The sequence below is a fragment of the Odontesthes bonariensis genome, chromosome 12 (genome assembly GCF_027942865.1).
Source record: "Odontesthes bonariensis isolate fOdoBon6 chromosome 12, fOdoBon6.hap1, whole genome shotgun sequence".
NCBI classification, from domain to species: Eukaryota; Metazoa; Chordata; class Actinopteri; order Atheriniformes; family Atherinopsidae; genus Odontesthes; species Odontesthes bonariensis.
In genome coordinates, this window is record NC_134517.1 from 21,447,210 (window position 1) to 21,569,105 (window position 121,896).

Sequence of the window (121,896 nt, forward strand, 5' to 3'; positions counted from 1 at the left end):
TGAAATGGTGCATACAAAAGACTCTTACTGCGTTTCATCTTCACCACACTCAGGTATCCTCCTGAGCAGAGACTTCCACTGAGCATGAGAGAGGGTTGCTACACTGGCAGCACTCCATGTCATATCTTTCATGTTTGGAGCTTGTCCCTGTCAGACACCACAGTTTGGAATGCCAGTCTGCATAAGTACACTGATTTTCAAAGCCTCATTCCTGCTCCTCTCTCCTGCTCAAACTCTCATCCATCGATTTCTAAGCCTCCAGCCAGCACAGTTACTTCCTCCTCTGCTGTAAAAGGTGAGAGCGTCAGCAGCAGCGTCTGAATTAGACTGAGACGTGGGTGCATAATCACATTGACTTGCAGTGTGAATAACACAGGCAGGTTGCAGATCCTTTCTCTCACATTGCGATCATGATGCTATATTTGATACTTCATTTGCATGCAGGCAAGACAAAGGCTTACATCAGCGTGTACTTCAAGGAAATGAACAATTCAGACAAAGACGTGCAAAAAAAGAAATGGCTTCCAGACTGCATGCCTGCTGCAGACATATGCTGTTTAATTCTTTATTGTTTATTTTATCATAACGTAGGAGGATTGGATGAGCTACTTAAAGTGAATACTTATTATTGTGATCTAAAGTATTCTGCTTTTGCTATCCTGCTACATTAAATTCAAATACCAATGACTTGTAATTAGTGATGTTTACACTTTTATTCTTTATGTATATATCATACCCAAAGGCAGCTCGAGGGGACTTACATAATGTAGGAAAATAAGACGGTGTAGAAGAAATACACCATTAAAGAGTGTAAGCAAAACACTTTTTAGTGATTTTAATTTTTTTGTTTGTTTCTTTTGTCATCATCTTTTTTTGGCTCAGTTTTTGGCCAAATGCTGCTGAATTCGATCTGCATCACACTGTATGACGACATGCGTTGATAAAAGTTCTGTTTTGGTTTGACGCTTGCAGCTTTTATGTTGTTGTTTTTTGTCTGTGTGGCTCCGGTCGTGACCAGTTTCTGTGGAAAGGTGATTTTGAAAAAAAGCTCCTCTGTCTAACGGCCCACTGCTGTCGCAAGTTCTCCAGGCAGAAGCCCACTCAGGATACATGACTCATTCATAGCTCATTATCAGCCCACTCTCATTTCATCCTGTCCAGGCTCCCCCGCTTGAATATCTGATGGCTGTGTGGGGGCGGGGTAGAGATGGTAGAGACTACTACAAGGCTGGTGTATCCATGCTGCGATTGGCTGGTGGGATCCATTTAATCTGCTGCCACTACTACAGGGTCCACCTCCATACTCCTCCCCCTCTCTCTGCCCGCCCAGACAGCATCCACACACAACAGTGTGCTGTGCCTGTTCCAGGGAGAATATCAGCTCTGCACAGGGAGGAGAGGATTAGCTCAACCACTCATCTCATCTGCATTTACGTTCCCAGAGAACCACATGAGCACCCAAGGCTACACCTCTTTTGAATAAAACCTGGCACTTCTCTCACAGAGGCTCCACTTGATCTGCTGTCACCACTGTGAGAGGTTTCAGGGACCACGTTTTTCTTTTTGATTTTCTGAAATATCCTCATTCTCTCTCTTATATCATAAATGTGCAATTTGTCATCAGTGAAGCCTATTTTTTAAAAGGGACCATGCAAGTGATATTTTTTGACGTGTACTTGCCCTGAACATCAAGGAGTTAACCTTTCATTGTCTAGGACTTTTCCACTTGGTTCGCTTCTTCAACTGGTTTGGGAGACTACAGCTCCAGAATGCCATCTAAAGAGTCCTACGACATCCAAAAGAAAGAGAAGCCGCTGGTTCAAAAGGCCAAGCGAGAGGCCAATCAGGAGGATATTCTGGCAGCAGCTCTGGGGATGAGGATGGGGCCACAGAAACCTTCAGCCACTTTTTGGCAACCACTTAAACTATTAGCGTACTCGCAGCTCACCTCACTGGTTCGCAGAGCCTCGCTGAAGGAGAGTGACCGGACACCCAAATCGGAGAAAGCCCACAACTTCAAGGTGAGACTGAGTCAACTTAAAAAGCACTTGTCAGCTGATGCATTCCCAAAGCTGTGGTTTATTGTCATCATGTGTGGCCACAGGGCTGCTTCTCTTGTTCCCCTTGAGAGAGATGGAAAGGGAGGGGTGAGCATTACTGACTGGGAGAGATGATGAAAAACAGAGCTGTTTTGGTCTGTCCAGTGAGGCTTTATCAAAAGAAAATCTGTTGGTCGGGCTGTGGACCACTGCTGTTCGTTAGAGCACCAGATGGGGAGATTATGCTGCTGGGAAACAGTAGACGAGTGTTTCCTTGTTTGGCTCCTATTTTTGCTGGTTGATGGGATGGAGAGCAGGGAGAGAAATATCTCTGTCAACCTTTTCAAAGTGCTGATCCTTGCTGATCTCTGTCTACTGCTTTATTTCCTTTTTGTTGAATATTGTATTTCAGCCTTTAAGGGGGTTTCTGTAGCCAAGGCAGCATTTATCATTTGCGTAAAATTAAAGTAAGGAAGGTATCTTGATGTACTAATGGACAAAAGATATGCAGCATGACAAAATCATTGTACTGAAACAAATCTTTGAGCATCAGATCAAACTAATGGAGCACTCCAGTTGATTAATAAAAAATGTAATTCTTTTTAATACATAGTATTGTTATAGATAGCAACCTGTAAATTGTAGGAACATGAAAGACAGTGCCTATAGATGACATCACTAGGATTAACTGGGATAATCTCCATCTGCATTGTACTTTTCACACAAACAGTTTCCTTCTTTAGCTTCTATTAACTTAATACAAGAATACTGGGAGAGTTGTGGTTCGCTCTCTTCAGCTCAGAGGACCCCCTGATTGGCTAAACTGTTGTCACCCGCTGGAGTGTGGGAGTGCCTATTCCTCAACTGTTTCCACTGAAAATCCACCCAACAACTTTCCTGCGATGAAGTGTCACATCTTGCTGATATATGATGGCAAAGCTCCATATCCATCCTTCTCCACTTTGTCAGTTAAGCGCCTACAGGTCCTTTGGCAGTCTAAAGAAGGGGATGCAAGGACTGACTTTTGTTTCACACTCTTGTCATTGCAATCCATCACTAATATCTTTCACTGTCCTCTCTGCTGTAGGTCCACACTTTTCGGGGGCCTCACTGGTGTGAACACTGTGCCAGATTTATGTGGGGACTGATGGCCCAGGGGGTCAAATGTGCAGGTATGTCTTGTTCTCAGTAGTAACACAACCTTACATATACTGCTTGAACAGCCTACAGCATTTCTTTGTTACACTGGGGGTGTACAAAGTGAGCATTACTCTATATGGGTTACTTGGCTTTGCAGTGCATCTGGAGCTGGATTACTGAATTTTAATCTAAAATCTCAATAGTAGTTTGAGGATTATGAGTTACACAACGGAGTAAAACGGGGGCTCTGCAGCTGTGATGTAACAGATATGTTACATGATGTAAAAAACCCTATATTTGACCCACTTTTGTCTCCACTGAGTTGGAGTGTGGGGGTCATACATTAAGAAGAATATGTTTCTGAGCCCTGTCTCTCCCCCTCTCTGCTTTTTCAAGCTTTTTTCAAACTCATTTAAAGTTTCTTTAGCTCTGGGCATCCTGTCATCTCTATAGCAACAACAAAAGCTTTCTGTGTTTCCACTCTGATGACTTAATGGATAAACACATGTAGCATTCCAGGCCTGAAAAACTAAAGCTGGCCAATTGCAGCTGATGTATTTTAAAGCTCTTTTTTATATTCATGGATGCATTATGTCGTTATCTGCTCCCTAGTGCGAGCATTTTTTTGCAATCATTTCCCCACAATGTGAAATGACTTTCAGTCTTCATATTTTTTCTTCTCTTTTGTGGGACAAATGTAACCTATACATGCACGCAGTACTGTTATTGTGAGGGAAATGGTCTCCGTTTACTCCTCTGTTTGTCAAATATTCAGTTTCCCTCCGTTTCTTGTAAGAATTCCTTTCCCAGTGCCTGCATAGTGCTATAATACAGTTTGATGTGTGTCTTTGATGTTTTATTGATGCAACAAAGTGTGTCACGTAAATCTGTGGGAACTCTGACATAAATTATTAACATCATGGTGTTGAAAACTGACAGCAAACCAGAAAAAGGCACATACGGTAGAAGCCAATCTTCATCAACCACTGTATAAACATACCACCATTCCTTCAGACTCAGCCCCAGCCAGCAGAAACTAGGGCAGCAAAGTCTCACATGATGCTCACATTTGCATACCAAAAAAAATGTTCTTCCACCCCCTTTTCTCTTTTTGTATGTGTGAACTGTTTTTGGCCAAGTGCCAGAGAGCCAGCCTCTGCTTGTGCTTGTTGTGGCACATTTCCTCACCGGAGCGCACCCCCCACCCAGCCTCATCCCATCATGCCCATGAAGGAAAACAAAGCTGGCATGTCTCTTTAATGAGGAGCAGGGCTGGGAGTGTGGGGAACGAGCTTCGTTTCCACACACATTAAAATTCAGACGGCTTTAACCAAAGAGCTGGGTCACACAGCTCAACCCCTATTTAACTTAAACACTTGGTAGGGAAGAAAAAAAGTGTTTGTTTTCAGTTCGAGTGAGAATGACATCAGTTTCAGCTCCGAGATTTGATGATAATGGACTGATTAGAAATTAGAAATTAGAAATTAGAAATTAGAAATTAGAAATTAGAAATTAGAAATTAGTAATTAGAAATGAGAAATTAGCCACCATTAAACATCCAATCAAAATTGAGCTGCAGCCCATTGTAGCAATGGCGAAGGAGCTGGTGGTGCAGTAAGCCTCCTCTGTCTCCTAGCATCTGATGTCCCTTGGGCTCGCCAACCCCACCTGGGACCCAGGGCCATAAATGTGATCCCATGGACAAGAAGAGCTCAGCAGGCTTGTGTCTGATGACAGGCCTTTGACTATTACACTGCCTGTCTCATGTCCTTAAGAGAATCATCTCTTAAGGTAATTACATTTCTGCATCAGTGCATATGAAATCAGGCTGTGTGAACTTCCCCAGGGACCCATATTAATCAAAATATGGTTCGGATGTCCTTCAGAAACATTGATTCTCAGCTTTCAAAGTGTTTTTTTCTTTTCTTTTTTCTATTGTTATTATTATCTAAAATAAAAAAGGAGCAATTCTTCCAAGGGGTTAAATGCTTTTTGGTATTAAAAGCCATATGTAATTTTGTCAAACAAAAACCTTTTTAGTACATTGGAGATTGCTCAAAAGATCTTGGAGCTTGAAGAGCTGCTCCATTTTAGTCTTGGAAACTAGGTCTTCTGTAGCCCACAGCGCCTCATTTGCTGCTTCCACTGCCATTGTGAGTGAGCTCAGAAAAAGAATAGGGTGCTCAGCAGTGCTGTGTCCCTCCTCTGGGCACCAGCGTTTTACTCTTCCACCAATTCCCTTCACGCGTCTCTGTTACAAAGCAGAGGTGCAGTCTCTTGCACCATGGAAACCTCAGCTCCCGACAAGGTGCCCTGCGCTGTTAAAAGCTGGGCCCAACCCACTGTGCCTGAGAGCTGAAACACAACGCTGGCTACTTAAACTTACATCATGACAAATATGATATTAAAACATCAAATGAGGGCAGTCCTGTCTTTAGAAAAAGAAATAAAAAAAAAATGTGGTTACTTTTAAGGTTACATGAGATTCTTCTGACAACCCAAACATCACACCACACATTCCTGTGGTATATTCCAGTGTCCTCTCCTCTGGCTCATTGTTATTTAATTTTAACATTTGGCTCATTTTTTCAATTAACTAATGGCCATCTGGAGGTGAATTTGGAGATATGAAGATCTCAAGGTGACTTTAATGGTATGTGTAGCAGAGAAGAATAGTCCCCGTGACATTTCAGGGGCAGTTATTGATCAGGGGGATTAACACTTCTCTAAAAGCCTAAGCACACATAAGCCCAAACATCCTTGTTGTTAGATGGTGTGTAGTCACTTTCAGTTGAAAGATAACATTAACTGCAAGAATTTGTTCAGTTTTCCCTGGTTTTGTTAACGCATCACACAGTTCAAATAAGCATGCATAAGAGTATGGCATCCTTTCATGTATGAACTAAGCCCTTTGTGTGCGTCTCCCTGTAGACTGCGGAGTGAATGTGCACAAAGAGTGTTCAGCTCTGGCACCCAACGACTGCAAGCCAGACCTGAGACATGTCCGAAAGGTGTACAGCTGTGACCTGACCACTCTGGTAAAAGCTTATAACACGGCCCGACCCATGGTGGTGGACATGTGCATACGAGAGATAGAGTCCAGAGGTGAGTTTGTGTGCGTTTGATTTGTTTGGATTGCACAGATGAAAACAGGAATGTGACAAATGTAGTCAATGATGTTTAAGTGTCATTCCATTTTAGGTCCACAGTTAAAACACTTGGTCTCACTGGTTGATGCAACTTTAATAAACAGGCCTTGAGGAATTTCTGCAAATAATACACTGGCATTGTAATTGAATTGAAAATCTTCAAATCTCAACACAGTTTTTTCATCCATAAGATGATATTATAGGACCAAAAAAAACCTTTAAAACAACTGATTCAAATGCTTGAACAGCATTCATTTTCTTGGATTATTAGCTAGAATATTATCTTAAAAAAAAGGTATTTTAGATATGTTAAAGGCTTTTACTTACTGTATTTATGCATGTTATTAAACAGCCTCACTTTAATTCTATACTAAGTGATATTCAATATATATGAGTTAGGTTGTTGTGCCAAAAGTCTGATTCAATTATTGACTGGGTTCATGTTTTGCTTTTGGAGGGGTGTCTGAGAGAGGTGATGAGATTGCTGGTAATTGTAAATGTGTAATGAGGAGTACATTACTCTGTTTCCTGCTGCCTTAGCTGATTGCATTTTAGTTAAATCATTCAACTATGCAGGAACCACATAGCGTCCTCATTGTCTTCCCTCCAATGTACGACTGTTGCTAAGTTTGATTTATGTCTTTATTATTTTGCCCAGTGATGCAAAAAACTATTTGCATTAGCCCACGTTGTTCCATCGTGTGACATTGTGGACATTTAATCCTTAATTTCTTATGAATATTTAATACTGTAGTACTTTCTAAATGACCTATTAATATATGCCAATGAATTTGTATATATTACTCTTGACAGCGTTTACATTGTCTAAAGGGTTGTTTATTTCTTGTTGCTCCTCAAGGACTGAAATCGGAGGGCCTCTACAGAATATCTGGATTTAGTGATTCGGTGGAAGAAGTTAAGATGGGGTTTGACAAAGGTTTGTGTTCTCTGTTTAATAGATTGCTGACAACTCACAATATGACCGCAGAACGCACTGCTTGCTTACATATGTCAACGGGAGACACAAAGCTCCTCAGATTAATGAAAAATTGACACATTTGTGAAGGATTACCGTCCATCTGGGAATGCAGTTCCCATTCTGACATCTCCCTCTCATGCGGGATTTCACTGTGGACAGACAAGGGGGATCTCAGGGGTTACAAACCACGGTTGTCCTCCGACTGCCTTAAACGTGGCTGTGTTGGGATTCAGTAGTCAACTTAGTAAGAGTAAACCTGCCTTGGGCCAGTGCAGTCTGAATGTTAACTGTAAGAGAAACCCTGCAGCAGTGGACTGAACTCTTGAGCCAGATCCACATGTGGGAGATCATCCATGACAGAGTGTCATTCCAGCTCACAGCGCTGTGATGTTCAGTCTGCCTGCACATCTAGGCCATGGCCTCTTCTGGAAAGCAGAACTGAGGGAAAGTCAGAATTAAACAGGCCAGGGGGGTGATAGCCGCTACTTTGCAAGAATATAGAGCCAGAGTTCCACCTCTGTAACACAGTCTTTTTTAATCCTTAGTTCACCCTGAGCCATGAAAGTTTTGAAGTGAGCCATTTTTTTTTTTGTGAAAACTCTCGTTTTCTCCCTCTTGTCTCCCCTTTCCCGCCTCAAATCTTCACAGATGGCGAGAAGACAGACATCTCAGTGAATGCCTATGAAGACATCAATATCATCACGAGTGCACTGAAACTGTACCTCAGGGATTTGCCAGTTCCCGTCATCTCATATGATGCTTACCCCAGGTTCATTGAGGCTGCAAGTACGTCACAACTCACCAAATCAGTTCCAAAGCAACAGTGTTTACTGACAAACATTCACTGCTGGGTTTCCTTCATGTGTTTATGACATCAGTCACATTACAAATATTACCTGCATTTATTCACTTATTATATGTCCAGTTATCCAGTTATGTTTGTTTTCTATTCATCTTTTCCTTTTCATTTTGGCCTAAAAAGGATAGGGGGAAAAAAGCACACAATGTCATTAGGAGTTATAAAAGAAAAATGTCAGCTTGTCCTTTGGGCTGTAGTGTGGGCTGCTGTTACATAAGACTGTATTTTTATTTCAGTACAGTAAAACTTTATTGATTTATTGATTCATCAGCTTAAGTTACACCAGATCAGCACTGTGAAAATGCATGCTTTGCATCTGATAACTCTGCACTGAAACTGACTCCTGAAAAACATCAAACTCCTTTTTTTTTATTTGTAAAAAAAAAATTCTGTTCGTACAATCTTGTCTCCTCATAGATAGTTTTTGGTTCAGCACAGAAGATAACTTTATTGATTTCTGGATCAATTGTCTGGCCACTCGTTTCATGCTAATATCGTCTTCCTTTCTGTTTGGCAGAGCTCACAGATCCAGAGAAAAAACTGGAAGCTTTCCGCGAGTCTCTCGCTCTGCTGCCACCATCACACAGGGAAACTCTCAAGTACCTCATGGCCCACTTAAAACGGTAATCCAAATTCTGTAACAGCTTGGGGACGTCTTGAAAATTAAAAAGGAGTGGGGGTCAGAAAAAGTATTTATTCAAAGGCACCTTTCTTTATTCAGATTTCTAACAGAAATGTAGAACTTATGGTTATTAACAAAATCCATTGTATTCAATTCTTTGTTGCACGTCCAACTATCATTTTCATTTCAGTCCCCTCCCCAGAGATTAATTCAGTGATTCATTGAACATTGCAGGGTGACGCAGAATGATGAATTCAACCTGATGAACGCAGAGAACCTTGGCATCATTTTCGGGCCCACCCTCATGCGTGCACCCGACCAGGATGCCATAACAGCGCTGAATGACATCCGCTACCAGAGACAGGTGGTGGAGGTGCTCATTAAAAACGAAGAGGTGCTCTTCTAAACGCTGATCAGGACTTTTTTTAGAACAGTTCTCTAACCAATCTTTTGTGTGAAGACCTGCACAACTGTTTGTATGACACTGATCAATACATTTTGAATGCCTTGTGTATGGACTAGTGCTGACATAACATCTCTCCTCCGCCGTATTGGGTGCGGATGATGAACCTTACACTTGTACGTACTTTATGTCTCCCCATTTTTGTCGGGGGATTTTCAGAAGCTGACAGGCCAGCATGCATGGTGCGAGGTCTTTGTTGCTTTTTTAGTGGTAACCCAGCATGTGTCGAGATCGTGTAGCGTTGTGATTTTACTTTTGTCTGGTGTGTAGTAGTCATTGTTTACATTCCCAGCTGCCCGCTGTGCAGTTTCTTCTTTTGAGATTTTATATAGCTGGATATGAAATTAAGCTACTAATTTTTCTGGGGTCATTTTTATGATGCTGTATTTTTTTACCTCCTCAAAATGTTTGTAAGTCACCTCCTGTTCTTAGTTGAATGTGCTTTTCCTCTTTATTGCGTAAACAGTGGTGCATTTTCCTGATAATAACGTTTTTACTGTGTTATAAAAAGCATTATTTGTGAAATTAATTTTGTACTGTAATTGTTTTGTACACAACTTGTGCATGCTCAGTTTAATTTATTAAACCCTACTTAAAGAAATGTAGTGCTCTATAAGTCATTGTCAAAATAATAATCAACGTCAAATTTGCGGTTGAAGGTGAAGGTGTGGGCAGCGAGAAAAAGCTGGGAACGCAACCCTCAGGTTGACATTGCAAACTTAATGGTGTATAGTTTCCTAAAGGTATTATTATTCCTTTGCAAATGTGTTTTTGTGACCGCTAATGGATTGTGAGTTCAGTATTCACTCTCTCTGTGGTTATCTTTTAGCCTTTTGTCTTTTGTTTAATGTTGCTCCGACAGTGATTGAGTGTTTTCTCTGAACAGCTGCCTGAAGCGTCTGCAAGCAGTGAGCTGAGAAACCAAATCATTTAGATGAGAGAAGCTAAAAAGCTTTTTATGGGACAGCAGATTACAGTGAAAATTCCTGACAGTTTTTTTTAAAGCGAGTGTTAGAAAACGCCTTTTACTTGCCCTGTTACTAATATGTCAATGCCAAAGTTAGCCTGCCAATTATAGGAATATTTTGTTGTGATGTATTGGGTTGACCAGCCTAGTTTCGTATGAATGACACATCGAGTCATGTCACTTGTCATTAAAATGCATTTTGTTTTTCCCGAATCACTGCAGGCCACTAGCTGTTAAATAATAAGACTCCGTGGCCTGGTGTCATGAACTGGTCAAGTCGTGTCACGTGTTAGAACAATGCATTTTTTGTTGATGTTGACGCCATTTTGCACTGTGTACACTGACAATAAGACACATTGTGATACTTTAACCATAACACAAACCATTTGGTGAACCAGCATGAAAATAGGTCCCCCCGTCCTGGCTGTCTGGTAGCTACACCACCACTTCTAATTGGCCGTGGCAGAGAGATGTTTTCAAAGTATCAAAAACCCTGATGAGTGAACGTCACGAGTTCTACATTTAGTCAGAACGACAGAAAAATTGCAAGTATTTTTCCTGTAGCATATACTTCAGAATGACCCCAAAAATCACCTTTGAAAACACATTGCTCCAAAGTTACAAACACAAGCACACCTCTAAACATGATCGACTGCTGGCGTCATAATACTGAAAAGAATCAGTGGAGCATCCTCAGTCAGTGTGCCAATTTAAAGCTCTTTTAGCAATCAAGAGGCTGCTAGAGACTAAATGAGGATAGAGGGGGAAAACAAAACTAGACTCAAAATGAATTGAGCTCTACAGTTTCTCCAGGAAAACAGGTTGATTTAGATTAGATGTCGAAGGGTTGTACTAAAAATGTCTCATTGTGCCAAACATCGGTAATATATGTAGAATGTACCAAGAGATCGGGACATTTTATCTTTAACATGAGCATGATAAGGGTTTTTATTTTGTGTCAGTCTCATCCTGCTGCCTTGAACTGAGTATTCAAAATAAAAACTTCCCAAAAAATGCATAATGTGCTCCTGTTGAGTCACATTATTTGGACATGTCTAGGAAATTAGAATGATAAAATGGACATCTGTTCATATTTGTGACCTGCTTGTCTTTTTTTAAAATATATATATATAGTATAATCTATAATGAGTGTAACACTTTAAATCAAGGAAAAAAGAAATTTAATTTTCATGCCTCTTAAAAGATCCTGTTAACACAGCATCTCTTTTAGGCTACACAATGACCCTGGCAGTCATCATACATTGGGATGTATATTCAGTGTGACAGGCTGTGCCTGAAAGCCGCACATCACATGACGAAAGATTGTCGTGATTAAAACCCAACATCCTTAGGCAGCTCCACTGTGCTGCTCATCAGAGGTTATTAATTAATGTATATATGTGCATACAATGCCACACAGAATTAATGGATTTCAAGTTTAATTACCCACAGGTTATGTCTTTCCAAGCAATTTCCAGGAACCAGTCACGCAAGACATCAGGATCAGTTTTCACATTGTTAAAGCTCACAGACCAAATGCTTCTTTTCTTTAGTGTTTTTAAATTACAACTTCTCTTTAACCATGGCCATGTTAGCTTTCATGCCGAGTTATTATTTTTGGCAACATGTATTGTCTGTGATCTCATTTTCAGCCTCTATCTGCATTTTTGCTCCTCGAATATCACCACCAAGCAATCACCGCTTGACGTTTCATCTCTTCAGTGATGTGTCCACATCGCATCGAGTTAATGAAAGCCAAATTCAGACTGGTCTCCGGTGATTGTGTGGCAAAATTGGATTTTCACCCAACCGTTTAGCCTCCCCCGCCATTATCAGCCATTTTAAATATATCGTACCTTCATCTGGGATGGGTATTGACTGCAAAAGGAGGTAACCCGCGCCAATAAAGCTATCAGGCTCTGTGCCTCGCAGTCAGATGCTCTGATAACACCAGTCAACAGTGGTGTGTGCAAAATGTATTGTGCATGTGCATTATTCAAAGCAATGAGAGTACATTTGAGAGGCTGTGATCCATAAGATAGCTGACCTTTCTCTCTGAACTGGATGGTAATGCTTGTCTCCCTGCACAAGACTGACCTGAATACATCTCCAAGTGTTGAAATATAAAGCACTATTCAGTTCACCAGAGGGAAGTATTTGAAATGGTAATGTTTGTTGTGTTTAATTGTATGTGAAATCATCCTTTTAATGATGCAACATGCAGCAAGGTAGTCATATCAAGAGGTGAATTGTGAATTTTGCCATGCTTGTTCAGTACACATTCAAATGCATATGGTTGGTGATTTATGAGAGTGATATGTAAGAAATAAAATGATGAAAAAAATATATATATATTATCTCTTAAGGAATTAATTCTGATGTTTCTATAATTGTATTGTAGCATTGTGTAATTTACATTGTCCAAAGCCCTTTATAATCTCTTCAATAAAAGCTCTCTTATCCCCCTCATCTTCATCAAGGCAGAAACACCCAGTGTGTCCAGTTTTCATCAACCCCCTGCAGATATTACATTGATGCTTCCATTCAGATTCAATGAACGTTTAATCACTGACGGCTCAGATGTAAACACCAAGGGTTCTAGTCCTCCAGAGAGTGGAAACGCTGTGTGCGGCTTGGGAGCCATATTGTAAACATCAAACAGAGCACCAAAAGTGTCCGTCTGTAGTGAAGTCGACACAATAAAGGATGTTACATGATAGATTTAGAGAAAGGCAAAGTGGAGCCAACATGGTGTAAATTCAGGTGACCTGAGTGATTGGACAGAGAGAAAGTGGGGGGAGGGTTGAAGCACATCTCTCTCAATTCAAATGTTGCCAAAATGGTCATTTGTTGCTAAGCAAGATGAATGTGGCTTGTGGGTGAGTGGCTGGCTGATTGAACGGATCGCGAATGTGAGGAAATTGAGTTGCTTGACCTATCACAGGCCTGATGGGGCAGAGCAGCTCAGCAGAGAGGAGATATATGGGCGTTAGACCTGGCCTCAGTGTGTCAGACCATTTCATTACAGATGTTCACATATCTGTAATTTAGAGATATTGTGAAAATATTTTCAAAACAAATGAGAAAAATAATATTTCTCCTCACTGAAAGGTTCCCTGATAGATGTCATGACTATAAGGTTTTCAGTTTATTAATGTAATTACAACTCCTCCAGTTGCAATGAGTGCCCTTGTGGCTAATAGAGGCAGATAGATAATGAAAGAAAATATAGAAAACAAATTAATGAAACTCATCTGTTTACAGTTACTCTACATTACTATACTATACTTAGGATGTCGTTGTAAGGGCTTACAGCTACACTAGTGTGCTGCATTAAATGCAGCCAATATACAGCCAAATATTAAATGCAGAACTTTTCAAATGTGAAGTGCCGCAGATTTTAACTGTTCAGATAATTTCGCAAACTATGTTGATTCGAAATATAGTTCTCAATCAGTTTTTACTGTTAGAAGGTGTGATAAATAGTTCTATCATACTTAAATACACATAGAACACGATTAAGATTACCAACTTTCTTGCTCAAAAATTAAACAGATGTTATAGAAATGGTAATAATAATTTATTTAATAATTAATCAATAATTATTTAAAAGACATTTAGTTGACAAAGCAGAAAAGTAGACTTTTTTCTGTAACTTACTTTCCTCAAACCTAATTTTAACAATAAAAGATTAATATTCAGCACAGCCACAAGTAAATATACATGAGTATATGATATCGATTACAGCTATTCAATTTATTTATTTTTTTTCAAACAACCATACTTAGCAAGAACTATTCTGTAGTTGTATAGTTTTAGATACTACAGAAGAGTATTCTTTGTTAAGGGAATATCCTTATCAGTACTGTAACAGTTTCTGATTTTTATTTTACAGTTATCGTTGCCTAAAGCGTTCACTATAACGATACAAGCGTGGTGTCAATAGAAAATTTGAAAGAAATATATATTTTCTAGTTTTCAAACTTTCAAACTTTTAGTTTTCTGTCTTTTTTTTCACAGTGGAACTTAGAAAAAGAGATGATGAACTTTAGAAAATTGTAAAAAAAAATCAATCTGCATTCAATAATGTGAGCTCACATTACAACATTATCATGTGTATCATCGACACAAATTGATATTTCATATGTTTTCTTATTATGATTAAAATCCATACAACAACCCTTCTAATCCCAATGCGTTTCTCATACTTTTCATCATAACACTGATTATTATTTGTTACTGTACATTTCCGAGCTCTGAGGTGAACTGGATAACCTTCAGGTTAATGCAGATTGTCTGACCAGGCTTTTTTTTTTTTTTTTTTTTAATCTTGTACCATTTCTATTCAGTGGCTGTTTCTGGAGCTTTCTATTTTATTACAGGCTTTGTCTGAGCAGAGCTGCTGCAGTAAGTGCTTGCCCCTTTATTTCCCTTTTTTTTGTGAGTACCCCTACCATAAAGATTATAGACAAGTGTAGAGACACGTTCTTGATTTTTCTGTTACACGGGCCTTCATGTAAAGATTTTTAGTCTCCAATAACTAATCACTGATACAAGAAGAACTAAGAGCAGCAACCATGTGTTGTGTCTTTATACCGCCGGGTTGTGTGTGGTCAAGTTTGCAATGAGATATTTCAGTGGTGGATTACTCTGGCATGTTGATCTTTTTACACATGACAGGGATTGTGGCCATCTCAAATGACAAGCTTTGGCAGGCGGTTACTTACATAGGACAATAACACAGAGACTGCCAGTGGAGAGCGTAGAGATTGTACAGTAAGTCATTTGCCAGTGCTGAAAGGAAGTTTCAGAGAGAGAGGGGGAGTCAAACTCTTTTAACTTTCAAGTGGTCAACGGTCGGTTGGATCTCGGTTCTGGAGGGCTGTGTTTATCGGAAAGAATGGAAACTGTATTTTTCATTTTTCTTCTGGTCGCTCTAGCAGGTAAGGGACTAAAGAAAGTGTGTTGGATTATTGTTGGTAAATGTGCCTTTGCTTATGTGTAGCATTAAAAGTTAGAAATAGTCACACATATGATTGTACATAAATCTAGTTCCAGTTACTGAACTGTTTCTTCCTCAGTTACACCTGATGGAACTCATTTTAAGGTTAGGTAAGATGACTGATTCAATAAACAACACTAATGGGCAAAATTTGCACATTTTGCCCCGGCTAATCACTCTTTGGCAATTGTGCTGTTTAATTTTAGTTTGTTTACTTGTTTGTTTGGTTTATTTTTTTCTATTTGATCTGTCAACATATGAGGTCACCTGCACAATTCTAGTTTAAATTCATATTCTTAGTTTCCAGCCTTTCCAGAATCATCTAAGCATTCAAACAACATGTTGCCGTAAAGTGACCTTCCTTTCAAGGTTGGCTGTAAAGTGAAAGGGGATCCTGCTCTGGCTTGTGACAGATAAGTTGTGGAAATAGTATAAGAATATCTCTATTAGCAGGGCTCACAGAACGAGCCTGTTCAAATACAGTAATGTCAAATTTAGACCCCAGCTTAAACTTAGTGGGCAGATGCAAATGTATTTGTACAGACCATAAGGTTTAAGAACATAAACATTTTTTTCATGGTTTCATGTATATTCTTGGATGTTCTACCTTAAACTTGAATTTGCAGATGATTCTCAATCAAACAGACATGATCAAAGCTTGAATGAACAATTAAATAAATAACTTGATTTGAATAAATAGCTTGAATAAAAAGTTGGTCAGCTTAAAGTCGCCAACATGTTACACTAACAGGATGATGCTTCTCACTTCTATTTTAAACTTGTATTAAATTAACTCACCTCAGGTATCAGGTGGCCTTAAAGCAATACCGCTCCGTGACGCAACGCAGTTTTCCAACACACTCAAGACTCAACTTTAGGAATTACACCGTCCCCCAGGAGAAGCATCTCACCATCTAGATGTATATAAGTAATACATCAGTTAACAGCTGTACGCCGGTATTCTATAAAGTGTTTTGTCTGCTCTAGGTGCTGACTTGTCTTCCTCTGACGAAACTCGTCTGGTTAAAACCCTTTTCACTGGTTACAATAAGGTTGTCCGACCAGTCAATCATTTCAAGGACCCGGTGGTTGTTACTGTGGGTCTTCAGCTCATCCAGCTCATCAGTGTGGTGAGAACTCATGACACAGAATATCACTCAGTCTGTACTAAGACTCACTGTTATCAACTGCCTATGTCTGGACCCACAGGATGAGGTCAACCAGATCGTCAGCAGCAACGTGCGACTGAAACAGGTTTGATTTGTTCTATTCTTTTTGTTCAGTCAAATTTTAAAATCATTTCATTTACATCTCATATGTAGCTGTAAGAAACTCTTACACTGTTATGAAAAGGGAGCAAACAGTTCATTTAGGAGGATTCTGTAACATTGAGGAGATTTTTTTAAGGTGGTAACATCACTTGGGTATCATTAGACTCAAGAATATGTGGTGAGGATTAGAAAATGATCATAGTTAGTACTTGAATACATTGGTTTCACAACATAACCGTTACCTTGATGCTTAGTCACATGTAATTGCTCTCGAGATCATCAGAGATTGCACGTTCTTTGAACGTAATTGTGGGTAGTTTTCAACGGCATGATCAAAGCTTTGTTTGGGATGACGGTCTGAAACATGCAGAGGTACCCGGTATAGAGAAACCAGAGACAAAAGAGCACAAATTATATGAGTAATGACAACACAAAGATAATGAAATGCACTCGTGGCTTTAAAGAATGTAGAGAAAAGTCGAAAATAGATACTGCGCCAACAGTATAAGTGATGTATTGGTCAAGGTTGCAAAAGCTAGCACAAACTGGGGGCTTAATAAAAAAGGAAGATTTTTAGCTTAACCTTAAAAGTAGAGAGGATATCATCCTCCTAAAACTGTATTAAGAGTCAGGTTTCACAAGAGAAGAAACCACAAGTAATCCTGCACTCTGAGAGCGAAATGCTCTGTTGGGATAACATGGTGCTTCTGAAGGCTTACAGATATGATACAGTTTGGTCATTAAGGGCTATGTATGCATGGAGAAGGATTTTGATTTCTGTTCAGGGTGTCAGTAAATGGCAGCTGATATTAGGCAAACCAACCCATTTGTCAAACTAAAACCAGCCACACTTTATAAAGAATGTAAATGGTTTTGAGAGGCTTTTTTTTTAACTTCATACCATCATATTTTGTTTAACCTAAAAGTAATTTAGCTGCTTAAACCTCTCTACCTTAGTTAGATTATATTAGGCATCGAATGAGAAGGAAACAGGAAACTAAGATTGGAACTGCGAGGTTTGTTGCGAAGCTTTGACATTAAAATTGCTCATGGTTTCTCGAAATGTAAAGTAACCAAACGGTTAATTTTTTTTTTTTTTTTAGATGAAAAAACTGTTTGGAGAAATATGATCTGTCTTGTCAGTATTGTCAATGCAGCACTTGGATGAGCTTTAGGCTTTGCAGAGAGAAATTTAGAAAGTAATTCATCCTAATTTTGGACAAGCCATATTATTGCAGAATTGTCTGAAAAGATGTATCATTTAAAACAAATTTTAAAAAATGCGATCACTTTAAATCCTCTGTATTTAGGGCAAAGTCAGAGTAAGATGCAGGTCAGGGGCATGGCTGATTTTGAAAAGGTCTTCTTTCAATCCTTTAGCACCAGATTCTATCCAGTTTTATTGCTCAAAATGTCTTTAAAAGTTTGGCTCCAAAGGCTGTTATCCAGATCCATTGCTCTGTGTTTATTTCTTTATTTTTTTCAGCAATGGAAAGATGTGAACTTACAGTGGAACCCGGAGGATTATGGTGGCATCAAAAAGATCAGAGTTCCTTCCCCTGACATTTGGCGTCCAGATCTGGTTCTCTACAACAAGTATGCTATATTTGATCCAAGCCTCCTTTTTTCCCCAAAAAACTTATTTTTTCATTAGAATCAGCTTTATGTGACCTGAACACATGACCTCGGAAGCAATCCACACACTTGCCAGCGATATTTTGAAGCACACTATCCACACACTATGAAGTGTGTGAAAGCTCAGATTTCATCAGGCTAAATCTGGCCTCTATGTATTGCAGCTCCTAAATACCACCGCCACCATATGCTACAACTGACACACTGCTGTTTTTACCCCGACAACAAGCTCCGCAGCAGGAACAATTTGTGCTCACCCCTCATACCTCAGGCAATGATGTCTCTATGCATTAACATTTTAGTTGTCATCTCCCATTTTGATCCTGCCTGTGTTTGTCTGTGCCCACAGTGCTGATGGTGACTTTGCCATCGTTCATGAGACCAAAGTGCTCCTGGAGCACACTGGAATGATCACATGGAACCCGCCTGCCATCTTCAAGAGCTACTGTGAAATCATTGTGTTGCATTTCCCCTTTGACCTTCAGAACTGCAGTATGAAGCTGGGGACCTGGACCTACGATGGAAACTTGGTCGTCGTCAATCCTGTAAGGCCATTTAATCCGCACGTAACCACTTTCTCTCCAAGGGTTAGATGAGAAGACTGATGCCACAATTATATCCTCAGATATGCTTAATTTATCATAGCCCTTAAAGGTCCTAGTAAAGCAAAAATTGATATGAATCATGGGTTTGTGAAATTACAGAACAAAATGTGTTATCAACCAGTCAGCCTAACACAAATGATTAAAACAATCTGGAACTACATAGGATTTGCTTTCAAAATCATGAGAAGATGTTAAGGTATTAAATATTTGGTCACCTTCTAGCTGTGCACTAAGCTACAGTGACAATTTGATCAAATTGTTTAACTTAAATCACAGACTCAGCTGGTGTGAGGACGCAAGCAGCAGAAGGAAGCGATGCATCCATTAGTCCCAGCTGTCTCCTGCCACGTGAAAAGTAAAAGGAGTGTTGGCAGGGATTTTCAACTCTCTTTCGCATGGACATGTACAAGATCAAGCACAGATCAGCAGAGCAGTTATTCTAGTTCTCTGAGAAGAAGAACTCTCTAATCTCTGTAATTCAACATGTACAAAACATCTGTGGCATGAGCTTGCCCTTTACTCGTAAAGCCTATCCTCTGAGCTGGTGGCAATCCCCTCCAACATCTGCAGTGCTGCACTTTAGCTCGGTTCTTCACAAGGTACATTCGGTTCATACCTCTTCTAATTATTAAAATCAACAGTTTAAATAAGCAGCCCAAATTCTGCTAATTCTGACAGCGAGGGAAAATGCATTTTTGTGATAAAGGCAGAACAGTTAGCTGGCTTGTTGTCAGATATAAATGTACAGTTAGACGGCACGGTTGGCTGGTCATTTTAAAGAACATCTGAACTTTTTTGACACCGGGCTGCAAAGAATGTAAAGAAAAAAGATAAGAGCAATGAGCAGGTTTACTGCTTCTTCTCACAGGACAGTGACCGCCCTGATCTGAGTAACTTTATGGAAAGTGGAGAGTGGGTGATGAAGGATTTTCGTAGCTGGAAGCACTGGGTGTACTACGCCTGCTGTCCTGATACCCCCTACCTGGACATCACCTATCATTTCCTCATGCTGCGGCTTCCACTGTACTTCATTGTCAACGTCATCATCCCGTGCATGCTCTTCTCCTTCCTGACCGGCCTCGTCTTTTACCTTCCTACAGACTCTGGTATGTATATCGGCCCACTCTCAAAATAAGATGATATGCACCAAAGACAACACAACTCATCTTCAGCTGTTTTTCAGCTAACTTCATTCTAGCTTTTCAACATTGTGTGTGTGCGTCTGCATTTCTGGGAGTTGTGTCCACTTTTGTGTACTGTTCATAAAAATCAGGCAAAAGTTAAGCCTTATAGGAAATATGCCATGTATTTTTTTCTTTTCAGATGTTCCAATGAAAATTTAACATTTCAGCCAAGTGTTTTCTTGTTACCAGTCTAACCCTCCCTAACTATCATCTAGTTCTAACATGTATTCTTACGTTTAAATTCCACAGTGACTTCTGAAGTGTCTTTCTAAGCAAACCAGGCATGACACTTTAACCTGAAAGTATACCTTTAATTTTCAGATTTTGTTTCATAACATCACTTGATACTACGTTAGGCAAATCCTCATATTCAATCCTCCCTATCAGTCTAAAGTGTCCCTACATCAGCCGCTGTCAAAACTTCACAGCTTATGTGCACATCTGGATGTGCTCCCAGTGTGTACGCCTGCCTCATTACCCAGTGTCCCTCTGTGCTGCCATGTCTGAAAGCAGCCGTTTGCTTTAATGTATAAAACATCACTTGATCTCGGTTTCTGATATGGCTGCTGACAGGATAGTGTGGAGGAGAAGCTGGTGCCAAAAGATGCTCTCTCTGGAATAACTGCCTATACTGAGCAGCAACAACAACAACAACAAGACATATCTTGCATTGTTCTTCGGTTTAATGGTGTCAGAATCAGTTTACTTGTTCTACTGTTGGTTTATCAAACTAAAAAAGGTTCTCAGTCTGTAAATGGGATTTGCATATCGGGGTGAACAGAGTGGTTGTTGTGTTATAAATGAGAGAGGTAGATTCCTGATTGGCTGGATACAATACAAACATCCCTCCCTTGTGGCAGTCAGATAGGATTACATGCTTATGAGCCAACATGCACTTGCAGTAATTTGGCGGGTCCACATTTTCAATCTTCCTTTTAAAGGAAAGGGTGTTGCAGTCACAAAATATGTTGGTGTCTGACGAAAATTGGCAATTTACTATATTAATGATGACACAGCTTCATTCATAAACATCTTGTCAATGTCTCAGTTTATTGGACACAAATGATGATCCAAACAGTGGGTGTCCCAGCCTTTTACCTCATGGCCCCTCAAAGTAGTCAAGAAGAACATATGACCTGTCGTCAAACGGCTTCTCGTAATAGTTCCATTGAACGAGGGATTTTTAGGCTCCTCAAAAGGAAACACAAAGAAGAAATTCAAAGATTAGATGAAGGTCTGAAAAAATGACATGATGTCATCTTGATCTTTTTTATTTTATATAAATTCTATGTTATTTTGGGATTGTGCACATCGGATTTGTAAAACTACCTCACCTCAGGGTCATGTTAGTGGTGATTATACAGCAGATGATTATATCACATGAGCCAAATTCATCTGCTGATAAAGACTCTGTGCTTGTAAACGGCCTTTGAAATTAAATAGTGTTCATTTTTTTTCTGATTGTCTGTCCGGTTAGTCATTTAGACATTGATCTAATCTTAAATTTGACCTCTTGACTGGGAACCACCACTGTTGACTATTAAAAAAAACAGACTTCAAAATGATCTCCTCACTTTTCATTAAGGATTGTCCAGTGTTTCTTATGCTAAAAGGATAAAATAAAGGAACCACTAAAGCCCCTTTCCTTTGCATATAGCGAAGTTTATCCGCCTCTACCATGGCTGCCACTTTCTTACTACCAGTTACTATCTGATGTTCTGTACCTCGTGGTGTTATTAGACAAGAAAGATGCATCAGTGAAAATGTTTTTTTTCTTCTTCCAGGTGAGAAGATGACTCTCAGCATCTCTGTCTTGCTGTCTCTGACTGTGTTCCTGCTTGTCATCGTGGAGCTGATTCCCTCTACCTCCAGTGCTGTACCACTGATTGGGAAGTATATGCTCTTCACCATGGTGTTTGTCATTGCATCCATCATTATCACTGTCATCGTCATCAACACCCACCACCGCTCCCCAAGCACTCATACGATGCCGGACTGGGTCCGCAAGGTGAGCACAAAGCGGGTGTAAAAGCAAACTTTTGTCTGAGAAGCTCTATAAGCACAAACAAATTCTCACCCAGCTTGGCAAGCTTTGGAGAGCCACCACTAACCTTTTTTACTCTGCATTATGTTGCCATCTAGTGGTAGCAGGGGGGGGGGGGGTGGTTGTTTTTCTTTAACAAACTGCTCTACTGTCTAATGCTCCTATATTTTTTCATGACAGGTTTTTATTGAAACTATTCCCAACATCATGTTCTTCTCCACAATGAAACGCCCGGGAAACGAGAAAGAAACTAAACCCATCTATGGTGCGGATTTTGACATCTCAGACATCTCTGGCAACCAGATTTCTTCTGTGCCCTACCACTCACCCATCACCAAGAATCCTGATGTCCGCAGTGCCATTGAAGGAGTCAAATACATCGCAGAAACAATGAAATCGGATGAGGAATCAAACAATGTAATCTCTCTTATAATGAAAGGTGTTTCTGTTTTTAGCTACAGTAGCTCCACTCCTGTTTTTGCATATGTAACACATTGTCCCTTCCTCTTTTTACCAGGCGGCAGAAGAGTGGAAGTTTGTGGCCATGGTGCTGGATCACATTCTCCTGTGTGTCTTCATGGCTGTGTGTCTCATTGGGACTTTAGGGGTCTTTGCAGGCCGCCTGATTGAGCTGAGCACACTCTAAAGGCCTGCGTTTTACAGTTTACATAGCTTCTTTGCGGATATTTGTCGACAGTTATAAAACATGTTTCATGTGTCTGCTTTTCAAGTCACCGTTTGTGCCTTGAAGCCAGTATTTACACTCAGTGCCTCTAGAATTGTCTGTGTTTTTTTGGTTTTTAATTTTCTAGGGATTTTTGTCCTGTTTTGTACGTGCATAAGAGCATGTTGTATGCTGTAGCCTATCTCCAGTGTATTTTGACAAAAAAATATACATTTTAATAATTAAAAAGAAATATAACAACTGGGAATGTTGTTCTGTTTTGCTTGATATATCGTCTACAACTGGAAAAAACTTTTTTTTGTCAGTTTACAGAGTGACTTACTTGTTGTAGTTTCCTGCTAATCCTTTATTTGACATTCAAATACACATGCAGATTCTGTACCTTCTCATGTTGAGCTGTAACATGTATTTGTCTGGCTACCATTCTGTTGGGGCCGAAGCTTTTTATCCTGTGGAAAACGCTAACTTGACGATGCTATTTGGTCCGACAACTCTGTTTGGCAATTCATCATCTAATCATTTCTAAACAGGCAACTGTAGGACATTCAGTTCATGACATATTGAGGTTTTGCTGTCTAAGTACAGTTAACTGTCTAACTTTAAAATGTACTCTTGAAGGGTAGTTTTAGACACGATATAATAGAAATTAAATAGATCTTTTTAAACCTTTTGTTGTGATATACTCACAAAATTTTCTAAGATAAACCCACTGATTATAGCCTATAGACTTGATTTTGAAATGGATGTCATTTAACGCAACTGATGCTATGAACTTAAACAACTGATCCACTGATTTGAGCTTTTTACTCCATCTATCTTCAAGCATTTGTTAAGAAAACTATTTCAACAGTTTATTGTTAAATATCATTTCCAGGAATTTGTCCACTTGGGTGCTGTAGCTTTAAGAAAAAGAAAGAAAAAGGTTTTGGGTTTTTTATACATTTCCTTTAGCAAACCATTTTTTACTTGAAGCTCTCGTTTATCTTTTGTGACCCAGTTTGACCTGGTGTAACATATAGTATGTGTGTTCTTACCTTTTAATGCTCAGAGCAACACACGCGTCCCATTAACACTTTCAAGACTCACAAGATATCGAATTTCTTTTAAAAGATATTGATGAACATGAGCGAAAAGTCAAATACAACAACAGCGGCATGTTGAACTTCTCAGATAGTTTTAATTCGTGTTTGTAGTTTCTTCAAAGGCTGAGCAATGAAACGTTTCAGTGGGCAGCTTTTAGTTTTCCAGAGAATTATCAGATTTCAGAAGACTTTTTAAATGAAGCCTTGGGTTGGAATGGGTAGGGTTAAATCTATTTCATGAAAAATTCAACAGCATATCTCTCTCATCTACTACTTTTACTTAATTTGACTTATCTAACTACGTAGCAGCAAAGATTAAAGTAGACTGGATGAATGATAACTGAGATGACAGAAGAAAGAGTGATGCTTTGAATGAGCATTTGCTTTGAGCTTTGTGAGATTAGTGATTGTGGCTGCTGTCAGAGATATGCACGTTTTGCACATTCACAAAAAGGGTAAACAATATAAAGTGGAGCTGCCCATGCAGCTGGTTGGTTATTAATAATAGCCAGGCAACATGAATGAACCTCCACCGTGTTTTATTACTGGTACAGTAGATAATCATTTTCCTTATGGGCTTCACTTCTCTCTTTTCTACGGAAGAGTATTAGGGCCAGGCATAAGAAAAAATAATAATATTTTGCCTGTCGAGAATTAAGTCGACATGTTGAGAAGTCGAATTTTCGAGAAAAAAGTCAACTCCTCTAGTCCATTTCGACTTTAATCTCGACATGTCGACTTTATTCTCGACAGGCAAAATATAAATATTTTTTCTTATGCCTGGCCCTAATACTCTTCCGTACTTTTCTCTCTCTGTGACACGTATCTTTTTCTTGCATTTATTCTTTCAATTCTGTGATTATTATTGGGGAGAAAGTAAGTGTGTGGGAAATCCCTATTTGTATTGTAAAGTGTGCTTACAATTCATGGTAGTAAACACGTCGCTGCTATTTACTCGCTACTCGCTCACTCGCTTGGGTGCTTTTGCTGACTTGGTGTGTAGAAGTTGGGTGGCCACTGTTTGGAGAACACTGGGGGAACGTCACCTGTCAATAATCTGTATTCTGCATTTTAATTGGCTACTCGCTTTTACTCGCTTTACTCGCGTCGCTCGAAGTTGAAATATTTTCATCTCGGAATCCGCCCACATCGCATCGCTTGTACTCGCTTGTACTCTCCTCGCCTACTCGCCTCCTCGCCTCGAGTGAACACATAGACATTCTATTGACTTCACTCGCTGAGCGAGTAAATAGCAGCGACGTGTGTGTACTAAAGACCAGCACCGAACAGCGGTAGGTAGGTTGACACGCCTAAGCCCCGCCCCCTGCCCTGTGATTGGTGAGCATGTGTTGCCATATCAGGGATTATGAAAAGCGAAGGGTGGGACGTTAAGCAATGTGTCTCATAACACGACACATGAATGCGGTAGTTTTTTGTTATTTATTTGAATTTTGTGGCGCAAACACCACATTTTGGTCGTGTGCGTAGCTCTACGTTGTATCCAAGTGACGTTAGCTAGCTGACCGACTCTTAACGGCTCCTCCTTGGGAACTTTCACCGACACATGGGAAATCATCAAAGGGCACCGCAACTGTCAGCGAGGTGGGTAGCTGACATGTAGAAGGTATATGCGCTACGCGTGACAGAGGGGGCACTGCTTATCGACTGTGTAATAATAACTTTACTTCGTTTTTACACGAGACTTCCCAATCGATGTTTGGGTAACTAACGTAATCAGTCTTTCTTTCTTACAAAATCTGGCAAAATTAGTTAATTAGTAACCCGTCCTCCATTGTCTTCCGCCTTTAGTAACTGGCAGTACCAATCAGAAACGGAGCCGATATAAGCATGACCACAAACCATCCATGACAGCGGACACCACAGAGGGGACCGGCATGATGGAGACACCTCGCAGAATCATCAGCTTTAACTTCTCGGACATGGAGCAGGGAAACTCAGAGCCCTCTGCCCTCTCCTCCACCATGTCCATAGACAGGCTCTTGCCGGCTCTCCTGGAGTGCTTTGGGATCATTTTGTGCGGTTACGTCGCAGGGAGGACAAGTATCATCACTCCCACTCAGGCCAAAGGATTGGGAAACTTTGTGTCCAAATTTGCCCTCCCGGCACTGCTGTTCAAGAACATGGTGCTGCTGGACTTTGCTAATGTCATCTGGCCATTTCTCTGGAGCGTCCTCATCGCCAAAGTGTCCGTGTTTTGCATTGTCTGCATCCTAACTCTGATAGTTGCCAGTCCTGACAGTCGCTACAGTAAGGCTGGGCTCTTCTCTATATTTGCCACCCAAAGCAACGACTTTGCCTTGGGTTATCCAATAGGTAAGCATAAAAACGAGTTCTCCTACTTGCTTTTCATTCACTGCCTCTCATTTATAAATGCTTACAATAATGCACATCCATCAAATTGAAAGCTTTTCTATTGATTTTGTGACACTATGAATAAAGTTTGCAAAAGAAAATATTGCGAGGCATTTCGGAGCAGAGTTTCAGATTTATGAACACACGTCATGATCATACAAGTTGGTTGGAATGGAGAAGTGTGTGTTTCATTTCAACAACAAAAAATAGCTACGTGAGAAATGTAATTCTAATGAAACAAATCCTCGTACGCATGATTGGAAAACTGACAAACGTGTAAGCTTCAAACATAGGGATCATTATTTCATGTGGCACAGTTTATCCCTTAGAGCTGGAAGAACCTGTTTCAGCTTGGATGATCTTGTAACATTTCCAGAAAGTGTCTCATTGTGTTGCTTGTAGTTCAGTGATGAATACTCCAATTTCCTCATTCATTTTTATCTGCAGTAACATTTGATACCGCAGCTCTCCTTCTGCCCCATGTGTCAGAAAGACTTGAGCTCTTCCAGTGAATGGTGATCATTGATATGCAGGTCGCTCCCTGAGTGGTTTTAAAAGCTTTCTGTGCGCTCTGTTGATAAATGGGCATGATTTGTTAATCCTAATGACGGTTTGCAGGTGTACCTCTGTGCAAACATTTAGTATGAAACCAAGGCAAAGTTTTATGTACGAGGCTTTAAATTTTCCTGTTTGCGACGTATTTTTTAACCCCTATTTCCCCTCTGCATCCTCAGTTGAAGCCCTCTACCAGAGCACACACCCAGAATACCTTCAGTACATCTACCTGGTTGCACCGGTCTCCCTGATGCTCCTAAATCCCATCGGATTTGCTTTCTGTGAGATCCAGAAGTGGAAGAATGAAGGGAACCGCCAGCAGAGCAAACTCCTGATTGTGGGAGTCGTAGTTTTGCAGGTCCTAAAGAACCCCATTGTTTTCATGGTTGTGATTGGTATCATCGCCCACTTTGTCCTGCACCAGACAATTCCTGCTTTCATGGCCGAGTTTCTGGACGGCTTGGCCAACTCTTTTGGGGGAGCAGCTCTGTTCTACTTGGGTCTGTCTATGGTGGGCCAGTTGAGGAAACTAACCAGATCCACAGTCGTGACACTGATATTACTCATTACGGCAAAACTGTGAGTGTCATTAAGGATTTTTACTGCAACTGCTGGGTTGTTTTTTTTGTAAAATAAATTTAGTGTTATCAAGCAACCATTGCATAGTTATTATGAGGCTTGCTGTTGGAGTGTAGAAGGTCAGTAAGTTAGAGCAAAGTGATCCCAGCATGCTGATTACTGCTGATGGTTTGGATGACTCAGGCCTTTATCAGACAACAAGGCATTACCAAATGGATGTCTCATTCCAGGGTTCAGGAGTATGTAGAATGATAGTAGCTATTCTATTTAAATATTTCTGTTGCACTGCATTTCACAGCATAGTGTTAAGCAACCCTTCACATAACGGTGCATTGCTCTGCTCTTTTGACTCTCAGGTTGCTGATGCCCCTTCTTTGTAAGGACATGGTGGATCTGTTGGACAACACTAACACCAGCTCTTTGAACCACTCCAGCCTCTCTGATTACGCCTTTCTTTATGGCGTGTTCCCGACTGCACCAAGTGTGGCCATCTATGCAGTTTATTACAACGCAGAACTAGAAGTTGTGAGTCGTTTGCAATTACCCCCCAGCCTTCTATCTGCCATTCACTTACTTATGACGTTTGTTTTGTTTTCCTTTTCTTATTTATGCCTCTTTTTTCTTCTTCTTTTTCTTCTTCTCACAGATAACCTCCGGGATGGTGATCAGCACTTTTCTCTCGGCTCCGATCATGTATGCTTCGGCCTGGTTGCTCACAATCCACTGGATGGATCCCCAGCTTGTGATGAATTCACTGCAGAATGTCAGCTTTAATACAAGCATAGTGAGCTTAGTTGTACTGGTGAGTCACAACCTCATCGGGGCGTATGCAGGCTTGCTGTGGGGCTTGTCTTTCACGACTGACATTTTATCAGCTGCTTCTTTTGTTTCTTTTGTTTTGTGTCTCGATGTAGAAACGGTCTACGGTAGAAAAGGTCGTAGAAATGCCAAACTTGTATACAATGCCCCCCCTCTGTAACTCAACTGCAGTTTGAGCTGTTGATGTTATTTAAGTCTTTGACTATTTGCTCTAAAAGTAGACACAGCTTCTTGTTGGATGTTTTGAACCACTCAAACAGGCTAACTTTAAAAGTCTCAGTTATTCAGACGACGTACAGCCTCACAGATGCCCTACTTCCTCATTCTCACTTTCAGTGTTTCTTTTAGGGAAGTTAAAAGTTACCCTGAAATGTGGTCATATCTGGGTTTGAATTTTGTCTTCCCATGTACTTTTACTGTTCTTCTGCGTTTGCAGAGACTGAATAACCAGCCAGCAATGCTTCATGTCTGTCTTTAAATTCAATGCAAATGCTTTTATGCTGTTAACTGTACACAAATTGAAATCTGCGTGTTTCCCTCTGATAGGTGTGGACGATTACTGTTATGTTCTTGAGTAAGAAATTCAAGAGGCTACCTCACATGTTTACCGTCAACCTTTTCTTTGCACAGGTAAAAATGTTACCACAAACGCTCAATATTCATATTTCGCACTGAATAAAACAACTGAGCAGATGCACCTGTGAATAACTTCACATGTAAACGTTCTTATCCACGATGGTGTTTTTCTTTTCCTAGTTGCTGACTTGCATTGGGATGATTCTGTGGAACTTTGCGGTGAAGGGAGACAGCTTTATCGGGCAGGTCCTGACTTTCACGCTGTTGTGTACTTCACTCTACAGCACCTTCGTTTGGCCAGGTATACGCACAACCCTCCGCGCACAGCGGCCACACATTGAATCGCGCGACTACGTTGCGATGAGCTCTGAAATGTGAAGTTTGGCTTTTAATCTTGAAAAGTGCGCGCGCTCTGTTGTTTAAGGATTGATAGTGCTCTCAATTGTGCTCATGAAGAAGTACGAGGATCTGAAAGGATTATCAGGCGTGTTGGTCATCGCTGGCTGGGGGTGAGTCAATGTTGGTTAACACAGAAATGAAACCAAGCAAAGTTTGTCTTGTCCACTATAAAGCCATATCATAGCCAGACGATAGACAATTTAACTTAGATTGTGTGCATGAACACGTACCATCACAATATAGCTGAAGAGTACTGCTCTGGAGTAACTACTTAATTTCCTGTAAACTTACTATGCAAAAAGGTTCCACCGGTGTTTTCCCAAGACAGTGTTGTTGAGCCAGTTTTTGTTGGACATTTTAATCCAATGAGTTAATTCTTTTTTGGAACAGGATTCCAGCTTTATTTACAGCCATTCTGCTCATGGCTGGGCGACCAACGCCTGACACGATTGATTCGTATTTCTTCTATGGCAAAGCACAGGTAACAAAGCAAGTGGATCGTCTCCTGCTTTCTGTCATTTGGAGTAATAATAGAGAGTTACGTGAATGTTTCCATAACATGCGTTTCTCTGTTAGATAATCTGCACCACCATTGTAATCAGCCTCAGCGTACTCCTGGGAGGAGGCTCCCTCGTGTGTCTCAGTAGAGGAAGCTGGGCCCAAACCGAACGAAACCCAGGGGGCAACTCTTCCTTTGACACTGTGGAAGATCATGTGACAGAAGTTGAACCAGAAATCCGGACCGTGGTCGAGCCAATCGCCACAGCAGGAGATGGGGGTACTTTGTCTTATGGAGAACATTTCATTTAGATTATAGTTTTCTATTGTTTAAACGTTTAAGTCAACATTTTTTCCTTTTATGTTCACGTAACAAAAAACTATGTTTGGAAATATTTAGGGCTGGTGATGAGAGTAATTACAATCAAATAAGCATAGAGACGGCAGTGGGAATGAAGAGAGAAATCAGTTTTTTAAAACTACGATTTATCTCCAGTAATTCTAGAACAAATAGCTGCTCAGTGTAACCTCCATTTGATGATCGCTCATTCTGCTCAGATACATGTTCAGTGGAAAAAGTCCCACTGCGGTGACGAAATCAGGAGGTAAAACAAGAAGGAAACTGAACAAAAAACCCTGCGTGTCATTATCTGGAGGAAACACGATCAGTTAAAGTCCACACTGAAGTCATGGTCTTGCACAACCTATTTGAAAAAAAGAGATGCTAAGATAGGAATTCATTTGAGCAGAGTTTGTGTTGTCTGTGTGCTACTTACATGCTACATGGTTCGCACAGCTTAGCATACAAAGATTTAACATTACTAAATAAAGTAGATGCGTTGTGATGAAAAGCTGTTGTAAAGCTGCAGCCCTAAAGCATTTTTGCATTTTCTATAACATCCCAACTTTTTTTTCTCATTTGGGGTTGTCATCACACGTTAATCAATCCTTTATTAAACTAATATGTGCGTGATTGCTATTCTTAAATATTGTCTCTGTCGTCTGCTTTTCGTGTGAGCTGAGATGAGGTGTCAGAGAATCATTTTCAGTTTTGTCACTTTATCAGAGTGCCTCATATGTGACTGCGCTCCACCCCCCCAGCCCATGCCCGACATGATCGCTAGCACCAGCGTGAACGGCACACCAGCCATGCTCACAGGTACTGGACTGATAAGCAGCTGGCACGCATTTTGCAATGCATTAAACCCTCCAAGTAAACCCCAGACATCAGTTGCATCCGAGTTTCCTAAATCGTTTAACCTGGTGTCTGAAACTCAAATTCAATATGATCATTTTTTGTTTTGCTGCCCCCCTCAGGTCAGTGTGAGCATGGATGTGAATCAACAGACTGCCTCCTGGCTGAGATAGAGGAGCTCCAACAGGTTGCCGACAGACAAGTGGTCCGTCATGTGCTCATGTGTCTGCTTCTGACTGTCTGCCTGCTCGCTGTGAGTAAACCACCACCTTTCAGTTCTGCAGTAACATCTGCCCGCTTATTATATTAAGAGCGTCACAAACCAAAGCGGATACAAATAGCAGAGCTGTTCTGTTCCCAGCTTCTGTCAGAGGAAGACTTTTAGAAACCTGCTCAGAAACCCACAATAGAAAATTCCTAAATGCTGCATATGTATTTCTTTAGGTATTCAGTACATGTATACAGTTCATGAAAAAGAGCTTGGTTCCCATGGTGTTCGATATAAATGCTTGATGCACACAGTTGTTATCATGTTGTTTCCCTCTTAAATTCTCCAATAACAGAACTTATCCAGTTGCGTGTGGTTGCTCTATAACTACGTTCCTGGGAGACTTTACTTGGAGCTGCAGTTCTTCTGTGCTATTACCAACTATGGCCAGGTTGTTACAACAAATACAGCAGCCCCAAAATAATGAGTATTTATTCTCACATAGCACCACAGTCACAATTGTTATCTTTTCTGTTGACAGGGATTTCTCTCCTTTGCTCTTTTTGGGCTGGACAAACATTTGATTTTATCGCCATTCAAAAGGTAAAGAGTATTTATGTTTCAAAACTAAAGGCATGTTCAGAGGTTTTCCAACACACATTGTAACTTGTCCACTGTGTGCATAATACATATGTTATGAGTACAGAGCCGAGTGTGTGTATTCACTCTTTTAATGATTGTTTAGGTTATACCGACTGTGGTCTGGGAGGAGGCAGGATGAGCAGCCACAGCCTGATTTACCCGATGAGATCAGGATGACCTGCACCCAGTTCACAAAGTACCACAAACAGCAGTGTTTTCATGAGATTGTTAAAAAGAGAAGGTGAGATTATGCAGTGGGCTCTGGTCTGAGGTTGATGAGATAATGTCATGAGCAAACATGCTTCTGTTTTTTAATATTGATTTTTTTTTTTTTTTTTTTTTTTTTTTTTTTTTTTTTTTGCTCATTGCTTGTGGTGTGTTTGCGTTCTGTCAGCAGCTTTTTCTGTTTCTGGTCAGAGCAGCGGTCCTTAAGTTGAACTCTTTATCGACTTTCAGGTGTGGGAAGGAGACCGCGGTGGACAGTTTTCTTGGCCTTGAACTCGTGGAGTGGCTTCAGCGGGTGGGCTTGGCGCAGGACCGCGATGAGGCGGTAGTCTACGGGACGCGGCTGCAGCAGGGCGGTGTGCTTCAGCACATCAAGCAGGAGTACGGCTTCGAAGACGGCCATCTTCATTACTACTTTATGACGTAAAACAAAAGGGCAAACGCTGACATTTCTTTCGAGGTACAGCACATTTCAGTTCAAAAGGGAAATTCTTCTGTGTTCACACACTAGACGGTGCACTATGGTGTCATGTAGCAGAACATTTAAATGAAAGAATTGGGCACAGCAGACTTTTACTTTTAGGTGTGTGAATGAATGCAACACATTTTGAAGTTAAAAGCTCCACTGTGCCTCGTTGATGAGCTTAAAGGGAATTAAAAAATTTATTTAAAATGTACCACCTTTGTCCTCAAAGGAACCTTTCAAAAGGAACTCGCAGGCCTTTGTATGCTCTAAATACCATCTCCTTATTTAATTGTCAACAAAACATTGGAGAGATTTTTAAATTGTTCCACTATTCAAAGTGAAATGCATGTTTTGAATTTCAGAGCCCACCGTTACTTTTCATGCAGATGGCATTCTGGGGCTTTTGCCTCATCCGACAACACACGGCAGTTACTGTCTCAGTAATATTGCAGCTTTTACGGGTCGGCAGTAAAGATATCACTTAAGTGCTACAAGCTGCTTCTTTTGGTCATAGTTGCTTGTCAGAAGACAACAAGGGAATTAAAGTCAACTTTCCTAGATAACAGACGGACCAAAGTCAACTTCCCGAGGACCCACTGCTCTGTTATCACCACGTCTTCCCTGTTCCATGTCATGTATTTGTCAACTGACACGGTAATGAGGCCTTGGTTGTGACTTGCTGTAACAGTGGTTATGACAAAATGTTGCGCGCGTTATTGTGTCCCACTTGATTTCTAACAACCACTGATTAATGAGCCGGCTCCGCTTTCACATGACTGAAAGACAAACGGCAATTCTCTGCAACATAATGCAACGTAATTGCAATCACTATGATTTTGTCCCTTATGTTAAGCAGCACAGGTGGCAACTGTCGGACTGCTCAATTCCCGTTGGTCATATTGGCACAGATGCCACAGTCGTTTGTGAATCTTAACACTGTCCCAACACATTTTGACTTTGAAAACAGTAAAAATCAAAGTTCAAACACAACAAAACTTAACTGTCCTCAGTTAAAGCCTCTGCCATCCCCGTTTTCCTGCAGTCTGTTTATCTGAACCAGCTGATGACAGAAGGCAGACCTCTAAGTTTGCAGAGGATTTAAACAGAGTGTAAGGGCTTATTTATGATAGCATGTACGCATCTGTCTACTGCTTCATCATCCCACCCAAAGTGAAGGTTTTTGCATACCCAAACAAGGCAGCCCAACTCCTGGCAATCTTTTAAAACAAAACAAACAAAAAAAAAACTTCAGCCCACACCGCGGATGGTTCCACACATTTCTGAGTCTGCCCTCAAGTGGCAGCAACACACTATAACATGTAGATGGGCATTATGTAAAGCATCAATGCAAAGCGGCTTCAGAAACATGCATAAGGCACGTACACCTGCTTCAACCATATGTTGACAGGAACACAACAGAGATGTTTTGATGCTAAGCAACAAGTTAGTCTTCAGTGAATCTGTTGAATGTGCAACATTTCAAGCTGTGCGTTTCATATTTTTTTTTTGCATTTTTTTGTTTTTGTTTAATCACACGAACTGTGATTGCTCTGACTGATTGTCCCTGTTTTGAGGTGACCGTCCTCCTGCTGGCCAACGTTTCCCCTCCTTTAAAGACACGATTCCCTCGCCTCTCCCCGTCACTTCTAACTGGCTTCTGCTTTAGCGAGAGGAAAAGGAACTTACCCACTTTCCTCTGTTATCAATGAAAGGCGCAGACAACAAAGACTTTGCTCCACTCTCATGTTCCCACCTTTTTGATCTCCTTGCAGTAGACTCAATTCAGTCATATTTACTGTATGTAGCCAATGTGAATCTTTGTAATAAGCCATAGAATTAATATTAGTTTGGGTTCCTTTTTGTATTTAACATTTCTGAAATGTGAAGTTGCAGCTGCCTTGTTTTAACAGTTAACATTGTTAGATAAACTGTCAGGTGGCCCCTGTTTAGCCATATTGTCAGTGATGGTTATCCCTCACTGGAAAAAACTGGACATGGAGGCACCCATCAGGGCAGTGGATGAACAAGGGATTATTAGTCTTGGGGTAAAACAAGACTTTCGGATGATGGCGTCTTTGGTTGACTTTTATGCACTCGACACCTGTGTTGACTTCCTGTTGTTTTATTTTTGTGTTCTAACATGTGAATGAGGAAGCACAAAAAGGTGTTCTCATGAACAAAGCTGGAGCAGCAAAAAAAAAAAAAGGATGCCAGTTATCTGCTGCATGTATTCTTGCTTATTCTGAGACACCTCTGGACTCACTTTAACTCCTCAGACAAAGCCATTCCCTTCAAAGGAATGAAGGGAAGATTTTTATTTTTTTTTAATATTAAAAATTTATTTTACCAGTTTTGTTTATGGCAAATGTTACATGAGGCACAACTACTGTAGCTTCAGTCGCATGTTTTAATTTAACATGGCATTGGTATAAGATTATTCATGACCGAATACCTGAAAAAGAATCAGGGGCCTGAACTATGAAGCAGGATTTTTTTTTCAGCTTGATACGATTATTTCAGGTTCACCTCTTGAGTTTTCAAAGCTGCACTGGAACAGATTGTATATGAAATAAGAGATGCCACATGGAGAAATATCACCAAGTGACCAATCAGGGTTGTCTGTTTGTTTTTTGTTGTAATGTGAAAAAAACAGATACTGCTGCTTAGACAGTGAGTGTCTTCTTTCTCTTCAGTCCCTCTCAGAGTTAGACTGCCTTAATCACTGGAATGTTATCAAACTTTTGGCACATTTGCCAGGTTTGAATTCTCTGTTTGTATTTGTCGTTTAGGGTTTTTGAGGCAATAACACGCCTGCGTCACATTCATTTATGTGATGGCGAGTTGAGAACAAACGTCTTTGCACTGTTGAACATGATCCTGGTGTTCCAGATTTGTTAATCCAGATAAAATAAGTCAATAAAAACATCCATAGTTCAAGCCCCAAGCGTGTGGAGAGGAAAATGCTCAGCTGGACTGTCTTTCTTACAATAATCCTTGTAAATGAAAAGGTGACGCTGCTATATTTGTCTTTGATGTAAATAACAATGAAAGTAGAGCTAAATAAATTTTAATGGCTTTTTTATTTATTTTTAAAGCCGAGGTTTGTTTTATTCATTTGAAATGTTGACAAATATTCGTCTTTAATAAAAATCCCTGTGATGCAATTTTCTGCCAAAGGTTTGCGTTTAATACAATGCAGAATATTTGTGTTGAAATAAAAATTCTCTCAACCTTCGTGTTACACTCTAAATTTGTTCAGAAAACATCTGTGGCCGATGGTTAATTAAATAAACAATTCATTCACATTGCGGAAATGATGGCTTTTACCGCAGAGCTGCTCCATTTTGGTGGAACACTGAGTCATTAAACAATGATTTTAAAGATGTTCAGCTCTGATCAGATTCATTGATTTATCGAACAAACGGTTTCTGCCTCCTGCTGACACACTTGCAGGCCTGTTGTGAGGTTCCATAAAGTCGCAAACCTCTCAGCTTTTGCTGTAAGTGGACAACTCCTTCTCAACAGAACTCGAGAACAGGTTCACCCAAAGGTCAGGCTCATCGATGCCTTGTGTGAGAATCTCCTCCATCTGCCTCATGGTCTCCTTCTCTAGCTGCCTCGTACATTCTGTGATCTTCTGTCCTTTGTCCTACGAGCGGGAGAAAAAAAAGGAAACCTGAGTTTTAAGTACACTTTCAGCAGACATCAACGAGTGAATTGACTAACTCAGGGGAAACTGCGAAGCTAAAATAATTTGCTAAACCTTGTGAGATTCAATGATGGCAGCCGCCAGCTCATGTTTGACAAACAACGGATGTCTGCGGTCAGGCTTGCTCTGAAAACGGGGTTTCTTCTTTACTGGATCGTCTGCCCCAAAACTTGGGGAAGTAGTCTCCTTCAGCAGTTGAGCATGTTTAACAAAGATGAACGGCTTGAATACAGACCTGATAAACAAAAGAATAACTTAATAAGCCGTCTGTTAAAACAGTCTTTTCATTTTCATTTCCAGAGGGATTCATGTGCTTAAGTGAGGCACCTTTCGGGGTCTGGAGTTGCAGTAAAGTAGTGAACCCCTGGCAGAGCAGGGTCCGTGGGTATCACAGACACCATACTTCCTGTTGTCATGAACATGCCCTCCATGTTGATGCCACTCTCTTTATCCCTCAGGATGTCCATCATTGCTTCAGCAGTAATGTGACCTTAAGGAAAACAAAGCAAACACACTTTAGAAGATGTAACCTTTCTCCTGCTGTGATTCTAATTTCCACGGCGGCGCCTTAGTTAACTAACCGTTACTCTTCTCCAGCAACTTCTTCCCCTCGCAGTATCGGCTCCCAGCTGACTCTATCCTGGCTGTGGTCAAAAAGGAGTAAACGGTAGCAAAGTTGAACTCTGTCTGCCCATCCCACCAGCCTTTGCTTCGGGCATATTCCCTCATTCCTGAATGCTCTTTGTCCATCTTAGTTGTTATGCCGTACTGGTTTGAGATGTTTCGATATCCACCTAGAGACAGTGCACAAAATGGTGTTGTTCAGCAGCAGCGCAAACAATAATGATTCGTTAGAAAACTGATGGGAAATGAATGTCCGTGTGAATTTTGCCTCCATGTCACCGCAGATAAATGCTGCTGCTAACAGCAAAGACAGAAAGAGGGTAGCACTTCAAGGCACGATAAATATGATGATGGTTTGGTCAAGCAGCTATATTCGAGCCTAACAGAAGCGGTGAGGTGGATAGGGTAACTAGCGTCAAGGTACAGTTTAAAAACCGCTCAATGGTACTAAAAGTGTTCTGAGCGGCACATTTTTCAATCTGGGGAAGAAGAAAAAATGCACCAGTGCTCTCTGGTGGTCAAGATTTGTAAATACTTCAAATGTCGTAGTTTTAATAAAAAAAATTCAGCCCACAAATATCAATATAAGTGTGTGTGTGTTGAAGCAATATAAGGTAATAAATTGTATCTCGATTAGTGGCATCAGTGGTATAAAACATTGAGGCTTCTTTTACTTTTTTGTTTTATGCTTTTAAATATCTATTAATACAACTACAGACCATAAACTTCATTGGAAGGTGAAATTTAAAAAGTCTACCTTTCTTTTTTTTACTTTGTGGATTTCACTGATGCCTGAACATGCTGCACGTCCTGTGCATTTGAGCTCATTCGCTACGTTGCAAATGTCCGTTATTCTCCTCTGATTACCTTCAACTCTTTCGGCAGCCCAGTACTTTCCTGACGTCTCCAGCAGCCATGCCTCCTTCCTGTCAGAGATGAGGAAGCTGTTGTGGTAGGTGAAGCCAGAATCGTCTTCCATGCACGATCCTCCCTGACCGTGCTTCTCCAACAGCTCGGTGATGACATCCACAGCTTTCTCAGCTGTGTCAGCTCTCTCAAGTCCAAGTCTGAGAAATTGAAGGATCACAGATTTGTGTTTTGTATACAAAAACTACTCATAACGGACAAAAAAAATCAGTGACATATGAACAGTTTTTTGTCCAGTAAATTTAATTTCACTCATAACTCAAGCTGAATATGGTCTATCGTTTCACAGGGGTTGGGGGGCAAATAATTTCTTTTACAGGGGGTTTACCTGACTAGATCCATGCCAAGAAGAGCCTCCTCAGAATCAGCATTCTCTCTCCCCCACACTGCCTCATTTCCAATACACACTTGATGTTCATTTGCACCCATCTCAGCCCCCCATAGCCATGCCGGTCTGCTCAACACAACAGCATAAGTGTGGGCAACCTGCTCGATCTCAATGTACGTACACTTCCCACAAAAAGAACAAGACACATGGACAAGAAGTATTAATTCACCGTCATACAAGGTAAAATACAGTCATATTTTGGAAAACTGAAGGTTGGCGACAAATGACAGACTGTGTCAACTACCTCAACCTTCTCCTCTGAATTGTAGTCTCTTTCAGGGAAATACACCACCTCCTGGACTTCATCGCAGGGCCTGTCAGAGTTTTTCCCAAAGATGACACGTTGTCCCTCACTGGAGGGAGGTAGAGCCACAAAGGTGTCACAGGAAGAGGGGTGCATTTCAATGGAAGATCAAACAAGGCTGGAAGAACAACCAAGTTATAACCAATAAGTTATTCAGTCACAAGTTGTTCTCAGATTTAAAGATCATGTTCCCTAAACTAAAGCAGCTCTGAACGCCTTCACCTCACCACAGCGTGAGCTATAAGTGTAAAATTTAATGCAAGAGAGTCTTTAAATGACCTGCGGATAATATGGACACAAAACTCACCAGTCTTTCTGAAAGCTGTATCAGTTTCTATTCCCGTGCGTATCTACACGATTTGATCGGTCACAGTTTACGTCACTAAGACGGAAACAGTGCGGTCACGTGACCAAAATGAAGCTCGTTTTCGTTACGTCAATGCGGAACTAGCTTCTCTGAATGTCGACGGTTTTGTTTACATGCGAGAGAGCAACGCTACTCGTTTAGCATAAAAATAACACTGCATATCCAACGCGGCTAGCGATAGTTCGTCGTCAGCCATGGGGAAGTCGTTCGCAAATTTTATGTGTAAGAAGGATTTTCACCCTGCTTCGAAGTCAAATATTAAAAAGGTAAGGGCTAGTTTGCCGTAAAGAGGACCATTCTCTAGGCTAGAGGACGTTAGCTTAGCCTCCTAGCTAAAGAGCTTTGCGTTGTGTTAGCTTAATTTTAGCTTAATACCATAGAGTCCGAATAGTTACAGCTAACATTAAATACAACACAAGAAAGTGTCAGCTGTCAAATGTCCCATTTTTATGCTATTCTGTTTGAATTGCATGTTCCCAAGAAACAAAATTAGGTTATATTCGGGACGATGCAGTTGAAGTTGAAGTTAATAATACTGCTACCATAGTGACAGTCACGTTGAATGTCCTTTACAGTCTGGTGAACAGTTGATTGTACCTTTCAGTCTTATGTTGTTGTTGTTTTTTATTATTTGAGTTTCTATAATCTCGAGCAACCTTTAACAAACCATGACTGTATGTTTGTTGTATTGTAACGTGAGCTCTTACCATCCCCGTCCTTCTATCTTTTAGGTATGGATTGCCGAACAGAAACTGGGTTTCGAGAAGAAGAAGCAAGAAGACCTTATGTCGGCGTATCTGAAAGAGCAGGAAACCTACAACAACAGGTGATTGTATGAAATAGAAAATATATATATGTGAAAATGCCTTGAACTTTCTTTAAAAAAAAGAAAGCTCTGTTCATTGCAAAATTTGTTTAAACCAAATATGTTTTTAAGTTCACATGTGTTGAATGTTATAGACAAGTTTTCCTTTGATATTAGGTTTAGCGAAAAGATTGTCGGCTGTTGAGAAATCCAGTTGATATGTTTGCGAAACTTCCTCCAATTTCATGTTTTCTATAAATTGATTAAAAGGTTTTAGCTCAGCATGTGGTTTTCTCACCTGCAGGCTGTTGATGGGGGATGATCGTGTTAAAAATGGCCTCAATTTCATGTACGAGGCTCCACCTGGAGCATCTAAAGGTAAATTATCGCTTACACAAAGGATCTCTGACTGCTACTTAATATTAGCCACTAATTCTGAAGATTGGTTGATTTTATGTATTTATTTTTTGGTTGTTTTGCATTACTTAAACACTTGCTTTTTCCCCTCTCTCCTTGTAACTTGCTTCGGACCCGAAGAGGAGACGAAAGAGGTAAAGTAGATCAAATTCCAAACTCGCACCTTACAGTAAAAATCAAACTAAGTAACCAAAAATGGACGTTGCATCCTTTTGTAAGGCCTAAATGTGTGAAGAAATACGACAGAAATACAATGTCACCTTACCGTAATGACGACTTTAAAATCGTACCAGAAATGACGTTCTAAAACCTTTCAGTGAAACATTTCTGAACTCATTACAATCTTTTTAAAGCCAGTGTAAACAGTGCATAATCGATAACTCCAGTAACCGTTACATATATACTTTATGATTGGGTTCTCGTTACGAGCCTCACAGTGTTAGTAACTACAGAAGAAGAAGCAGTGAGTCCACGGCCCACGTTTTTGTGCACTGGTACTTGTGAATTTACTTAACATGAAACAAAAAAGTATGTGTACATATGATTTTGATGAGGGAAATGTTTCTGCTTCTCAGGAGGGGCAAGACGAGTACAAATTTGAGTGGCAGAAGGGGGCCCCTCGAGAAAAGTAAGTGTTTTTTAAAAGGTTTTAGACCGATTCCATCAGAATATTCGTTCACTGGTTAATTTATTGTTTTCATCTCGTAGGTATGCAAAGGATGACATGAATATTCGAGATCAGCCGTTTGGAATCCAGGTGCGTTATGTTTTTGTATTTATTTTAAGCAGCTATGTTACAGCAGCGTTTACGGCCTGCGGAAAAATGCGTCAAATCTGATGAAGTCGTGCGCACACGGGGTTGTCGCATGAATCTCAGTTATTGTGAAGCTGTACACGTGTGTTTAATTTCCACTCTCATGTTTAATGAAAGTAGACACTCCCTCTGCTTTTATTAGACACGACAGCACAGACAGACCAGTTTCATAGTTTCGTGGATCGTGAAACGGAGTTACACATATAAAATAATGTGAAAATGCATGTTATTTGCTTGTGTCAGTCCTGGAATCAAAGTCAGAACAAAAGTTAACAATTAGAAGAAAGTAATAGGGGCAGACTACTCTTTGGTAATGGATAGAAAAAGGAAAAGTAGGGACTGCGTTTCAACAGCGTTAGTTTTGTTGTCGTATAAGGTGTTAAAAACAGGTTTCCTTCAGCAGTTATTTGTGTTTTTATTTACTCGGCCTTTCACTATGAATGCCACAGGTGATGCACAATACAACAACAAAAAAAACATTAACATTGTTGGGTACGGTGAGACTTGAGATTTTTATAGAACGTCAGACAGAATATGTACCGTATTGCAGAAGTGGCATTTCCTGTTGCATATTGAATGCACCGTTTTTTTCTAAAGCACTGACATTGACTAAAAAAATAATAGGTAAAAGATAACGGGGCACACAGACTCATAACGCACTCATCTCTTTTCAGTGCATTGTTGACAGTAAAATGATTATAGAGGCGAGAAATAAGATCGGAAATGCAAACTCGATACCATGTCGGTCTTTACCTCCTCCGGGCAAACCTTGTGTACACGTGCTCTGAAGGAGGCATGAGCTGCACACGTTTTTCCCACCTAGGTACCAGTGTGTATGTGTGGGGAAACAGTGTGTGCATGATCTTTGCTCCTGGTGGTTTGGAAAAGTAACAGCGAAGTCAACATGTAAGACGCATTTTCTTTTACTTTACTTATTTTTTCTTGGCAAAGTGTGAAACTTTTATCCCACAAAAGAAATCATTAAAAGACAAGTCTTGTGCGGTCGTACTCCCTGCGTTACACAGATTTGTTTTGTCTGTTGCGATTATAATTGCATCCACTCTGAAATGTTTAAAGGGGAACTCCGGGGCATTTGAAGCGTGTTTCCATTGCTAGAGGTTGTCAAATAATGATAGTATGACACAGAGAGGTGCGTATCTGCGCTCCCTGTGTGAAGATCGCTCTGTCCGCACAGCATGTCATGCGAGGCTAATACGTGGTGGCTAAGGGGCAAGCGCTAACCCTTCCACGTAAAACAACAACTTGCACACTGCAGAAACGTCACACCACTTTATAAACCATCCGACAATAAAGTCACAAGCCTTACCATCAAAACCATATGCATGGTTCTCACATTACTGGCATGGGGACGTTACAAAACAACTTTATAAACAGCATGTCACTCACCGGCTGGTTGTAGGCTCGCGCATGTGAAAGCCCAGAAGAGTCGATGGAGAATAATCCCATATACAAAACAATTATCTTCTCTAGAAAAACTGCGTTCAAGTATTTAAAACATTACAACAATACTTGCCCAGTAATATTCTTGTAATGTTTTAAATACTTGAACGCAGTTTTTCTAGAGAAGATAATTGTTTTGTATATGGGATTATTCTCCATCGACTCTTCTGGGCTTTCACATGCGCGAGCCTACAACCAGCCGGTGAGTGACATGCTGTTTATAAAGTTGTTTTGTAACGTCCCCATGCCAGTAATGTGAGAACCATGCATATGGTTTTGATGGTAAGGCTTGTGACTTTATTGTCGGATGGGTTATAAAGTGGTGTGACGTTTCTGCAGTGTGCAAGTTGTTGTTTTACGTGGAAGGGTTAGCGCTTGCCCCTTAGCCACCACGTATTAGCCTCGCATGACATGCTGTGCGGACAGAGCGATCTTCACACAGGGAGCGCAGATTTGCACCTCTCTGTGTCATACTATCATTATTTGACAACCTCTAGCAATGGAAACACGCTTCAAATGCCCCGGAGTTCCCCTTTAAACCAAAGCTTGTGACGAACGAAGTCGTAACACCGACCCATTCGGGACGGATTGAGCGCAACATGTGCCTTCAGAACTGGAGCGTTGTTTGCGTTCAGTCACCTTTTTGAGGATGATGCAACGTGAGCATTGCTTCGTTTAAAAAATAATATTAATTAAATGTAAGGGCAGAGTCAGTCATTTACAGAAAGCGCTAAAGGCTTCACCTGATGTTTTTATTTCATGTTACAGTCTCTTCAGGGGCTGAGTGGCAAAGGTTTAAATGGCTAGTTTTCCATTTTTCAGAAAAACACTCGGCTTATAGCAGCTAAAATGGGTTTTAGAGTGTGTGTGTGTGTGCTTCTTTCAGATTTCACAGGGTTGATAAACTGTAATTAGTCTTTTAACTCAGCATTGTCATCGTTAGTTGTTTTGTCTGCGTTCATGTTGTTTTTTTGTTCTTTCTTCTTCTCTATGGTGGCGTTTGAATCGTTATGCTTGCGTCACTGTTGAGAAGAAAAAAAAAGTAAAATGCCGACTGTTTACTTCTCAAGGTGCGCAATGTGAGATGCATCAAATGCCACAAATGGGGCCACGTGAACACGGACAGAGAGTGTCCCCTGTATGGGCTGTCGGGGATCAATGCCAGCTCCATGGCCTCGGAGGAGGCAGCAGGTACGTCTTCTGACTTTATGTCTTTGTGTTTCCATCCTGCTCTTCTTTCTGGGATTCAGTGAGAAGTGTTGACCTTCTCATTGAAACGGCCACCAGTCTATGGGAAAATATTATTTGTTAGACTATTGATCATGAGTTATACGTCAGTTATAAATGGCATCACTGCAGTTAAGCACATGTTGGCTTCCTTATATGATATGTGCAGTAAGTCATTTTCATCAATTAGATATTAAGTGGACATACAAAAGTTTTTACTTGCTGAAACATGATTCCTGAAAACATGGTTGGTTATTGGTAGGAATAAGGATCAAGAATGTGTTGGTAGCGGCAGAGTGGCTTTTGCCTTCATAGCGGTTACCTACTGCATCACTCCTGTCAGGCTTGGGCTCCGGCTCCCAGCCTTGAGCTGATTCTGAGTTGAGCAATCAGTGAGTTGAGTAGAAATGTAATAATGTTTACCCTCAGAGAGTCCAGTCAGTGGGGTTGATGGTAGAGTGCTGTAATGGTTCCCCCTCCTGTGCTGGGAGAAAAAAAAAAAAAAATGTAATTATTGTGTATTCTGATTTCGCCTAACTGCTGCTTTGGCTGAGAAAGATATTGTATGATTTGCTCAGCCGGAAGTGGAGTGAGTTGATTTGATGTGCCGTTCTGTTAACAAAGCCGCCTCTGAAATTCCTACTGTGGAGATAGTGGACGGCACGGACTCGACATCAATGGGACTCTGAGGCTGTGATTTGCACCAACAGGTCCGTCGATGCACCCCTCTGAGTTAATGGCGGAGATGCGAAACAGTGGATTTGCCCTGAAAAAGTGTGTCCTTGATAGGAATTCTACTGTTTGTGATCCATCGCAGGTAATTGCTCCGTCTCACACCGTCATCTGTGTGTGCATACACAACGGTGCACTCTCGAGGGGAAAGAAATGACCGTCTTTAGACTACATAAAGTGTATTTACAGAAAAGTTTAACCCTTATATTGTGTTAGAAAGCTGTTTACACCTGTGGTGTTTGCGGGTCAATTTTGACCCGCGATTTGAAAATGCTTGAAAATGCTTAAAATCACCAGTTTTCTTCCAATATTGTTTTTCAACTCATTGTTGGCTTAGTATACATTCATATAAATGGAACCAGTGGGGGAAATTTCTTTAGTTGGCTCCACAGACACAGTGTTTTAAAATGTACCACTCGTTTTTGAATGCAAAAACTATTTAAATTCACTAAAAATATTTTTCATTCTTATAGACTGAGTAATTAGAAACTGTAAATGTGTTATAGAAATATATTAGAGTACACCTACCAAAGAAAAAATTTATATTTTTTTTATTATTTAAAATTATTAACAATAGTGACATCTTTGGTGTTTCGGGTCAAAACTGACCAACAAGTGTTCAAATTTCTTTCCATAAAACCAACTTTTATTTAACCGTACCAATTGACCAAGCAATTTAACCATAACAAATGAACAATGACCAACAACAGTGTGTGTGTGTGTGTGTGTGTGTGTGTGTGTGTGTGTGTGTGTGTGTGTGTGTGTGTGTGTGTGTGTGTGTGCCTGCATTAACCATAAACTGAACATTGAAAAATAATAATATGTTAGTGCAGGTGAGTCACTCTGAATGAACCAAAAACTTAGCATCAGAAACTTTAACTGTTTGTGTGTGTGTGTGTGTGTGAATCACAGTATTTGATGGTTACTGTGTGCTCTGCGCAAATGAATTTCTTGCATGTGTGGCAAGTGGTGTTGGACTTCCTGTCCTTGTTGGCGGGGCAGGACTGGCACCTCTTCCTCTTGCTGCTCCTGGAATCTCCTCCCTGGTTCGGATGATGATGTGGGTGTTGGCTGAAGCCCTTTCACCAAACGAACAGACGCTTCGGTTCGGGGCAGCCTCTTTCGTCTTTCGATGAAGGGAGAAACCAGAGACTTGCCCAACTCCTCCAGGAAAAAAAACTCCTCTTGAAAGGTTTTTCTCCATTCCATCCTGGATCTATTTCAGTCCACACTACATATGCGTTGTATGCCGAAACGTCCAGCATGTTGTAGAACACAACCATTGGCCACCTTTTTGTCCCCCGCTTGCATGTGTATGTGCCGGTGACCTTGTCCAGGTTGTCAACACCGCCTTTGTTCTTGTTGTAATCCAGGATCATGTCTGGCTTCTTGTCCTCCCTACTGCTCACACTCTTCTCCCTTCCATGTTGGTCATCTCAAGTAGGATACTCTGAATAGGTCGTGGAAAGAACAGTTCAAACGTTGACTTGATGTCTTGGGCGTGTGACACAGCGTATCTAGTAGGCCCTGGAGTCATTCTGAGGATGTTCTCCGTAGGTGCCCTGGCTTGGGTTTGAGGAGGGGTTGATAACCATGAAATATCACCTTTTTTTGACTTGAAGACCTCTCCTTGAGCATCTGTGACATCTGAGTCCTCCTCATCAGATGTTTGGTCTTGTTCAGGGTCATACTGAACATCATCCTCCTCCTCAGCTTCACTTTCCTCTCTCTCCTCAGGATCACCATCATTACCAAAGATATGATCTAGTGCCGCATCAACAGAATACCTTTTGCTCATGTTGACTTATGCTCCTACAGAATTCAACTAATAGTATCCCACCCAAACCCTCTTTATATGTGCCAATGTTTATAAACAATGTATCAATATGCTGTGAGAAAGTTTTAGTTCACATGGGCGTGGTGTGTGTGTGCCTGTATGCGTTTTCTATATGTCTCTGTCTGTGCCTGTGCATGTGAAAGAAGCCTGTGTGTGTGTGTGTGTGTGTGTGTGTGTGTGTGTGTGTGTGTGTGTGTGTGTGTGTGTGTGTGTGTGTGTGTGTGTGTGTGTGTGTGGGCCATAAATGGGCATATTGGGCCACAATTGATCCTCAGAGCAACCCATAGCTTTTAGGTGATGCATAAAACAGCCAGTATTCTCTGCCGGGTCATTTTTGACCCGTAACACCACAGATGTAACTTTTTTTTTTTTTTGAGATCTTTAGAATTTACTAAAATGGTGAAAATTGATATTTCTGCATTCAATCGGGTGTGTCTGAGGATTAGATGAAGCCTCATTCCAGAGCAAAAAAGCAAATGGTAATTTTTACACATTTAAACTTGAAAACGGGTCAATTTTGACCCGAACACAATAGAAGATGTTTAGTTGGCGTGTTCTCTTATCTGCACGTCGCTGTCCTGATTGCGGGGCGGATTTCACACTGTGCTCTTTACTTTAACAGGAATATGTAGCCAGTGATGTGGAGGACGACCCTGAGGTGGAATTTCTGAAGTCGCTGACGACCAAACAAAAGCAGAAACTCCTCAGGTACAACCATGGTGTAGTTTTCAAATGTTGATTGATTGCAGTATTAATTACATTGAATATATTTCTTTAAACTTGATTAGAATAGGGCATACATTGATATTCATGACTGACAAGGTCAAGAATCTACTAAATCTGCTTATTTTAAATCTGCTCACCCTTTTTATGAGCATTTCACATTTATCTGAAAGGCTCTCGGCAAGGTTTGATTTGATTCACCTGAATGTATTCTGCCGTTTTGTCAGAGAACGCGGGTCGAAAAATGTGTCTCCTTGTTTTGCAGAAAACTCGATCGGCTGGAAAAGCAGAAGGCCAAGAAAAAGAAGAGCAAAAAGCAGAAGAAGAAAAGCAAAAGAAAGCACAAGAAAAAGCAAGAGAGCAGCGACAGCTCGAGCGACTCTGCCAACAGCGGCAGCGACAGTGGCTCAGATTCAGACGGCCATAGCAAGTCCAAGAGCCAAAAGAGAAAGAAGAACAAAAAAGAAGACTCCTGTCGGGATAACAGCTCTGAGAGCGAGCGACGAGTCAAGAGTCAGAAAAGGGCCTCTTCTCACGTGAGCAGGTCACCGAGCCCTCACGCCGGACAGAAGCATCCCAAAGAGGAGACTCGAGATGACAGACAAAGAAGGACAGACAGGGGACGGAGCAGGAGTCGGAATCGCAGCCCCGAGAACAAGATCACGCTGGCGGGAGGTCAAGAGGGAAAGAGGCACGACAGCAGGGAGAGGCAGAAACCTAGCAGCTCCACGGAAGGCTTGGACAGAAGCAGGAGCCGCGACAGAGGCAGGGAGGACCGAGGTAAAGACAGACGTCACAGTGGAGACAAGGAGAGGAACAGAAGAAGCACAGAAGGAAGGAAAGGCAAAACAGCTGATGGGAGGAGCAGGAGCAGAGAGAGGAGAGAAGAAAGGGAGGGCAGGGGGAGAAGGAGCAAGAGCAGGGAGAGACGAGACAGAAGCACAGACAGAATTAAAAGAAGGCACTGATGGTTTTATTTTGTTATAATTCAGATGGAAAAGTGCAAATGTTGTGCTTTATTTTTTTTTCATTTTCATTCCCTCAATCAGTTAAGTTTAGGAAATAAGATCCTCGTTAAAAAAAGAAAAGATATTGCACAAATTCCGCGTTGTTCCCCTTTTCCTCCAGCAGAGGGAGGCAGCGGAGCGAAAACATCTGCTGTTCGGTGCTGCTCTGATGTTTCACACCGTATGAAAGGGTCCAAATGAATTACCATTGAGGCAATTTTCAGCTGAACCGCTGATGGGAAAATGTTGGACTCATTTTCGTGCTGCCCACACAGGTTCTGCTCCTGCATTTTTTTTTTTTTTGTTTGTTTTTTTTTATTTCTTCCTACTTCTGTTATTGTAATTTTTGGAGAAATAGCCGCTGTAAGATGTAATACTTAGACCTCTTGATTTCTGATAAATGACAACTTTTAGTTTCTCATTAAATTTCTAAAGCTCTCGATTTGTTGTCCGTTTCTGATTTTTATATTAAGTTTGGCAAATCATAAAATGAAGGTCACCAGCATGCAGAAGTGAGATGCGATACGTGATATGATGTTCATCATATAGACCCGAAAACAACTAAATATCATTGTGTGCGACAGTTTTTAAATGATCTTTCTTTTAAAATGTATTTCTCTCCATTTCAGTAATTAAAGGCATCAGGTTGGGTTCCTTGGCTGAGCTGATGTGGCGCGCGTTAGTCCTCTGTTGGCCCTGTAATAATGCGCTATTGTGGGTCTATGCGGACGCTTAAAAATCAAGATGGAATTGAAATGGTCCACAGAAAAAGTTGCACATTTTAGTGTAAATACAAAAAAAAGATAAATGAATAACGCTGCTTTTATTTTATGCCCACTGTTTGTTTGTTTTTACATTGACGTATTTTATCAGTTTTTATTTGAAGAAACTATTTTGATTTTGGCAAAAAAAATAAATATTGGAGAAAATGTACTGACAAATATAATAAATGTGACAAATATATTAGATTGTATTATTTTTGTTGTTTTGTTTAAGGGTTGCTTTGGTTTTCCTTTTTCTTTTTTCCCCTATTTTGATTAAATTCAGATTGGAAGCCTAATGTCTTAGTTTTACTATCGTTTCCTTGAAGCCGCTGTTGCAACAAAAGGAAATGAAAATAATTCCCCTCTATTGCCTTCTGGTCAATTTAACATCCTCCTCCTCAACGACAAAAAAAAAACAAAAAAGAAAGAAAGAAAGAGGCTGTCTGGATGAGACGCTTTTCCATGACGTATCCCCAGTCCCGGATTCACGCTGTAATTATTCCCCTTTCTTTTCTTTTTTTCTTCTTTTTTCTTCTCTCTTTGGGCGTCGGACGCTGCACCGGGTAAGCACAAAGAAGTCAGAGAGCATCCTTGAACCCTTTCAATACGGGGGCCACTGATATTCAAATAACACGCGGGCAACCATTTGACTGCGCCGCGCAAAGAACATTTAAAGTCCCCCATTTGCATGTGACTCTTTGCCCCCCCCCTCCCCCCCTCAAAAAAAAATAAATAAAGCAAAAGAAAAACTGCTCTTGCAACATTTATGTGGCTTCTGAGAAGGAAACATTGTCCTTATCCTTGCTCTATCGATTGCTATGCAAATGAAAGCAGTTAATTTGGACAATTAGAATAAATATTCGGGGACCTTTGTCAGGCCCCCTCCCTCCCTCCCCGTGGAAACCCCCAGATAAAGTGAAAGCGAACAAAAGATGTCTCGGAGATTAATTAGATATTTGATAAGACACGAATCCCTCATCGCAAATACAAGACACATGGGGCTGCGTTGCGCTCCAAGTCATAATTAATACCATTTAACAAGATTTTCATTTGGGCATGAAATGTCTTTTCCGGGGCATTAAACATTGATTTATTCCATAGGGGGAAACGGTGAAAGTCACGGTATTGTAGGTTATTTTAAGGGGCGGGGAAAAAAACACACCCACTGTTTGAAATGCTTATTATTTTTTTTCTTTAAATGAAACATTTTAGATCGAAATTGACAAAGAAAAAAAATAGAAAACTACATCACATTTTTATTTTTTTTTTAGATGTTTTAATTACGATAAAATGAAAGTCTCGTTACGTGTGACTTTATACAGGTAAACATTTATATATAGATCTTTTTTTTCCTTTTTTTTCTCTAGCAAATAAATCAAATGGTCAAACCAAAGTTTAAAAAGCTGTGCACATACATAAGTCCACAAAGTGCGTCCAAAGTAAACTCCCTGCGCGATTTCCAGGATACCAACACGAATAAAAACAATCATTGCCTAACAGTTTACATGAAAAGAACACATAGTTTAGTCGTCAATATACAAGATGTGTAGCTCACATTGTCCAACCAAAGTTCAACAGGTTTCGCGCACCTTCAGCAAACGTCCGTTTCCCTTCAAGCTGCACCCCTAAAGATTCCCCGAAAGCTTACAGTAAATCAATCTGTGTTTTCTTGAGATGAATTTACGAATGAGATACTCGTTACGCCTGTGGAGAATAGATATATATATATATATATATATTCTTTTTTTTTTTTTTTTAGTTTTTGCAACCCCTTCTGGAAATATTTTCTCCTTAATTGTCTGTCAAACAGGACCCGTTTTTTCATTGCTGTGCAGTTTTGGGGGGAAGCCCTCAGGGCTCGTCGTGAGGAGACGGATCCTTAACATTGATTCTGGGGTTCACTCCCTCCAAAATAAGTTCTGGGGACTCGGACCTCGGGGTCTCCAAGTTACTGGTGTCGGTGTCACTGTCGCTCCCCTTTTTGCCTCCTCCGCCTGCCGTGTGCGTTTTGATGTGCTTGCTCAAATGGTCACTCCGCATAAAGCGCTTGTTACACACCGGGCAAGCAAACCTTTTCTCGCCAGTGTGGGTGCGAAGGTGTCTCTGGAGCTCATCGGACCGAGTGAACCTTTTGCCGCAGAAAAGCCAGTTGCACACAAAAGGCCGCTCGCCGGTGTGCCACCTCAAGTGCGCTTTGAGGTGAGATGTCTTTCCGTACACTTTGCCGCAGCCGGGAATGTGGCAGCTGTGGAGTCCCTTTCTCCGCAGGCTGGCCCCGGCGGGTCCCAGCCGCTCAGCCTCCTGACAGTTCGGACAGTCACATGTTGCTCTGCCAGAGTACCGCCTGGACGACCTCGAGGAGCTACTTATTCCTGAACTGCCCCCTGAAATCATGGCATTGGCGGCAGAAGCGTCTGTGTAAGTGGGGATGACTGTTTTGAAACCGTCCTGCGTTAACAGGTGCTGACTGGTGGACAGTAGATGAGACGCAGAGGGGCTGATTCCAGTGGAGCTAAACGCCGAGTGGGTCAGCGAGGAGAAGTCCGGGTTGTAGCCGCTCAGCTGGGAGTGGATTGCCTGGGGGGTGCCGGAGTGCAGTGAGGTCTGGAGGGTGCCTGCGGGATTCTGCACATCGAGCCACGACCCGGGATTAGTGTGGACATCCCACCACGAGGACGCCCCGTTGGCAACATCACCAGAGATGGTTGAGTGGAACCCCGACTTATACCACGACTCATATGGGTGCGCCATCCCCACCCGTGGGTACAGAGTCTCTGCTGATGTGTGGACTTTGGAGATGAAAGCAGACTGCCCAGAGTCCTGCGCTGTGACGCTCGCAGAGTTGGAAAACAGACCGCTGTACTCGGTGGAAAACGCAGATGAGGTTGGGGAGGTGGAGGCTAAGCAAAAGGCGCTGTTGCCGGTGCCACTGGTTGGTGTTAGTCCCGTCGACGCACGGCTCGTTGCTACTGTGAAACCGGGCAGACTGGATCCTAAGTTGCAGCTGGATGACGACCTTTTCCACGGATGAAATCCGCCCTTTGAGAAAGCGCTGGAGTCAGGTAAAGTTGTGAGGGGACTGGTGTTACCGATTTTGTTGCAAGTTGCAGCCAGCATAGCTAGTGGTGTAGTTCCAAACCGTGGTTCCTCCTGAGAGAAGCACAAAAAGTTACACTTAAAAACAGGAGCTGACAAATGGGGTGAGATTGTAGTACTCCGAGGCGGCGGAGGGTCAAAACATTACCACAACAAAAATTAGGAATGCAATTGTATTTGAATACAAGTAACTTTGCTCAAACATTTTAGGAATGAGGTATTATTAGGCGCAGTGAGCAACAAAAACACGCAGGCTAAATGATTGTTACAAACAGGTTCCTTAAAGTAGTAAGGGCACCGAGTAGAAAATACCGAAACCATCGCAAAGTTTAAGCACCTATAAAGGTTCATTTTTGACTATAAATTCCCAAACACAGCATGGTACTAAAGCTTCACCTCAGGCAAGAAAACATGCATGTTTACCAAAAGCAGCAAACATATTCCCTTGCAAAGAAAAGAAAAGAAAGAGAGAAAAAAATAAACAGTAACTTTACGCACAACTTTTGCGAGTTACAGTGTCGGACTTACCCCAAGTATAGACGTAGCCATATCCAGGGTCTGTGCTGTGATGAAAGAGTTCGCGATATCAATGCTGTATGGCTCCAATTTGACTCAGATCCACCGTGTTGACTCGGGTCACACGGTTTCTCTCTTGGCTCGCAGCTCCCAACACTACCTAGTTGTAGCGAGCGTGTTCTTTGAAGTACAGCTGGAGGAGACGCGCAGCCAATCTAATGGCTGCATTCGTGGCTGGGGGGTTTGAAGTCAGCCAATGAGAGACACGACCGCAGACAGAAACACCAAAAACCCCGCCGTCAATCATGTGTTGTGCAGCCTCTGCTCAGACTGTCATACAAGACACGATTTGGTCTTTTTTTTTTTTTTTTTTTTTTTTTAATGCTTACAGTTATTTTTCATGTATTGTCATTCGAAGGCGCAATGTCTCTTTTCGTTGCAGAACCGAGTTCACGCGTCAAATCTCCTCAAGGTAAGCTTTCTACTAATTTCCAAACGCTTGCGGATTGTGGCGGAGCGTCTCTAACCCAAGGCTCCTGATCTCATTCTCGACATTCAGATCACGAGCATCACGTCATTGAGAAATTGTTGACTTAAGCACAGACTGTCAGCTTGAGGGGGAACTTGGAGATGACTTTATCCAAACGGCGCGCAGCCAGTGTGTGTCAGACATGGCACCGTTTACGCAGAGAGGGGAAACTGCTGGTGCTCGAGGCTACGCTCTGTTTGACGTTTTTAAAGTCCTTGTGTTTAAATTGGGGGATCGTTGATGGGTGAAGTTTGGCGGCCGAGTCGAGAACCGGGCCTGACGGCACGCGGTTCACCTGTCGGACCGCACTTATGAGCTAACCGAGCAAAAACACCTGCAAGAAAAAGCCGCTGACGACTCCAAACGGTTCAGCCGAGCCCTTTGCATTTTCTTCCCGTTAAAAAATCCACCCACATATGCGGCCAAATTGGGTCTTTTTCTTGCCGCACACGCTGCCCTCTGCTTACACGTTTTGCGGAACACAGGTGAGGGGTTCATTCAAATTGACAGCTTCTGCCGGAGTTTTTTTATTGAAAAGAGAGGAATTTTTAAAGGTGGAGAAAAGTTTCAGCATCCATTAAGTGGTACCTGCTGCTGAGGCCGCCAGTCGTCCCCGAGGCACGATGCCTGTCTGGTAGCCGTGAAATAACGTTTAACAACAGCTTAATCACACATTCAATGAAATTGTGGACAATGATGGGGATGCTGTATTCACCAATTCTACTTGTATCCAGATTTTACCCCCCCCCCCCCCCCCCCTCCACACACACTTTGAGTAGCCCATCACAATCCAATAAGCCCGCATATTCCATAGCTTGTTAAAACGCTCAGAGATAATGGCCGAATGTAAAATTGACCTGCTCTGATGTGATTCATCGTCCCTTTTTAAAAGTTAAAGCAATTTTCATGAGAAAGGCTTGACCGAACGACGTGCATTACGGTATTCAGGAACGGGTGGGGTGAATAATGCTCTATTATAGCGTGTGAATGCTGCCAGTAAACACAGGCGCAATTTGTTCAAATACTCTTCTTTTTTTTCTTGCTTTAAAGCTCCACCTTTGAAAGAGTGAATAAAAATCAGTCTCATCAACAGCTTAGCGCTGCCAGGAAAATTGAATCATTTTTGCAATCATGACAATTTGGCAGAGTGCCGTTGACAGTATTAACTGGTTTTTTTTTTTTTTTTTGCACAAGCAGTGTTGATTGTTGCTAAAGATTTTAAATTAATTTGAGCGTCAGGAAAATTGAAATGAATTTCTGTTCAATATAACCTAATTCCTTTCTAAAAAAAATAAAAAAAGAAAGAAAGAAAAGAAAAGAAAAGAAACGAGATATAGCTTCATCATTCAATTAATTGCACATTTTCCATTTAACAAAAACAATAGATCATCATTTATGTTTGGGCTTGCTAATAGAGAGGCAGAGCCACTGTATATGTCTGTATATCCAGGTGTTAATATTCTCGTGCACGATTACTTGCTCAGTATTGTGTCTCAATGAAGCGCAGTGTGCACGCTGGAGCAAGTCCTAATACAGAAATGTGAGCAATCAGCGGCCCTTTACGCACTGACAAATATTGGCCTTTCATCTTTTACATTTTTTTTTACTTAAAATAAAAAGAAATATTAGCAGCGTAACAGAATATCGGTTGTTTTCAAAGCACTTTTTCTTTTTTTTTTTTTTTTGCAGGACAAGAGGGGAGAACATCATCTTCTCTTTGTCGTTCAAGTGAAAATTCTTAGTTGAATCTGTAATTCTGGACTCCATTCGTGAGCACTTCTCTGGGGCAATTAGGAGCCTATTACAAGCCATTAGATTGATCAATGTACCTTAAACAATGGGAATGATTTATTTGGTCGAACAAAACGCTCTGCATCTATTGTGATGAGTCTAAGTGGGGGTGCATCCATCAACAAAAGATAAATGATGAATTCAGACCTATTCATTTAAATTCTTTCTGCAAAGCCACCCTCACTTGCCTCAAAATCCAGATTATTAAAGCCTCATTTTCTGCATGTTAAACCAGACAGGCTGCTGGATTGGGCAGTGGTTTTCTGGCTGTGCCCCTGTATGCCTTAATTTGTATGTCTGCAAAGGGAAGTTTATTTGAGGATGTTTAACTAATTGTTGTAATTTCGTGTGCTCGTGTGGCTACACCTGTTTCTCTCACAGGGGGTTGGAGTAAACTATGTGTGAAAAGATGTTGTGCTTTATTTCTCTGGTGCTGAAGCTGCATGTTCATATCTGACAACTCCACTTGTATCGCAGTGGATCGGAGGGGGCTCAGTGAAAAAAGACAATGTGGGCACAAGTATGTAGATTGTCAAGAAGTGTCCACTTGGCGCGTCTTCCTTTCTTACAGACATTTCTGGGTTGAAGAGTTTATTCTATTCCGTATGTCCATAGCAGGTCATTTGCTTTATTTTGTTCCGTCTGCTTAAATGACAGTGCTACAGTTTATCTTCTATCTTCCTTGAGATAACCGCTGGACTAAGTTTGACAGCTCATTCTCACTGTATTTTCCCCACAGAGGCCAAAGCAAGTAAATTGACTCATAATACATAAAATCATAATAGGTCTGTTGAAAAAAAACAACAACTTATAATGAAGATTTATGACTGTAAAACAAGGGAAAAGCAAGTATTGCTAAGACACATTGGCACTATCTTCAGTTAGAGTCAAGATTGGTGCATAAATGCTCACATAAAGCAGACAATAGAGAAGAAGGCAGAGGAGGCTGATCGGGCTTAACTTTGCTTTTATAACACTGTGCTGCCTAAGATTGATTTTATAGGCGCTCATCAACCCGCATCTACAGTATCGACGGCTAAATTTGGAGGTGCAGGTCAGCCTGCCAGCTCACAGTGTCAGCTTACATTTCCAGAGGCTGCATGTTCTATTTTCAGCACAAGCAGAGAGCGTGCTAGCTGAGGTGCAGTTGGCAGGTTACATTTTGAGGGCTTAGCTTTGCCCATTTTCTGCAAATGAATGCACTTTTCTGGGTTTCTGATCTGCTGTAGAAGTTGATTCAAAGTTAAGTGGGGGGACATGGCTCCAAAAAAGGTGTGTTTTGTGTTTCAGGGGACTGATTCGTTCAGGAATGGGCATGCGTTGAGCATTATGTAATGGCAAGTGCTCAGTCTGACTGCAGATATTTTCACATTGTGTTCATTAGGCGAAGGGAGATGTACCAAATCCACCACCGCTGATTGGAAGGTTTGGCACCTCACTGAAAATAGGAATTGTTGGCCTGCCCAATGTTGGGTAAGTATTTTCATTCATAGAGATTTTATGGCTTTAACCAGCATGTGCCTTTTTCACAACTATATTTGGTCTCTTTGACACCGCAGAAATGAATATGTGCCAGGAAATAAAGAGATAATAAACAATCCACTTCATGTCTAAAGAGTAGAAATTCTTTTTTTTTTTTGCAGGAATTGTGAAGCTTTCAATGGAGCTTCCCCATCTTGTTTTAGCAACACTGCAAACTAAAGCAAGAAATGTGTCGTTCATATTATTTTTAATGCGTTTGCCAGCAAGACAAAAATCAAAGCTTCATGTGACTTTGTGTGGAAAATATCTCTGTGCTCCTTGAGAGTGCCAGTGTGTGGAGTCACGTGTCCTGCCACCCATGTCTTTCCTTTCATGCACATCAACTTTCTCTCTGTTTAAGTGTTTGTACTATACCTAGATCCTGTTTTTTAGTGTTTTAAATCAGATAAGCGTTACGATTGAGGCTAAACCTCTGATTTCAAAGAACCCATTGATTTAAAATAAAATAGCACGTATTCCCTTGATTTATCTATTTTTCACGCTAACCCATTCATATCTCAGGTCTTTTGTGAGTTAAGAGGATGACATGCTGGTTGCAGGTCAGACCTGGTCAGATGCATTCTTTTTGTCAGCATCCATGAAGACTCTCTCTGTCATAAAGTAGTCACAGGGTGGATTTTACATGGCCTCCCTGCGGCCCCATTTAGGTTACAGATAGGGCGACAGGTCGCGCTAAAACCAGCTGACAAGGTTCTCATCTTTTTTTGCAGATTCAAAAAACAACATTTGAGTGATTTTCAACTGAACTGGATCTTTTCAAGCGGCCTAGAATAAAGCTTCAAAAGACTTAAAGGCCCTTGATGCTGAGGAGTCCCTTGTTATTTCATTGTAATTTGTGCAAATTTAGTCACTGCTAGTGTTTTAGTTAGGCTGTTGACAGGTTCAGGGTGTTTTTCTAGAAGTCATTTTTCATATATTGTAACACTGCTTGATAGTGGAGGAAAATATAATATTCAGCTCCGGTTTCCTACAGACGTTTGTCCACGTGTGGTGTGTATTGGGAGCTGTTCTGCCAGGTTTTGGAGACGACTGCACAAAGATCTCACTCTCTAGTGTCCAGTGTTTTCACTTCTTACCGCAGCCAAACCTCAATTTCTTCCTGTTATAAGAAGTAGAACTCACTGAGGTTGTGGCCTGCCACAGCACATTTGTGTCAAAGTAGTAGCCGTCAACCCTCCTATGGTTTCTTCATGAATCAACTGTGTTCAAATGCCAGCCAGCTGTTAGCTGGGTGTAACTGAACATGTCTCACACTTATGAAACTGGCTGCCATGCTTCTGCTCATGGGCAGGAGACAGTTTAGGCATGTGTGTCTAACCCTTTATGGAAACATCATACAAGGCCTAACTGCCTCAAATGAGTTCAATCCCACACATACATAAGGACATTCACCTTTTACCTTGTGAATCAGCTTCTTTCCCACATGAAACTGGTCAAGAAACCGCTGTTTACATTTTTTTTAAAAGAATAGCTTCTAGAATTTTTTCTTACCTCTCATGAAATTTTTAGGAGGTGTAATATTTTTTTTACGTACTGCTCTTAATGACAAAGTGACTGAGAGTGCTGAAAGTGCAATGTAACAGTCACACGATCACCTTGAATTGGGCAGCTTGCATTATGACAAGGAGGATGATTAAGATTAAGAAGGCATTCGAGCAGAAAAACAAAGACTCTCACAGCTTCGTGCAAACGGCTGAACTAGCTGGGGAGACAACATTGTGATAGACAAACACCAGCCATTGGGAAGATGAAATGTTGTGCATTTGTATGTATGGACAAGGCATACAATCAATATTACTGTTACCTTAGAGCTTGTCTGTACTTCCCTGCACCCTGACCCTCAAAAACATGCGTATATGTAGGTTAATGTGTACAGTATGTGTGACCACGGAGGGATTTTTAAACTAACTTTGGTTCTGTGTGAATAAAATATACAATTCAAAAGTTCACAAGGTGAAAAAGGTGAATAAAAAAGTGTTCCTTACCTCCTTTGTACTGGTTTTCAAGTTAGACTTGGTCTTTTTTTTTAATTATAGACCAAAGCTCTTTTATTGTTGTGGACTGATTTTTATTTCTAAAGAATCACTGGTTTGGAAAAGAAAAAAACTAATCCGTCAACAGAAGCCACTTTTTTTCCCCCCACTTAATAATGATAAGTCAAGACAAGAAACACAAATGTGAATAAGTAATTAATATTTAATTGTGTTTTGGGTAGAACATCCTGCAACCTCTTGTGACAAATGGCTTCAAACACTCCAATGAGGAGGGTTAGGCTTAAATGGAGACTTAAAATGCCCATCTTTGATTAATCAATCTTAAATGATAAAACCAACCAAGACTGAGAGGTGAACACCAACAAAAGGGAACCTTTGTCCTGAGGAACGTACAACGTAGGTTATTTTCCCAACAACGACAGAAATATTATAAAATTGCAGTCTAAAACCAAAATGAAAAATGCTGATTAAAAGAAAAAAAATGCAGTTATTCCAAAATGTTTTTTGGCTATTTCTTTGTTTTCAATAGGAGCAATTTAGGGCTAGTGCTGAGGTTTAAAAGAAGGCATTTAAAACAATTAATATCTGTTATCACGATTTGGCACAAAAGCAGAATCCATGAAAGTTCAGCGGCACAGATAAGCAGAGGATCTGCAGTTTGGCAACAGATGTGTGAGAAAATCAATGAACTGTTTGAAAATAATGTTTTCAATAGAATCTCGCGGGACTCCGTCACTTACTCTGGCGCGTGAGGAAGATTCCTCGTTTACGTGAGCAAACTGAAAGCTGTGGGGTAAAATATGACTTAAACCAGCCTAATGCGGTTCCTTCAATCCCAATAATGATTGAGGGGAAGACCTCCTTGAACAGTCTGGTTGGGATTGGGTCTACAATACAAGTTGATGGTGAAGAAGACGCTATTGTTGTTGTAACCTTGGAGAGCTCGACTGGGCAAAACAGTCTAAATATAAATCAGGTTCCAAAGATGCTTTTAAAGCTGCTGTACTTGATGATGCTCATAGATGGCCGCCGTAGAAGAAAATGTTTTCCCGTCGGTAGGCCTTAGTGGCGAATAGTCCCTAATTCTTGGACATTTGTTCCAATCATCATAATTCTTCATAAACATCCTCAGGCTTAGTCTGGAAGTGGGTCTAGAAAACCATTTGGAACACAGTCTATGGGGTGCACCTCAAACCCACAGGACAGAATTCTTCATAGTTTTTGTGCATATTTTGGCATTCGGGCATGACCCATATGTTTTATGATCAGCATACTATTCTCATATTTTAACTGAAAATATTCACATTCATAATGTTACATCTGAAAGTGGTTATACTGTTGCTGGGACTTGCTTTTCTTTTTGTGACTAAGGAACAGTTGGCAAATATGTGAAAGAATCAATCTAGACTTGCATGAGGACGTGATATATGAACATTGGAAGTCTAAGGCAACGTCATGCCAACATTTCAGTTTGAAATTGATTGAAAGGATGAAGATGGAAAGTCCTGGATTATCCTTAAATGCCATGTCATTATGGCTCGCTATAGTCTGCAGATTTTGAGTACACTTGAGGAGCTTGTGCCACAGAAAATGAGTCTCTTTGTGATCACAACATGAGGCGACGTTTTGCTGATCATACTCAATAGCTGAGATTGGAAATGTTGACTATTAGGGGATTATCTATAACGAATTTGGCATGGTGTTTTACAGAGGAGCACAAGTATTTAATCTATTATATTATTCTTTTTTTTTCTCTTATATAGAAAAAAAGCTTTAAAAAAGTCAGTTTTGCGTAATCTAGCGAGGTGCGTCGTGTTCATCCGGTCGTACCGGCAGGCTCTCCACACCAGCACTTTCAGATGTCTTGACCTAACTGCTGTTTTTATTTTCAGGAAGTCAACCTTTTTCAACGTGCTGACAAAAAGTCAGGCCGCAGCTGAAAATTTCCCCTTCTGCACCATTGACCCAAATGAAAGCAGAGTGCCCATTCCAGATGAACGCTATGATTTCCTCTGCCAATTCCACAAACCTGCCAGGTATGGGGTCTCATCGTTCACACATTATGCACACTTCACATCTGTGGTTCCTGATGGTCTTCCTGGTATGAGAATGCAGCAGTGTTCCTGACATGCAGTTGTATGATGTGTTGTGTATGATGTTAGATTGCTGCTCTACTCTTCTTTCACAGAAAAAAACAAGAACTCCTGATTATCATACATGATTATGGAGGCTGTTTAAGCAGACTGAATTCAGGTTTGCTGTACTATACTATGCTTGATCAAATGAAAGCAAGATGGGTTCCACTTCTATTTACACAAGTAAACCGAACAAACAGATATTTGTGGAATAAAATGCTTTGTGGTCTTACATCTCTGTAGCCATTGTACAGCTTTTCTACTCTACAGGCATTTCACAAGATAAAGCTGGCTAAAGCCTATTTGATGTATTTTTTTGTAAAAATAGTGAATATACCAAAAATACAATGAATTCACTCTTATTTTTACTGGAAAAACATTAGTTGAAAAACAAAATATTTGAACAACAACATTACATGATACACGCTGTAATTGTTTACTTATAGAAATGCAGGGGCAGTGTGTGAAAAACTAAATCGATCTTTACTGCTTCGTAGGAATTAAGAGAGTAAATAGCCAGGTGCTGCTAATCAAATGCTCTTGATTAAATGGTCATCAACAAGTGTGAAGACCTCTTTAGGTGCAGAAGTTTTGGCAGTTTGCTGGTCTGAAGCATGCAATGCTAAGGAGGAAAGACATTTGCAATCATCTTAGAGAAGTAACAGTTTCTGTCCATCAATCCAAGAAGGGTTACAGAACCATTTCCAAACAAAACTCTACAGTGAGAAAGGTTATTTGCACATTAGCATCTTGAAAGTTCATGACAGTACATTTTGAAAAAGACTGAACAAGTATGGCTTGTTGAACAGCATGGCAGCAAGATTTAATAAAACAAGGGGGAAAAAAACTACACGAAAGCATCTGCCCGAAGGTGTGGAAGATGGTTGGCTTTTTGGCCATCAAGGAAAACACTGCATTTGGCACAAACCCATAACTCTAAGAATGCTACAGAAAAGTAGTGAAGTGGCGGAGGCATCATATTGTGGGGATATTTTTTTAGCAGCAGGGCCCGAGAAAGTGGTCAGAATTCAAACGATTATGGAGACTGTCCTAATTTGAAAAATGTGACCTGTGAACTGCATGTAAACTGTACTGAAGTTTGCATTGTAGATACAGTAAGTGTATTTCATCCCTGATCGTGATCTTCTTCTCACTCTAACCAGCTAATTGTATTGCCTAAACCCGGGAAATGACAAAAGAGTTAAAGCATGGTATAGCATCACTAGGGAATCTGCATTTTTTTTGCTTTTTATCTGCTCCTACAGTTATGGGATGTACAGCCACTGCCTTGAAATCAAACCTCAGTCTGAGCACTGTACATGCACCACTATACACGTGAATTTATGTCAAGAGACAAAGAAGGGTAATGTTATTGGACCTAAGATTGCACATCTTTATATAGGGCTGGGCAAGTTAACTCGTTCTTATCGTGTTAACGCGCTAATTATTTAACGCCGATAAATATTTGATCGCGCATTAACACAGGTTTTATTATTTATTTTATTATTGTTAAAGTCTGTTGCTCACAGGCTTTTATTTTGTAAAAGTCTGTTGCTGTCTGCTGCGGAACCGGAAAAGAAAGTAATTGGCGGATCCACCAAACATGGAGAAGGGTACGGAAATTTTACTCGACCATTTTTCTTTTAAAGTTCTTCCAGACGGCGGAGTCGACAGAACCAAAGTCATCTGTAAACACTGCCAAGTTGAATTGTCTTATCACCGTAGTAGTTCCAGTCTAAAATATCACTTAAAGGCAAAACACACAATTGATACCAGCAAGTCATTCAAGGAAACAGACAGTGGAGCGAGGCTTCTACATAAAAACTACATAAAGATGCTGATGTTAAAAGTGTGTTTGCACAACAAATGTTATGGCACTTTCATTCATATGGCAGCACATTTAAAATAAAACTAAATGCTAAAAGCTATACACTACTTTTGAATTCATTTTTGGAGTTTGCATACAAATCCGATTAATCACGTTTAATCAGGGAAGTCACGTGATTAATTAGATTAAAATGTTTTAATCGTTGCCCAGCCTTAGCTTTATATGATTTATGTGACTAACAAGCATGCTCACAAAAAGACTGAACAAAAAGTGTACATGTACAACATCATGCACATTGTATATATAACCGTTTTCTGTATTCCAAGTAAGCAGAAGATCTTAGGAAAGGCTGCAAACTTTTGATTTTGGTTTCAAATTTGTACAAACTGAGCAAACATTTATACTTGTGAAGAACTTATTTCAACGTTAGTCTGAAATTAAATTTGAAGAATCTAACTGAGGCTTTATCTGTGAGGCAGAGGGATAACGTTTCATCGCAGATTAATAAAAAGGATGAACACATTGCCTTAATGTTGTGTATTTCCCGTTAGTCACGATACAGAGCACTAAAGTAAATGTCTGGGGTATATAAACATGTTTCATTAGTTTTATAGCAGGAGTCAACCACAGCTTCAGTCTCCTCAGATTTACAGCCCACACAGAGCAGAGGGAGAAATGAAAGTGATTGTATTCTTCTCGTGAATTTAAGCCAGCATGTTGACATACTTGCAGACAGAGCCAAACACATCAAATGTAACAGAACAAGAGAGCTACGGGTAATCGTTTATTACTAACCTATAGCTACAGTGAGGCTAACTCTGCCTGTGTGTGTCATCCTGTCTTTTTCTCTGAGCTCTCTTCAGCAATCAAATCTAATATGAAGTTTATTCTTGTCCAGTGTCTTGCTCCTATGTCTTCTTCCTCACCTTCTCTGGTAGTGTTGTCTTGGGACTCATTGCTGGATGTGGGTCTGAGTTGATTTTTCTTTCCTTTATTTGTAAGAACCACACTGACTTTATTCCCTCAACTTTATTTGTAACAGTGGTAGCATTTTGTGCTGCGCTGGAAATCAGAGTTGTGAACTGTAGTATTTCATCCATCTTTGCTCCAGGGCAGTTCCAGGCCCAAGAATGTGCATAACACAGCTTGGTGTAGGACATAGTTTTAAGGTCCAGAAACTTCTCTCGTGTTGCTTTAATAAAGTGTTGTCATGTTGTTAACGGAATGAAACTCAGAGTCGAAAAACCTCCTGACACACGTTGGTCTTGAACATGCTTTGTGAAGGCACGAGTGATTCAAAGTGATGTACGTTATCGCTCCATCCAAACACCTTTCCCCCTGTCTTATGAGGATTTAGTTGCTTCTTGCAGTAAACACTTGAGAAAGACATTTGCTTTGATGTAGAAACTCATGTGAGTCTTACTTCGATTCTGCCACCTGTAGGAGTGATACTTTACAGGATGTGAAGGGTTGCATTTAAGGGTATGAACAAAACAACTAATTTAAATGTCTCAGAATGGCCGAGTCAAAGCCCAGTGCTAAATCTGACTAAGAACATGTGCTATGACTTAAAGATTACGGAACACCATTGAAAACCATCTAGCTTGAAGGAGCTGGTGTAGTTTTGCCTGGAAGAAATGGCAATAATCTAATCTGACACGTGCCAAAATAAAGGACCCATTTCCTAAGAAACTTGTAGCATTAATTTCTGCAAAAAGGCAAAACAAAGGCTCTCTCCAAAGTGTTGACTTGGGGGAGTAAGTTGTAACTTATGCATGCACAAGTTTTCTGTGTTTTAGTAGCTAATTTCCTCTAGTTTCACAATTCCAAAAATGTTACACCCTCAAAGTGGCGGTCATTAAGTGTCATACTGGTTTGATATCAACTCCAATATTTACACCACACTGCATTTAGTCATCAAGCAGATGCTTTTATACAAAGCAATTTAAAAGTGAGGAGCCAGTAGACATCTCCAGCAGATAGCACATTACTGAGCACACAAGTCATTTAATCATATATTTCCACATATTTTTTATATATATATTTCTTTTTATTTAACTGACAGGGAAAAAAGTATCTAATTTCATGCTGTAAAATTTCACATTAGTGCTGAAATTGTGCTGTTTATATTCTGTGATGTATTCTATTTAGTTCGACTTGTATTTTTCAGACTTTATGGTGCTGTTGAATGACATTGTTTTGTCATTATTGTTGAAAACCGACACAGTGTTATGTGTTTTTTTTTTGTTTTTTGTTTTGTTTTTAAGGAGACGAAGCAGCATTCACATTTTAATATAGTCCAATGCAGCAAAATTTGAATCTTGAACCTCACCCTTAAGTTAAAGGGGAACTGCGGTATTTTCAACATTAAGCCTCTTTTCTGAGTCGTCTGCAATGTTTTAGAACCCCCCTCACCGCTTTTTTGATGTTTACTGCTGTCTCCGGTATTTCCCTAATTTTGATTCTTCTCAACCTGCTTCAGAATGGCAAGTCATGTGCATGTCCAAAAAGGTCCGTAAAAGCACCATAAACGTCCGTTTTCAAAATCATCAACTCACCGGAGTGGTTACTGGTGTGCACTGGTAATCCATATCAAATTTCGTTGTGAAAAGTTGCTTCTGTCGTGTTTTATTTGACATTTTGTACTGGATGTTCGTTGATATTACTCCGCCACCGCTAAGAAAATAGTTCGAGCATGAACGAGCTGCCAAATAAAACACGACAGAAGCAACTTTTCGCTAATGTTGAAAATACCGCAGTTCCCCTTTAAATCTGCACCCCTCTGAAAATGGGTGAGAAACAGAATTTAGCATGAAGCGGAGCCGTTTATATTGAATCTTAACTCTTTGCTTTTACAGCAAAGTCCCAGCATTCCTAAATGTTGTTGATATTGCTGGCCTGGTGAAAGGTGCTCATGCTGGCCAAGGCCTGGGAAATGCCTTCCTGTCCCACATCAGCGCCTGTGATGCTATCTTCCACATGACACGTGAGTCAGTTTGCTTCATTATTCAGAATGTGACATCATCAGCAGATCACATAAAACATTTCTAAAGTATTTAATATTCTAGTTTGTTGTTAAAGTTCAACGTAGAAAACTTTAAAGAATTACCATTTGGTCCCACTGAGACTCCACCACCAGGCATTTGAAACCAGAGTCCACAATTTTACTGAGCTTTACTTGCAGGGTATTGGTGTGGGTTGGTGCCAAGATCAACATACAGTCACATTCAGAATGAATTAAGTCACACCAAACCTCACATTCCTACAGAAAGGCTCCCTGAATGAGGATCACAGGACTGGGTTTAAGGTTATTATTGTTGTTTTATGATTTCCACTTTTGATTTAGTCCAAAAGAGTAGAAAGGAGGTAAGTGACCTATTAATAAATATGATATCATGAATTTTCTTCTCTTGCCTTTCTCATCTGTTTCTAAAATTTTTCGTCATGTTCTTTTCTGTCGTAAAAGCTTATTTTTCTACTTCCACGTCCCTCAGTGAGATGGTCCCCAAATCGCCTTCTCTGTCTCAGGTTCTTCCGTATCTCTGACATATTCCTTGTCTTCGGTGGTTAAAGTGTTACATTCTAGAATAATTCAAATTACTGCGAGTGAAATGAGTGCAGGGGCCGATTTTAAAAATCGCTGAATTTGTTTGCTGATTGTATGCCGTTATTGACTTTCCCACTATATGAAAAGAGCTCTGATTATAGTCAATGCCGGCAGGCAAAGAGCGGATGGATCAGAAGGGTTAAGATTGAGGCCATTTTTCTACATTGTTCCAAAGTTCTATGTTCTATGTCATCTCTAACATATTGCATCTCTTGCAATGCAATTTTCAAACACCATTTCATAATCTGTAGATTTGTACAGGCGGTTCTGAAAAAAATGTCACTTTTTGTAAGATTTAGTAATGATTTACACAGTGGAAATGTCAGCTCAGATTAACTGCTGTCAGTTGAGGTTTTAATGGACAATTACGTTGATGTTATTCTGTATCTTTTATTGTCAGCAGATCCCACCAAAAGATAATTGAAAGTTATATAAAAACTTTCATTTTTCCTGTGGTTCTCAGTCAGGCTTAAGTCCCTTTTATCATCCTTGAATATAGTCCAACATGAAAAGACATTAACCGACAATAAATGAATCATTCTAAATTGTACTGCCTGTGTTTCTAAAGCTTGATTTATCTGATTCCTCTCTGCCAGAGAGCTCTATTGTTATCCGAGAATAACTTTGTCACTGTTGCACTGGGTGGCATCCTATTTCTATAAACTTTATCCAAAAGATATATGTTTCCAACGTGACATGAACCATTTGTATGTGGACTACTGTTTTGAAAGCTCAATTTGTAATGAGCTTGTCACAATCTTAATTTTCGGGGCGTCAGAAGTGATGCCTGAAATAAGAAGGGGTGTACAGAGCTGGATCTGACCGATGACCCCAGGTTTCTGTCATGAATGGGAAATTAGCTACAAAGACCAAAACTGTTTTTTTACTGTGCTTGAACACAAGAGTCTGTGGGGATTGATTTGCTTTTGGTCATTTTCGGTTCCAGAGCTTGCCTGCAGTTTATGACGTAAAGAATAAAAATGACTTTGAAAAGCAACATTGTGATTTCTTTTACTGTCCCAGAGAGCAGTTCCTATAAATCAGAATCAGAATCAAGTTTATTGCCAAGTAGGTTTGCACTTACAAGGAATTTGACTTGGTGTAGTTGGTGCAGAGTATTTAGTATAGACCATATCGATATATATACAGAATCTTCAAAAAATAAGGAGCTGTAGTACAAACTGAATGCTATAAATACTATAAATGTGCAGATATACAACAGGATGAAGTGGTCCCAAAAAAATAGAGACTGTGCGTTAATGTAACGCGGAAAATCTGAAGATGCTACGTTAATGTAGCTGAAAGGGGAGAGCACAGGTTACATGCTCAGAGTTATTAACAATTTAAGATGTCTCAGATGATGATCAGTGATAAAACAAGTCTAACTCAGGCGCAGTGAATCCAATCAACATTATTTGAAAGTGTCTTTGGGCAGCAGAACACTTTAATGTGACCCCATCAACCAACACAAAGACACTGAGCACCCCACACAGTACTACAAAAAACTGGAGGTGCTGATGTGAAGCATGGGTAGAAACAGGTGAGGATCAAATGCAAAGACAAAAATGCAAGTCAAACTTTGGTGAGTGCAAGGATGATCTGGCAAATGACCAAAAAAACACAGGGAGTATATACAGTATATACAGGGAGTGATCATAAACTAAACCCATGTGTGGGGTAGTCAGCTAATTCAAAACAGGTGCAAAGCCAAACAAACACAGGAAGCAGAACTAACTGCAGGTGGTTAGGGTTAGGGTAAGGAAATGTACGAGGGCAAACCGATGCAAACTAAAACAGCATAAAACTGACTGAAGTGCAGACAAACTGAGTATTACAAAATACAACCGGAAAAAACTAAAGCGAATGCAAAATGTGTCTCACTTGCTACAAGGCAGGGTCCACAACACAAACTATGTTCCTGAGCATGCTCAGTGGCCACCAACAAAGTAATGAAATACTTGTTATGATGCAAATCATTGTTACATCTTGTATTTTGATAGAATTTGTTGACATAGAGAAATCACCAAAACGATCCCTTGAACCTTTCAATTGGGTTGGTGAAGCTGTAATGAGCACTGTAGTGTTTAGCAAAGCTTTGCCACATAGGAGCAAGCAGAGCATTTGTTGGAGAAATTCACATTTGGGGATGTTTTTGTCAACATCACCGAGACTGCCACACTCACAGAAAACATGTGGCTCACTGATGTATTTTTAATACCGTCTCCACACAGCAGACACAGACCCGAGTCCACTAAGAGCTCCTCAAGGAGGGCCAGCTGCCAAATGGGTTGACCCATATCTCTCTGTTTGAACGGGATATGATAGTTAGCAGATTATTTGAATAGCATTGGAGATCCCACAGAGGAAAAGTTGTATAATGCTTTAGCAACATTACCGCCAGCATACATGAATAGGATCCACTTGATGTTTATATTTGAGTTTTATTTCAGAATGTTGATTTGTTTTTATTCTTTTTGGGGATTTTAATGTGCACATTGTGATCTTTACATTTGTATTAATTATGCGGGTTGTGTGTCTTTCTATATTCATAGCTTTAACAGAATGTGGTGAAAAGTACCCACAGTGGTTTTGACGATGAACCATATATATACAGATCTATGAGGATCTGTATGTGCCAGATCCTCAACCAAAACCAACTCTTTTGTGTCTGCTCACTGGAGGAAGACAAACATTCCAAGCAATTTGAAATAGAAATTGAAAGCTTCTTCTGTCTGTGTGTGTCTGCAGCTATTTGCTCTGGCATGCCATTGTTTTTACTCTTGTCAAGTCTGAAGAAACAATGTGGTTTGTTTCACAAGTTTAGCATTCAATATAGTTGCTTTTGTTTTGTAATTATATCTATCTAAGCGGAGTGCAACAGTAAAGCCACTGCTTTTATATGGCTTTATTATATGTTTGTGGATACCACCCTATTTCTGCCTTGAATGGTGTTTTTCTTTCTTTTTCTTTTTTTGTTTTTTTGTTTGATAGAGCATAGAGGAGTTTGCATACAACAGAGAATTTCATTAAAAGCTTACTACTGTTGTGGGGTCATTGGTATGAAGTGAAAACTCAAGCACTTGATTTAAATTGGATTAATTTAAGTCCTGAAGTCTTGCTAAACTTTAGATCATTACATTTCTGACAATCCTTTTTTTAGGATACTTCATTCCCAGTATAGGGTTACTGGTGCCACCTCTTTATGTCTGCTCTGCACATTCTGAATATTTTCCCTCCCCAATGACTTTGAAAAGCCTGCATAAACAGAAGATTCACTTTCAACAATATCTTCCAGAAACTGTTTAAATACATGATGACATCCTGAAAGCTGATTCTGGTGTTTCCTGTCTCATAGCAAAATGGTTTGCAGGCGAAATGTTCCATGTGCCTCTGCAGTGTTTGGAAAGCGGTTGGAACCTGTACCGTGTGAGACAAGACACAGACATGTTCTACTTCATCTACTCTTCTGTTTCCCACTAGCAACTCTGCCAGCCCACCTGGCCTTATTCCCAGATGTTTGGTTTCCAGCAATTAGATGTTTGAATGCTCACACAGTGCCCCCGCCCCCCCGTCGCTGCTGGCAATCTCTAGTTCACGGTTAATGAGGACTTATTTACGGTTGCATGGCACTCACTAAGATTCTAGCCTTAAGATACCATGGTATAGCACACTCATCTTAAGGGACTTTCTGTGGTTGTGGGCGGCTGAGTTGAAAGTAGCTGTTATTTTTGGCACAGACTTTCTCTTTCTGTGATATTCACACTGTCAGCACCTGAATTCTTGGTTAAGTTGAGACTCTCCCTTCTTTTATGGAACTTTTAGGAAAAAAGAAAGTTTATACTTTTCATGAAATCTCAGCCATATTGCTGTTGAGTTTTTCTTTACTACACTTTCTTTCGATTCTATCATTTTATTTGTTATGAGATAGATAAAAAATCATTTGGTCCTTACCAGGTCTGCAAATGAGGTAGATACAACCTCAGATGAACAACGGCACACGGCACATTGCACTGTAAAAAAAAAAAAAAATCAGAACATGCAGTAGCAGCGTGTAAAAGAACTAAGGACACTCCACTCACACTCCAATAGCTTGTTGAACCGAACCACCTCTATAACTTGACAGCGGGACTGTTTGATGTTATCCGTTTCTCACATCATTTTAGATACATTTTGACCCACTTTTCTTTTACAGCGGTTTTCCAGCTCACTGAAGTTTGCGGGTATTTGTTTATGCAAAGTTCTCTTAAGGTCTCGCTAAAGTATTTCAGTCAGGATGAGATCTAGACTCTGACTAGACCATTACAACTTGATTCTGCTATTGGACAGATGGCCTCCCCTTTGACTCTAGAATACTTTGGTATGGTTCATGGTCAATGAGTTCACGGTCAACTCAATGACTACAAGGTGTCCAGGTCGTGTGGCTGCAAAACAAGCCCAAATTTTCACCTCTCCACCACTGTTCTTGACAGCTGCTATGAGGTGTTTGTATTGATGTGTTGTGTTTGGTTTTCACCAAATGCGGGGCTATGCATTATGACTTAACTTAATGACATAATCTTTAACGTAGTTTTAACTTATGGAACCCACATTCAAAGATACAGTTAATTTAATTTTTGTAAAAATGTGTCAATCAGCTTTGAAAAGCATAGTTTTTAGGTCCATCAACACGCTGAGTATAGGGGCGGCTGTAGCTCTGGAGGAGGGTCAGTTGCCTTTCTAATTGGAAGTTCGGTGGTATGACTCACAGTCGCAGCATCCTTAGGCAAGACGCTGAACCCTACGTTACCTGCCGATGCATCCATTGGTGTATGAATGCGTGTGAATGCATAGAAGAAAGTACTGTGTAGCCTGCATATGGACTAAGACGTGCTGTATGAGTGTGTAAGTGAATGGATAAATACGGCATGTAGTGTAAAAGTGCCTGAGTGGTCAGCTAAACTAGAAAAGCACTATGCCAGTACAGACCATTGGCATGAATCTTGAAATTTTATTTAACATGAATTATCAAACTTGAGTGTCTGAAAAAAGATGTCTTAATTGGCTTCAGAATGTTTTTGGTCGTGGAACGCTTTACCAACCAATGTGCATATTATGGGGGATATTCCAACACATAATTCCTCATAAAAACCACAGTTCGTCGTTTGAAGATGGATTTAAACACATCATGTTTAAATCTTTAAGGCAGTGTCTTTACGAGCTTTATTTCTTACAGTAAAGTACAGTCTCTGATATATGACTGGAAAATCACCTTTAACATCTAATACACGGAATTAAAACTAATAAGAATATTACTGTAATTTAGTTAATAGCAGCCCGCAGACCAAATACCGGTGAGCCAGAGTTTTGATTTTGAGGATAATTGTTGTATTTGGTTTGCAGTCTTGGATACCTGGAAAACATCCTGTAAACTGCAATGACTGACTGACAGACTACACATGATACATGAGCAGCATGTAAAAGTTGCTTGATTTTTCATTGAATTATGGAGCCTTTTCTCACGAACCCTAAATAGTGTTGATCGAAATTCAATTTATTTCTGTTGAAGGTGTAAGTATGTATATTCTATTTGAGAATATGCCACAGGTACTTTTACACCCAACAAAACAGTTTACATGTTTGACTTTTTGATAGAAAATTTACATGTCTGTGTTTTTCTGCTGATAAGTGAAGATAAAGAGTTTTGCTGGTTGTAACTGCTTGGTTTAGTATTTGGTGGTGGGATGAGTGTTTCAAACTCTAATTTCATCAAATTAGGGTATCTTTCAACAACAATTTGACATCAAAAAGGCCTCTAGAAACTGATCCCATTCTCTCGCCGCTAAAAATTGTTTGTTTGAAGAGATTCGGTGTGCTAACTTCCTCGTGAATCACCATTCAGAGCAAGTGCTCACATTTGTGTTTGTTTATTGTATCATTCGGTCACCCCACTTTTTGCTAATCGCTTCCTGAGAAAAGAAAAAAAAAATCTGATTATTTTAACCACAGCAAGCAAACAGGATTAACTATTCAGACAGAAGTGATTTATGACTGGCCTGCCTCCTCACTGACGCCAGTAATGGCTTCTCTCCGGGCATTCTGCCTTATCACTCAGCAACTCACACATTCTCAAATTTGAAAAACATCCAGGACGCCGTTCAGCAACGAGTAAATATGTCAATGACTTTTTCATTGTGTAAACAGTCAATACTAAAAATAAAAGACAGAACAACAACACGCCGATATTGTAATGTAGATCTGGTTCGGGAAAAAAAAAATGGCAAAAACATGCATACATACTGTAATTCTAAAGCCAGCATTTGCAGTAACTATTGTGTTTTCAGTTTCATGCCCAACATATCACCAGATTTGGAAAGATTATGGTCAGTAATGGAATTCTACAAGCTCTGATCATTTTAACACCAATCGTTATAGGCCAATATTTAAGCTAAATAATTAGATTGGTTGTCACTTTATGGTCCGAATAAGAGAGTCGATCGTGTGTTTCAAGAGAAGAGAGCTGTACCATCTTATCTCTGTCTTGAAACTGGTTCCGTTCACGTGAATAAACTACAGAAGCAATAAATGTTGCGCTCATCTGATGTCAGCCCAAAAATCAGTGCCAAGATGTCTGGTCAAGATCCATACAGTTACAGCCGATTGCATAGTTTTTAATCATCTAAAGTCGTCTTACGGGACGAAAACCTGTGTGCCCTAAGGCATCAAATCTGTGCAAAGTACTGAAGGAAGAATGGCGCAGCTGGTTTAAAAGACACAGCTTCACTTTGGTAGTTTTAGTGCATGGATACTGACAGAAATATGGAATTTCCCAGCGTTTACAAGTCACATTGATTACTGATGCCAAGGTGTCCTGGCAAAAAGGCTGTAAGTCACACCATCGGAATGGGGAAAATCTGAGAAGTCGAGAGCTGATGCTCCAAGTGCGGTACTTTGGAAGTGAAAAGTCCAAACTCATCAACAGTTCTGTAGTTTGAGGAAGAAACCAATTAGACAAAAAGCAATGAAAGTTTCTTTGTCTAATGTTTTATCAGGGGGCGGCTGGAAAAGTCATCTGCCAATCAAAAGGTTGGTGGTTTGACTTCCCATGTCAAAGTGTCCTTGGGAAAGACACCGCACCCCATGTTGCCTGTCGATGCGTCCATCGACATGTGAATGTGTGTGATAAAAAAAAACACCTGTCACCTGTAACATTATGTAGAAGACGTGTTGTATGATTGCGTGTGTGTGAATGGGTGAATGTGTCTTGTAGTGTAAAACTGCTTTGGGTGGTCAACTAGACCAGCAATATAAGCTAGGCTATTTAGGTACAGTCAATTTACTCTGTATCAGATCAATAATGACATGTTGCGTTTCTGTGTAAGCTTGTAAAATGCAGAAGATGTAGTTGAGATTTCTTATTTAGCCAAGGAAATGCACTTCCTTGCAATGATTTTTTTTCCAGTTAGAAAAAGCTTTAATTATAAAAATAATACATTTTCATTTATAATGCACTTTACATTTACAACAAAATCTCAAAGTGCTAAAGTGCTTTGGGTTCCCAATTTCCAATGGGTGTGGCTTTAAGGCAGGGATGTCCAAAGTCGGTCCTCGAGGGCCCCTGTCCTGCAGGTTTTAGATGTTTCCCTGCTTCAACACACCTGATTCAGATGAAATGGATCTCTTAAAAGGATTGTTAAGTTCTGCAGCAGCCTGCTAATGGTGCCTTGATCTGAATCAGGTGTGTTGAAGCAGAGAAACATCTAAAACCTGCAGGACAGCGGATGGACCGGATGTGGACATCCCTGCTTTAAGGGGATGTTTTATTCTTTTCAAAATTGGTTGCATGCGGTACTTATGAGTAGTCAATAGACAGCTGCAGGTAAGATATGCTGTTAGTTTGGCGAAGTAGGTTTCCTGACAGGTGAGCTAAAGCTAACAGCTTCTCAGAAGGAGGCCATGAGAAGGGTTTAGAGTAAATGCAGAAGTGATGCAGTGCAAAAAGCCACGCTATCGTGTTTCTATTGAACCACTATTACATTTTTATCAGGTTTCAGTGGTATTAGAATGTGAAAAAATTGCTCTTCCACGGTCCAATTCTGAGTAGTTGTAAGCTTTAGCCGATCCGTCAGGAAACCTTCTTCTGCAAAGAACAAGTGACCTGATTGCTGTCGACTGAGGGTAACACATTGGCTACTCATAACTACTACACAATAAATTCATTAATAAATAAATAAGTTTTATATTTTGATTCAACTCCAGATTTTTTTACAGCCCACATTATACACATTATAGCCACCACATTGTGTCCTAACACTCGCCCCTAAAAATTTAACCAGACCAGCAACAGTTTTTTTATTTCTGTGTTTACTTGGATGCTGTTATTTGTTCATTGTGTAAAACCAAAATCTTAAATACAGTATGTCCGGCTGTAACTGTCTTTATAGCTATATGATGTTTTTCTTATTTTTGGCTTTGCTAATTCCTTGAAAGACTCAACTGGTTCAGCAGTTGTACCCACCCTCTCCTCTATCATTAGTAATTTTAGTAAAACTGGGCCAGTTAGATAGTCTTTGGTGCGTTCTGCCTTAATCTAACAAAATTAATCAAGCTTCAGTGTTTACACTAGTTTAGCATTGCCATTTCTTCCCGTATCTGCACTGTTTTTTAGAGTATACTCATACAGAGAGTTTTAGGTCTCGAAAATACTTGAATATTGTTTATTACTGATATACAGTTATAATATTTGTCAAAGAGAAAACAAAAGCCAAGATATTAGTCTGTTGTTAAAAAAAAACTCTAATCTGTTATCTTCTAGACAGTAATAGTTTTATGTTGACTCTTAATTGTGTCAACAACCAAAACATGAAAATCAAATTAAAAAAAAACACAAACTGTAACATTTATCTAAAGTGACAGACTTGTTCATAGTGTGGTCAAGTTAACTGACTAACTAACAACAAGGTTTCCCTTCCTACTATTGGTCATAAATACACTGTGATGTATGAAATTCAGCTGGGTTCAGCTCTTGGTTTTGTAGTCATTCCAGGGTATGCATTGTAATTTTGCATTATAAAAATTCATTATGTCCTGTGCTCTGTGTCGTACTTTGTTTATGTTGTGCTTTTTTTAAACCAATACTCCAACCGTAAAGTCTCAATCATTCAGCTGTGCCGGGATCATCCTTTTGTGTGTTTTCAGGCTGTGTTGGGGTACTGTCACAGCATTTAAATGAGCATTTTGCTTCAGCGCGAATGAAGAGTTTTTGTCAGCCTCCACTCATCGTGGATGATTAGAGAAAAATGTCCACCCATCTTGACTGGAGATCACCACAGCTCCAGATAACATGCTCTGTGATTGAAGGTCGCAATATTTTGAATTCTAATGGGCCCGCAAGATGAATTGCCTGAAATAGACTGCAGAATCTTCTTGCTTCCTCCTCGTACCCCCCTTGCCTGTCCATTGTGAAAAGAACCACTGGGAATGGCAAGGCCCGATGATCATAGAATTATTGGATGGTGATTCTACACCCTTCAAAAGGGAGTTGCTATGGAGATCTCGTTCCAAACTGTGAAATGATTCACCTTTGAAAGGCTGGAGGGCCTGAAAGCTGAACACATCATTGTTCAGGTGGCGGTTGGTTAGGAAATTGCTGGTGTCTGTGCAATCAGCAGCACTATAGTAGTTAGGGATCTGAAAAGGTTTGTTCTGTGAATGATGTGGTGCAACAGTAGTCTGCATATGACAGTTGCTTTCAATCAAGGCACTCTCATGCTCAGTGGTTTAACAAAATAAATGCATGACAGCGGTTAAGCTAATGATAAGGGAATTAATACTGTTGTTTTCTCTCTGCGGTCAGTTCAGGGAAACCGCTCACTTCTCATGACTTTCAGCTTTGACTTGCACACAGGTCAAACCTTTTTTTTTTCTTCTAATATCAATCATGGTGGAAAGATGCACCTTTAGAACTCAGAAAGAGATGAGACAAGGCAGCTGTCAGTAGATTACCCATGAATTGGTGACACCTTGTGAGGTACTTATATTCATACTATCGTATACTGTGATCTATTTTGAAAGGTGGTATCATGTGGAAAACATGAGAGTATCTCTTAAAGGCTCCCCACCCACCATTTTCACGTGTCAAACAGCTTTTTAGCATCCAATATATTTGCCATAATTGACATTCGCAGAGAAACAAGGCTGAACATTCCACAAACTCTGTTACAGGAGCAGTGCACTACAAATTGCTGTCAATTTCACATATCCAAAAAAAATGAATGTCAAGAAGATAAATCCTGAATGAACATAAATACCCTTATGTGTGTTGCCAGTGTTTTTATGCTGGGAAGACATCCATAATGTGCTTTCCTTGACAGACTCATAAAATAGCTTTTACTGCTCTGAATACCAGGAGAATTGCGGCACTGAGTTTGCATGAACATTTTAAAAGCGGCGTCAGGAATGCAAGTCCTTTAGATGTGCTCTTACCCATCTTGCATGTGAAAACATGCACAGGAAGTAAGAAGTCAATGAATACTGTAATTTAACAGAATTATGTTGACCACATATCCTCCCAGTTAGAAACTTCAGAGCAGGCAGCTCAATCAGTATTGATCTCGACTTGACTCAGATAGCTGCCTTGTCTGCCTTGTACCTTACAGAAAAGTGATGATATAAGCTAACTCAAGCTTGCTTCATGTTTTTAGTTGTTAAGCTGAATGCAAACTGAAAATAGAAAGCAATTTGAAAAAAAAAAAAAACTCAGTTGCACTTAACATTTTTATGCTGAAGTCGATGTAAATACGTGTTTTTCTGTTCCTTAACAAAATCACTTTCATTTGTAAATGTCAGTTCAAGTTATTTCTACTCACAGGCAACACCTGTTTGAAGTGCTGCGGTAATTTTGCACAGCTTAGCCTGATCCCTAATCAGGCCATTGTACACCACTCGCTCTCCAGAGACTAATCCTATTGTTCTGTTAGTAGAAGAGCACCTGTTAATAGTGTCTTCATACACGTCTACATATATTGTTTAAACTGAAGCAGTAAAAAAACTGATTTGAGAGACAGACCTGACTCCTGAAAGTGGTGCTCTCCACCCTCTTTTCTCCTTTTTGTGTCTTTTTATTGTCTTACATGGGGCTTTGTGTGGCGCCGCAGTTTCATAAGGACTGTCTTCACAGTGCCCTACCCCGACCCTGCTTTTAAAGGAGTAATTGTGGAGATTGCCCCATCAGATCCCCCCCCCCCCCCTTTCTCTTCATGCATTTGATGTCCAGTTCTAAGCCTTGAAAGGGGAAGGTGGTAAAGAATATGTGAATGTTAAATTAGGCGAAATGAATTGAGGCAAATTACTCTGGAATGAGAGGCCTAAATTGTGAGTGACCAGCTGCGCTTGCTCTTTGGAAGCGTGTTTAGAATTTTGACTTTTTTCTTATTTAGATGTTTGACACTAATTTTAAAACTCACAATTACTTCGAAAATATATAGTCTTTTTTTTTTATGTATTCAGTCATTTACACCAGCCGCGAGTGGTTTATTAACCTTGTAAATCTTTCTAAAGCATTTTCCTCTAATTGATATCCACTAAACTGAACAACAGAGTCTTGCATTTTCCATTTGAAACACAGTGTATCAAAACTGTACATCATAATTGTCTATAATGAATGTATATTTTTGCAGCTCACAAAATGATTACTTTGCATTATTTTTTCTGGGTTCATGCAGACACAATAGCAAATTTTCATTCCAATCAGTGCTGAACAGGGAGCTGCTAAATTGGAGCAGCAAAACAATAATTCCACTGATTAGCCCCTTTCTGTGTGGCGTAAGTGAACTGTTTATACTGTGGAGTACCTCTGCAAGAGGAGAGGAACCAAAACAGCCTGATTAGGCAAAGAGTAATTGAATAAGTTCATTTCACCATGAGGACAACGCACAGGATGACAGCTTGCACAAAAGTCTACAGATTGTGTTGACTTGCTTGAGTACTAAGGTGTGAGATGGTTGCTTTTCATTTTGTTGTTGAGCTCGATTCAAAAATCCATATTGTGCACTTTTATGGAATTTTTTTCCCCTAACATAACCCAGTAAGATTAATGCAGAATTTAACTATTCAACAATTTAAAGGCTCCTTTGTTGTACATTTATAAGGCAACAAACTGTTGTGATATCTGACTGCTATGGAAGGCAAGCAGGTCAATTTAGCACCCACTCTCTTTAACGCTGAAGTAATTGTGGTTTGGTGTTGTCTTGCTAAAAGAGATTAGCCTCTTTCACATATGCCTTTTCAAGCCAGGACTGTCTTTATTGTGCATTGCATCATGTGTGAAGGTACAGAACGCAGGTTTGAAGTTGATCTTCTGTTGATACACTTCTGAGATGGCAAGAATTGTTATAACAGAGACAAACTGATCCCGCCTTGCGTGTGCTTACACACATCAAGCCATTATTGTGGAACTTGCCACTCTAACCAACGGTGCCATCACTCAGCTGATTCGAGTAACGGCGGTAGTATTTTGTAAAGGCAACTGGATATTGACTGTGTTCTTTCATAATTTGTCATTTTCACATGTTACCACGGCAACCAGCAAAATTATGTCCATTAGGGTGATGGTCGTATTTTAAAAAAGAATGTATTTCAGACATGACTAGGATTGTTTTCTAACTCTAATGTTATTTCCTAAAGCTAACTATGAAGTAACAAAAGAGCTAAAGTGTTTTCGTGTTATTGATAATATGTCGGTCTTGATCTAACGTCTTACAAATGGCCGTGGTTTAAAGATCATTTGTGTGACACCCCCACCCAAAATCCAACCCCATTTGGAAATTGTGTTTTTGTGAGATTAAAAATACTGAGTTTTATATTTCATAGTTGATTCACTTCTCATACTCAAGAGTTTATGGTGCACAAAAAGGTTTGGTCGTCAGTAACCAAATACACAATATTACACAATCAGATCAGACCAATCAAACTATTCTTTCAAGTGATCTAATGAATTCATTCAGGATTAATTATTTGCCAAGATTTCCCTGAATCTCAAGTATGCGGTTCACCAGTATGCAAAGCTATTATTCAGCACTATTTTCTGCATGTGTCACTGTTAGAACGTTGAGATGTTATCTAGCAGGGCCTCACCTGTCACCACCTCTTCACACACTCAGGTGTCAACACATGAATATGGATGTAGTAACTCCACCATGCACATTCCAAACATTGTGTCCATTGACACTGCAGCAGTTCATAGCAAGTCATCATTTACCTGACATCCACTTCCTTGTTAAATGAGATCGTGTGAGTGAGTGAGTGAGTGAGTGAGTGAGTGAGTGAGTGAGTGAGTGAGTGAGTGAGTGAGTGAGTGAGTGAGTGAGTGAGTGAGTGAGTGAGTGAGTGATTTACAACAATATGTGCAGTATATTCCAAATATAACTAGAGTATATAGATCCTATAAAAGTATTATAAGTCCAATGACAAATTGTGTACAGAGATCTTGTAACATATCTCACAGTTCTGAGGTGTCATTTTTCAGAGTTAGAAGTATCAGATTCTTCTACATTTGCAAGACTAATTTAACTCAAGTGAAATCTGCAAAACAGGAGTTGCACTTTAAAATGAGTGTTTTCGTGCTTCAGTGTCACTGAGACACTCTCATCACCTTTTTTATTTGAAGAAGTAAATAAAATTGAAATTTTAAACTGCCTCCAAATCATCCGGTTTGTTAAATCAAATGGCACATTACATTAGCATTCGGGAGAGGGGTCCACTACAGTTGCCACTAATAATGTTGAAGGGTGTCACTCATGTGGCAGATGTACACTGGTGCCCCCCCCTTTCACTCCTCCTCCCACCCCTGCAGAAGAATAAGAAGGAGTCCTGAGATTTGCTGGTGGCTAAATGGTCTGCTTCAGAGCCTCATTACCTAATCACCAGCACAACCACAGTTAAAATGCAAATGCTCAAGAAAAGACTGTCCTCCTTCATTTAGGAATAATGACATATTTTCTTAAATCTTTGCAGACATTTGTGTCACATTTTTAGCTTAAGCAGAGAGTGCATGGCCAGATGCTCTATATGTCAGACAAACCTGTTTTGTTGTACTTAAAGCCAGTTAATGGAACTTACTGTGACACTTCAAGGTGGTTTCATATTTCTAACACTTGCACAGTAAAAAAGAGCCATACGATGTATTTCTGAGCACATGATTGTATTTGTTATGACTTTCCAGCAACTCCCACTGTGCTTTTTCATGAAATATTTATGTTCGCCACATTCTCAGCAAAAGCTAATGATTTTTCTGTGCTGAATCTTATCACTGTTTCACATTTGATTTCAAAAAGTCGATGTCATTGATTGTGTTACTCTGATTCTGTGGTCTGTATCATATGCATTCACAGAGGCTGCAGCATTGTTGTTGCTGGAAAAAAAAAAAAATCTTTACTGTTTTTCTACCCTGTGTTTGTGTCCTGCCCCTGCAGGTGCTTTTGAGGATGAGGATATCATCCATGTTGAGGGGACAGTGGACCCAGTGAGGGATATGGAGATCATCCACGAGGAGTTGAGGCTGAAGGATGAGGAGATGATCGGGCCTATTATTGACAAGCTGGAGAAGACGGCCATTAGAGGCGGTGACAAGAAACTCAAACCAGAATATGTGAGTCAATGTCCCAGCGGGCCCTTTGCTCCCCCTCACAGCGAGGCACAAATAATAACCCTCCCACACACATGGCCAAGGAGAAAAAAGTATGTTTTTTTTTTAATCTCCCTCCAATAGGTCTCACCCCTCCCCCTGGCCCATTTTTTTCCCTCTCTGAGATTGAAAGTGATCAGAGGTCAGGGGTTTTCTGCTGTAGAAATCATTAATAGAGAGTTACTTATTCAGCTGCTGACCCTGGGTCACAGCACCGGGCTAATGAAAGTGTTTCCACACAGCTCTTTTCATCTAAAGTAATACTCAAATCATGGCGCAGCTCTTGCTCATGCTTGTACTCCTACAGCAGCTTGGGAAATTGTTTAAGGCCATACAGTGGGTGACACATATGCCTATACCTCGCTATGAATACCGTAAATGTTTAGAATATTCCTTGACAGAATATTATTTCTCAGCTCTCTGAGGTGCAAGGCGAAATGCAGGGTAAACCGAGGAAGGAGAAGTCCACATCCTGGGTGTCAGATCAAAATGTATGTGCATTCACAGGCATTCAGATGGTTATATTGTCACGGTAATGAGGCTGAGAGGGCAACTTCAGCAATGATGTGGTTGCAAATGTCACACGATGCCCCTCCATCATTGGAGCGGGATAGGATGGGTCGGCACACAACAAGGATCTGGCCTTTCACTGGGAGTGGCATGCCCAATTTCAGGCCCCCGACACGACGAGGCTCTGACCACTCATTACACTAACGAGAGGGGCTATTTCACCTGCTGCAGACACCCTCGTGACTGGTTGGTTCCCTTCAGACACCGCCCCCCCCCCTCTCTTCTCTCGCCTTTACAGCCAGTTGCCCCACAGACAGGAGCCATTCAGGCTAGGCAGGTGGCCGCTTACACCCATAATTGCTAACAATTTTAGGCAATGAATAAAAATAATCTACATTACTTGTCAAAGGTTGTGCACGCGCCGGCAAGTGAGAATCTATAGAAGGCTTCTTTAGATGGTGAAGAATGGTGGCTATCAAAGGCTGCAGTAAGCTTTTAGATGCGGGGGGGGGGACTGTGTGATTGTCTCACAGCCTGAGTCTTGCGTTTGATATGCTCAGCTGTGCGCAGGCTCACATACGCATTTATGTCAGCACCCTATGTGCAAAACATTAAGAACACATCTGATGATGTATAGTTTAAACTTAAGAGTAATGCTGTCTGCTGAATCAGAATTCTGCAAAAATAAAAAGGAAATAGTGTGCCGTTATTTAAATATCCATTTATACTAAGTACTTTGAAAAGCACTTTGAGACAGGATTTATGCTTTGTGGCCCTCGGGTGAGGGTGTGCCACGAGAATTCATGAATAAACACGGCTTTTACCCCAACAGATGTAAACATTTTATCAAATGGAGTGGAGGCATCTTGTGGTTGATGGATTGGATGTTATTCAAGATGACACACACTATTTATATTTACACGGTGATACTTGAACTTATATTAAGATGTGCCTTTGAATAAAATCATTCAAACATATCTAAAACCTCAAAGCATTTTCTCTTTTAAGATGTTTTGCATTTTGAAATATTAGAACATGACAATTGACACAAATATCACCAAACGGGACTTTTTGCTTCCATTTGCACTTCTCAGGTGGAGCTTAAGGGCAATGAGGTGTTTTGCAGAGAAATTGAGACAGTAGGGGAAATTCCCTGTACTTTGTTAATACTATTCAAGTTATAACTACTGTGTAAAGTAGTGTATTATTATACAGCGTATGGTTAAAGCTTGGCTCAGGCACTAAAAGACTAAAGCTGAATTTTTGCCGTTTGTGACTCAATCGAGAGTATCTTATTTAATTGTTCTTCCTGCAGAAACAAGATGTTGAGGCAAAACCAAACCCCAAAAAGGATGATTGATATTGTAAACTTAAAAGGATGTCATTTAGAATAGCACAGTCTCATGTGATGGATGAGGAGGGACGATTTAAAAAAGAAGCAAAAATAGTGAAGCTGCAAGTCTTCCTACTGTTGGACTGTGAATTCACAACAGAAGATAATGATATTTAGAAAATAATACATTTGGAAATTCGCTGTCAAGATGAAAGGTCACTTAATATTTTTGTGAATTGAAACTAAATGTATGTGCGTGCAGCAGGACCGAGCTGATATGTATGCATTGTTGTAAATCCATTTTTCCCCGGAGCTGTGTTTACAAGAACAATGTTTCATTGCTTTTGTCCACACGAATCCTCAAAATCCCTATCCTTACAAAACAATAATAAGAAACCGGCCCACCAGTGGCGCTTCATGGTGGCAAGCGTATGTGTTTGACCCCTGTGGGACCTATATGCCTTTTATTAACACCTGCCTGTTAGAGGAGCGCTGCACGGTGGCTGCGAGCTGATGAGGGAAACCTGGAGCGGGTTCAGCCTGTGTCACCGGCCGTTTGCTGTTTCCATTTCACAGATGATTAATCTCTCTGTGAAGACTTGGGCCGGCGCGGGCGGAGTGTATGCAGCTCTTCCTGCGCTCTCTCCTGCTGGCTGCACTCTGGCTGCCTGACTAAAAGGCCTTTAGAATTCCTGTGGAGAGAGATGTGCAGAGAGTGAATGCAGCTGGCTGGGGGTCAGTGTGTGGAGCTTTTTCTGCCATTGTGTAATTGAGGCTCTGGCAGGATTTTTTCCTCAGTTCTTTCAAAAGAGAGTATGATTGTGAAGTGCTGCAAGGGTTTGGGGAGGGAAAAGGAGGTAGGGGGAGTGTTGCAGGGGGTGGTGGAGTTTTTATATGAAGGGGGAGGTCAAGTTGACAGGAACAAAAAGAATGTGTTCCGCTAATTTCTGTGGGGCTGGATCAACAATAATAGGCTCAATTTCTTTATTACAAATTTTATAACTACCTCCCTCCCATTTTCCCACCCTTTTCCGCTTCCAGATCCTGTCAAGACCCAGTCTTGCCTGTGGTCTCAACCCACAAGTACGTCAGTTATGAATGTGGCATACGTAGCTGGAAATGCTCAATATTTTCAGAAACAGTGAATAATTAGCTCTGTACCTCACTAGTGCTTATTCAGTGTGACTACATTCAGCAAAGTGCCTGAGGAAGGACCTATAATTTACACCTTACTAACCAACTTCCAATTAGTTCCCCGCTCTTTCCAATTTTGTCTCCACTCTCAATCCTTTTGATTAAACAGTCCCGGTGGAATATGGATGTATAAAGCCGAGACTCAGAGAGACACCCCAGAAGGCATTTTGTTAGGATTTAAAGAAGGGAAGGGGGTCTTGTTCATGCCATCTCTGTCAAAGCCAGGCCACTCCTGCCTGAATGCGAGCAAAAGCCATTGTTCATTTTGGCATCAGGATGCCATGCATTTAGGAAATAATTACCCCATACCCTGCTGGGTTTATTCTTTTTCATCTCCTTTAATGGCTTCTTGTTCATTCTATTTCAACCCCAAACAGGACGTCATGTGCAAAATAAAGAGCTGGGTAGTGGATGAAAAGAAGCACGTCCGCTACAACGACTGGAACGACAAGGAGGTAAGACTTTGATGTTACTGTCAAATTTATTTAAGTGATTTATCTTGCTAATCTTTTCAATTTGAAAATACAACAGCTGTTTACTTCTCTTCTGGGCAGAGCAAATCACAAGTTAAAATTATGCAAAGCCTTTTTTGGGGGTGGGGTATTTTGACATTACTTTCATGCAAGCTAGTAACATTTGGCCATGTTGATCTTTATTTAGAGGCTTCATAGCTGCTTCCCACAGTGCTCATCATTTCATTTGGCTTCAGTTGTCTCTGTCTGTGTCCTCAAAGGCCACAATGGAAAGCTGTGGATTCTCAGAACTTGCCTTTCCCTTTTTCACAGATCGAAGTGTTGAACAAATACTTGTTGTTGACGTCCAAACCAATGATCTACCTCGTTAATCTGTCTGAGAAGGACTACATAAGGAAAAAAAACAAATGGTAAGTGCTTAGAAGAAGAGCGCCGGAGACTCACTGCACTAACTAATCACCACCACAGAGCTTTCCTTCTGCTTATGGAAGGAGTTGACGTTAATCTTGACTAACTTTGACAACACCCGCAGTTGGCTATGAAACCTGTATGTGCCTGCCCCTGTGTATTCACGTGCTGGCACATGAGGCTGACTGTGGTCTCCTGCTGGCAGGAACGGTCATATCTTCGTGAGAAGATCTGCCTGGAGGTGGCAATGAGTAAACTCTTAACACAACATCCAGCTTTGCAAATCCCAACCAGCCCCCAGACTTTCCCCCTGCACTTCATTAGACACACACTAGCATATGGTCTTCATTTCCCATCAAATTTCTCATATTCATATTAATATCAAAGAGAAGGAGGGCTTTCAGTGACAACAAAACAAGCACATGTACATTTGAAGCCACACAAGTGATTAATATCTTCCGGAGGCAACCAGTGATTCATAGTGACAAATATTATCTAAAATGCTTTGCTCCAGATATTTGGTTTTGTCTTCACATGTTGTTAGTCTTGCTCTGAAAGCATCTCTTTACAACCACAAAACTTCCACATCCACCTACGACAAGGCTGCAAACTCTCTGAAGCTCTAACACACTAATGAAAATAGTGTTTCTACCTCCGTGATCTTCCTCCCTGCCACAAACACATTTCACAGTAATGTTGTCATCTGGTGGCGGTGAGAGCAGATTCAAAGGGCTGGCGTTAGACACCCATTATATCTTAGAGGGCTACTTTTCCACACTACAGCTGTTTTGTCAATAAAACCAACATGTGGATTGTTATCACACTTTTCCAATTGGCCTCAAGGCTTGTGGTGTCATTTTTTTTCACAAAATTTGTATTTATTGCTTTCCTTGGCAGCATTGTATTACAAGAGAAGTTGTTTACCTATGACTGTTTGTTAAATGTTTCTCTCACAAAAGTACGAGTGTCAGACCGAGGGAGGAGGAAGAGCTTGTAAATCAAATGATTCATGGCGAGGGGAACATCCGTCATCAGCAGGAAAAGAGTTTTTTGTTTTTTTTTCTCTTGTGTGTGTGTGAGTGTTTTTTTTCCTTCTTCCTTTTTTTTACGGTGTGAAATGCCATAAATCTGAAGAGCGTTTCAAACAGCAAACAGTAGTGCTCAGGTGTCCTGAGGGCTCGGTGATGAACAATGCCAACATCAAAGTGTTGATGTTTGACAAGTGATGAGTCACTTCCCTTGTCCAGAGAGAGGCTCACACCTGTATGGAGATGATTACAGGTAGATCTAGCTGGCCCTAATTGTACAATAAATGCTGCTCTCAGCCCTAATGGCAGCTAGACTGCTGCAAAGACGCCAGACTGCCATTTGGCTGTCGCCATGCTCCCGTGTTTTTCCACCAGCACAGTTGAGATGATGGTACAGTTAAGGACTATTCAAAGCAAACAGCAAGACAAATTGCAATCTCAGTCTAAATGCATTGAGGAAACGATGGTGAATCACAGAATTAGGCAAATAAGCCAATTCTGTAAACCTCTCAGGACACCCTTTCAGGCCATTTCACAGGTTTGCATGCTTTTTTTTTTCTTTTTTTCTTTTTTTTCTCAGGGGCTGCTTTATATTTGAATTGCTTGAGTGTGTGTTGCCCAGCAAGATTAAGGCCAACATGAGCCCAAAATCAACTAAGTTGATTTCATTTAGTGTATTTGATTGCATTTATAGAGACAGTTATGATATCACCATCTTTTAAAACACTTTAATGATTGCGTCCTTATCAAATATTGTGAGCCTTCAAAACCAACTTAGATCATCCTGTTTGGAGTATGGGAACCACATACCAAGCTGTCCTTGTTTAGACAAGAATACACGGTATTAGCTTTAGCAAGCCATCATTAATGGAGGGATCAGACGAGGAGCAAGGCCTCCTTTCATCCTCAGGTTCTCTGCTGGAGACAGAACATCATTTACTGTTGAGAGGAGCACATGGCTCCAATCCTATACAGTGCATGTGTATGAGAATGCGTACATGTGCATGTTTGAAGTCTGTTTCAGAGGCGACTCCATGCTCATTTGGATGCTGGTGTAATTGCGGTGTGGAGATCAAAGGCGCGCTGGCCGAGTGATGTTCCAGAGGAGACTTTACCACACAGCCCTCTCCTCTGTGCAGAGGGGGCCGCCTGCTGCTCACCGCTCCCCTCTCCCCTCCAGCCATGCACTGCCCCCTGCACATCCCCGCTCGTAAAAAATGATTAAGGCTGCATTTGTCATGTGTTTATGACTGAGAGGCATTGCGTGATAGGGAATGGCATCTACAAGAGTCTATCAAGAGGCTTTCTCCTCTTTCCACGGCGTCAGTGAGCTGCCTATTTCCCTGCGCTACATACCATAGTTTGTGTGATAGAGAAGGTCATTACAGCACTGTTGATGGTGCGGTGGCTGCAGTCTGCCCAGTGCATCTTTCACTTGTCATCTAAGATGTTGTTCAGTTTACAAGCATGTGGCCTCGCCGCTTTTATCAGTCATTATTTCTTTTAATAGGTTTGATATCAGACATTTATTTATTCTTCCTCAGAGAACAAAGAGCAGCCATATTTTTGTAACTGGCAACTTGAGAATATTCCAGCTATATGCCGGGATGTTTTTCTTCCTTGTCATCTCCTTTTCTGCTTATTTTTTTTTCTTCTTTTGGACAATGTGCATTAAAGTAAATTGGTGCCTCTTAAGTAGATGAGTTGACCTTTAAGGAAACCAGCAAGCGTGACCTGTCTGTGAGTGCCTCTGCCGAGTGGGTTCTCCTGGTGAGTGGAAGAACTGCAGGGTACCATTGCTTGGAGCTTTTATTAACTCTGTTGGTCTGGGTCTGTTTGTCTCTCTCCCTGTATACGAGTGTGTGAGTGTGGTATAGGTATGAGCACTTCTCTCTTTAATGTGTCTGAACTTATTGTTACTCCGTTTTAAAGCTTATTTTGTACTTCATCGCTTTGAACCGTATTTGCCTCACTGTCTGTGTTGCATTAGGTAGTTGCATCCCAGTATTATTCATGCTTTTGCCAGGAAGCCACAGTAGTTACAAACTGCAGCTGCTCTTCCAGTCAGCCTCTCTTTAATCGAATGCACATTTAATTCAAAAGTATTTTTCCCAATGTATTATCCTATCATTGTGTTATTCATAAAATATTTCCCATCCTCACGTGCTCATCAGCAATTTAACAACACTGTTGTTTTGAAAAGACAGTAGATGAGCGGTGTGCGTCAGAACTTGGAGAAGTTTATTTCTTTAATCACATTGGATTGATCTCTGTGAATGGCTTATCGGGCCTCTACTACCTTTAATAATTATATTAGTTCAAAGATGAGGCTCAAATTTTTAATTTTTTGTCAACATTTCAGCAAAAAAGATTAAGACAAACAAATCTAGAAAAATAACTACTTCTTTCTATCGCTGTCTCAGGGTAGTTATACCCTAATACCAATGGGATTCACCGTTACATTTGTCAGTACATTAAGAATAAACACTGTAGTGCATTTAATTTCAACTCTATATATGCAATCCTGTTGCTATTGAAACCCCAAGTGCACCTAATACAAATATCTGCTTGAGGAAAGTCTTTTTTTTAATGAAAAGGTTATATATCAGTATTATATATTTATTTTAAGATGCAAGGAAATAGATATTTACACTGAAGTGCCAAGAACTAGAAGAGGACAAATTCAGTGATTTAAATTTTTGCATTCCGTCCTTCAACAGTGATAAAAATGTAAATTAATCCTGACGGCCAGTGCAGTGTAAACATAAGGTAATATCTCTGGCAAGTTTGAAGCAATCCATCCTCTGTTGAAGAGGAGGAAGGAGCAGAAAATTGTCTCTCCTGAATCTGATTCTCACGTCTGCCTGTAGGAGGAGCCTTCACTGATAAAGTAAAGGAGGCTCTGAGAGGAGCTGGCAAGCCAGCTGTGGCACTCTGTCTCCAGTCAGAACAGATAATCCATTGAAAAGCTCAGATTAAAAGCCACATTTTATTGCCTTCATTTTTTAATTTCAAAGAAACACAGTGTGTTTTTGATTATTATTGCAAACAGTTTCCGCTCAAGATTGTGAGACTCAAGTCTGAGAATGGAAGAACCATTGTGATTCACTGTCATGACGGTCCACAAAGACAGTCATTGCAACCCACTTGAGCTATTCCAAACCATAATTCCCATAAACTTTAGTGAAACTTTACTGAGTGCAAAACCGCTGGCTCCATCCAGGTTTAAGTACGCTCTATCTAAGAAGTTAAAGCTTGTGTCAGATATACAATCACATGCTTTCCTTTTATTTTGTGCTCAGTCGTCCATTCTCATTGTGCTGTGTGTGACCCTGAGAAATACTTTCCCATGGTAAGATGTGTACCCTGCTGCCCACAGTCACTCCTAATGGATGCCTCAAGTTGGCTTTCAATGAGAGAAAACAACAGGAGAGACTGTATAATAAAACTGAAACAGATGTAAAGTCTTGTCAGCTCAGTTAACCCAGTTATTGACTGTCCCCTGTTCAGGTAATGAAAGGACACTGTGGACGTGTAGCATGTCGCTCCATTGTCTTTGATGTGTTGTGTAGCTTAGAAACAACACTGTTAGTTTAACTAATGAGACGAAGCCTGAACTTGGGGCTAAGACTTCTTCTCCTCTTCTTTGTTCCTTCGTTTCTCCTCTCCAAAATCATATGCAAACAGTGACTTCTTCCCCGTTTATCAGACGCAAGCCTGATAAAGGCTGAGTGAGTCCCCTACTGTTCTTAATGCATTTACACACCTTTGCAGCAGGACAACATGCTTGCCTCCTCTGAGGACACACGGGGAATTGCTCACCTGTAAAACCTGCAGTTTTGGCACGTTGCAGAAATAAAAGAAATGTCTCAGAGAGTCGAGTCAGTCTAATGATACATTTTCATGCTCTGCCTTTGTTGAGCAGGGTTTTTTTTGTGTAAAATCTTATTTCTGATAATGATAAGACCAAACAGGCACGCCACAGTGAGTAGCCAGCAGCCTCGGCCGCCCTAATGAGACAAATAAATGAATTTAGTGTTGCCACATACGGCTCCTGAAAGCTTATTACCAGGATTATTGTTGAACTGTTATGAATGGGGGACAAGAAAAAAAAAAACATGTCGGATTGGAAGGGGGCATGATTGGCTGATGTTACATATGTCCTTGATTACCTTCCTTCTGCTTTTATTCTAATAAGTGGCATTCTTTGTACTCCCTGGGACAGCTAGAAGACAGTCTGACACACGATGAGAATAAATATTGCATGTGGTAGACATTAAGCTGTCATCCTGGAAAAAAAGAAGAGATGGAGAAATCCGTGTGGTGTTCTTCAGTGCTACACTTTGCCTGCTCTTGTCACAATTGTCACATCTTGATGACTCCCCCCTCTACCCCAGCCCCCTTATTTTCTATCGCCCAGTCAACTGCCATGAATGACAGCATGGATACCCCATATAGAGAATTATTTTGGGTGATGCAGAATGTACTCCTTTGGGTTGAATTTCTGATGTTTCCTTTTATTTTTCTTTAACCCCCCTTTCCCCCATAAATAGCCTTGAAAAGGGCTGTAGCTTTGATAACGTTGTCTCAACAAACATCTCAAAGACAAACCTGGGGCTGGTGGTTTAAGGTTTCATCTGTCACGTGCAGACATTTAAAGTCGCACTATTTAATGGGTGCAGTTATCAAAGAAAGGAAAGTTGTTTTAAAAAGCTTGTTACCAGAACACCCTCGAGGTTTGTTTGAGATACGATGTGAGATGATGCTCTTAATTAAAGCTGCTCCCATTGTGCGTGCACCATGTTCTGTTTCATCCAGCCCATGATTGCTTTGAAGATTGAAAGAAGTTGATAATATTGATGATCGTGTGTGTGTGTGTTTGTCTGTGCGTTAGATCCTTCCTCCTCCCTTCTCAGAGACCGATGTGTAATGTCTTTCCATGTGACTGTGGCCACAGGGAGCAGAGAGCGTCTGCACTCTTGTCGCTCAGGAGCTCACCACTGGGAGGATGAAAAGCATCCCGCAGAGTCCCTGGCTTCCCAGCCTTAAAAGCCACCATGAGCTCATACCTCTCATTTCTGTCTCCCTTAACAGAGACAGGAAAAGCGGGGGGGGGGGTTAGCTTATGCTGTGTGCCACAGCAACATAACCCCCTAAATTGCTCATCTGTGTAAGTTGGAATCCAGCTAAATAGAGAAGACACCAGATTAATGGCATCATGAGGCTGTAGCAGCAGAGATAAGTTAAATGGCTCAGGTTCAGGTGCTGGGCCCTCCACCTGTGGGTGTGTCAGCGAGGCCCTAGGTCACAAATTACTCCTTTGGTTTGTCAGCATTCAATTGCATCTGAAAGGAGAACTCGAACTGGAGGTGATGGCCCACCTTTTGCAGGTTTAAATGGCTCAGCTCTCATTATTGAAGCCAACCTGTATGAGTGCATGTCAGACACAGACCCAGGCCATTGTCTCAGGTAGTAGTCCCTGTACTTTAGAAATTCCCATTGTTTTCCCCTCCTGAGCCGTTTAAGCAGATCAAAGCTCTGACAAGGCACAGGGAAGCCCCAGGCATGCAGAAACACAGGAATTATCCCCCTCCTCAGGATTCCCACACAAAAAGACAAATAAGCTCCAGAGGGTGGCCCCTGCGGGACATCACTATTCAGAGCCAGTCTGTTGTGGAAGGTCCAATTGTTTTTCTTTTTTGTCTTGTCAATTTGCGGTATACAATAATTCAAAATTTTGATGTACTGAAAATACAACAGGTGACAAATATAAAGTTTAACGCAAATGACATGGCAGTTGTTTGTCTAAATGTGAGATAAACATGTTGGTTCATGGGATTGCTTTAATATTTTCTTATTTCATATCGATAAACAATAATACATGCACGTTTTAGATAAGAGCAAGAATCCAAGGATTCTATATCGTCATTCTGACTATGTAAAACATGCAAAGTACTAAGTGATAAGTACTAAGAATGCTCAGGTCTCTGTAGTCATATAGATCTTAATAAAAATCATTAATAGATTTTTTTTTAATATATTCATTTGGCAGTTTACCATCAAACTCAATATTGCAGCATTTGTTTGTAATGCAAAAACGATTTTGAAAAAAAGTGCATACTATTTGGCAAACTATTTTTCTCTCTTTGATTTTGATAGTCAATGAGCAAAAGCACAAACATGGCTTGTGCTTTAGCCTTGTTTGAGCCTTCATGCTGGTGAATGATTAGCAGAAATAATGTCCCTGTCACCCTTAATCACATTAAAACGTGGTTAACATTTAATTTTTCCCACTTGATATGCAAAAATTTCCACTTGATTTGCAGCAAAGGCCATTGGAATTCCATTATAAAAAGAATAAAAATTTCAGGCATCATTTGTTCGGAGAGGGTTATCAAGACCAGAAAGTGCTGAATCTTTCTATTAACAGAGCACTGAGAGATGGCTCTCAGTGCTGGGACATAATGGGAGACTGACAAGACACATACGCTTACACACTCCTTCTTACTGATCTTAGTTCACACTTGTAAAAGCTTTTTTAACGTGGGCCCGCATGAAGGGATATTTTATTCATGTTTTTGTTATTGCATTTCACTCAGCCATATAGATTTGTTTTCTTTAAAGATGTTGACATTAAAAGGAGAATGAATGAGTCTGTAAATCAGCGTGTTGAGAAAAAGTCAATCCTATCTCTGAAGCCACAGAAAGATGAGATCCCATGCATATCTCATCGTGACTTGGCCTTGATGCACAGAAAGCATTTGCTTTGAAACGCGCACATCCGCATGCACGTGTAGAATGACTGAAAGATATACTGGCACAAAAAAAAAAAAATCTGAAGCATGTTTTGAATAAGCATTTCCTCAGATTTACACATCCGTATAAAATTTCACACAAATAATTGGTGGGCACATAAATACACATTGCAAAGTAGCATCAGGAGGCAGCGGTGAAGCTGACAGAATTGGTTTTGGGAGTCGTGTTGACGGCACATCAAAGCTCTTAATTGACAGTGTATTGTTTCTGGAGTTGAGGGAAGGGGGTGTTTCATGTTCCCTGGGCAAGGTGTTTGTCTGGTCCCGTGTCACTCAGTGCAAGGACCCAAAGACCCCCGTGCTCATTTGTGGCTCACATTCTCCGTCTCGGCTTCACATTATTAAAATCATCCCTCAGCCTTCTACCAATAGCCTCTTTGTTACTTGGCTGCCTTGGCTCAGCTCTGTCAAGTCTTCACCAATTACAGTCTCAGGTACAATGGTCTATTCAATGGATCACAGCCCTTGACTGGTGTGGAGAGAGTGATTTGTGAATCATTATTCAGCCGCCTGTAGAGAACGCAATACCTGAGGAATGCAAATAACGTGCCACCAAACAGACAGCTGTGCTGCTAAAAGTGACAAACTACAGCTGTTATTATCTCAGATTGGATTTTTTTCCCCTTGTGGCGCACCCTCCATCTCCTATGTTTTCAGGCTTTTGGCTTTGACTATTTTTCCGTTTTATTGACGAGACTTTGGTTACCACCTTATTGTGGTGACATTCAAACATCAGCTCTCCATCTGCAATGTGAACAGAAAGGCAAATATCAGGTTATGTCTCTGAATAGATGTGCATCTGAACTGAGGGACAAACTGTAATATGAGGCATATAAAATTGTTGTGAAAAACATTCAGTCAAAGCAAAACTGTGCTCTTCTCCTGGCTGTTACCCTGTCGTATGTTGTATATTGATAATCATTAGGTAGGAGCAGTGATCTGGTGCTGCAGGTGATAAAGCGGTGACATTGTTATTGGAATAGATGTGGTATTGAGGTGGTTGGGTTCCTCCCAGTCTTTGATTCTTATGGGCTTTAAACAGGAAACTAGGATTACACATAATGACAGGGACCCCTTAGAATCAATCCAGCCTAGGAGCCGCCGTGTGAAAATGGATTTGTGTGATGCTGTTCTTCGCAGTCTGTCCAATCCCAGCCTCAGAGCTTGTGGGGCTAATCTCATAATTGCCCTAACCCCCTCGTATTGTTCTGACTGAGAGTTACCATTAAGTGTGAGGATATCTTTGTCCTGCAATGTCAGGTGTCCCGCTGAACAGGAAGACAGAAAGAAAAAGAAAAACTCTGGTGGTTGAGAGAATGACAAAGACATTTAAAAGTAGGGAAACACTTAGGGTGAGTTGTTCCACTCCCTCCTGGCTCTACGGTAAATGTTTATTTAACACTCAGCAGGTGAAGTAATTGTCCTCCATTGTAAAACATTAGGCAAAACAGCAAAACCTTGACTGTGTTTTGTAATGTAAGCTCCAAAGTACTTTAATTTTAGGCTTTTTTTTCCCTTCTACACACCTATATTTCAGAGGAATACGTCATTATTTTTTTATCCTGCTACATTCATGATTATGATTAAATGGGCTGTTTTTCATAAATATGACCAGCTTCTGAACTCAAAAGCCAATTGCCCACTTAAACCCTTAAGCTCTATACTAATTTTTAAAACATCCACCTGAAAACATTCTCAGGTTTAGGCCAGAGTGGAACAGGAAGAGTTTAAATCTAAACTGTGGACAAGAGCATAAATATCAACCTAAAAAAACAATGACTCAGAGATGGTGGTGTTGTTGAAAATTTTTTTTTTTTTTAATCTATTTTACTCAAAATTTGTGCTGACTGCACTTTTATATCATATTCAAGCAGAACAGGAGGCTCAACAGAAGAGATTTTGTTATCAAGCACTTAAAGTCTCATCTAACACCTGCAGGTGGAGTAAAATTGTGCCATTCTGTTTTTGTCAAGGAATCTTCAGTAGATAAACACACACTATGCAAAATTGGCGGTTTCAATTCTGACACAACACACAATTTACATGTAGGATTATAAACTAATACTTTCCATTGTGCCTCATTTACTTCAGCAAAGGATCTGCATTCCTCATTTTTAAGTCAATTTCAGCTATCTCTGCAAGTCGTACAACGGTCCCCTGCAAACACTCATGCCTAAGCTAACAAAGAATGCCTCTATGTTAAAGTCCCTCCACTGAGCTTTGTGGCTGCTTTGTGGCTACTGTTCCATCAGGTTGGTGAAAATCAAGGAGTGGGTGGACAGCCACGACCCCGGAGCCTTGGTCATCCCCTTCAGTGGCAACCTGGAGAGCCAGCTACAGGACAGTAGTGAAGAGGAGAGGCAGAAGTATTGCACGGCGCACAAGACGCAGAGGTTAATTAGCATTCTGTCTCCCCACACTTTATCATCAGCTGTGTCTTCCATGCACTCCTTTAATTGCATGTGCTGATGGAATAATAAATGGCAGAGTAATTACCATTATAAAGCAAAGGATCCCTCTTCTTACTGAACAACTCAGTCAAAGGGTTTTCCTCTAAATTAAGTTTTTAACTGTCATCTGTCATCTGTAGGTATAATTATAACTTAGGCATTTTGGGTTTATTGTTCTCGTGTGAAAACCTCTATGGAGAGAAAAATTGTGACAGGGGATTTTTTTTTTCTCCCCTCTCAGCTCAGAAAGAAGCATTGGGTTGAATTCTTAAAAATGTTAAATGAGTCTACAAGTGCTCTAATTAATCAGAGGAACCATTGGAGTACTGAATGTCTTATGTGAAACAAAGTGACCCATCTTATTCACTTAATGAGTTTGTATTGGAATGAATGGTGTCCTGCTGCTGCTGAGGTGAACTTTGTGCAGGCTTCAGTGGCAATAAAGAATACTAAAACAGTTCAGACCCCTCGATTCAAGATTAAATTTCTCTCCACCAGCTCCCTGAGCAAGATCATCAAGGCAGGCTACGCAGTCCTGCAGCTGGAATACTTCTTCACCGCCGGACCAGATGAGGTCCGTGCATGGACCGTTCGGGTAAGAGCCAGCTGCCTTCTGCGCACATACATGTGTGAGTGTGTGTACCAGATGTACACACACAAACAAATACGCACAGTATCCCACGTTCCACCCTGCTGGCACCCACACTGATATCACACACTTTCAACTTTGTCATGGTTGTGCTTTAGCTAGTCATTACAGGCCAAGGATAACTTCAATTACTGGTGAGCTGCTGAACGGTGAAAGTGGGGGCTACATTGATTGAGGAGGGCAACAATTGATTTTGCCCATTACGTCCATGAGAATGTTTCCATCCTGTGCAGATCTGCCTGCCCTCCTCCTGCCGCTGGAGATAAGGAGCCGGTGCATTGTGCCTGCCTAATCTGTGTGACGGAGGTTGTCTGTGCCAAAATTGATGTCGCTTTTCATTCGACTGTTTGTGGGCCTTGCTGGGGGCTCCTCCTCCCTGTGTGTCTCAGTTTACTGAGCCCAGCCCGCCGAGAGCTTTGTGCAATGGGATCGCAGGATTTACATCAATACAGATGTTGGCTTTGCATGTTGGTATTGTGTGTTTTTTTAAAAATAAATGATTTCTTAGAGCTGATAAAAGTGCAGATCTAATAGGATGTTTGACTGACTTACGATTTATAAGTGGATATGGGTGGTTTAAAGTAACTTCTGAATAACTTTTTTTAGATACTAAAGATGGGACTCTGTTGTCACATGCAGTCATCTTCGTTTTTTCATATAATTTGACATCAGATTGCCGCAATACAGAAAGCTTTCAATCCTATAAACGTGACATATCCATTTGAGGATAGAGGCACATTTTCAAAATGTATTGCAATTTTCCAAAATGGCATCTATTCAAAGAACTTGTCACCAAGCGGATCATTATTGTTTTGTTCCCCAAATCTGAGTCTCTTCACTGTTCACATTTTAGTGTATTCAAAATCTTTAAATAGGCTGCTATGAATTCAGTTCATTTGGAGGCAGTAATCAAAGAAAGGTCTGAGACACTTGCTTGAGTTCTTATTTACATTGTTGTCCGTGTAAAAAATAAAATCACAAATAAAGAAGGTGCGTTTCGGTGCGTTAGTTAATAATGCAAATAATTATATTTAAGATTTATTTTTTATATAAATAAACAAATACATTTTATTTTCAGGATTATGTCTCAGTTATAAATAAAAACATCATACTAGAGGACAATTAAAGTCCTCAAGAGAAGAAATTTAGCAGGTGTTTTTTATATGTCTTGATATATGTCACCTACACGCCAGTGTATTGTTGTATATGTATATGTTGTATTGTGGGTATTATTACTGATATTGTAGACTTTTTCATTTCTTGGAAAATGTAACAAAATTCATTACTACCCAGGGGCAACGGTTGTAATTTTGTGTCCAGTTAAACACTTTCGCTCATTTTAGCAGTGCTGATGTAAAACGGTGGGTGGTGCCTGCTCAGGCCAAAAGAGCTGACCAATCAGAGTAGTGAGCTTTTCAGTGAGGGGTCGTATCGCCCCCAGCTTCTGTTTTCAGAGAAAACATGTGAACATTCAGAAGTAAATATCACTTTACCAATCATTTAATGGGAGCTTTAACTCAATTTAGCTTATTCTCAAGGACCAGCTACTGTTTTTAAAGTTAGTTATATCTGTGTTGTTCAAATATTACTCATTTACAATCCGCTCAGCATTTTTCTTAGAATAAAAAAAAACTCCCTCCTCCAAAATATAGGAAAGATATCTATCTATCTATCTATCTATCTATCTATATTGGAGAAGATGAAATGTGGTAAATACAAAGGATAAAGAAACAACATTCAAAGTTTTAGCTTGATATCAGTCTGAATGATAGAAAGTTAAAATAAATATCCTGTTTCTTTTTCACTGATAAGAAAATTAAATAATTCTGCCACATAATATGACATGAATACCAAACTTCAAAGACCATCCACCTGTACACGACTCGCCAAATATTATGTCACATTTATACTGAATAAACCCATCATGAAAAAGTTTGAACGCAACTTTTGTTCGATGTCTTTGCTCTGTCTTCTCCGACTGTCGACAGTCTTCAGGAGAACATGAGGTGCTTTGTTTTTGCCCTTTGAAAACAGGATACATTAGGTTTCAGTCAGATGACATCACCGGGTTCAAGCGCACACTTGTCTCATTATGACTGATGTCCTCGCAATTTACAGAAAAGTCCCAAAACACATCAAAGGCATCCTCAAAAACAGGCTGGTCCTCCTGACCATAAGTGATTACAGGCAGCCTTGATTGTGTGTGAGGGGCATTTAGTCAGGTAAGCACCAGTGAGTAACTATATTAAGCCAATACATCTTGCATTGTAAAAACTACGCTCAGTAATGTCGTGTTCCTAAGCCCTTTAACATGCTTTATTAGGCAGCCTCGAGGTGACCATTATCTATCAGCCTGCTCTGCATAGCTCTTAACTAGGACAATGTGGATCTCTTGTAATGTGCCACATGAAAAAAAATCCCTCCCTTAATCTATTTTTTCTCCAGATAGACAAACCTTGATGCTGATTAATGGTAGTTAAACTCACAAGTACTCCGTCAATGAAATTGCAAATAGATGGTAATGTATTAGAGTCATTAAATGCACATCATTCTTGTGGCATGAAATATGTTGACCCCAACCTGATTATATACATAATTAAAACTGCTCAACAGCTCCTGAGCGCGGAGCTGCGGAGCAGAGAAAGAGCGAGCAGGTCGAAAGGCAGGAATCGGGATGATACAGAGGAGCCACGTCACACGTTTGGGTCGTTTGTCATTTCTGCGCAGCATATAAATTGCACATTTGATCTGTTAGCAGTTTTGAGAGTATCAGAGTTATTCAAGGCAATTTTGAAAAAAAAAGTGTACGCAACAATTAAGCTGTTCATTTAGGTTTGATTTGAAAGACAAATATCCACTTAAAGACACAGCACTACATCTACCACAGTGTAATATTACCGATGGTTGGAAATGAATTTGAATTACCAAAGCCTGGTGTGTCACAATAGTGAGGCCTGATGCAGTGAGGTCTATACCACCCCGGCCTCTCACTGCAACACTGGGTCTTCTTGCTGTCATGACCAGAGAGCTGAGCAGCGACCCACAATGAGGCAAGATTGCTTGGACAGAAATCAATACCACCACAGAATGGGAATCAGAAGGCATTGATAGCAGCGCTGGGTCCTTATCGGTGTCCAGGCTGCCCTAGCAGGGCACAGCCGAGTGGAAAGCTATCCAGAAATCAGAACCGAGGCAAGAATACCCCCGTCTGAAAAACACCCCCAGAGCGATCCCGGCGCTATCACCCTATCAAACACCATGTCGCTCGCATGCTGTAATCCATCTTCTCCAAAACAATTCATTTGTCCTCTCTTTTCCTTCCTCATGACAGAAGGGAACTAAGGCTCCACAGGCTGCGGGGAAGATCCACACAGACTTTGAGAAGGGCTTCATTATGGCAGAAGTAATGAAATTCCAGGATTTTAAAGAGGAAGGCAGCGAGAACGCTGTCAAGGTGAGCAGTCAGAGTACTGGAGGAGATGAGGGGAAGTCTCTTGTGATCAGTGGAGCTGACAGTCACCACAAAGCTCCGACTGAAAACTGCTCTTCACCTTTACTCAGGGGAAGAAATTACTGCACACACTCCAGCACCACTCCTGACAAGCCAACTGATTCTGGCTCTAAACACTGCCATTGTGCACCAGCTGTGCATATCTTTATCACAATGTGTCTTAACTGGCTGATGGTAGTGCTTGCTTGTGGCTCAGCACTGTCGCTCAGAGGAATCACTTCTTCACCTCACCAGGCATTTATCAGATCTATAGAGTGCACTGTTAGCTTAGAGCTCTCCGTGGCCAAATCCCCAAGCCGCTGCAGGCATGTGACAGTGATATAAAGCGGCAAGTTAAATAAAGTGTGAAATTCCTTAAATAAGGACCACTTCATGGATGGGTAGCACAGAAATATGACTTGCATATCTTACTTTTACGATGGACTGCGTTTGTTTTGACCTTTTAACTGTGCTGTGGGTTGCTCATGTGCACACCCCTGTCAAATGTAATAACCGATTTCATGCTGAAATTGTGAAGACAATAACTAGGCTGCAACTGCAGCTGGTACACTGCAAAATGCATGAAAGTGCCTTCTTTTCCTGCTCTAAGTTTAAATGAATTTAGTTTTCAATCTGCAAGCTGACAGCACAAAATTTAACATCAACTATTTAACCCTGTAGGATGCCTTTTCACCGCTTTCTAAAACCTAAATTTCCACAAGATTAAAAAAAACAAAACTCAATTGAATTCTCAGTTATTCGAATCAAAGCAGAAGGGTCTAACTTTGCTCTGCGTGGCTCTTGTGAGCAGCAGCTGTAAGCCACGTTGTTGACATCCCTCTATCAGTGCCATCAACTTCATGTACCCACTTACAGACTCAACTAATGTAATTATGGTAGCACAAAGGCCCCGTGGGGACCGGTGTGAAATTGAAGCACTAAAAAAACATAGAAACCTTCTTACTATTCAAACCCTTTTCCCCCTAAATATTTGATATTTTATGCAGTGGCAGTGTATTGTCCACACCCTCCATAAGCTGCTAACGTAGAGTGAAATTTGTCAGTCCCTGGGGGTTTCACCATTGTTATCTGAGGTTGTGATCAGAGTGTCAGGTCCTTACTGCATGCTCTCTTACTAATCCCTTTTGCAGCCTCAGAAGAACATGGAGCATTTCTGACTGTGGCATTAAGTCCATGCTATTTAATGCCAGTTGTGGGAATAGGCTGCCTGAATAGGGCCAGTGTGCGGGGATATCACATTATTAGTAATCATATCTGCTTAAGCCAAGCTTGCTGCTCCAGATGGCTGCTTTCAAGTGCAAATGAACCAGTTAGACGTGTCTGGTTTAATACATACTCAGGAATCACAAATAGCCATTGATTTTTTTTTTCTCCCCTGTCTCCCTCTCCATCCAGTGTTTCTGGTGGTATTGAGCTTGGATTAAATGGTCTCCTGAGCCTTTAAAGGGACATTGATTCTTCTAATTAATTGTGCACTGTGCAGAACCAGAATGCATAAACCTGTCTGTATTAGCACTTCAAGTCAATTATTTTGAGTTTGCCGGGAAGAACAAACACTTACTGTATACAAAAGAAATGTTAGAACTTATTTAGTTTCCTTGAGAAGTTTCATAGTGTTATAATCAAAGACGTATTAACATTTTGTGCTTGTGCACATGAAACTGAATTGGACAGAAGAGAGGATTACTCACTCAGTAGGAATTCAGGCACCCCATGAGCAAAACATGCATGCAGTTGTGTGTGTTTGTGTGTGTGTGTTCATAGATGAACATGAGTATGACATTTGCAAGTGCTATCATAAGTGACTAAATAGACTGGAAACTAATCTCTCGCTTCTGTTTTCTGTTATTACTTGCAATACACTGGACTATTATGCATTTTATTTAATCCAAAAGTGAAAAGCTAAAATTTACAATAGTCTATAACCATGCATCACAATTTACTTTGCATTTTCTCTTGTTTTGATTCAGCTCTTTTGTAATCTTACAGGCAGCTGGGAGATATAGACAACTGGGACGGAACTACACTGTTGAAGACGGAGACATCATTTTTTTCAAATTCAACGCGCCAAATGCACCAAAGAAGAAGTGACACAAAAAAACCAAAATGTTTGTTTACATAAATGACGGCGTCGTTGCCTTTTTCTGTCTTTCTCTTTCTTTCTTTCTTTTTTTCCTTTCTTTCTCTCTTTAGAGAGTGGGGGTGGGGGCTGTCTAACTTTTGTTTCCTGCTCCGTTGGATCAAATCGCACCTCATGTGCCAAAACACAGGTTCAGTAAACTCTGACAGCTTCGCTATTTAAGATCAGGATCGGCCCCCACTCCAAATTGTAGCAGCATTTGAAGGAGCATATTACTCTCCAGATACTTCATTAATCTCCATCACGGGTGCCAGCACTGACACAGCTGACAGTGGGGACAATGCCACCTGCTCCTCTCTCCCTTCTACAGATAATACATGTTTTACAGTAGGCCAGATGTCTACACTCAATAAAACATTTGACAAAACCAGTCTGTGTGTGTTTTGGGATGTCTGTATTGAGTGGGGAGCTGCATGGGGATGGTGATAGCGGTCCTGCCGACCACTGATTAGAGAATTAAAAGACACAGCTGACATTGACTGTAGCATAGGGGGGGACAATTATAATTAAATCTGTTAAGTGATGCTGATTTTGGAAGGGCACATGCAGGATGCAGTTGTCTTTGCCAAAGGAAATGGTCACTTTAATTATTTGTAACCTTTCATATTCAATTTCTATCACATTATTGAAGATGTGTTTTCTCTTCTACAATCCCTAAATAATGACAGGACAGCGTGTTTGTTATCTTCATAGTTTTTCACACTTATCCCTGAACAATGAGGGCAAAGGTACATCGACAAAATAAATAACAGAAATATTAATCCAAACTGTATTTCCTCCAAAAAGTCCACATTTAAGGATATTCAGTATGGCATGAAAATAGAAGTTGATACAATCCACAAGTGCAACCAGAAAACAAATTCCTGTTGTCTGAAGTAGTGTTTTTCTCGCCCCTATACTTTTTGTGCAAGTGTTTGTGAAGCATTTATGCTGATGGAATTGCACGGCTGCAGCCGCGGTGCTCCAGAGTAAGATTGTATTCTCGGTGGGAGCCCGAACAAAAGAGCTGTAGATCAGCAGTGCTTCGCTGAATATCTTGTAACCATTAAGACTGCAGAGGGAGAAAAAAAATGGCCATTTGATGGGAACAAAAAGATTGAATGAAAATGGTCATTTTACAGGCAGAATATTCTATATAAAAGTTTTGGATGTGATGTTTTATGGAGCCTGTGCAAGCACTACAAAGAATAGTGTTTGTCATGGAAATAAGGTGGATTATAGTCTTTACAGTTTGAGATCTATGGCAAAGTATATCATACTGTTTATTGTGGTTATTTGGAAACAATAGCAGATGACAACATGTGTATCAAATAACATTAAGCTTATTTTGCTTTGCGTCAGCCACTTATTTTAATCACTCAAATTTCATACAACAGACAAAAGGAAGAACCGGCGTTTACAGCTTTCATATACTGTAAATACTTCTACAACAGGCTTTAGTTGACTGTTTTATAAGTGAAACCATACAAATCCTCTGGAGAGTACAATGGGGTCTTGAGACAAAAGTGTTTTTGCATTCCTCTCAGGGTGGTGGTGGTGGCGTTGGCCAACCTAAACCCCACACAGAAGATCATTCATTTGCTGCAGTTTTGAGGCTCAAGGATTGATGAGTTCTTCCCAGTGGTCTGGGTGGTAGAGAATTTTGTTTTTCATAAAGTGCCTATAAATCTTTTCAGGACAAGTAATAAAGCTATTTAGAATCCCCCCCCCCCATATATGAATTTATATGAGTTTCTCATTCTGTAAGCACAACCTCAACATGCTGTTTCAGGGTTTGATACCAATCATTTTTCTGTCACAGTTAAGGCAAGAATTATTGAATTAGAAGCTAATTGGGTGTCTTCTCTGTCCTGACGTCATTGAGTACCATTACACATATAGTTCTAATGGACTGTATGTGCAAACATAACACCATTGTGAAAGCATATATACATTTAGGTCTTTGCAGCCATTGTCGTTATGTAAGTGGACTGTAAAAGTTGCCTGCGAGGACTCATAAAATGAGCCCAGAAATGTGACAGAATTTCTGTAGAAATCTTCTGTCAGCACCATCAATCAAGTGGTGCCACTCTGCTCTGAGGCAAACCACAGTGGCATCAAACCAAGATGAGCAGAGAGTGGAAAGCTGGCTTTAAAACACACACCCAACAAAACAGACCGCGGCCTGCTGTTGTAAATCACACACTCACCAAAAACCTTTGAAGAATTCACAGAAAAAAAAGAGTGTAGGACTTATAACAAATAAACATGTGGCATTTTTCAGAGCCGTAACTATGCACAGGGGATTGTGTTGGGAAATTCAATGGTTATTACAAACACACTGTATCTTATTATTACAGAGAGGAAATTATTGCTATTTTGGACAACAATAAAAGAGTCACCATGTTGTAATTGTTGCTATTGTGTGATTTCACTTAATGTGCTGCACACAGAATAGACACTGAATAAACACGGAACCGAGATTTGACTAAAATAACAGTTAATGTTCACATTTGAGGGTTTAAACGACAGTTTCCTCTCATTGGTGTTGTACTACCATGACACAGCATTCTACTCTGATTTACTGTTGTCAATGTCAGGGGGATGACACATTGTCAGTGCAATGCTGAGTGAAGAGAATACAATAAACAGCTCAGAGTAAACTTAGACAGGAGGGTTTAAATCTAACCCTGTGGAGTTTGGTCTCTGTTATTCTCTGTAATTATTGCTATAAAAACAGCACACCTGTAAAATCAAGTGAAATTCAACACCATAGCTAAACATCTAAGTTTTGGGGCTGTGTGCATTAAATTATATATTACTCATCGGGTCGGAAAACACAATAAATGGAGAGATGTTTCATATTCTTTGTCCCATATATCTACAATCACGAGGAGGTGGTAAAATGTTAGGATTCAATGTGATGCAGCATCACTAACTATCACCTTAATGTTAAAACATGGAACTAAATATTCTTTATGTTTATCTAATAAACTATCTGTTCTTGTAAATCTTTAAATCTGCTTTTCTGCAGACAAACCCAATCTATACCTCCACATGGAGAAACTTAAGATATATCATACAACTCTGTATCAAAAAAAAAAAGTTGGGACACTTTGTCTACTCAAATCAATTCAATTCAGTTAAATAATACCAAAAAGAATTCATCTTTAAGTGGGGTTGTGTGTCAATTTCTTACCTTCAGCAGTCAGCAGTCAGAGCGTTAACATTTGCCAATAGCTACTCAGAATGGAGCCTTGGAAGAGCAAATCTAAAACAACTATATCTCACAAGTTCATAAAGTTTTTTTCAAACCCTATTCACAGCATCGTAACTCACTGGACTACTTTTGCCAAATACAGTTGTTTACTGCGTCACTATTTTATCAACCTAAGAACATATACTGCCGACCAGTTGTGACTCAAAATTCCACTTGTCTTTTCCAAAATTCCAAATACAAGTCGAAAAGAAATTGAGCAAAAAGCCTGAAAAAAACACAAGCACTTACCATCTTTACCTGAATTGTGACAGACTCCGCCGGTCAGTGGCAGGAAACATCAGGCATAACACGAGGATGCTCTTCAGTTTTGAAACCACTGACAAACTACACAGCTCTCTAATGCAGCTCTCATCATGCACATGATGTATTATTTACTATATATGGCTTGACCTAATATGACATTTTTTAGGTTTATTTGTTTGTGAATGTTTTCCTCCATGGCCCTATTTTTAGTAGTAAAAATTTTAAAGGTTTTTTTTTTTAAAGTAGTAAACTGGAGCACTGTGTTGCACAGTAAGCATTTGGGAACAGAGAGGAACAACATCTGAAATTGAATTGAGGCCATTTAAGAACGCAGAATGTTTTATTATGGAGCCGTGCTGTTGTAACTTTTGCACAGACTAGTTTGGCTCTATCTTGCTGAAACAAGCATGGCCTACTTGTAGCAGTAATGACCTGTGTTCACAGACAATGCTTTAGTAATGCCCTTCTACAATTTATAGTATTAGTTTTGGATGCTGTGAGGATCATGACCATTCAATACTAGCTTTTCGTACTTGTACAATTTTAGAGACACCAATTACCCTAACATGCATGCTTTTGGACAGTGGGAGGAAGAGTACCCGGAGAGAACCCACGCATACACGGGGAGAACATGCAAACACCAAAGAAGATGAAACATCTAAATTATTTGCAGTATTATGTTGTGAAATTTTTCTTTGACTTTTCTGAAAGCTGAAATTTAGAAAAAGTGCATATTTTCAAAAAAGAGTGGCATTTCTGAGTTTCAACAATTAATATGTATGTACATTTTACGCTGCTCCCTCTTTTTTGGAAAAAAAAAGGTTCAGTTTTCAGCATTCTTTGCACTCTTGAATCAATGTTAACTATGTTACCCTGTACTATAAGTGCTGTATATTTTTTAGTAAAATTGTTCTGTTGATTTATCAGTTTTCATACTTCTGATGTGTTTTCCTGCTTGTCATTAATTAAGCTTTCTGTCTTTTTTAGTTTAATATCATGAAAACTGCTCAAAAGTGGGCTTCCTATAGCTATCGCTTCTACTGTAAGCACACAAGACAAAGAAACATATGATTGTTTCTGTTTCAGGTGCCTCTGAGTTGTCTCTTAAACATATTTGATATTCTGTCCACACGTCTTCATGCTGCACCAGTTTCAATTTTCAGTCTCAGGTCCCATTTATGGTGCCACCAGTTGGGCAGTTTCTCTCTGTGGGGTCACTGTGTCTTGGACTGGCCTTCATGAAAACAACTGTCAATATGTTAATATGAAACACTCTGAGCCATTATGGACTCACTCAGTTATCTTTCTTATTTCTGCAACGTGCCACTGAGGCTATGTCAGCTCTTATAATAAATGAGAAAGGCCTTTACATTACATACTGTTGTTTTTCCTCTATTATTTTTAAGAAAAATTGCATGCAGCTATGTTAATAAAGCATAGCTTTTTTTAAATACATAATTCTAAAGGAAAATGACAAAGAAAAAGGTCCAAGTTCATGCATTGACTCATAGATGTCCCTTTTTACAGTGATATGTGTCATGTTGAATCTTTACAGATCCCACTGAGTAATTGCCCCGCAGACATCAGGTTCCTCTTATGAGGTGAATACAAGGTCTGTCAGCACATTCTCATTTTCTTTTGTTTGCAGCTCCAGCTGAACACAACACTCACAGGTCTGAAGACAAACACGATGAAAGTTATACGTCTCTGTAGACCACTGCGTCCATCACTAAGTTGCATTTGTATTGCTTTTAGGATATTTGACTTTTCGCTTTAACTTGGAGGTCTTTGTAGAAATTGTTGATCCGTTTCCAAGGACTCGTGGAGTACGACAGACGTAGCGGCAAGGTTTTTCTAAAGCTGTTTCCATTGGCCTGTGTTTACCTGACACTTGGATTGACAGCAGAGTGATTGGAAATATCCACCATTCACTGCAGTGAGCTCCTGAGTGCACAGAAAGTGCTTTTGTAGTCTGGCTGTAATGGGCCAAGTTTGAATTGAAGGTTGGGAGAAATAGCCTCACTGCCGTCGCGCACTGTGAGGAACTGACACACCACAAATAATACTCAGAAGTGGGGTCCTGATAGCATCACAGCCTAAGAGTGCCTACAATAGCATGCAGGCTCTCATTTCAATGCACTTTCACAATGTTGTAATGTGCGCAGTCAGATGGAGGGCAACAAATCCAGTCAAATACAAGCTGAGGTTGTGTTATTTTTTCTAATGATATCGACACAAAAAGCTCCTAAATTTCTTATCTACAAGTACAAAAATGTCACAAATAGTTATCAAAAACATAAGCGAGGATAAATGACATCATGGGAAAGTTTTGAATAAGAATTTTCCCTTACCTTTATTGAACTTATCCACCGGCTCGATATCAGCCATGACCTAAACGATCCATATTAAGAGTATCTTCATCAATGCCATTAATTGTCAAATGCACTATTTAGATTATTTCCTTTATATTATTATATCAGTTAATTCACATCTAGTAACAGCTGTTTGTTACACACCTTGTAAAAAACGGTGTCGGATCACAGAGTTCTGGCAGGCTATCACTAAATAAAAATCTAATTCAATCATAAACTGTGAAATACTGATGTGAGAATGGTTGGAGAGAGGGAACTTCTGTAGGAATAGACAAAAAAACTGTTCCTGAGGGCAATCTGGCTACTAAATAATAATAATAATAATAATAATGATAAAAAAAAACATTCTTCATGAGCTTCAAATTTTTGAGATAACAAAGATCCCTTTGCTTTTGTCTCAACCAAATAATATTTTTATTGGTTTTTCAGTGGTTTTGCTCATAAATGTGCATATACACAGATTTCGCCTGGATGAAGTATTAACTTCTCTTGTGGTTGTAGTTGCTGCTGTTTGAATCTGTCTAAGTTAAACTAAGTGTGAAAGAAAAAGACCAAATTTCATGATGGCCAGAATACACATATCTAATATGTTTACCGATTGTACAGTTTATTGCTTTAATTCAAGAAGTTTTGCAGGTTTCCCTTTCTAAAGTTAATTCAGTTTGATAATACTTTAATAATCCCCAGAAGGAGACTGCACTGCTGTGGTATAGATAATCATTAAAGATATGCTGTTGATATGAATTTAAATAAAATAGAGAAAAATCAGCTGACAAATATTTAGAAACTTGAAGTGTAGCAGAGAGAGGTGGGGTTGAAATCTTTATGGATCACCATGAATGGACTGGGGTGTTGTTTTTTTTAGCTTGGCAAAAACTTAGCTAATGATGTCACACACAGCGCCAGCAGGTAACACAAATGAAGTGTCTAAGTAGACAACATGGACAGGAACTCACAGCCAACAGTTCATCATCTGGGGTACAGAAACGCTCCTTCTCAGTGACATGTCCAGGATTACACCATCTGTTGTTAACAAGCACTGTAATCCTCCTCTTTCACTGTTATCTCCTTGTCTGCCCACATAGTCTTAAAGCTGCGTAGAGAGGTGTTACAGTTGTCCCTGCAGCCAGGTCTCGGTGAAACATGTTCCCACTGTGTCCTTCACAGCTCTCAAAGACCATGATGATCAAGTGAAGAAATGCCTTAAAATTCTTCCTCATTTCTTTCCATTTTTATTGATTTATTCCAGGCATACTTTGGCTTTGGAAACCTTAATCAAGGGCTCTAACATGCAAACAATTGTCCTGTTACCGAGGTTCTGCATCATAACTGTTGTAAAGAATTGACAGAATTACCAACAGAAATTAATTAATTAAAGCAGCATAGCATTAATCTTTTGAACATTTCTTAAAGATAGGATCAGGATCATTGTTTTATTTAGCTGTAAACTGCCTAGTTCACATGCAGTCCTGCAGCAACTTTGCCATCTTTGCCAGCTTTTCTGACCTATAGCAAAGTTTCCAAAAAAAAGTTACTTTAAGCAGTCAGAGGAAAAATGCTGGGGACAAGATATATTAATAGTTGTTTAGGTTGGATCTCTTGCTGTTACAGACATTTGTAGTAATTCCAGTGATGCGAGCATCATGTGTTTCTACCTTTTCTCACAGGATTTACAGTGGATACTGAATGTCTAGATGAATTTCAATTACATTTTTTCCATCAAAAAATATACAATCGAGAATTAAGAATAAGTATTTCTTTGCAAAAGTTGGCAGGGCACATCTGGACAAGTTATTGTGATTCAGGAATTTGATAGCGAAAGGCTGTGGTGATGTGGTGCCTTCATTTCTTAGCCTCTGAAGAAGCTAGAAACATGAAGCAAAAACACTTGGGAGATTAAACTCGCTGTTTTGATCTTAAATTAATAATTCTGCCCGCGTGTTTATCAATAATTTTTAAAAAATGTAATAGTTAAAAGTGCCTTGATAATGTTGATGTGTGTGTCACAGGCTGCAAAGGTAACGTGATGGATATGTCACTCCAGGACACAATGGGTTAACCACAGAGCATGACGATTGCTGCAGAGCAGCTATTTAAATCTTGCAAAATAAAAGTGACTATGATCAGTTACAGTTAGAGAGAAGAAAATATGCAATTAGACTACAGCTACCAATCATATAAGTTGTGGATACAATAAGGATACACTTGAATATGAAAGTCGTTCTATGTAGACTATATGTACCTTAGACTTAGACTTCTATGTAAAAACTATTACCGTCTGTAGCATCCTTTCTTTTTGCAACACAGCCTTCTTTTGGGATATTTCTGGTGAATGTGAGTGAGCAAAGTTATAAGTATGAGAGCAACACACGTAGACACAATCTATTCATTTAAAAGTAAGGGTTCAAATTTTTTGTGTTGTTTTTGACTGGTTTTGTTTGCACCACTTTTCCTCCGTTGATAAAATGTATACTAAGCAACCTGAGTCTGCCATGCTGGCAGTAAGCATGTCATGGTAAAATCTGAAAAAAAAATATCTCTAATATTACAATAAAGTGCTATCAGCATAGGAATGCTCTATTCATTTAATTCGCTACTGCCTAGATACATCTTTTTTTAAGTAATCAAAAAGTATTCAAATAAAAACAAATCCTTTCTTTGTTGACATAATTCAAATATTGACAGATTATATTTTAAAAGCGACTTTCCCAGCCCTTGCTATTATGCAAAATGTTGCTGGTTCCATTCCTGCCTTTTCAGATACCGGGCTTGATTCACTGGTAACAACAATGTAATTACAATCCTCACTGCCACCTACACTGTGACACTAACATGCATAATAAACAGGAAAAGAATCCAACAAGGAATGATTGACATGTCAACTGGCAAATGAATATACAGTAAGTTTAAGCTAAACCAATCACCTTTACGCTGAATGGTGGGATTTCCTGTACGTGACGCAATACTCTCAGTCAACAGTGGAGGCCCCACCCTTTGTGTTACCTACTGCCCGTCAATCAAAATATAAAAAAATCTGACAGTTATCACTTATTTCTGCGCGTATACAATCAATTTAATGTGCTGATCATGTCCCGTGGATTGTGACTATCAGGATCCTCCGTTTTATGACAAGTCACGCAATGACTGGTACGTAATAATCATTATTCTTCACACGTAAGCTAACGAGCTATCTCGGGCATCCTCTGGCTAAATTAGCTCGCTAGCAGGCTAGCATTGATGCTTGTTGGTGATATTGCTAATCATTGCCAGCTCGGTTAGCAACTGTAGCTAACGCTCTGCTCTGCTCGTTAGCTTAGCTGTCTAGATTAGCTTGTTATGGACAAATTACCAGTCAGGTCTCCTTTGAAAAAATATTACCACATGCCACAGTTTTAAGGATATAAGTGCTATTAGTTACACGTTTGTCGTTGGTGTAGTGGTTGTACTGTCCGTTAGTTTACCGACGCTTCAAGATAAATCTACCCTGTGTGAATCCCAGGTATTTGTAGCTAACATTAGCATTCGCTGTTCACTCACTTTGCCAACCTCCTTCCTATTTTAACTTCATAGCCCCAGAACAGCCACTGAAACCAGATGATATGGCTGCCCTAGACATGGACGGCAGTCAGGGCAATTTTATGCAGCAGGAGGAGGGCAGGGGCAATCAGGTAAGAGTTTCCTCTTGGTATTATGACACTTATACGTCGTTGCTACGATCTCGTTACCTGAGTGGTGCCTACTGACGCTCAAACATTTCAAACTTGGAGGAGGAGGGGGTATATTACCCTCATTTGAACCTCTCAGGCAACACTTCCTCTCAGACCGATCACAAATCCCACCTCCTAATTGATATACGAAACTCGAACCAGGCCTAAACTTTATTACAATGCTATGCTAGGTGCTGCCTGAGGAGCTCAACACTGGACACGAAAGTCCATTAAAATATTTAGTTATGAGGCACTCTTTTTCTGTGGCCCTGACTAATGGCCACCCACTTTCTTCCCTTTAAACTTGCTCATTGTGGGTAGGACACTCAGCCATCACCCCTCGACCTGCTAGCAACGACCTGCACTAAGGTTGGGTCACCATCGTCAGAGGTGAACAGAGGTGCTGCCAAAGATGTGGTAAGTCAGCACCTCTGCTACATCTGATACAGTTTTAGCAGAAGTGAAGCCATCTGTTACAACTGAGCAAAACTGGTGGTGGGAGTGTATGAAAGCTTGCATTTGTTTGGTGGAACAAAGCCTCTGCATTTTGTTAGCAAACAGGAGAAAAGCCCATTGCATTAACTGTTACATGTTTCTTCCTGTATTAAAAAATGAGGACCAGTATCCATTCTGTCCTCATGATAAGCCCTTAACAGCCTCTGAGTTGAGGCTAAACTCTGTGACTCCAACGTATGACAAGCTGACAACAAATATGTTTGTCACTGGGAGAGCAGTATAGCCAGGACATCAACAATAGGCCGCAAGTACAGCAGCTCTCTGAACAACTCATAAGTTGAAATAGGTTAAGGCTTGTCGATGCTTTCTGTTGTTGACTTTCATTTGTGCTTATTTGCCAGGTTATTTGTCATTCACTCTGTTGGCATGCATTTGATTTGCTGCCAAATAATCAGTCAAATTTGATTTGTATTCAGCTCTGGCTACTTAATAGATATATAGCTGTATTTATTATCAGACTTTTTTTAAGTTATTTTGATAGAAATGTTCAATTATTTGTATATATTGTATGACAAGGAGTCTGCTGGTCTGTCTGCTAGAGTTGGTATTTTCCATTTTTTTTTATTTCAGTTGTCAAGAGTTAAAGTAAAAATTGACACCACTTTTGAAAAATGAGTGGATTATTTGTTGCTCAGATCTGTCATTCTGGAGGCTTTGGATCATTGACATTGCCCTCCAAGCCTCGATTGCATTATCTAGTGAACCGAAAAGTTATTCAGGTTAATTGAGGCTATTAGGAAGTCTTTTATTCAAAATCTCTTGTGAATTTTACCATCTTGACAAAGATCACCAGAAATAAAAGCATCCAGAGCATCCAAGTAAAGCAGGTTTTGTTTTGGCTGGTGAGGGTTTCCACACCTGGTTCTGTGTGCTACAGATGGTGTTTTATGACAGTCTGTTGACATATCTAGTGCTTGAGGTACCTGTCAGATTTCAGGTGTGATGTCAGGGCCGCAACGCTCAATTTGTTATGATTCCTCATAAACCAGCGAAAAAACCTTATACACAGTAATACTACACAACCAGGCGAACAAAGGTAAATGCCTCTACATTAAAGTAAATAAGAATTCCAATATATTTGAAACAAGAATCTAAATCTCCCTTGACTTCTACTAATCTAAAGAATTAGGGCCATTTTGTTCTTGAATAATTTGTTGATGAATATACTGAAGATGTGGCTTTATATTTCTTTATTGTCGCTCATTTTCTTCCTTAGACATCAGATCCGTCTTCGCAGCTCACAGAGACTGACAAATGGGAGGTGTTAACACCCACGACAACAGTAAAGGATGAGTCTGGAATAATACAGATCCAAAGTCAAGGAATATTGACATCAAATGGACAGTATGTTCTTCCCCTCCAAAACTTACAGACTCACCCAATCTTTGTGACGTCTGGAACGGACGACTCCGCTGCCAATTCAGTGCCTAACATTCAGTACCAAGTAATTCCTCAGATTCAGACAGCAGATGGACAGCTGAGCTTCTCCACATCTGGTGTGGAAGGACCAACTCTGACTCAAGATGCCACGGGGCAGATTCAGGTCTTGCCTGACGGTAGCCAGAGTCTCAATGTGACATCAACTGCAAGCATCCTTAACAACAACCAGAACCTCATTTCACAGACTGCTAATGTCCAGCAGATCCAGGGGGTTTCAGTTGGCAGCTCCACTTTCAACAACCAGGGCCAGGTTGTTACTAATGTGCCTGTGGGGTTGCCTGGGAACATTACCTTTGTTCCTATCAACAGTGTGGACTTGGACTCCCTCGGCCTGTCGGGTGCTCAGACGATAGCAACAGGGGTCACTGCTGATGGCCAGTTGATAATGGCGAGTCAGCCTGTGGATGGCTCAGAGACTCTGGCCAAGTCAAATGATCACCTCTCACAGACACTACCGGTAAATGACTCAAATGCAAATCCGGACATATTTGTGCCAACGTCTTCCTCTCAGCTACATCTCTCAGCAAGTGAAGGTGGTCTGCTGTCACAAGACTCTTCGTTACCGTCAGTGGCTACAGAGCAAGCCGACTCAAGTCTTCAAGAAGGCTTCGTCCAGCAGAATCAGGAGCAGAATATTCAGGTGTCCTCAGCTCATCCCATCCTCCAGCTGCAGCAGGTGCCTGTTCAAACCACCAACGGTCAGGTGGTCCAGTCTGTGGCGGCAGGTGGACAAAATCTGCAAAACGTGCAACTGATAAACCCAGGAACCTTCATCATCCAAGCTCAGACCGTCACGCCATCGGGTCAGATACAGTGGCAGACCTTCCAGGTTCAGGGAGTGCAAAACCTTCAGAACCTCCAGCTGCCCACCACACCACCCCAGCAGATAACCCTGGCACCAGTCCAGACCCTGTCACTGGGCAGCATCAGCGCCGGACAGATTCCCAACCTACAGACGGTGACTGTCAACTCGGTGGCCCAACAGGAAGGAGGAACAGATATGCTGGCAGGTACAGCAGCCTTTTTTTTTATTATTATTATTATTATTAGTGTAAACAAGAAAAATAATGTTCTTTCCAACCAGTGATGAACCCAATTCCTGATTTAGTCTTATTTGACCTCTTGTCAGGACTGTATTGGTGTCTACAGTCTGCTGTGCTTACATCTCTTTCAATTTCCTGTCAGCTTAGGAGCGCCTCTTTAAAGTTGCTATTCTTATTATTACATGGATGTAGTTGCTCTCAGGCAATCCCAAGCTGTGTGTACAAGAGCTTTTAATATTTTATAGTCCGAATGCTTTTTCTCATTATCATAATGTACTCAATTACCACGTTTATTACAGTAATACAAATAAGGTAATTGAATGTTGAAGACAATCCACGGTGACATTTGTGTCTGCAGTGTCACGGCTCTTGTTATCACACTTACTGTTTTTTTGGGGTTTTTTTAATGTATTTTCTGCACAGTTGAAGGGATGTTACTGACGGTTATTTTCATAGTTGATTATTTGAACTTTTTTCACACATGAATAGTTACTAAGCTTTTTCAGCGAGGACAGGTTGACATGTGACTGCATGAAAGCACATGTATTGAAATAAATGGCCACTGCATGCCGTTTAGCTGCTTTGGTTTCAGGCTCCTGATATTCTTCGTGGTAGCTCGCTGTCACCTTGTTGTGGTTTACAGGGACACTTGAATAGAGTAGACCAGTCCCTGATGTTGGTAACGGTTGTCATTTTTCATACTCTGACGTGTCATAGTGTCTGCGGTAAATCTGGTCTACATTTAAGAAATTTACATAAGCAGTTGCATATTTTGCCAGTGCAGCAATCTAAAAACAATATGTTGTTTTTTTGGCCAGCATTACTGAACTCTTGAATTTGTTCAAGCACTTATTCAGTTTTCATTGTTAACGCGACATGCTTACGTGTTTCAACAAATGACTTTGTAATCTTAAAACCTCTTTGTGTCTGATTTTTAACAAAACTGTTTTTGGCAAAACTATTCATTCAATTTTTTGCCACTCATGTTGGTCAACAAGTCCTCAGGGTGTCCTTGATTTCTCCCTGTTCACTGAAAATGCGCTATAAAGGGACAAAAAAAAAAGTTTTTTGTTAATGCTGGGTCTGGTCTCAAACAATTACTGTGTACTTGTATCTTCTGGACAACTCAAATACTGCATTTGGATTGTACATAGCCTACAGAATGGTTGGGTGCCAAAAAGTTGCAGCTTTCCCATTAATTCTAATAATAACCAGTGATGGAGTTTCTGGTAATATTAAGGTAGTAATTCTTATTTTATCACTGTGTTTCTTACGTGCAGCTACAGAGCAGCTATCACTCCTCAGCTCTTTGTTGTTGTTTCGTAGTTGTTACTCGAGCTTCTGTTGATATTCACATAATATTCACATTTCAGATATTCAGATCAAGGAAGAGCCAGATTCTGGAGACTGGCTGAACACAGACTCTACCTTGAACACAAATGATCTGTCCCACCTCCGTGGCAGGCTGGTGGATGACGAGGATCAGCTTGGCCAGGAGGGCAAGAGGCTGCGCAGAGTTGCATGCACATGCCCCAACTGCAAAGAGTCGGGTGGGAGGTCAGTAGGCCTGAATGATTATCTTACTGAATCTGTATGCTTAAAAAAACCACATAAGGGCTTTAAATGTCTATACCTGTGTTTCCCAGAGGATCCAGCATGGGCAAGAAGAAGCAGCACATCTGTCACATAGTGGGCTGTGGGAAAGTGTATGGAAAGACATCCCACCTGCGAGCACACCTGCGCTGGCATTCGGGGGAGCGACCTTTTGTTTGCAGCTGGATGTTCTGTGGGAAAAGGTTCACACGCAGCGATGAGCTCCAGAGGCACAGGAGAACACACACAGGTGCCCCTCTTTTCTTTTTGCTCCCTCTGTGTTTGCACATCAGGAAAACATCCATAAAATCGGCAAGATATGTTAAACTGTGTCCTGAAAAGTGAGTCACGGAGGGAAATACCGCATTCGTCTTCTTCTGGGTTAACTAAAAATATCAGATTAGGACTGGACACCATAGTGAGAAACATCCAAATATGACAGAGTTTTGAAGGATCCGTGCACGTCAGATAATACAACAAACATTGCAATTAAAGTAAGCCGTGTTCTTCGTCTGATTCTTCAGTCAGTTCACTGTATGACTGTAAGCCATTGGTCAAAAATCCATCCGTTTACTTTTGAAAGCAATAAATTCACAAAGAATGAAAAATCCACCCACAGCACCCGACATATGACTTTGTGCCATTGTTTATTTAGCCAAAACTAAATGAATGAAGCTGCCAGGTGCTGTTCATCAAACGCGCTTGATTTACTGATCATCAGCAAGTGTGATCACCACCATATAAATAGAGTTTGCTTAACCGGTACATTCAGGTGTGTGTTCACACGAGGCCAAGGTGGAAAAACATCAGCAATGATCTAAGAGAAGCAAATGTAGCTGCCCATCAACGTTGAAATGGTTATGTGGACGTTTCCAATCTATTTGGAGTCAATTGTTCTATAGTGAAGTAAAGGTTATTCATAAGTGGAACACATTCAAGATGGTTCCCAGGTGTGGACGTCCCAAAAAGTTCACCCCAAGGTCAGACCATGCAGTCTTCAGAGAAACCGTAAAAGCTACATTTTATAGGGTTTTTCTACCAAAGCGGTTCCAGCGTTCGGAGCCAGAGCCTAACTGAGAACTACTTCTCTCTGTTTTTTTTTTACCGCCAAAGCACTGGTTCCACCACTGAAAAAAACTGGTGCCATGTCAAAGCTAAAAACTGCCTTAAAGTGATAGTTCGGAGTAGATTCACCCTAGGGTCATTTGAACCATGACATCCAGCCAAGTAGCCCACCCGAAGTTTTTCCGATATTGGCTGAACATCAGCTGAGTTACTGAGTTATCCCGAATAGCTTAGTACAAGCGCTAATGGAACCTGGCAGTATCTCCAAAATTACCACACTAAAATCACATGCCATGACACCAAACTTCTACAGTAGTACAAATATGGTCTGTACTCACAAAACGATGCATTTGGAAGTTTGTACATAGTCCAGGAGTTTATTATTATCAACACAAGCCTAATAGCTTCTCTGCTGCTAAAGCTGCGTCGACGTCACTTCCTTGATCTGGGAGCTTCAAAGTAAGATGAGGGTTGATCTACTACTGTTGACAACAAAGTATATGCTATATTCTACATGAATTTTTATGTTGTAGAGTTGTGAATTTATTTTATCAATGGAGAAATTGAGCAGCCTTGCTTTGTTGTCTACAGTAGTAGATCAACCCTCATCTTACTTTGAAGCTCCCAGATCAAGGAAGTGACGTCGACGCAGCTTTAGCAGCAGAGAAGCTATTAGGCTTGTGTTGATAACAGAGCATGTGAACGGAGCGGAGCGTGGAGCGGACGGTGGAGCGGACGGTGGAGAGGAGCGGTGAAATATGGTGAGAGCGGAGAGTGGTTTTCAATTCAAAAGCCGGAGCGAGGATTTCGCTCCGCTCCAGTTCGCTCCGATGCGCTCACAACGTCAATTAAAAATGTCGGATTATAAAATTTGTAAAATAACATTTTTGATTTAATGTAGTCTAGTGTAATAAATTAATAATTAAATAGGAAACGCGGGGCAACATGAATGGAGCGAGATGTTACGTTCACAGCTGGGGACAAGCAGCCACGCGGGCCTTGTCACCCGTAGTAAATGAGGAAGTGAGCAATTCAAGTCGAGGGCGCAACGGTGTGTTCTACAGTATGTGTGGCGGAGCTAGCATTAGTTGCAGAGAGAGTGCGGATAATAAACAGGGAAACGCCCGAACTGTAGGGCCTACAAACGCTATCGAGCGTGCATTGTGTATTTCGTCTGGAGTTTTGGGACACGGGAACGCTCTGAACAGGTCAGGTACCGTGAAGACATATTCCCCTTTCTGATTGTCTGAATTAAGCTGACTGCTCAGGTGCTAGTTCTAACCGTGACCCTCGTTTCCTCTGCTTTGCTTCCGTTTCTGCTGATGCTCTCGCGGCCACACACACACACACACGCACACACACGCACGCCTCTCCCTCCTGCCTGCCAGTTCACCTTGCGCGGGCACGAGCAGACTAATTTGCATCATGGAACGCCCCCAAGTAACCATATATGGCACCGACATTCCCTTTAAAAGTCACCGGAACTTGCTTGCTTGCTTGCTGGCGCTTGACTCAGAGCGGGGATCTCGAAAACACATGAGAAGCAATACAGAATCATACGCGGCGGACAGCACAGCTTTATGCCAATTACGCACACAGGCTCCACACCTCCACACACGCATCGCGTCTGCAATCATAACTCATTAGGGGAAATCACATTTTGCCAATATTTTAGAGACCCCCCAACATTTCCCAAATCATGTTTTCGGAGGGTCTCGTGTCAGTTTCAGGGGGTCTCGGATCCCTTGAGTCCCCACGTAGTTCGAACACTGAATATAACCAATGTTGCAAACATGCTGCGCAACACTCACCAATAAGCCATCCATCTTCAACAGCTCCTTCTTGTAAACGAAGGCCCACGGAGCTGTTCTGCAAAATAAAGGAATCGTGCGTCCCCCCTGGCCATCGGGCAACGACATTGAGAAGCAGCATATCACTGTCGCATATAAGCTGTACATTAATGGAGTGCTTCCCCTTCCTATTCACGAGGTTGTATTCGTGCTGTGATGGTGCTTTTAGTGCGACGTGAGTGCAGTCTATTTCTCCTATGACGTTGGGGAACTGCGCGATACCATAAAACCCTCGCTTAATGTCTGCCTGGCGTGGACCCCCATAAGGGAATCAAATGTAAGTCGGGGCCAAAGAAATAATCGCATCCAACACTGTGGGCAGAATTCGGCTCATGGACGGCTGAGAAATGCTGCATCGATGGCCCCAGTTCACGGCAGAGGTCGATCAATATATGTTTAGGAAATCTGAACCTGCTTAGAAGCCACTCACTACTTTCTGCCAATAAATCTGCACGCTCCCTAAACACGCGCTCCCTCCGTAGCGCACGGTTTTCCAGATCCTCAAGCATTGCAAGATGGGCCATGTTGCGTTCTGAATGGCATGTCCTACGTGTGCCTTTTATACCCATATCAATTAAACTAGGCTGATTATTGTCAGGTCTTCTGGTGAAACAATTATTGTTACACTCTGAATGAAATGCAATGAACGCCAGGTAGGTCTAATGCACCGTGCTTTGGAATTGGATAGGCTACACGGACCCAAATGCCGTCAGACATACTGTAATGCAACAATTGAATGAACATTGTAATATTCCCCTGTGCAGCGATCAACACCATTTGCAGTTTTGTAATTCTACCACTAGGCAATGTGCGTAAGCATGGTCAAAGCTGTGCGTAGATTTAGGCACATTTCTAAGTTCAAGTACATGTTCATAAATCCCACACTTTGCTCAGGAATGATCGCACGCACGCTTTACGCACAGATCTGTTCCTAAGAACGCTTGATAAATGAGGGCCCTGGACTATGTACAAACTTCCAAATGCATCGTTTTGTGAGTACAGACCATATTTGTACTACTGTAGAAGTTTGGTGTCATGGCATGTGATTTTAGTGTGGTAATTTTGGAGATACTGCCAGGTTCCATTAGCGCTTGTACTAAGCTATTCGGGATAACTCAGTAACTCAGCTGATGTTCAGCCAATATCGGAAAAACTTCGGGTGGGCTACTTGGCTGGATGTCACGGTTCAAATGACCCTAGGGTGAATCTACTCCGAACTATCACTTTAAGTCAGGGGCTGGGGGCAGTTCCAACTAAAATGTCGTGTCCTCACACACAATCAAGCCGGCATCACGGAATCAGCTGAGTGACGACCATGAGTTCCTCGAGGCCAGTTCGATGTTTGTAAGCACACACAAGGCCGGACTGTTCATCAGCTGTTTAGTTTCCGTTTGTCAGTTTTGTTAGTGACAGATTGACAAGTCAAATTAAACTTTGTGTGTCTTTTTTAAAAAAAAAAAAATCTCCTTCGGAGCTATCTGACGATAGATGGCACATTTAGCCCGGTCCAATTTTATTCAACGTGAAACTCTCATCAAAGTTTTTAATTTTATTTTTATTTTCTCTGGCAGGAGAGAAGAAGTTTGTCTGCCCAGAATGTTCCAAGCGCTTCATGCGGAGCGACCACCTGGCGAAGCACATTAAAACTCATCAGAATAAAAAAGGCGTGAACTCTGGCAGCGCCATGGTGGCCTCGATGGAATCCACGGGCTCCTCCGACAGCATCATCACCACGGCGGGCGGGACCACCCTCATCCTCACCAACATCCAGCAAGGCTCCAACAACGCCCAGGACATCCTGGCCAACGCAGAGATCCCTCTCCAGCTCGTCACCACGGTAGCAGCCAGCGAAGTCATGGAGTGATGTGTCCTCTGCTCATGAACTTCTGCAGTGTCTCTCATACTGTATACTCCTACCTGCATTTTTATTCAAGTTTTGAAGGAAAAAAATATATATATATACACATATATATATTAAATTCTCAGTTTTCATTTAGGAAAGAAAAAACAAGTGAAAATTAAACAGTGGAAAAAGACATGGCAGTAAACCTACAACGAAATGCCTTATTTTGTACAGTGTTGTGTAGTTGGAAATGTAGGAGTACACTTTGTTTTAAATCTACCCATTTGTTGATTATGTGTTTTTCCATGAAAAGAAATGATGACTAAGTTGAGCGACTCTTTCCTCGCCTTTCTGTTGACAGTATATTTTGGAGCATATCCCTGTAAAGCGAAATGTGTTCCTCGAACTCTTTTCCTGGCAGAAACCGAACCGCGCACCAGAGCTAATTTTATCCAGCTGAAGTAAAGTCGTCGAGTCCACGCAAATCTTTTCACTCTACGTGTTTATGAAATGCTATTTTGCATCGTTTCCTGGCAGCCAGTCTGCTTTCACAGCCCGTCTTTCTTTGTTTTTTGTTTCCTCCTTCGTATATATATTTTGTCTCACTTTTCCGAATTTGTTTCGCACTTACCGCTCTTTGCAGGTGAAAATGAAAAACAATCAAAATTTTGTATCGTAGTTTCCCATTTCAACGTACACTGTTGAAATGGCACGTTATTTGCTTCTTGAATATTTCGAACAGCTATTTATATGAAGCTTTACATAGACAATGCATTTGTGATATTGAAGGTCTGAAATATTTCCAATGGCTCTTATAATGTGATTCAGATGTGTTTTGTACCCTTTTTTTGGAGGACTTCAGAAGAGGACTTTTTTTTTCCTTTATTTTTTCTTTTTTTTGGGTGAAAATTGCCAAATTTGACTCCAAACTCAGGGTGACTCTGGACTGCGTGCTGTAAGTAGAATGAATCACCCCTGTTGCTTCCCCAGCCACGGTTGTATGTTGTGAAGAAAATGTTTAAGCTGCCATTATGTTACCTATGCGCATTGAATCCCATCATGTCAGGGTTTTGTTTTTTTTTTGTTTGTTTCTTTTATCACGGCAAACCTTGTTTTATGGAGACAGTTCGGCAGAGTTTTTCACAGATATCTTACTCCTTCGGTTCTGTCGCTTAGTTCTGAAAAAGCAAACTCTGGTTACTCAAAGTGGTACTTTTTAACAGCACTGTTCTCATCACTTTAATCTTGTTGTTTATCAGTTTGGATAAAGATGTTTTGTAAAAATCCGTCAGTCATATCCGTTGTTGACAAATGTCATTTATTTTTTTGAATTTTATTTTTCTCCCCCCCGTTCGTTCGTTGTTTCACTTTAACTGTGTTACATTCCCCCTTTTCCATGTGATATCTTATTTCTAATTATTCCTGCCCCCAAGTTGTTAAATTGAATGCACATGCACACTGAACGGTGAGTTTAATGGCGGCATATTTGGGTCTTTTTTTAAAAAATTAATTTATTTCAGTTTTCTTTTTTTGAGACATTGAAAAATATGTAATTCGATCCGTTTCCTAACAGCCACTTGGTCCTCTTCAGGAGGCCTTTGGAGTCGGATGTTGTGATGCCGAAACACGCAGCATCTTCGTATTCTTTACCGAACGCTGAAGGTTTATCTTCACTCCAGTCTTCTGTATAAATATGTCAATATATAACATCAATATAAATCTTTGTTACACTTGAACGTTCTTTCCGTTTGCTTTATTTTCCGTTTGCCCAATTCTTTGACTTTCAACACAGCCTTGGTCGTACTCTGCTTCCTCTGTGAGAAAGGTTTGATGCCTCTAAAAAAAAAAACTTAAACACAAGAAACTTTTTTTGCTCTTTTTTTTTTTTTTTTTTTTTCTTTCCTTGAAATCTTCAGTTTTTGTCTCCTTGTGAAGAAGTCAGCCAGCCAAAGAGGTTCGTTTCCCCTGCACAGCTTACACTCTGGGTTTTGTAGTCCAGTAGATGTCACTACAGCCGAGGCAGCAGGACGTGAGCTATGTTTGACCCCTTGACCTTCCGTCTGTACCGCTGCTATGATGAAGACAGGAGTCACCGAGGCCAACAGCAGGTGCAGACCCTCAATTAACTGCGAGTTAATGTCACAGAAATGTCAGGAACGTATTCTGCGGCTGGAGAACAAAGTAGTGCCTCGTGACTTTGAACAAACCCTACAGAGGGATGAGCGGCTCCCGATTCTGTGCCCTGCATTCATATATCTTTGAGTGAATTATCAACAAACCCTTACAGATAAGCTTCCAGGTCATGTCCACAGTTTCCTGTCTTTGTTATTTACCAAAATATGATACTATTTTCCAAATGCCAAAATAATTTGATAGATTAATCTGCTATT

General features: G+C 40.5%; 8 protein-coding genes across 11 annotated transcripts; 6 read left to right on the plus strand and 2 right to left on the minus strand.

The window, feature by feature from the left end:
* Window positions 1-1,347: 1,347 nt before the first annotated feature.
* Window positions 1,348-9,852, plus strand: chn1 (chimerin 1). Its single transcript, XM_075479646.1, has 7 exons — window positions 1,348-2,021; window positions 3,127-3,211; window positions 6,111-6,284; window positions 7,188-7,265; window positions 7,956-8,093; window positions 8,684-8,789; window positions 9,023-9,852. Exons 1-7 carry the CDS (start codon window positions 1,770-1,772, stop codon window positions 9,192-9,194), a joined length of 1,005 nt encoding a protein of 334 aa, XP_075335761.1. The 5' UTR covers window positions 1,348-1,769; the 3' UTR covers window positions 9,195-9,852.
* A 4,991-nt stretch (window positions 9,853-14,843) lies between these two features.
* On the plus strand, window positions 14,844-22,883 carry LOC142396664 (acetylcholine receptor subunit alpha). The gene is made up of 9 exons (XM_075479651.1): window positions 14,844-15,161; window positions 16,208-16,350; window positions 16,430-16,474; window positions 17,978-18,087; window positions 18,476-18,671; window positions 19,600-19,837; window positions 21,700-21,923; window positions 22,140-22,376; window positions 22,477-22,883. Exons 1-9 carry the CDS (start codon window positions 15,119-15,121, stop codon window positions 22,603-22,605), a joined length of 1,365 nt encoding a protein of 454 aa, XP_075335766.1. The 5' UTR covers window positions 14,844-15,118; the 3' UTR covers window positions 22,606-22,883.
* Window positions 22,884-25,085: 2,202 nt separating this feature from the next.
* Window positions 25,086-35,492, plus strand: gpr155a (G protein-coupled receptor 155a). Of its 2 annotated transcripts, none has more exons than XM_075479648.1 (16): window positions 25,086-25,350; window positions 25,536-26,060; window positions 26,834-27,233; window positions 27,590-27,758; window positions 27,880-28,035; window positions 28,599-28,682; window positions 28,809-28,929; window positions 29,053-29,137; window positions 29,418-29,508; window positions 29,604-29,805; window positions 30,592-30,684; window positions 30,843-30,973; window positions 31,284-31,379; window positions 31,470-31,531; window positions 31,674-31,811; window positions 32,027-35,492. In XM_075479648.1, the coding sequence occupies exons 2-16, from the start codon at window positions 25,592-25,594 to the stop codon at window positions 32,220-32,222; spliced, it is 2,493 nt and encodes an 830-aa protein (XP_075335763.1). In that variant the 5' UTR covers window positions 25,086-25,350; window positions 25,536-25,591; the 3' UTR covers window positions 32,223-35,492. The 2 variants fall into 2 exon arrangements, with proteins under 2 accessions (XP_075335763.1, XP_075335762.1); XM_075479647.1 differs by having other exon boundaries at window positions 25,086-25,328.
* On the minus strand, window positions 35,323-38,592 carry scrn3 (secernin 3). Its single transcript, XM_075479652.1, has 8 exons — window positions 38,521-38,592; window positions 38,154-38,331; window positions 37,850-38,031; window positions 37,462-37,661; window positions 36,552-36,764; window positions 36,298-36,460; window positions 36,025-36,205; window positions 35,323-35,910 (listed from the first exon to the last, which is right to left on the minus strand). Exons 2-8 carry the CDS (start codon window positions 38,307-38,309, stop codon window positions 35,749-35,751), a joined length of 1,257 nt encoding a protein of 418 aa, XP_075335767.1. The 5' UTR covers window positions 38,310-38,331; window positions 38,521-38,592; the 3' UTR covers window positions 35,323-35,748.
* Window positions 38,593-38,645: 53 nt separating this feature from the next.
* On the plus strand, window positions 38,646-48,045 carry cirsr (corepressor of RBPJ and splicing regulator). The gene is made up of 10 exons (XM_075479650.1): window positions 38,646-38,846; window positions 39,312-39,406; window positions 39,690-39,763; window positions 39,923-39,936; window positions 40,378-40,430; window positions 40,511-40,559; window positions 43,148-43,268; window positions 44,015-44,121; window positions 46,496-46,581; window positions 46,862-48,045. Exons 1-10 carry the CDS (start codon window positions 38,775-38,777, stop codon window positions 47,562-47,564), a joined length of 1,374 nt encoding a protein of 457 aa, XP_075335765.1. The 5' UTR covers window positions 38,646-38,774; the 3' UTR covers window positions 47,565-48,045.
* Window positions 48,046-50,094: 2,049 nt separating this feature from the next.
* sp9 (sp9 transcription factor) lies at window positions 50,095-51,508 on the minus strand. The gene has a single exon (XM_075478708.1). The coding sequence runs from the start codon at window positions 51,482-51,484 to the stop codon at window positions 50,219-50,221; it is 1,266 nt and encodes a 421-aa protein (XP_075334823.1). The 5' UTR covers window positions 51,485-51,508; the 3' UTR covers window positions 50,095-50,218.
* Window positions 51,509-55,435: 3,927 nt separating this feature from the next.
* Window positions 55,436-100,929, plus strand: LOC142396677 (obg-like ATPase 1). The gene is made up of 11 exons (XM_075479678.1): window positions 55,436-55,571; window positions 55,684-55,772; window positions 59,728-59,871; window positions 64,657-64,784; window positions 79,853-80,028; window positions 83,479-83,556; window positions 83,887-83,984; window positions 94,078-94,218; window positions 94,774-94,870; window positions 98,256-98,378; window positions 100,425-100,929. The coding sequence occupies exons 1-11, from the start codon at window positions 55,557-55,559 to the stop codon at window positions 100,524-100,526; spliced, it is 1,191 nt and encodes a 396-aa protein (XP_075335793.1). The 5' UTR covers window positions 55,436-55,556; the 3' UTR covers window positions 100,527-100,929.
* An 8,496-nt stretch (window positions 100,930-109,425) lies between these two features.
* Window positions 109,426-121,242, plus strand: sp3a (sp3a transcription factor). Of its 3 annotated transcripts, none has more exons than XM_075479653.1 (7): window positions 109,426-109,596; window positions 110,020-110,117; window positions 110,478-110,573; window positions 111,889-113,122; window positions 114,529-114,712; window positions 114,802-114,998; window positions 119,235-121,242. In XM_075479653.1, the coding sequence occupies exons 1-7, from the start codon at window positions 109,575-109,577 to the stop codon at window positions 119,525-119,527; spliced, it is 2,124 nt and encodes a 707-aa protein (XP_075335768.1). In that variant the 5' UTR covers window positions 109,426-109,574; the 3' UTR covers window positions 119,528-121,242. The 3 variants fall into 3 exon arrangements, with proteins under 3 accessions (XP_075335768.1, XP_075335769.1, XP_075335770.1); XM_075479654.1 differs by having other exon boundaries at window positions 110,487-110,573; XM_075479655.1 differs by lacking the exon at window positions 110,478-110,573.
* The last annotated feature ends 654 nt before the right edge of the window (window positions 121,243-121,896 follow it).

Bases quoted from the DNA above. Each gene is read 5' to 3' on its own strand.
- sp9 (XM_075478708.1), bottom strand. From the start codon at position 51,484: ATGCTGGCTGCAACTTGCAACAAAATCGGTAACACCAGTCCCCTCACA.
- cirsr (XM_075479650.1), top strand. From the start codon at position 38,775: ATGGGGAAGTCGTTCGCAAATTTTATGTGTAAGAAGGATTTTCACCCT. The intron at 40,560-43,147 runs GTGCGTTATGTT...TTACTTCTCAAG, and splicing joins ATCAGCCGTTTGGAATCCAG to GTGCGCAATGTGAGATGCAT. The intron at 44,122-46,495 runs GTAATTGCTCCG...TTACTTTAACAG, and splicing joins CTGTTTGTGATCCATCGCAG to GAATATGTAGCCAGTGATGT.
- sp3a (XM_075479653.1), top strand. From the start codon at position 109,575: ATGACAAGTCACGCAATGACTG. The intron at 110,118-110,477 runs GTAAGAGTTTCC...CATTGTGGGTAG, and splicing joins AGGAGGGCAGGGGCAATCAG to GACACTCAGCCATCACCCCT. The intron at 114,999-119,234 runs GTGCCCCTCTTT...TTTCTCTGGCAG, and splicing joins GCACAGGAGAACACACACAG to GAGAGAAGAAGTTTGTCTGC.
- chn1 (XM_075479646.1), top strand. From the start codon at position 1,770: ATGCCATCTAAAGAGTCCTACGACATCCAAAAGAAAGAGAAGCCGCTG. The intron at 6,285-7,187 runs GTGAGTTTGTGT...TTGCTCCTCAAG, and splicing joins ACGAGAGATAGAGTCCAGAG to GACTGAAATCGGAGGGCCTC. The intron at 8,094-8,683 runs GTACGTCACAAC...TCTGTTTGGCAG, and splicing joins CAGGTTCATTGAGGCTGCAA to AGCTCACAGATCCAGAGAAA.
- scrn3 (XM_075479652.1), bottom strand. From the start codon at position 38,309: ATGCACCCCTCTTCCTGTGACACCTTTGTGGCTCTACCTCCCTCCAGT. The intron at 37,662-37,849 runs GTAAACCCCCTG...TCAATTTCTCAG, and splicing joins CTTGGCATGGATCTAGTCAG to ACTTGGACTTGAGAGAGCTG. The intron at 36,206-36,297 runs GTGCCTCACTTA...TTTGTTTATCAG, and splicing joins GCAACTCCAGACCCCGAAAG to GTCTGTATTCAAGCCGTTCA.
- gpr155a (XM_075479648.1), top strand. From the start codon at position 25,592: ATGACAGCGGACACCACAGAGGGGACCGGCATGATGGAGACACCTCGC. The intron at 27,759-27,879 runs GTGAGTCGTTTG...TTCTTCTCACAG, and splicing joins ACAACGCAGAACTAGAAGTT to ATAACCTCCGGGATGGTGAT. The intron at 29,806-30,591 runs GTACTTTGTCTT...TCACTTTATCAG, and splicing joins CGCCACAGCAGGAGATGGGG to AGTGCCTCATATGTGACTGC.
- LOC142396677 (XM_075479678.1), top strand. The intron at 59,872-64,656 runs GTATGGGGTCTC...TTGCTTTTACAG, and splicing joins CAATTCCACAAACCTGCCAG to CAAAGTCCCAGCATTCCTAA. The intron at 94,219-94,773 runs GTTAATTAGCAT...TCTCTCCACCAG, and splicing joins ACGGCGCACAAGACGCAGAG to CTCCCTGAGCAAGATCATCA.
- LOC142396664 (XM_075479651.1), top strand. From the start codon at position 15,119: ATGGAAACTGTATTTTTCATTTTTCTTCTGGTCGCTCTAGCAG. The intron at 18,088-18,475 runs GTATGCTATATT...CTGTGCCCACAG, and splicing joins GATCTGGTTCTCTACAACAA to TGCTGATGGTGACTTTGCCA. The intron at 18,672-19,599 runs GTAAGGCCATTT...TTCTTCTCACAG, and splicing joins ACTTGGTCGTCGTCAATCCT to GACAGTGACCGCCCTGATCT.